This window comes from Ambystoma mexicanum, chromosome 11, assembly GCF_040938575.1.
Source record: "Ambystoma mexicanum isolate Mex_15411 chromosome 11, UKY_AmexF1_1, whole genome shotgun sequence".
NCBI classification, from domain to species: domain Eukaryota; kingdom Metazoa; phylum Chordata; class Amphibia; order Caudata; family Ambystomatidae; genus Ambystoma; species Ambystoma mexicanum.
Genome location: NC_090934.1, coordinates 100,895,599 through 101,039,579, shown reverse-complemented (window position 1 = coordinate 101,039,579; position 143,981 = coordinate 100,895,599). Strand labels below are relative to the sequence as shown.

General features: G+C 46.2%; 1 long non-coding RNA gene across 1 annotated transcript; it reads left to right on the top strand.

Annotated features, from left to right (window-relative positions):
* The first annotated feature begins 64,153 nt into the window (after positions 1-64,153).
* LOC138503116 (uncharacterized) lies at positions 64,154-141,946 on the top strand. The gene is made up of 5 exons (XR_011279572.1): positions 64,154-64,170; positions 97,436-97,578; positions 105,210-105,346; positions 112,754-112,852; positions 141,603-141,946. It is a non-coding gene; the product is annotated as an uncharacterized lncRNA (long non-coding RNA).
* Positions 141,947-143,981: the final 2,035 nt, after the last annotated feature.

Genomic DNA, 143,981 nt, shown 5'->3' with positions numbered 1-143,981 from the left:
GAATCGCAAATCCCTCAAAACCACGCTAAAGAGATACAGAGATGGTTCTGCTCTAAGCGCGTCGGGGAGGGCATTCCATAGCTTAGGTGCTATGTGAGGGAAGCCAATGCCGCCGGCTTTGGCTCTTTTTACAATGGGTACTTGGAGTTGGTTGGCGTGATGACTTCTTCTGGGGCGGATGGAGGAGTTCTTGGTTATAGTCTCAGGTAGGGGGGTGCTGTGTGGTTGATGCATTTGTGTGTGAGGGTGAGGATTTTAAAGTTGATCCTTTCCTTGACTGGGAGCCAATGGGCGCGTCTTCTGGCCTGTGAGATGTGGTCAGTTTTGGGAATGTGTAGTGCAGCACGTAGGGCATTGTTTTGCAGTATTTGGAGCTTGTTTAGGTTTTTTGATGAAGTGCCTGCCAGGAGGGCGTTACAGTAGTCCAGTCTGGCTCCTATGGTAGCTCTGGCTATGGAGAGGCAGTTGGGCGTGGTGAGGTAGGGTTTTATGGCGTAGATGAGTTTGGTAGTCAGAGCAGAGGCTGAGGCAATGGCGCTGGTTTGTCTTGTCATTGAGAGAGTCGCGTCAATGTAGACTCCTAAGGTCTTGACGGCAGAGGAGACAGGTATGCTAATGCTGTCGATGATCAAATGCGAATAATCAGGGCTGAGTTTGGTTAGAGTTTCGTTAGGGGCTAGGATGATGATTTCGGTTTTGTCTCCGTTTAGGCAGAGACCATTGATAGCCATCCATGTTTGGATAGTCGAGTAGATTTTGAGGAGGGCTTCTGAGTCAAGGTCGTAGTCTCCAGAGAGGGGGAGGAGGACCTGCGTGTCGTCAGCGTAGTTGGTGTACGCTATGTTGAGGGAGTCCAGTAAGTCAAAGAGGGGTTTGGTGAATAGGTTGTAGAGGGTCGGTGCGGTGCAGGACCCTTGTGGGACTCCACAATTAATAGTGGTGGGGGGGGGCGCTATCCTGGTCAGAGTACACTTTCATGGCCCTGCCTTCAAGGAATGATGTGATCCATGTGGTAGCCTTGTGAGAGAAGTGTGCAGCATTGGAGAGGTGCGTTGTGAGAATGCTGTGGTCGACCAGATCGAATGCTGCAGAAAGGTCGAGTAGGAGGAGGAGGGCAGGTTTGCCTGTGTCCATTATTTTAGTAATCTGATTTTTTAAATCTAGAAGAGCAGTTTCAGTCCCATGGCCTTTGCGGAAACCTGACTGTCTTTTGCCTAGGATGGTGTTTGTTTCCAGGTAGTGTTGGATTTGATTGTGTGCAGCTTTGTCCAGGATTTTAAGGAGAAAGGGGACGGTGGTGATAGGGCGGTAGTTGTTAGGGGAGGAAGGATCGAGAGAGGGTTTTTTTAGGAGCGGGCGGACCCAGGCTTCTTTTAGGCATTGTGGAACACTTCCAGATGCGAAAGAGGCATTGATAAAGGCCGTGATGATGGGGGTGAGGTATTCTGCGCTCTCTTTGATTATGGAGGGTGGGCAGATATCCCCTTTGCAAGTGGAGGGTTTGATTTTTTTTTTTAAGGCGGTCCTTGACTTCCGTCTCCGAGACTTCTCTGAAGGCAAAAAGGGGTGTTTCAGATGGAGAGTTGTTGGTGTGAGGTATGGGCGGGCAGGTGGGGGTGTTGAGAGCTTTGCGTTGGGAGGCTATTTTGTCTTGGAGTAATTTAACTTTGTTGAGGAGAGCAGCCTGGATGCCTGTACACCATGCTTCATCCTTGATGATTTTGTCTGGGCTGGAGTCTGGTGTGGTAAGTTCTTTGAATATGGAGAAAATTTCTCTTGATTTGGAACTGGCATTAGTGATTCTCTGGTTGTAGGATTCGGATTTAGCAAGGAATATGGCTTTCTTGTAGGTCAGAGAGATCTCTTTGAAGTCTTTAAGCGAGGATTGGTTAGGCGCTGCTTGCCACCTGGATAGGGCTTTGCGTTTCTTGGTGCGTAGGACGGATAGTTCTTCAGTGAACCAGGAGTTGCAGTGTATTGTTTTTTTTCCTTTTTTTTCTTCTAGCGGGGCAATGAGATCGATGGCTTGAGTGAGTATGCTGGAATAGATGTTGGCTAGAGATGTAGGGTCAAGGGGGAATGGATGCTTGAGTTGTGGGGTATCAAGGAGAGGGGCGAGGTTGGCAGCAGTGAGTTTTTTGGAGCTTCTTACTTTAGCGGGTGGGGCATGAGTTAAGGTTTTATGAGTGGGCGTGGTAGGAATGGTAAATTGGATGAGGTGATGGTCCGTCCATGGAAGGGCTGTGATGGAGGTAATTGCCGAAGAGCAGTTGTGATCAGCTAGCCAGTCAATGGATCTGCCTTTGCTGTGAGTGGGTGCAGTAACTTTGTGTTCGTACCCCATGTTAGATAATTCTTTGGCTAAATTTGCGGCTGCTTTGTCCTTCGGGTCAGCTAAGCCAAGATTAATGTCCCCTAGTAGGATGCTTTTGGTGGTGCTTTTGAGATTGTTGCCTATATTTAGGAGGAGTTGCTTTTGGTAGTCAAGGGGAGATCCTGGTGGTCTGTAGGTGATAAAGAAGTTTATGGTGCAATTAGGTGAAAGGGTTAGTTTGGCAGTGAGGAGATCGGCGTTATTGTCCCATTGTTGATTACACATTCTTATGGAGAGGGTGTCCTTAAATATGAGGGCTACGCCGCCACCACTTTTTAAGTTTTTACGGTCCTGTCTAAGGATGGTATAATTTTCAGGGAGAGCGAGGTGAATGGAAGGACTGGAGGCTTCATGGAGCCAGGTTTCGGAAATGGCAAGTATGTCGAGATTATGGGTCGAGATAAGGTCATTGATTTCAATGGCATGGGCCTGGACAGAGCGCGCGTTGATGAGAGCGCATCTTAAGTTTGGATGTAGAGTGTGTGTGTTGGTGGTGCTGGGGGTGGGCGGTGTGAATTTGGGTGTGTGAGGCTTAGGCGTGGCACATGCAGCGTGATGAGAGCTAAGGTAGTGAGCGTGGTCAGGGAAGGAAGTCTGGGCGGCTGATGTATGGGTGCGAGAGCTGAGTCTGTAGTTCCTAAGGAATGTGGAGTGTGGAGTACTGCAGAGAGTAAGGAGGTATTTGGTGCGAGTTCTCAGTCTGCAGAGCCTGAGGTGGAGTGGGTGGTGTCCGACCGGGTAGGTAAGGAGGTTGAGTGTGGGATGGAATGCATATGACGGTGTGTTGTGTATGAGGTCTGATGGTGGGGTGGGGCAAAGGTGGGCATGTTGGTCTGGGTGCGCATACTGCATGTTGCAGGTGGCCAGAAAGGAGAGGGATGTGAGAAAGATGGAAAAAGTGGAAGGGAGGTATGTAGGTGCTTTGGGGTGTGGGCTAGGGGGCTGCATTGGTAAACAAGAGATGTACATTTAAGTGGGCAAAAACGCAGTAGGTCAGATCACAAAGTAAATCAGGACAGTTTGGGGCAGTCAGTATCACAAAAGAGCATTTTGACCAAGGGGTACAACACAACTGAGATGTGGTCTGTGGGCGACCATAGGGCACAATACAATTCTAGACTGGTCTGTAGGCGACCAAGGGGCACAACACAACTGAGGTGTGGTCTGTGGGCGACCATAGGGCACAATACAATTCTAGACTGGTCTGCAGGCGACCAAGGGGCACAACACAACTGAGGTGTGGTCTGTGGGCGACCATAGGGCACAATACAATTCTAGACTGGTCTGTAGGCGACCAAGGGGCACAACACAACTGAGGTGTGGTCTGTGGGCGACCATAGGGCACAATACAATTCTAGACTGGTCTGTAGGCGACCAAGGGGCACAACACAACTGAGGTGTGGTCTGTGGGCGACCATAGGGCACAATACAATTCTAGACTGGTCTGTAGGCGACCAAGGGGCACAACACAACTGAGATGTGGTCTGTGGGCGACCATAGGGCACAATACAATTCTAGACTGGTCTGTAGGCGACCAAGGGGCACAACACAACTGAGATGTGGTCTGTGGGCGACCATAGGGCACAATACAATTCTAGACTGGTCTGTAGGCGACCAAGGGGCACAACACAACTGAGATGTGGTCTGTGGGCGACCATAGGGCACAATACAATTCTAGACTGGTCAGAAGGCGACAATGGGGCACAGTAAAATTTGTGGTTTACCGTGAGGCACAGCACCCGGCATAGCATGAACCCTGTAACGATCTAGGATCACAACATAGGACAATGGGTGTCTGAGCCAGGGCAAGGGGCATAGCACGTGGCAGGGGTAACAGGGGAGCACTACTGTAGCTAGTTATAGCATAGCAGATTGACAGTAACAGTACTCACGTGGAATAATGTCCAGTATATAATCGATCAACCGCGTTCAGTGCATTAAATAGTTTCCCTTAATGCGGGGTTTGCCTGTGAGTTTTGCGTGGGGAATCAGAGGTCTGTTAGTTGCGGTAGCTCCCCGGAGCGAACAGGGGCAAACAGGGCAGATGGCCTTATGTTGGCCTTGGGTGGCCGCCGGCTTCCGCCTGCCGGCGGATGTGTGGGCTTAAAGGCAGCCTACACACTGTTGCTAAGCAACGTGTGATGCCGAGCCTCGCTTTCGGGCCGCATCGCGCCCGACATTTTTTTTATGAAAAATATGTCGGCGCGCGTGTTTTTCGGTGCGCAGGAGGCGGTAGGGGCTTCTGTGCTGGGGTGCCCAGGGGGGGCAGATAGCCGGAAGCAGGGGGGTACCCAGGGGGGGCAGACGGCAGAACTCCTCTGTAGATCCTGTGAGGGGATCACGCCGCCTCCGTCGAGTGTCTCCGTAGGGATCCTGAACGTCCTGCGGTCCTGGACGGTGGTGGGGGGCTCCTGCCCTCTCCACGCCAATGGGGGTCTGTAGTTACCCTACATGTTCGAAGACACTCCTTTTTGTCTGCGTTTCCATACACCCACGAGGGTCTCCATGGTAATGTACTGCACTGAAATGTGAAGTAGAGCGGTCTGGTTTTTGGACTCAGGTGCTACGATATGAACGTGTAAATCCCCCAACTGTCACGTTGATGTCTCCATGGTAATGGGGGGCAGAATGCGGGATAGGAAATTACGTTGCGGGAAAGGGATATGACGGGGGTGGGAGTGGGAATCATTTTCAGTTTCATGTTGAATGCAATAAAGGAAGACGCCTGTTGGAACGCTCCGTGTCTGTCCTTCATTAAGCGCGCAGCAATACGCGCAGGCCTGAACCAGCCGAGACACTGGCGACGAGGACAGGTGGCCTCTGGTAAGGCGCACGACACAGAGCGAGCAGGGGCTGATGCCAGGCGCATCACAACCTCTTGCTCACACAGAGCGGAGGTAGTCAGCTGCGAGCGCCGGAGCGCTCACAGCACGTGAGGGACTTGCTGTGAGGAGAAGGCTCCTCGATGCGGAAACGGAACGCTCATCGAGCACAGGCTTGAAAGAGGCTGTAAGAACAGAGGCTGGGAGGACCCAGCCTGCTGGCATGTGCCCAGCAGACGGGAAAGTACCTTGCTGCAAGGTAGGACAGGCTACAAGGCCACAGAAAGAGGGCCCAGAAGAAAGCTCCTCCCCACATGCACTGTGGCAGACTGATGGTGCTCGTGCCCTGAGAGGTGGCTATTGGGGGGGGGGAGACTAAGAGGACAAGGGCAAATCCTCTAGCAGAGTGACACAGGGAGCAGGAAGGCAGCAAGGGAGTGGTGCTCCTGCCCAAGAAGCGGCCACACAGAGACTGATAAGGACACAATGTCTGGGGCAGGACAATGATCAGGGAGCGCAAGACCAGGGTCAAGGGCAGGGTCCCACAAGTGGCAGATCAAGTCCCCTATAGACTACCCAGCATGCTGGTGGCTCAGATGCCAGGGGCATTTGACGTCACTGACACCAGCAACATGGGTACCAGATGGAGCAAGTTTATCAGGGACTTTGACCTGTATATGGGCGCCACAGGTCTCATTGAAGACGATCGCCAAAAATGGCTACTAAAGTTAGCTGTGGGATCTGCGACCAGGGACATCATCGAGGAGATGACCCCCGACTCCATTGGCTCCCTCCAAGAGTTAAATGATGCGCTAGCTGCATATTTCACACCTCACACCAATGTGGACTACGAAAGGCACCTGTTCCACAGCACCAAACAACAGAAAGGGGAGACCATGGATGCCTATGTCATGCGGCTACACACGAAAAATGAAGCACTGACTTTGCGAACTATTCCAATACAGAAACACTCAGGTCACAAATCATAGCGGGGTGCGAATCTCAAACATTTAGATGGAAACTACTCCAACAACAACGCATCCTGGATGAAATACTCGCGCTGGCTTGCACAGAGCGAACTATAGACTCCCAGGTGGAGAGTTTCAACACACCTGCAACAGAGGAAAGCATCCACAAACTACAACCCGAAAGAAGGTCAGAAGAGCTATTCTGTTGAAGTCCGTGTGCAGACTCTTCAGAGAGCGAGGTAAAAATCGTGCAAGAGAAATGCCATCCAGATACAAGACAAGATCCTCCTCAGGGAACCACCCGAGCCATCTTCTCAAGGACCATCCACCCAGGTAAACCCTGACGCACGCGAACAAGACTCTGGATGATAAACAGAGGAGAGAACGGAGAGACAGAAGAAGATATGTTATGAGAGCACGATCAGAAAGACGGTTAAGGAGGCACGTGCGCTACCTCGTGGAGCAATCACCAGCAGACTCAACTCTAGCTCCTCAGGAAGCGATCAGAAGAAGGCCTATGTCTGTGCCCTGGGAAATCCCACAGGCACAGTGCACAGCCCCACCCTGATTATCAAACTAAATGAACACCCACGGAATTCCTGATTGACACAGGGCCACAGTGAACGTCATCAGTGAGGCGGTATTCAAAGAACTTCCTGCAAGACCAAAGCGAAGCCCTGCCGTGGTAGAGATCTATGCATATGGTGCCAAAGCTCCCCCTCAAGTGCCTAAGACAATTCGAGGGCACGTGTCGATACAATGGGCCTGAAAAAAGAGTGCCCGTCCACGTCCTGGCAACTGAAACGGACAGCGGATGCATGCTAAGTTTCAAAGCAGCGGTCGACATGGGACTCATCCACATCCTATACACTATCATGGTCCACAAATACATCAACCCCGTGGAAATGATCTCAAATCTCTTTCCCTGCATCTTTCAGGGCAACGGAAAACTAAAGAATAGACCGATCAAATTACATATAGACGAGTCCATATGCCCGGTGGCACACCACTACCGAGGAATTCCGATCAATATCCAGAGGAAAATGGAGGACGACCTACACAAGCTGCTTGAGCAAGACATCATTGAGCCAGCCACAGGCCCCACCACCTGGGTGTCCCCGATGGTGCCAGTCCCGAAGAAAGGTTCCAATGCAATCAGACTCTGCGTGGACCTGAGGTGCCCAAACCAAGCCAGCCAGCGAGAGAGACACCTGGCCCCCTGCATCACTGATATGATACACCTCCTAAATGGGTCCAGGGTATTCTCGAAACTGGACCTGCAGAAGGGTTATCATCAATTGGTGCTGAGCCCTAAAAGCCGCAACATAACCACGATCGTGGCGCATCTGGGTCTCTTCCGCTACAAAAGGCTTAGCTTTGGGGTGTCTTCGGCTGCTGAAATATTTCAGGCCGAAGTTCATAACGTCATCAAGCACATACCCAATTGCCTTAATTATAGCGATGACATTCTGGTCTTCGGCACTGATGTCAGCAAACACGACGAGGCCCTTATGAAGGTGTCTAAAGCTCTGGATGCAGCCAACCTCACACTTAATAGGGATAAATGTGAATTTCACAAGAGCACACTGAAATTCTTTGGACACATCATCTCAGACTCAGGAATGTCCCCAGACCCAGTGGCAGCACTAAATGACACGGCACCCGCGGCCAATGTTTCGGAATTATGTTCATTCCTAGGGCTTGCGAGCTATTGGACTCGGTACATCAAGGACTTTGCAACGGTAAGCAAGCCCCTCAGGTTATTGACACGACAAGATGCCACGTTCCAATGGATGGATGAATGTCAAAAGGCATTTGAGGACATCAGGAAAAGAGTCGCCAAGGCTGAGAACATTCCGTACTACGACCCTGATCGGCAGACCGAGCTGACGGTAGACGCTAGCCGGTAGGACTAGGGGCCATACTGGCACAAGTGGACCCAAGTGACCCCTCGCAAACACATATTGTCACATATGCCAGCCGCAGCCTATTGACCATGGAGCAAGCCTACTCTCAGGCAGGGAAGGAAGGCCTTGCCGTGGTCTGGGACTGCGAACATTTCCATCTCTTCTTGTACGGTAAACTATTCCGGGTGGTCACAGACCACCAATCACTATTGTTCCTGTACAGGAACCCCCAGGCCAAAATGCCACTGCGAATAGCACGTTGGGGACTACGACTCCAAGACTACGCATTTGAAACTGTGCACTGACCAGGAAAAGGGGACAACTCAGCGGACTTCTTATCCAGGAGACCCCGGGAGGGATGCAGACCAGAACCCTCAGTGGCAAACAGATATCTCTGGTGTCTGATGCACCAATCCACACCAGCGGGGATAGATATCAGGATGGTAGCCCAGGAAACCTAAAGCGATCCGGCATGCCAGATCATCTGTGAGGGTCTTCAGTCTGGCATGTGAAGGCGAGCCCAAGAAAAAGAAAGAGCAGCATGGGACACGATATACGCTGATGTAGAATGACTGGTTCAGGTGCGAGATGAACTAACACTATCCGATGACCACCTTCTGATCAAAGACTGCAAACTAGTAATTCCACTGGCCCTGCGAGCAAGGGTCATTGAAATGGCTCACGAGAATCAACGAGGGAGGGTGTCAACGAAACGCATCCTATGCCAGAAAGTCTGGTTTCCAAACCTAGACTGCATGGTAGACGAGGCCCTAAAGAACTGCCTCACCTGTAGCCTCATCGCACCAAACCGCCACCCGGAACCGCTGAAGATGTAGGAACTCCCTCAAGGGGTATAGGAAGCTGTGGCAGCTGACTTTTTTGGAACCATTGAGGGAGGAAAGTATATGCTGTCGGTCAGAGTACTCTCGATATCCCGAGACCCAACTCATTTCATCGACCTCTGCCCACCACGTCATCCCTGCCCTGGACCACTACTTCTGCGCCTATGGTGTCCCGAGGATACTCAAGACTGACAATGGGCTGCCATTCAACGGGCACCAGTTCACCCAGTTTGCGACCTACCTGGGTTTCCATCATCGCAAGATAACACCGTTGTGGCCTCAAGCCAATGGAATGATAGAGCAATTCATGGCCAACCTGAAGCGAGCGCTCCAGATAGCCAAACTGACAGGACAGCCCTACGAACAAGTGCTGAACCAGCTCATTAGGGACTACCGCAACACGCTGCATAGCACTACAGGACGAATGCCTTCCGAAGTCATGTTTGGAAGAAACATCCAGGGGCGGATCCCTCAATCCCCGCCACAAGAACCGGTAGCCGACCTAGATCAGGAACTAAGAGAATGAGATGAGGCCACCAAGGAACGGATGAAGGACTATGCTGACCGGAAGCAAAGGGCCCAGCCACCCCAGATAGAGGTAGGAGATGTAGTGGCGGTACAGCATGAGAAACAATGGGGGCGAGACCCTCTTTTTTTTGTGAGCGGGCCTGACTCTAGACAGTTAGGCAAGAGTATCAAAAAGGGGGGGTTGGAGTCAAAGGCTACCCTAGTCATGGGCGTGAAAAGGGAAAGTCACCTAACTGTGGGCCATGGAGATCACGGGTAAAAAGATCACCAAAAAGTTAGTGTGATTCAATTTTTCAACAGAGAAAAGTATTTTATTAAACATTACATGAGAGACGTGGATTCATAAATAGGCAAGTGCCTTTAGGTAGCACGTTTAATTATGCATATGGAAATATATTGTGGTATGCATAATGGTGGGTTAGTAGTGAAGTGAAAGTCATGACGCAGGTCATCTTGGAGGTATTTGGTGTCAGACAGGAGTCTCTGTTTGTATGTTTTTCTCTTTTTCGTGCTTGACGTACGATGTGGATGGGGTATCCTCGTTCTTTGTCGGGTGGCTAGTTCTTTGCTCTTGGAATCATAATCGCTGATGGTGGAACAATTGCGTTTTACTCTTAGGAATTGTCCATAGGGTAAGTTCATTTTCAGGCCTGCTGGATGAAAGCTGGAAAATTCGAGCAGAGTGTTTTTGGATGTTGGTTTCCGGTAGAGGGTTGTGCTCAATGAGTTATCCAAGTTTTTGCAAATCTCTAGGTCGAGGAAAGGTATACGATCATGGCTGTGGTCAATTGTGAATTTGATAGTTATTGCCCGAGTTCAGCCAACTTGGGAATTCGAGCTGTGTTTTCCGTCCCTTTCCAGATCATAAAGACATAGTCTATATAGCGAAGCCAGCAGCCGATGGAGTCTTTAAAAGTGTTTAATTCATGGTAGACTACGTTTTTTCCAAAGGAATCCATGAATAGATTTGCCATGTCTAGGACAAAAGTCGCCCCCATACTGGTTCCGTGGCATTGTTGGTAGAAGGTCTGTTTGAAGATTAAGTAGTTCTCCATTGGGGGGATTCTTGTGCATTCGAGTAGAAATGCTGTCGGTGGTTGTAGAAACTGTCTTTGATCGTGGTAGGACCTGAGAACATTTAGACATTCCATTTGCGGGATGATAGTGTATAGCGACTCAACATTGAGGGTGACTAATAGATCTCCTTGTTTGATTGACATGGTACTTCGTTTTTTAATCATAGTCGTGGTGTTCTGTATGAAGGATGGCATCTGGCAGATAAATGGTCGGAGAAAATGGTCGATGTATATTGACAGTGGTTCGAAAACAGATCTGATACCTGCCACTATTGGTCTTCCGGGCGGGTTTTCAATGTTTTTATGGATTTTGGGAAGTAGGTAGAATGCTGGGATGAGCCTACAGTTAGCTGGCTTTCTCTTTTCACGCCCATGACTAGGGTAGCCTTTGGCATTAACCCCCCCCTTTTTTGATACTCGTGGCAATGCAGCAGACACAAACTCACAAACACACCCCAATCTTTCAAGCCGAACCACTCTTGGTCACCCAGAAGAAGGGATCGATGATTACGGCAGAAGGCGGGGGAGGCTCCATTACCCGGAACTCATCCCACTTCAAGAACATTCCCTCTTTGGGAGCGAGTCGACTCAGTGGTCGCATAATCATTCCCATTGACTATGCCTCAGACGACCCTTATCAAGGGGATCATGAAGATACAGATGACTCAGACCTTGAGGGTCCCACAGCCAGTGAGGGCAGCGCGCAAACCCCAGAGCAGGAACCGACCAGGGCGTTGGATTCAAGAGATGGGCTAGGAGGCCCGCCAGAGACGTTCCTCTGTGGACAGCCTGGCCACTGTTTAAAAAGAGGGGAGATGTCATGTTGATGTCGGGCGGGATCGTAAATGACGTGGCGGGAAAGGGATATGACGGGGGTGGGAGGGGGAATCATTTTCAGTTTTCAGTTTCATGTTGAATGCAATAAAGGAAGACGCCTGTTGGAACGCTCCGTGTCTGTCGTTCATTACGCGCGCAGCGATACGCGTAGGCCTGAACCAGCCACGACACCAACCTTTCTTGACATTAAAATAGTTTAAGGATACCTGGTTTCAAGCTGATTTGTTACACAACCGTGCCGCCACCTACGGCCAGTAAATATCGTTGACTGTCAGTTCATCATTTACTGTTACAGTTTGATCATTAAACCAGAGATCCGATTGACCCAAGTCTTGGTATTTTCTCTGGACTATTTAAAGACAAAACGTTGTCGGGAGCAGCTCCCCACAAACTTCTGTTGGGGGTTGAACCGTAGTCTGATCTAATGGAGGAGCGCTGGTAGCATTATTCATCTGCAATAGCCCTCACTCCTACCCGCCAGCTGGATCAAAGGAGTGCATTTGGCTCAGCAAGCAGACTGCCAAGAGAGACTTCTCTGACAAGGATATCCCAGGTAAGGGGAATACACATCAGATATTTGCTCTGTGGTGGAATAAACAAAGGTGCAAATGGCAAAGTCCTCTTGCCTTTCATCTGTTAAAGCAGTAGCCCCCAGAGCAGCAACAGACTGTACTCGAAGTGGCACATTGGAGCAGATGTGTATGTGAGGTTGGAGAGACCCACTCCAATCATTTACATGGGGACATGCTACCTTTGTGCTGCTGTTTTGCTTGGTTACAGTGTCTGGTATACTGAGTGATGGTTTGTTCTGCTGTATGGCTGCATAATGTTATCTTGTCTATGCTCTGCCCTGCATCAACATACTACGTTCACTTAAGTTCGGTATCCTCCTACACTGTGTTATGCTACCCTGTACCTTGCTATGCTTTTCAGCTGTGGAGCATGCAACCTAATGTTTGTTAGGATCGATGAGCCTCATTACAGGCCCGGCGGTGCGGTAAAACGTTTGTGGTAATTCTGTTACTGTCACTCTTTTAGATGGTAATGATATTACTGCCACTTTTGCCACATTGCCACATTCCCAGATTGGAAGGAAAGCAGAAGATTCATCTCCAGTAAAATGCTGTCGGGGAATCTTTCACTTTACAGCCACACATTGGTGGAGTCACTGCACTGAATCCCCAACGGTTGCTGTAAATCCGCCCAAAATTCCCATGGAATCCAAGGGACTCCAAGAATGGGGACTCCCTTCACCGTCCCACCACTTGCAGATCCGTGGTAATGCCACAGGGCCCAGTGGCGGTAAAGGTAAATCGTCAGATTGCCTGCTCAACTCTGAATATGGCTGCGTGTTTTGTTGCCAAACCTAAATGCATGTTAACTTGAATCTGCCTGAGTTTTGCTGTCTTTTCCCTGACATTATGTATTTATCCAACCATTCTCTTTTTTTTAATGCATTATACGATGCATGGTTTCATTGGTTAGGTTGTGTTATGTCAGGTTATATTGTGTGATGTTCATTATGTTGCTCTGCATTAATATCTAATGTTCAAGTGCCTTGAAGCAGCCATATGATGGCAGGTAGCACATGTAATTGAATAAAAATCACGCGAGCTGGAACTATAATCTGGTAACTACATCTCACACCAATGTTTGGATTTAGGATGTGCCCGCTGCCCTCACTTAACAGGACAAAGAAACAGCCGCCAAAATCGCGATGGATAGGCAAAGGCTGGTTCATGCATACTAACTTCCACAGGTCCGTCTCAGCCAAGGGTATTCCTGCCTCACACTCCGCTATAGCCATCCCCATGAAAGTCCAAGCAGGTCTCAGGAACCTCCAGGAAGCCCGTTCCATGCGTTCTGCTCGCAGGGCAGCAATGGGTGAAAACTCACCCTTGTTTAATTGGACCCATTTTTCCTTCCAGCTTTCCCATCTTGAGAACATGGCTTGTGGCCTAGGAAAGCAGAAGGGCTTTGCTCTCTTTTTTTTTTAGTTGGACATGGTTATCACATGCCCAGCCAATGACTCTCTGGCACTGCGTAAGGCTTGGTGTTCATGTCCGTAAATGTTTTGCACAAGGTCAAGCCTAGGTTGCTCTGCGGCTACTGTGCTGGTGGCTTGAAGTATAATATATTCGTTGTTAACATAACATATAGGGGGAAACAAAATGAGTTCTAATTTTTTCAGTCCTGAACATGCCAAATTCTCTTTTCTTATACCCCTCCTGAATGTTGTTAATAAAGGGTTTCCCGTGCAAATGCTACCCACATCATCATTTCTCTTCCCTGTGTGGCCATTTCTCTTTCACAGCCATTCTCTCCACTTTGACTGGCTCATGGGCCCTCAGAGCAGATCTTTGGCCAGACTGGTGTTTGGTGGCTTATGGTTGGGAAGCTTCCCTCCCTGCTCATGTTATATTAAACCACTTATAAAGCGCAAACTCACCCCCAGGGGCATCATGGCGCTAAGGCAGAACAATACAAAGACATTAGTACTGTGTGTGTTAGCCTTACTGTGGCATAAAGAACTTTGCATACAGTGTCATAGCTTCATGGTAATAGTCGTAGCATAAGATGAGAGCAGAGTCTTGTCACTGCATACTGAAGAGCAGGCATCCTACCGTGTCTGGTCGCGCATCCCCCTCTATCTTTCGGATAGTTTAATTAAGAGATCTTCCATAGGGAGCACTGGCTATATATTCTCACTGTAGAAGGCGTCGCATTACTATATTTTGATACCCTTCTTCCAAGTAAGGCACCACCCTGTCTCGCTGTGAACTAAAATAGTGCTGCGGAACATGGTACAACCTCTTAACAGTAACCTTTTTGACACAAAGTGCTTAGGCTTTTGTAATTTTACTGTACCCGTTTGACAACGTCACTCCCTTACCTTCTGTTACCAACAACATTCACTTTCGTCTATTTTTGGCCATGCCACTCTTGGCTCAGGCTTGGCAGTCACAGAATTAACATTCTGGAGTTTAACCTGCAGTACAAAGTATCACGACGCCTTGGCAAATAATCCACCAAACCACCAGGTTTGCTCGCGCATGCACTCGGGCCCTTCATACATCTAACCTAACATTGCATACTGACCTGCAATTCTCGATGCCTGCTTTGCAAACGCAGCCCACTTACCGCAAAGCTTTCGGACACATCCACCGCCTTGCTTTTATAGGACTGTAGTCCACCTAACCGGACTGACATCACAATACATTCTTCCCCGGCTGCATCGCTCCCTCGCTAAGGTTCTCCTCTCCTCTTGTCTACCCCTCAGTCATGTTCTTCCAGCAGACTGAGGTCTGAATAACCCTGGCATGGTATGCCACTCCAAGGACAATCCTAGGTACTTTGTTGCGACTACAGTGGTGATTTGGGGTGGCATAAAAGCCGATTCACAGAACAAAGAGTGGCCCTGTGATCGCCTTGGCATTATATACCCGTGCCTTTGCTGATCACTGAGCAGTCAAGGGGTTTATCTAGGAGTGATGCTGCTTGCTGGAAAACCCAAGACCTAAGTAGTCAAAGATCTAGATGGCGTGAAGGGGACACCTGGTCACTTTCCCTAGTTTCAGGACATTGCACATACCCTGATTCATTGATGAGCTCTGCTCTGTGCAGAACACAAACTATAATGCTGGTAAAGTGTTCCTTATACACAGAGATCTTTGTTAAAGATATGTTTCGTTAATTACGAGGGAGCTGTACCTTTTAGGGCAAGGCAGACCTGTGATGTGTCTGCACAATATCTGCCGAAGGTGCTTTAATCATGTGGGCTTACAAAAGGAACCCGATTTTTCACAAGTTACCTTCCTCTCTCTCTGTGCTTAAAGGATTCCCAAGTTACCTTCCTCTCTCTGTGCTTAAAGGATTCCCAAGTTACCTTCCTCTCTCTCTGTGCTTAAAGGATTCCCAAGTTACCTTCCTCTCTCTGTGCTTAAAGGATTCCCAAGTTACCTTCCTCTCTCTGTGCTTAAAGGATTCCCAAGTTACCTTCCTCTCTCTGTGCTTAAAGGATTCCCAAGTTACCTTCCTCTTTCTGTGCTTAAAGGATTCCCAAGTTACCTTCCTCTCTCTCTGAGCTTAAAGGTTTCACAAGTTACCTTCCTCTCTCTGTGCTTAAAGGATTCCCAAGTTACCTTCCTTTTTCTGTGCTTAAAGGATTCACAAGTTACCTTCCTCTCTCTGTGCTTAAAGGATTCCCAAGTTACCTTCCTCTTTCTGTGCTTAAAGGATTCCCAAGTTACCTTCCTCTCTCTCTGTGCTTAAAGGTTTCACAAGTTACCTTCCTCTCTCTGTGCTTAAAGGATTCCCAAGTTACCTTCCTTTTTCTGTGCTTAAAGGATTCCCAAGTTACCTTCCTCTTTCTGTGCTTAAAGGATTCCCAAGTTACCTTCCTCTCTCTCTGTGCTTAAAGGTTTCACAAGTTACCTTCCTCTCTCTGTGCTTAAAGGATTCCCAAGTTACCTTCCTTTTTCTGTGCTTAAAGGATTCCCAAGTTACCTTCCTCTCTCTGTGCTTAAAGATCGGCCTTTCCAGCAAGGCATTGCTAGGGGGAGGAGGGGGGCTGAGGGGGCTATAGCCCCGGCTCTTTTGGTTGTAGCCCCGGATAGAAGCTCAGGTGCTACAACCAAAATGCTAGCTAGCCCCGAGTCCCGACAGTCCTGACATTAGCCTAGCCCTGGATCTTTTCCAGATCTAGCAACACCCCTGTGAAGTTCCAGTATTGGCTGTCTTCTCTAGATGGCATGGCGGGCGATTTCAAAAGCCTTAGGATCATTTGTCTTGCAACCATAGGGTTCCTTTGGGGGACCCACAATCTGGTCAAGAGATTCCTTCCTTTCCCTCACCCCCCATCTGTGTTAGTATACTTGCATAGTTCGTTGTGACGAATTTGCACTTGCTCCGTCACAGTGCCCAGAGGAGCCGGTCGCTAGGAAATTGGGCTTAACAGAGCGATAAACTTCCTGGAGGTGGTACAGCTTGGTGGCAACGCAGACCCCCTCCATCTCTAGGGCTGTGCTGTGACATACGTGACATTGCAGCATACACAGAAGAGAATATCCAACCAGTGATAGATGGCTAGTGTGGTAAGACTGATCAGTGATGCATGGGAGACCAGTGTCCAGGGCTAGCAAAAAGATCTTTATTCTCAGTGTAATGGTTGAAGGAACATCTATTGCGTCTACGGCGGTAGTCTTCGAACTGGTGGATGTCCAGAGAGATGGCAGGGGCCGGGGTCAGTGGGGTGCGGCAGACTAAAGAGGGATTAAGCGGACTTTTTATTATAACTAAGGATTAAGGTGACTATGTAAGCAGTAGAAAATATGTTTACATTTTAAAGAGCCTGCCCCCAGACTTTAGACATCCTTTGGGCTCCTTAGGAGGAGGGGAGGGTGCAACTCCTAGGTAGAGGGAGGCCAGAAACAATATGTTTACTCAAGGGAGGAGGGTGGATGTCCAATATGAAACAGTGCACAGGCTGTATTCACGTAAAGAGCGGTTTCCTTAGCGGTGTTTAATGCCTTCAATAGTTCTGGCTCCAACTGAAATTCTTAACCTATTCCAGTAGGCCCTTCTCTCGTCATGGGACACAATATCTCACGAAGCATTTTCTCGCCTCTCTAGCACCTTTTTTTACAGGTTCAGGGGAGTGTTTACCCTATTCCCAGATCTACTGGCATTGCAATGGTGGCTTTGGAGTGTAGGTACAGCTTGTCCCATGAAGAGACTACCCTAGCAGGAACCCTTCACACCATCAGCGAAGATCCACTGTTGGATTGACTGTTCAAATGTGAGGAAGAGAGTGCTCAGAACACTCTCGGAGGCAGACATACCTGAGTGCCACAGGTTGCTGCTGGTCGGTGTAAGAGGGACACGAGCAGGGAAGACCCACGAAAGGGGACCCCGCTTAGGGAGCGGAGGTCTGAAGATCTTGGAAATGAAGGTGGGCACATTAGAGAAGGATGGTATTTCTGCCTAGCCGTTATATAAGTCTACTGCTCTGTGAACATCCCGAAATGGTGAAATGAATACTGACATACAGCCTCCCCAATCATGGGAGGAAACTAGGTGGACACAACATGGGACAGTCAGCAACCAGGACTCAACTCAAGTCCTCGGAAGAGCCCCTGAATAAAGCCCACAGTTCAGAGCTGACAGTGTGGGTATAGCAGGAGGGTGGAGATCACTATGCTGGAGAGTGGAAGGAGGGCAGATTGCTGGAAGCCCATTGAGGCTGACAGTATGCCAAGGAGACTGCATAAGGACATCGGAGGTCTTGAGGTGGCTGAAGGTGAAGACCCAAGTTGTATGGAGACACCTTAAGGAAGCTCCCTGGTGTGGGATCCTGTCCTAGGCTACCAGTTCTGCTGGGGTGACGTGGTTATTACTCCTTTGCATATAGTGGGATGGGCTCTATGTATATTCTGTGGTGAAAAGGCACCACAGCCTTTATAGTACATGTGGGGAGAAGGGTACTATCTTTTAGAGCACAGGTATGGTGAGACGGGCACTGTAACCCTTAGAGCGCAGGTAGGGTGAGAAGCACATTCTATCCCTTAGAGTGGAGGTAGGATTAGAAGGGCAATGTATCCCTTAGAGTACATGTGAGAAGGGCACTGTAGCCCCTATATCACATGTAGATTGAGAAGGTCACTGTATCCCTTAGAGGGCAGGTAGGGTGAGAAGGGCACTGTATACATTCGAGCGCAAGTAGGGTGAGAAGGGCACTGTCTACCTTAGAGCGCAGGTAGGTTGAGACGGACATTGTATCATTTAGAGCACAGGTAAGGGGCGAAGGGCACTGTATCCCATATCCCATATATTGCATCTAGTGTGAGAAGGTCACAGTTTCCCATAGAGCGCAGGTAGGGTGAGACGGGCACTGTATCCCTTAGAGCCCAGGTAGGGTGAGAAGGGCACTGTATCCCTTAGAGCACAGTTAGGGTGAGAATGGCACTGTATCCCCTAGAGCGCAGGTAGGGTGAGACGGGCACTGTATCCCTTAGAGCGTAGGTAGGGTGAGACGGGCACTGTATCCCTTAGGGCACAGTTAGGGTGAGAATGGCACTGTATCCCCTAGAGCGCAGGTAGGGTGAGACGGGCACTGTATCCTTTAGGGCACAGGTAGGGTGAGAACATTGTATCTCTTCGGGTGCAGGTAGGGTGAGAAGGGCACATTATCCCTTAGAGCGCAAGTAGGGTGAGCAGGGCACCTTATCCCTTATATCTCAGGTAGGGTGCGGAGGGCACTGTATCCCTTAGGGCACAGGTAGGGTGAGAAGGACATTGTATCCCTTCGAGCAAAGGTAGGGTGAGACGGGCACTGTATCCCTTAAAGCACAAGAAGGTTGAGAAGGGCGCTGTATCTCTTAGAGCCCAGGTAGGGTGAGACGGGCAGAGCGCATATAGGGTGGGATGGGCACTGTATCCATTAGGGCACAGGTAGGTTGAGAACATTGTATCTCTTCGGGCGCAGGTAGGGTGAGAAGGCCACCTTATCCCTTAGAGCGCAAGTAGGGTGAGCAGGGCACCTTATCCCTTATAGCTCAGGTAGGGTGTCGAGGGCACTGTATCCCTTAGGGCACAGGTATGGCGAAGAGGACACAGTATCCCATAGAGCACAGGTAGGGTGAGACGGGCACTGTGTCCTTTAGAGCACAGGTAGAGTGAGAAGGGCATTGTATCCTTTTGAGCACAGGTAGAGTGAGAAGGACATTGTCTCCCTTAGAGCACAGGTAGGGTGAGACGGGCACTGTATCTCTTAGAGCACAAGTAGGGTGAGAAGTGCATTGTATCCTTTATAGCACAGGTAGAGTGAGAAAGGCACTGTCTACCTTAGAGCGCAGGTAGGGTGAGAAGGGCATTGTGTCCCTTAGAGCACTGGTAAGTTGAGAAGGGCACTGTATCCTTTAGCGTACAGGTAGGGTGAGAAGGGCACCTTATACCTCAGAGTGCAAGTAGGGTGAGCAGGGTACCTTATCCCTTATAGCTCAGGTAGGGTGTCGGGGGCACTGTATCCCTTAGGGCACAGGTATGGCGAAGAGGACACAGTATCCCATAGAGCACAGGTAGGGTGAGACGGGCACTGTGTCCTTTAGAGCACAGGTAGAGTGAGAAGGGCATTGTATCCTTTTGAGCACAGGTAGAGTGAGAAGGACATTGTCTCCCTTAGAGCACAAGTAGGGTGAGAAGTGCATTGTATCCTTTATAGCACAGGTAGAGTGAGAAAGGCACTGTCTACCTTAGAGCGCAGGTAGGGTGAGAAGGGCATTGTGTCCCTTAGAGCACTGGTAAGTTGAGAAGGGCACTGTATCCTTTAGCATACAGGTAGGGTGAAAAGGGCACCTTATACCTCAGAGTGCAAGTAGGGTGAGCAGGGTACCTTATCCCTTATAGCTCAGGTAGGGTGTAGAGGGCACTGTATCCCTTAGAGCACAGGTACAGTGAGAAGGGCATTGTATCCCTTAGAGCATGGGTAGGTTGAGAAGGGCACTGTATCCCTTAGAGTGCAGGTAGAGTGAGAAGGGCATTGTATCCCTTAGAGCACTGGTAAGTTGAGAAGGGCTGGGTATGCCTTGGAGAACTCCAAATAAATCGGGACCTACGCATCTACCACCACTTGTAATCTGGTGGTAAATCAGCTGGACCCAGTGGTGGTAACAGTATTTCCATTTGCCGATATTCTAGCAGATTTACTGCCAAAATACCACCAAACATTTTTTTAAACTTTATTTATTATGCTTGACATTACAAGAACACGAGCAGTACAGGTAGTCTGGAGGTACATTTTAAACACACCTAGTAAGATGGGAGATTGTACAGAGCAGTAATGAGCCAATAAGTGGCACAATAACCAAAGCCACACACATTAAAGTAGTAGATAAAATACCTAAATCAAGTGAATGTGGGAACCGGGGGGTGGGGGGTAGGTCGCCAGCGTCCACATCGGGTTCTGCAGATAAGGAAGCGATATAAGAGCGAAGGGGAGTCCAAATGTTTTTGGGTCTAGACATTATCTGCTGCTGGCCTGCCCAGCACTCCTCTGTATCCGAGGCCCAGGTAATGGCCCGGAGCCACTGTGTGTGTGTGGGGGTCCCAGGGCAAAGCCAGAGTAAAAGAATACATTGAGTCGCTAGCAACATATATAGCCCAGTCTGTTTCCTGGAGTCACACCCCAACCAAAGGAGTTTGTGAAAGAGACAAAGCAGCGGGAATGGGGTAATAGTGCACTCTAGAATCTTAGACCTAGTAGTGCATACTGCCTCCCAAAACAGGGAGAGGCGAGGACAGGACCACAGCATGTGCATATAGTCTGCATCGTCCGAACCAAATCTAGGGCACCTGGCGGGATGGTCCTTTGACATACGATGTAGTGTAATCAGGGTTTAGGGACATCTATGGAGTAACTTAAATTGGATCAATTTAAAGCGGGAATTAAATGAGGCGTGGTGAATACGGGCACACATGCGGTTCCAGCGTTGGTCTGTGATCTCAATACCAAAATCTTCCCCCCAGGCATGTCTAAGTTTAGTAAAGGGGGCGATAGCTTTAGTCTGTAGAAGCGTGTACAATCTGGAGATCTTCCCCCTGAGGGATGTGGAAGTCAACATTTCAGATAATATAGGGACGTCCGATGGGATTGTAGGGAAATCCTGGTATCTTCTCTTAAGGGAGAGTTGGAGACCTGCATGTTGTAGCCAATGGAAGGGTCTACCTCGTAGGGACTCCGGTAAGACCGGTCATCCAATGAAGATTCCCTGATCAAAGACATCTTGCATAACACCAGGACCTGCCCCAGCCCAGAGACTTTTTGCTGTGTGGTCCATAAGGGAAGATTCCGGGAGGAAGTTCCAGAGGGGGAAGTCTCCATGAAAGGGATGCGAGGTATTGGTCTGTTTCCACAGCTTATTCAAGGCGAGTGCTGTGGTGCCAATGGGGTTGAGGGATTCGAATTTGACGCAATGAGAGGGGAGGACTAAGGAGCAGATATCGTGGTCTTTCACAGCCAGGCGCTCGAATTTGGTATGTAGTGGAGGGTCTGCGGATATAAACCACTGTGAGGCGTAATGTGCTTGAGCACCTATCCAATACCTCTCAAAGTTGGGGGCTCTGAAGCCGCCTCCCGATATTGGGGTGGACAGTATGTCAAGTTTCAATCGAACCATACCTGAATGCCATAGAAAACCGTTGACGATTTGTTGTCAGCTCATGAAAGAACTTGCGGCCCAGCCATAGAGGGACATTAAAGTAACCTGTACAAAAGTTGGTGCAATACAACCATTTTGAGACTGCCTATCGTGCCCTCTAGAGAGATTGGTAAGTTAGACCAGCCTGTACATTTTCGGCAAAGGTTGGTCAGGTACATTCCAAAGTTGGCCTCGTGTAGAGAATTCTGATGGCGTGTGACTACTACTCCAAGATAGGTGAACTCCGATTGTGACCATGTGAAACCTAGGGGAGTTGAGGGGGGGGTGGTCATTTCAGTTGAGGGAAACAGTGTTGATTTGGAGCAGTTCACCTCGAGACCCAATATCTCCCCAAAGAAAATGACATCTTCTAAGACAGGGGCTAGGTTTTGTTCGGGGGAGCGAATGAAGAGGAGTGCATCATCGGCATATAGAGAGATGATCTCAGGGGACCCGGATAGTCTCAGGCCTCTATGTGCATGCATTTGGTGTATCCTGTCAGCCAGGGGCTCGATGGCAATAGCAAATATTAAGGGTGAAAAGGGGCATCCCTGCATTGTGCCCCTGACAATTTGAAATAGGGCTGAACAATAGTCCTCAGTGCGGACCCTAGCAACGGGAGAGGAGTACAGAAGTCTGCCCAAAGCCCGAAAGCCAGAGCCGAAGTTACTTCTTTCAAGAACCCGCTAGAGATAGGCCCAGGAGACAGATTCAAACGCGTTCTGCATATCAAGAGTAGGCGCGACCGCCTGTATATTCGGGTCTATCCGGGCAAGAATGTTAAACAGGCGGCGCAAATTGAAAGAGGTAGAAAACCCTGGAATAAACCCTGATTGGTCCGAGTGAATTATATATCACATAAATGGGGCCAATCTCAAGGCCAGCACATTGGCATAGATCTTAACATCGCAGTTGATAAGAGATAGGGGGCATTATGAGCCACATTGTGTGGGAGGTTTGCCTGGCTTAAGTAATACCGATATTATAGCCTCTCGAAGAGGGGGGGGGGGGAATACTGAGCTCACAGGGTTCCTCCCACAAGGCAGACAGTTGGAGAACCAAGCAAACTCTGTAGCGCTTGTAGAATTCGATAGGGATTCAGTCGGATCCAGGGGTTTTTCCAGAGGCCAGGGCGTTGATTGCTTTAGATATTTCCTCGGATGTAATTGGTTTGTCTAGGGAGTCCCTCGTTTCAGAGGAGAGTGCAGAGAGCGGAAGGCCTGCCAGATATGCCTCAATGGTGGCCAAGGGGAGGTTGTCCGCGTTGGAATAAAGTGTTTCATAAAAAATGAACGGAATTCCGCATTGACATTGCTGCATGTCAAGGCCAGGGTGCCAACAGCCCTCTCAATGGCCGAAATATGAGCTGTACCAGTCTCCTGACGAAGCAGTCTGGCCAAGACGGGACCCGGGCGCTCGCCTTCCCCATATCTCCGTGCAGCATGGGGTTGTCAAGAATCTTCTGCTCCCGTTCCGCATTTGTGCAGAAAGCATCTAGCTCTGCATCTACATCAGAAAGGACACTAGGGGATTGCGAGGATGCGTATTGGGCCTCGGCGATGTTCCTCCGATCACCTTAAGAATCCCTGCTTCTTTAGAAATTGCAATGCCCCTTTGAATGTTTCCCAGAGAGTAGCCTGTAAATTAACGGAGTCAGTGTTCAGTGTGAAAAAGTCATCGATAGCAGACCCCAGCTCCGTTTCGAAAGCAATATCTAGTAGAGAGTGTGGTTTCAAACTCCATGAGCGAGACTCTGGGTTGTCTGCGCTCCATCTCAAGGAGACTGTCACTGGAGAATGGTCAGAAAACGTCCTGGGAAGGATAGACATATGTGTAATGGTTCTGATTAGTATGTCCAAGAGAAGCCATCTGTCTATGCGTTAGTGTGAATCATGTACTGAGGAGTAGAAGGAGTAAGATCAGGAAGCGGGATGGATCAGTCTCCATGCGTCAGACACTACCAACTGGGCCTGCGCCTCTATGATGGACCTGGCTACTCTGGAAAGTTGGCAGGGCCTGGAACCCGACATGTCGAGGTCTACATCCAAAATGGTATTAGAATCTCCACCCCAGAGGATAGGGACGAGGGGGAACCCGGAGAGCAGGGAGGAGAGATGTGTGTAGAAGTCATTCATCAGCATTGGGCCATATATACGTTAAGTAGTATGACTTCTCTGCCCTGCAGGACGCCGAACCGTAGGACATAGCGACCCAGGGAATCGACATGAGTTACTTTAAGGTGAAATTTGAGACTCTTCTGTATCAGGATCATGGATGCGTGGTTTTGGGTGGAATATTCGGTGTAATAGCATTAGGGGCCCCATGTTTTAGCAAACATCTTGCATCCGCTGGCGCAGGCGTGTTTCTTGCAGAAATAGCAGTTTGACTTTGTGCCGTTCAATATATAACTGTAGTTTGCGCATCTTGGTGTGGTTGCCCAGCCCCCTGACATTCCAGCTCATACAAACAATATTGTTGTCAGCCATTTGGGCAGGAGACTATCAACAATAGGTTGTGGTCTAAACCAACAAGTAGAACAAGGGGGTCAGCCCAGAGGTGCAGTGATCGCAATCTAACAGTGCCAGGCCAAGTACATACCACTCTAGCTCCCCGTCGTGTGTCATGCAATTTTCCAACAAAACATCCCTCTGCTGGACAGACACTGAGAAATCCGCATAAAGGTGTATCCTGAAGGAGGCGGTCTCCCTTGGCTCTGGCCTCACGGAGAAGAGAATCTCTATCCCGGTACTTCAGCACTCTTGCTATTATGGGACGCGAAAGACGCCCGGCCTGGGTTTTGCTGTTCGGGCACGGTGGGCTCTCTCTATTGCGAACTGCAGGAAAGTTTCAGGGAGTCCAGAAGTGTAAGTAGGATGCGTTCGACATAGCCTTCCATGGGGCCATCAATCTTATCTTCAGGGACCCCGATGATACAGAGGTTGTTACATCTGGAGCGCGATTCGAGGTTTTCATTCTTCTTAGTGACATCTAGTACCTGCCTGGACAGGGCAGTTGCCTCTTCCCGAAGGGCAACAATGTCTTCAGCCACCCCTACCCTAGTCTCCAGCTGCGTGACCCGAGAGTCGGTCTTCTCCATGTGGGCTTTGATTGAGTTTATGGTTCAGTTCATATCGTCTAGTTTGGAATGTAGAGCAGTGAACCCTTCACACATGTATTCCATTATTCTGTGCAATTCCGTGGACTCGGGAGGTGCCGACATGGAGGCCTCCGGCTCTGGTAGAGATTCACCTGGCTTCAGCGCTGTTTCTGTGAAACTTGTTCATGGAGCTCTGTTTTTGTCCGCCCCTTTGGTCATGATCCCGCCATCCCTCAATGGAGGCAGAATGTGCAGTATGCAGGGATTGACGGAGACCGATCTGGTCCAGGAGCGTTGGTTCAACGGTATGCGGTGGGCTGCAAGTATGCTCAATTAGTGCTTTTGGGGGGAGGGTGATAGAGCAAAGTAGCACGCATCTCCTAGTGATACAAAACAATGGAGGCTGTCTCAGGGTGTGGCAGCAGCAGCAGATCACTGTAGTAGTGAGCTGGTAAGGATAGGTCGCAGCAGGTCAGAATGAGGTGAGTCAAGCCCTTGAGCAGGAGACCAAGAGGAGTGTGGATAATTTATCAGGGCCGGGCAGTATCCCTGAGTTAGGAGAACAAACAATTATCGGCTGGGTTGCTCCTATCAGATCGGAATAGAATGTGACTCCCCACGTACAGTTGAGCGGCAGGTGATTATGAAGCCGTCAAGGCAGCACTGGGCGATAAAAGATACGTTTGATTTTCAAGCCTGCTGCCAGAAGTGGTGCCGCCCCAATTGAGTGTTAGGCTTCAGAGCAGTAAGGGGTTCATGGGTGAACAGGAGGGATAACGTGGCCTGGGCTTTCAAGGTAGAGGAGGAATTCAGGGCACTTGCGGCACCTGTAATTGAAGTAGCTGGGACCCATCTGTAGAACGGCAATGCAATAGTATCTGAGGCGTCAGGTGCAGATCCGGGTCAAAAAAGAGCATTTGCGTGTTCAGTAAGTCAGTAGGTGTCGCAGTGGGCAGAAGGCGCTGCCCGTATCAGACCCTGGGTGCCAGGAAGTGCAGTGGAACGGAATCACTCTGGGGCCGCCTTATGGTGCAGGTGACAAAATCCAGCCTTTTCGCCCTCCTGTAAGATCAAAGAAATATCGAGGCTGAGTACCACAAAGGAAACACACCAATCACAGGCTAAAAAGATTCACAGATCTTTTATTACTGTACAGTTTACAAAGAAACAGATAGCTATCGGGCTCCCAACACGCCGCAATGTGTACCAGCCTGAAAGAGCGAGCTGAGAGAGTGCTGGACATTGAAACATTCGTACTTTTGTACAATTGCATGTAATATTGTCCAGCCTCTCTACATGTTAATCAGTTGTGGCCTTGAGTTCCTGCCTAGTTCACATACAGTTTATACAATATTATGCAAAGGATTACATAGGTTTGCATTTTCATGAAGGCACAATGGTGATGTATGTTCTCGGACCCCACGCTAAGCCTTATTCCAAGTTTCTTCACAATGTAGTTCAGCTAAAGCATACGCTCAAGGTTTGTTCTTCATTTTCCCAAAGTTTATACAAGGATGAGGCTTGTGTGCGCAGACCATACTTAGATGACAGTTCATATGGAGCGCAAGGTCTCTTTACTTAGTCTAAACAGTCGGCTCTCGGACAGCCTAAACATTAACATATCTCAAAGGTCAGGAGACTTGGTTGCAAGCTGAAAACATAGTCCACCATTTTAGAACGCAGAACACACAAGTAGAAATCAAAATGGCGGATGAATCTTAAAATGGTTCTAACTCAAGCGAACTCAAAAATCGGGACTTTGCGACGCGGTTTTCCGTGTAAAGCGATTGGTCATAGGCCAATATAAATACTAAGGAGGCACTATATAATTACCGTTTAACGGTCCTAGAATCTGCAACATGACAGGGCAGATGGCAGGTGCACTGGCTCCGCTGGCAAGAATGCAATCAAGGAGGTCTCGTACCTTGTGAGGTAGTGAGGGGTTGGTGCAGTAGTCCTCTGTGTCCTTCCGTCGGGGCGTAACCATGCCGCCCCAGTAACCTGGTGAGTGAAAGCGGGACCCAGCAGGGGAAGGTCCCATCCGAGCTTCGAGGGTTCCGATGGACAGGCAGAGGTCTCTTGGTGCCAGGTAGCACCCTGCGCCGCTCTGCACGTGAAGGCTTTTGAGCTGGGGGGGATGTGCAGTACCAGCTGGTGCCATGCGTTGGGAAAGGCCAGCAGGTGGTGGGTGTGCTTGGGTACTTATGGGTGGAAAGGTTTATCCAGAAGGTCTAGGGCGGCAATACAATAATGGTGGAGTCATTCACGTAGTCCCGGGCGGATCAGAGAAAAATCAAGAGTTGCAGGCAAGCCGAGTGGATATATGATTGTCAGTCGGCTCCAGGATTCGGTGCATAGCTGTGGAGTCTGGTAAATATTGACCGGAGAGTCACCAGCATCAGGGTGCCAAGGGCGCCCCCATGTCCCGGGGTTGCACGTGTAGGTGGGCTGCGTAGTCTGTCCCCGCTCCGGCAATATTGTGTATCACTGGTGCACCTCGGAAACGAGGCAGAAGCAGTGTGGAGGGTCCCGGGCTGCTGGGTATGTAACAGTAGACTCGGCTGGGATATTTGCGTGGCCAGAAAGCAATATCTGCACTTCTCTGGGCTCCGGTCCAGAGAGGGCGGGCTGCGGCGGGAACGTTTTGATGCAAATTGCGTCCGATAGGGATGCTGCTGGTTCTTCAGGAGTGATGACGCTGTGTGAGGCGAAGAGGCTGGTATTGCGGCCCCTGCGGTCCAGATGCTCTGGGGAGCCGCAGTCCAGAGCACGGTTCCACTGCCGGTGCTTGCCCCTCCCCCAATCGGCCCCTGATACCCTGCTGCTTGAGTCAGAAAGCAGCCACCCGCTGTGGAAGTGCGGGGCGGGGCGCTGACAGGAGTTCAAGCTGCAAGACTTAGTGGGGTATTTATTCGGTGACGGCTCGTCCCCGAGCTGTAGAAATTAGGCTGGACACACCGCAGCTTGGCAGGTTTCGGCACAAAGCTTTCCAGGCATAAAGGCTGTACCCATTCAGTGCAAATAAAGCATAGGATTCTCCCCTTAGCAGAGCTGCTTGTTCAAGCGGCCATTTTCATGCCAGCGCAACAGCGCCCCCCAATAGCACCAATCTTGAAATGAGGCACAGTGTCTTTTTGAGACTAGGTGATGGGAGAAAGGAAGGGGTTTTCAGGTGTGAGGGTGTGAGGGCCCAAGCAGGCATTACTGGGTTATTGATTGTGTTCTTGTTGATCCTGTTAGAAGGAAGTTACAGTTATGGACCACCTTACGCAAGAATTGTTTCCATTTTGCTGCTTCTCCAACACCGTGCCTATTTAAAGCGCTATTAGAACTTTCGAAGCAAGCAAGCTGATGGGTTGCTAGTAAATATCAAAAAGATGCAATCACCTTGCACTCCTATCTTAGAATATCTTTATGGCAGTTTAGGTCTCTTTTAACAATGTTACTTAAATATACTTCCGGTGCAGAAGAGATGTGAATAACTGGGAACTTTTGGGTTGCTAGTATATGGCAGGTTGGTGCATGATGGGTTTGCCAGATGTGTGTGTTGGCAGATGAGTGCATTGTCTGTGCCTAAATCCTACAGGGCTGCGTATACTCCAAAATGAGAAGACAGATTTTGAGAGAACCGGGAATATCCCTGCAGTCATTTCTGAAGCTTTGTAGTTCCCACTAACTAGCTTACAACCGGTCATTGCACATGAGCATAGCCTGGAAGAATAGTCTGGAAGAATTTCAAAATGCGGGAAATTCATGCTATTGTGAAGTTTGAGCTGAGAACGAGAGCGTGCACAGGTTGACGATATCCCTGTAACACCAAGCTTGAAGTTCAGAGGTTCTGCTACTCATGTGGAGGGGCACAGACACAAACGGGGCAATGCATAGCAAAAGGCCAAATTTATTGGAGATATAGCATTTAAAATTACTTTGATGGTCTGTAGATTCCAAGACCTTCCACAGCATCATCATGGAAAGCCATAAAGATCTCAACCATGAAGTTGAATAGCTCAGATGGAAATTGTATTAAGACCAGAGGAAAGGGATGTGCTAGAAAGAGACGAAGAGGTGTTCTGAATGTTTGTAGTCCTGGAACCAAGATACAGAAAGCCCACACCACCATGGTGCATGATAAGATATTAGACACACGTACGGCTGTAATGATTGATATCGGGTGATGATAAACATCATAGTTGATACCCACTTCAAAATTCTGCACCCACGACAACCCGACTAACCAACTAAAGCCTGAATCTTCACTTCTGGAGGGTGCGTACCCATGGAAGGGACAAACAAAAATGGCAAAAGCTTGTTTATTTGTTACAACAATTAGCAAGGACACACTGCTTCGCTGTGGCAAAGCCGAGGAGCTTGAAGTGGTCAACTTTGCATTTGGAGAGATGTCAAGATTGCTATCAGTCCGAGGAAGCCTAAATCAGTATGGATATATCTGGACATGCATTTGCTGAATAAAGCAATTAAACGAGAATGACATCTCATGCCCACAATAGATGAAATGTAGCTGACCTGCAAGGTGCAACATTTTTTTCAAAATTGGATCCGAATGCTAGATCTCATCGGGTAATGCTTCAAGCTGCACCAAGGTATAGAGCAAGGTTGTATAGATATCAAGGGCTGTATCAGTACAAAGGGCTGAGCTTCAGGATGTCCTTAGCCATGGAGGTGTTGCAACACGTTGTTCTTGAGGTTGAAGATTTAATGAAGGTTGATTCAGCTGTCTTTGTCCAAGGTCTACCTGGCTTTTAGTTGGTGCCACGTCATCCACCTCTTCCTCAGTGTGCACCGTCATGATGTCTTGTGGCCATTGACAGTCGTCTTTGTTCTTTCCATCATCCATCATCATCTAGCCAAGACTGCTATCAGACCTACCAGAAGTGATGCCTATAAGTGAGGATATCCGAATGTAGGCCTATTCAGAAGACAGGTCCATATGCTACAAAGACACCAATCACAAGGACTCCCACTGAGAAGTCCACATGTATATTTCTACAGACCAAAATAGACTTTGAATAATTTGTTTAAACTTCAGACCTATCTTCAGACCCTCGAAGGTAAATGTGCATCTGGCTGCAGTGCCCCCCAACCCATCGGAAGTGAGAAGCTTTTCTTGCATGGTCATCAAAAATGTGTTACTGCCACTTTGAAACCTCACAAAAAAGACAGTATGGAAATGGACAGCATTGGAATAGACATCATTTCTGGATTTTAAAAAAGGGGCTCATGCAGAGACAACTATTGTGTTTGACCTAACGCGATATAGAACTGGTAGTCGATGTTAGCATGGAGTCCGTCCTTAGACAGCCGGACGCGAAAGGAGTGGCACTACCCATCGCATATGCCAGTTGGGCCCTGTTGGCAACTGAGCCAAGATACTTGCAAATAGAATGAGAAGCAAAGGCCGTTCTCTATGGCTGCCATCATTATCATATGGACAACTGGTGGTAGTAATAGATGATTATAAAGTACTTATCCATATATCAAGTACTGCACCTCACCCCGTGGTGAAATCAGAGAAGTGGTTACTACCTGGGGCCAGTATCCCAGTGTATTGTCTGTCATGGCATCTTCAAGAACAGTGCGACAGTCAAGTCCATTAAGTACTCATGATCACATACTTCTTGTGTCGACAGTAGTTCCAGGGTCACTGACCTTCGAAGTGTTGGTCCGAATCGCCTTACAGGATGAATGTTTTCAGTTGGTCTCAAGAACAATCCGTCTACAGACAGGAAGGAGCTGCACCCCAGTGGCCAAGGTAACCATACAAAGCATGTGGAGGATACTTCATGTGCTGATGTGCTCCCCGAGGACCTTCTATTGAGAAACTCCTGAATAGCAATATCCTCACCTCTCATCAACAAAATTATCACTCTGGCACATAAGGGTCTCCAAGTTCTGGCAAAGATACAAGTCCACCTTAGAGAGCAAGTGTGGTCCCCATACCCTAGAGCAAAAGTGGAACACATCCTTAAAGGTTGCCTGTAGTATCTAGAAGACAATGAGATCCCCTGCAATAGAAACTCAACAACGAAGCTCAATGCCCTACACTCACGTCATTATGGATTTTGGCACAATTCTGTCGGATAGAAATTTCTTGATGGTGATCGACATGTGCTCAAGATACCCATAAATTGGCTTCAACCATCCGCTGCTGCTGTAGTGCTAATCCTAATACTAGGGAAGATATTTGCCACACATGGCATACAGTCTGGCAATGGGCCTCCGTTCCTAGGTCAAGAATTCAAGGATTTTGTAGAATCACTAAGCATCACATACAGAACAATTACTGAAGGTATGTCTCAAGGCAAATGGTGAAGCACAGCGGTTCATGAGGACGCGAAATAAAATATTTCAAATAGCCCATGGATAAAGCATGGGCAGGGTACTATACCAGTTCCAGGGGGAATACCAAACAACCCCTTTAGCATCCAGGTATGACCCTCACTGACTCATTAATGGGTTTCCTCGTTAGAGGGACAGTACCTTAATAGTGTGCAATAGAAAGCCCATGCACAAGTTGAGTCTGCCATTTGTGGTGAAGCCATGGCTATTCACAAAAATGGTCAATGGCGACAGCACGCCGAGGGGAGCAGTCCTTAACAAGGAAGTGCAGCGTCTTCCAAAAGACATGATGGAAAGAACAAAGACGACTGTCAATGGCCACAAGACATCATGACGGTGCACACTGAGGAAGAGGTGGATGACGTGGCACCAACTAAAAGCCAGGTAGACTTGGACAAAGACAGCTGAATCAACCTTCATTAAATCTTCAACCTCAAGAACCAGTCACAGTGGATATCACATCGAGGACCCATACCAGAAGATTCAGTGGTACCCAAGGCAGGTAGGAATTACTCAACTTTTCCAGGACTATCTCATGGACACATGAAACAATTTTATTTATTTATTTATTTATTTGTATTGCGCAATGTGCATCTATAGTCAATATGGTTAATGTATTTTGCCATCTTATTTACAAGGGGAAGGATGTTACGTTTAACGTGGCAACGTTGGAGCGTGATGATGCCACTTGCGACATCATACCCAGCTAATAAACGGGACTAAGGGCATGTGCATCATTCCAGGGGTCAAGTCCGAAAAATAAAGTGAGGGCCTCATTAACGTACCAATTAAATGTGGCGTCACCAAAAATTAGCATATCAAGGTGTGCTCTCTGTAAAAAGTGTTGGGACTCCGTCCATCCTCATGTTCCCTCAACTTGAGCCCTGCATCAGACCCATATCGCCATCCCACCCCACGCTTATTTCATTAATTCTGCTTCGACTAGTTTATCTCAGTGGTCAGGCAATGCCTCCATATTGGGACTCACCACAGAGGCCTCAAGAACGTTAACCTACTCCCGTCAAGTGTCTTCTGAGTGCTCCGCAACGGTATCAAAATAAAAGGCAAATGCGCACAACTGCAGTAAACATCCGCATCAGTGCAGCAAAAGGCCTACACTCTGACCTGATCCTCGAAGTTGATTGGTACCACCAAGGCCAAGAGGTTGGATAGCTGAGCGATACTGGGGTCACACTCTGGTAACAGTGGGCTTCCGTCTTCTGTGTGTGGGTTCACTAAGTATAATGCTCTGTGAAATGGGGATGTGGTCTCACCTAGTCTGGACAGCGATTATTTCAGAACATACAGTGCTGGGAATGAGATTGTGAGTGGCAAATGTGTCAGGTTTTAATGTAACCTTGTTGTTGGGTTTTTTAAACTGTGTTCGGTAGACCCTTCTTGTGGGGGTCTTGTCTTGGTGTTCATTGACATTTCATGTGCCCATTACCTGGTGTTTACCTTCTAATTGCTGTGCAGATTTATTCTCTTTGTTTTTGTATGTTTGTCTTAAACTCTTTCTCTACGATTGAATGGTGAGGTAAGGATCCTTAATGAATTTACTCATGCTACATAAAAGACCTACAGTATTTATTTATTCATGTTTAATACATTTCTATTCGGAAAACTGCAAGAACGGTGTAAATATAGCATGAAGATACATAACCTATATCGCTTATACAGATATAGAACAATTATTCTCCAGCATTGGATCTTTCATGGATTCACATGCTTGGAATATTCTCTGTCGTCAGGCTGGGAATCCCCGGTACATTATATAGACCCTTTCCCATAGGAAAACTTTTTCGACGCTTATGCGTCCTATCCACCTCGTTTTGTATCATGCGTGCCCGCGGCGTCAGGACGCCATGATATAAATACAGGCCCCGCCCCCGCGCTCCCTCAGATTTCAACCGTCTTTCAAAGTAGTGGGATCCTCGTGGTTACTACTAGTGGAAATTAGGTTGTTTTTTCTTTCGCATCGGCGAAGTTATACTCTGGAGAATCATGTCCGGAAAAGCGTTATTTCGCCCTTGTGCGACATGTGGACTCAAAAAAGTCTATGAAGGTGGTGCCCATATGGATTATATCTACTGTCTCCACACACACCACACGGCGGATACGTGCGAGATATGCCAGGGTTTCTCCCAAAAAACCCTTACGGACAGGAAAAGAAGGCTGGTCGACTGGCTTAACGATGGAGCGGGTGCCTATCCGGCATCAGAAGTTGGCTCAACGGCCTCCAGGGGCAAGTCGGAACCCCCCTCGAAGAAGGTACGGCCGGTTGACAACCTCCCTGTGGACAAGCATGCGGGGAAGCATGCAGGGTCTTCCGCATCACACAAAAAGTCCTCCTCCTCCTCATCATCTAAGACGGAGAGGCAAGCGAAGTCAAAATCCTCCTCAGGGGACCGTCATAGGTCTTCCGTGAGTCGAGAGTCTTCAGCCGGGAAATCGGCATCGAAATCGGTTTCGAAGTCTAAAGTCTCGACGCCGGCTACTTGCTCGTCGACACAAGTGTCGTTGACGATGCCCATTACCGTTCAGGCTGCAGCGGTGGGGATTCCCTCGTCGACGGCGACTCAGTCTATGGCATGGCAACCAGAGGTCTATGACCCGGTCCCCCCTGAAGTCTTACTGCAGCCGGACACGGCCTTGTCGGCGGAAGGGGAATGTGACATGGTTTTACAGCCGTCAGAATTGGGCTTACGGCGACGACGCCGAGCGGGGGGGTGGTCCCTCTATCATCGACGTTGCTGACCCCCCAGACGGTCTTGTCTCTGGATGTGCTTAATACTCTGCAGAAGCTCCTACAGCGTTTGGATACGCAGATCCCTCAACCTGGGACCTCATCGTCGCTATTTTCTGTACCTTCCGTCGACGAACAAGCTCGAACAGCCCGCTCGACGACCAAAAGCCCATCGGCCTCCCAGGTGGCGAAGGATCGTCCTCGAGCACAGGAGGAGGGGGAGCTATCGGATTCCGATTCTGTCCAGGGTGACTCAGGGTCAGACATTTCCCTGTCACCGTCGAGAGACCCAACATGGAACTCAGATGTGGAGGTAGAGTCTACGAGGAGCCAGACACAACCTTCTCCTCCGGATGATGTGGGAGCTTTCCACGCAATGATGGGAAAGGCGTGTTCCGAGTTCGGCTTGATTCCTGAGGAGCAAAAGAAAGACTGTTTTCTCTTTGATCATATGGGTCAAAGGAGGAAATCGGTATTTGCCATCCCAATTCTGGACCACGTGTGGCAAGAAGGCCTCAAGACGATGCGCCATCCGTTCTCGGAGCCGGCTATCAAGGGGCGTATAGAGAAAAAGTTTAAGGCTCCGGAGTCCACTCCAAAATGTCTAACATCACAACCTCTGTCAGACTCCGTGGTGTCGGCGGCAGCGGCTAGGAAGGCCAGAGTGCAGCAAAAATGTTCGACCCCACCAGAAAGCGAGGCCAGGAGGCAGGACGCCTTTGGAAAAAAGGTGCTCTCAGTAGGCGCGACGACGGTAAGGGCAGCCAATTCCTTAGCTATCGTATCACGATACGATGGAGAAATGTGGCACAAGCTAGCCCCTATCCTAGAACATCTGCCAGAAGAACACCGAAAAGCAGCCATGTTACTTGTACGAGATGGCGAAGAGGCTTCGAACCACGCAATCAATATTGCAGTTGATCTAGCAGAGTCTGGTTTCAAACAGATCAATCATGGCGTAGTACTTCGTCGACAAGCGTGGCTCAAATGTACTACTTTCCGTCCGGAAGTCCAATACAAAGTCTTTGACATGCCATGTGAAGGGGAACATCTGTTCGGAGAAAAGGTAGATGAAGCCTTGAAGGGGATGAAGGAGGACACGGATACTGCCAGGTCTCTCGGCGCCCTCCAGACAGGTAGAAGTTTTCGCTCTTTTCGCCCCTTCAGGGGTGCTTCTGGAAACTCCCACTTTGGAGCCTCTAGGGACCGTGGATTTAACAGGCCCTCGTACTCTTCACAAGGTTTCAGACGTGCATCCCAGTCGGCACGTAGAGGCAGAGACTATCAAGCCTCCAGAAGACACGGCGCGGGGTCCTCGTCGACGAAGGACAAGCAAACCAACAATCAATGACGGCCTTCGGAACGTCCTGGGGGGCCGAGTCTCTCATCACTTCGACCAATGGAAATGCATCACCACAGATCGATGGGTTCTGGACACGATTCGCAGAGGGCATGCGCTGCAATTCAAAAACAAGCCTCCACATCTTCCGCCAGTGTTGTCGGCCCAGCCCCACCTTGAGTCCTACGACAAGAGGTGGAGCTTATGCTGCAAAAAGGAGCGGTAGAAAGGGTTCCGGTGGCACAGGAAGGAAGAGGGGTTTATTCCCGGTTCTTTGTTGTCAAGAAGCCAAACGGAAAATGGAGGCCCATTCTCGACCTGAGGGTACTCAACAGATGGCTAAAGAGCTTAAAATTTAAAATGCTGAAGCTCCAGGAGGTTATCAGGTCAGTGCAACCCAGGGATTATCTGTCGTCTCTGGACCTTCAAGACGCCTATTTTCACATCCCGATACGTCCAGGGCACAGAAGATATTTAAGGTTCGTAGTCGGGCGAAAGCATTTCCAGTTCAAGGTCCTCCCGTTCGGTCTCAAGTCCTCCCCCAGGACGTTCACCAAGTGTCTGGCCCCTATAGCGGCCCATTTAAGAAAGGAAGGCCACCATGTCTATCCCTATCTAGACGACTGGCTGGTCAGAGGTTCGTCCATGGAACAAACACGAAACAGTCTGGGGGCCACGTTGTCCCTCCTACAAAAACTGGGCTTCTCGATAAACTTCAGCAAATCCTCCGTAGAGCCTTCGAGGACCTTGGTTTTTCTAGGAGCGGAGTTTCATACACACACAAACCTTGTACGACCATCCAGCGAGAGAATACAAAAATTACAAAGCAAGGCGTCGAAATGGCACTGCGGTACCAGGGTATCTGTGCGCAAATACATGTCCCTGCTAGGGACGATGTCATCCTGCATTCCGTTGATAAACAACTGCCGTCTGTTTATGAGGCCTTGTCAGGAATTTCTAGCGGACCGTTGGGCGCAGAGCCAAGGTCAATGGTCCGACAGACTGGTCGTCGACGAGCAACTAGTACAAGCACTAGGCTGGTGGAAAGTTTCGTCCCATCTTACGAAAGGAATGCCCCTGGTGGAACCGGAGTTCCAGAAGACGGTGGTGACGGATGCATCGTTCAGCGGATGGGGTGCTCATCTGGATACGTTACAGGTACAAGGCCGGTGGTCGTTACAGGAGTCCTCCCTGCATATCAACCTGCTGGAACTGAGAGCAGTGCGATGGGCTTTAAAATCCTTCCTTCCTCAGTTGAGGAACTCGGTGGTGCGCGTCATGACGGACAACACAACTACAATGTTTTACTTGAGGAAGCAAGGGGGGACACGGTCCAGGTCCCTGTCGACGGAGGCGCAAAAAATCTGGCATTGGGCACTGTAACACAACATGCAAATCTTGGCGTTCCACCTGCCGGGTGTGAGAAATGTGGAGGCCGATGCCCTCAGCAGAGAACTGAACGATGTTCACGAATGGGTGCTGAACGACCAGCAACTACATCATGTATTCGAAAAGTGGGGACATCCATCCATCGACCTATTCGCAACGAGGGACAACAGGAAATGCCTGCAGTATGCAAGCAGATGGCCTCAGCAGGGCTCTCTGGGGGATGCGTTCTCCTTCCCATGGTCGAACATATTCCTGTACGCATTCCCTCCATTTCCCCTTATCCGGAGGACGTTGCAATGGATCCTCAAGTACCCATGTCGGGTGATTCTGGTGGCCCCGTACTGGGCCAGACAGGTGTGGTTTTCGGACCTGCTGCACCTAGCGGCGGCGGAACCGATGAGGTTCCAGAAGACCCCCAACCTTCTGTCTCGACAGGAGGGTGTGGTTTGGCATCACGACCCGGACAGCCTCAAATTGATGGCCTGGCTCCTGACTTCGCCGAATTTGGTCAGCTAACGATTCCGGAGGAATGTCGGCGTATTCTACAAGCGGCAAGAGCACCTTCCACAAACACCTCATACTCGTACAAATGGAGGAGGTTCTGTCAGTGGTGTGCGGATCAACCAGGTTTGGTTCCGCAGTCCATTAAGCCGGAACAGCTCCTTCCATACTTGCTGTTCTTAGCTCGAAAGGGCCTATCGGTATCGTCGATAAAAGTACACCTGGCCGCCATTTCCAGGTTTACACGTCAACGACATTCTACACCATTATTCAGCGACCGCCTGATCAAGCACTTCCTTAAGGGCCTGTTTCGGAGTTTTCCTCCAGAGAAGAAATTTCCTCCGGCGTGGAGCCTAAATCTAGTGTTAGCGTCTCTTATGAAACCTCCTTTTGAGCCAATGTCATCATCCTCTCTAAAGTTTTTGTCGTGGAAGTTGGCCTTCCTGGTGGCCATCACCTCGGCACGACGTATTTCAGAAATCCAATCTCTAATGGTAGACCCTCCATACTTACGTTTTTTCAAAAACAAGGTGGTCCTAGCCACTAACCCACAGTTCATACCTAAAGCTCTGTCAGTGTTCCATAAACACTCCTCTATTGTCTTACCTATGTTTTTTCCAGAGCCATGCTCGGGAGCGGAGCGCACGTTACACACACTGGACGTAAAAAGGTCCCTCAAGTTCTATCTTCATCGCACGCAACCTTTCAGAGAAACTAGACAGTTGTTCGTGGCCTATGGGTTGGGTGCTAAAGGCAAAGCCATTTCAAAACAAGGACTGTCGAGATGGGTTTCGTCTACCATTTCGTACTGCCATCTCAAGGCAGGAAAACCTCTTCTACGACGACCAAGAGCTCATTCAACTAGAGCGGCGGCATCGTCGACCGCTCTGTGGTCTGGAGTCCCTCTGGGGGACATCTGCATGGCGGCTACCTGGGCGGCTACTCACACTTTTACCCGCCACTACTGCCTGTCGCAACAACATGCTGAAGATACACGGATGGGACAGGCGGTGCTTCGGCACCTATTCCAATAAGGTAAGCCCCGGTTGAGGGGTTGGATCTTGTTGCAATTATGATGGAATATTGTTCGTTTTCTATTTTAACAATTACTGATGTGTACATGACCATAGGGAACGGACATTGTGAGGAAAGTATGTGGGTTTGCATGCACACCTCCTCTTTTCGGGATGGTACTGCTATGTAATCTATTCTAAGCATGTGAATCCATGAAAGATCCAATGCTGGAGAAGGGAATAGTTTCTTACCTGTAACTCCATTTCTCCAGCATTGGTATCTTTCATGGATTCACATGCGCCCTCCTGCCTCCCCTGGACATGCAAATCGGTTCCCCCACTACTTTGGGGGCCGAAATCTGAGGGAGCGCGGGGGCAGGGCCTGTATTTATATCATGGCGTCCTGACGCCGCGGGCACGCATGATACAAAACGAGGTGGATAGGACGCATAAGCGTTGAAAAAGTTTTCCTATGGGAAAGGGTCTATATAATGTACCGGGGATTACCAGCCTGACGACGGGGAATATTCTAAGCATGTGAATCCATGAAAGATACCAATGCTGGAGAAATGGAGTTACAGGTAAGAAACTATTCCCTTCTTGAGTTAATAATTACTAATATAAAAGAAAAATAAGGACAATTAATAAGTAATGTATCAATATTTAAATTTGACGAAAACGGGTGATAAACTGGACAGACACAATAGGATAGATGAAGGAGGGGTACATGATAGCAAAAAAGTCATAGTAATATTATTCAACATTGTTGAGGTATGCAATAAAAGCATTCAATTTTTTTTTATCAAACTTGTGCAAGGTATTAGAGGAAAAGGCATGATATTTTTCAATGTGGTGAATAGAGCATATGAAAATCCACCAAGCAGAAAACAACAGTTTGGAAAAGTCCTTCCAATTCAACGAAATAATGTGAAATGCAATTAAAATTATAGTTTAAATAAGCATGGCGAGTCAATTATTTTAAGGTATGGGTTAACAATTGGTCCAATTATGATATTACAAAGTGATAGCAACTCTATAAAATGAAAAATCTTTTGCATGCATAGCCATATTTGTCCAGAACTATTGTACAAATTTTCAATTATAAATCAAATGAATGAAATCTGCATTGGAGTTATGACATGACCAGCAATTACTGGATGAATCAATATGGATTTTTATAATTCTTGAAGGAGTGAGAAATGTACAGTGTAAAATACAGAAATATGTTTGGGTTAGATTGGCAGCCATAGCAAATTGGAACATTTTCTATTCCACATCTATAGCTGCCAAAGACATACTTTTTGAATACTCATGAAATGTGTGAAGTATCTACATCCTTCATTCAGTGTGCATTCTGGACGGGTTCTGAGAGAGAGCTATAGAGGTGGGGGAGCAGGAGGAAGAACAGAGAGGGAGGGGGAGAGAGACAGCTCCTAGGGGTGGTGGTGTAGTAAAGCTCTCCCAAGAAGAGCGTGTTGAAATGGATCATTGATAGGGAGCAGCACCATGGGGGGGACTGCCTTACCCATATCAATATACTCCCCATGGTGCAGCTGGAAGTGGTTACCTTAGCTGCTCAACATCCGAAAAATTCATTTTTACATTCCGGTGCCAGATCAAGAACAGTAGCCCAAACGTCCCTCCACTACCAAGAGCTGCAGACCAAACCATAGAACCCTCGAAACAAGCCCTTGAACAATATAGTGGGTATGCAGTAATTTTAACGAATACAAAACAACGAAACCTAAACAAACCTAAAACATCTAAGAAAAAAAAGTAACGGAATGTTTAAAACTGTATATATGTAGTTGGGAATGGGAATAGTAGTTTTATGGGTGGGCAAAAAGTATGAATACAAAAAAAGGGGTTTTGGGGGAAGCCCCCCCATAAACAAATAAAGAAATGCATTATTTTATTTAATAGATATTTTTGGTTCGTTAAAAAAATCATTTGTTTTGTGATTCGTTAAAATCACATGTAGCCATATATTGCACAAGTGCCATCTTACTGCTGCTGGAACCCACATATTCCCAGCATAGGAAATCCATACATAAGAGGAGAAAATGGCTAAGGTCTTAAAAATAAAAGCCCTAAAGGAGCAATAGTCGATGAAACAGAAAGCAGAACTGGGACAGAGAAAGCTAGAATGCCTCAGATCACTGGGGTAACGTTTTAAAGTTGTAGAGTAATAAACAAATACAGAGTGAGCAGAAGCTGGAGATGGAGACTGGCCTGACACAGTTCAAACTGGATGCCCAGCAGGGGGGACGGAACTTATCAGCAATGTGACTTCGTAGAAGAAGAAAATGAGAGCAACTTCCTCCTGCACTGGCCTGCATCCAAAGTAATTAAGGACTCTTATTTCCTCACATTTTACAGGAATGCAGAAGTCGTTTTAAGTAAAACAGAACAAGAACAGCTCTGCATCATCCTGTGACAACCATTAGAATGAGCAGAATATGCCTATACATGGCACCATAGAAGACAAGGGGCCTCCTCACAAGGTGGGCGGTATCCCTCCGGTAAATCAGCTGGAATACCGCCCAATGCAATTACCGTTCCCACCACTGAGTCCGGTAGTATTACTGCTGGATTACAAGTGTCAGTGGCAGTGTAAGTCCCCATTTCTCTGAGTCGATGGGACTCAATGGGGCTTTTTCGGCGCAATTACTGCTGCAGTAATTGCGTTGCGGTAGTTGCCCCGAAAATTGATGGAAAGTCAGTGCATTCAGCTCCAGCTGAGTGCTGGAGGTGATTCCTCCAACTTTCCCCAAACTCGTGGTTAGGCGATGCGGTAATGTGGCGGTAAGGCTATTGCCACATAATTTTTACCACACCACCCAACTAGTGATGAGGCCCAAAGTTCAAACAGCAATATGAACTTTTAGAAATAAAAGCTGACAAACAAAAACAACGCTAATGAGGAGAATGCAACATTTTAAATATTCCATCACATGAAAGTTGTGCAACATTTCTCTTACTTTTTGTGCCAATAAAGTACCTTGTATTGTAACTGCTCTGCTCAGCTTTTGGGAGGTTGACATGTCCCAAAAATTATCATTTCTTTGTGAAACAAAATTTCGTCACCACTTTGGACAAAGTGTGAGAATTGCAAGCTAGAGACACTTCCCTGACAAAATGTGGACTTGGGAGCTTAAAGGGGGGGGGGGGGGGGGGGGAGGTAGACCGTGCACTGGCAAAGCCAACAGTTTGGCTTTTATGTTGGCATGAGATAGGCCTTTGCCAGGCACTGACCACGTGCCATTACCTGCCCATACACAGCAGGGTGATCATGCACTGGCAGTGGGGAAAGGGCTAGCTGGGGGGATATTGGTTTTTTTTCATTAACCATGTCATGTGGGACTGGCTCAAACTGGAACCACAAAAGTGATGGGTGGAAGGTTTAGAATTAATCTGACCACTGGCATTGCTCTGGGCAGCCTTCCACACCAGCGTTTTTTAGCCCGTCTGGGCCATTGCAAAAGCAGTCCAGCCATATACAAATCAGTCAGGTACTTCCACCAATAGGAGCAGCCCTGTTAGGCCATGTCCCGTCTGCACGGAAACACAAGCAACCCCAGAGCAGTGCCAGTGGTTCAGATTCACTCAAAACCTTCCACCCATCATTTTTTTGGTTTCAATAAACTGGAAGGCAGGATGTGGCGGCCGACGTTAAGACTGACTCCTTGCACAGTATTCGACTAGAACTGGGTCGAGATAAAGCACAGCTTAGGCATAATACTGTATACCTCTTACGATAATTCCATTTCGGGTCTTTTCGGCATGCATATCCGAAATAACACGAATACAATTATAAGTCAATATAAAAATGCATGTCACAATTTTCCAGTCACCGAGTTTTCATCGCAGCAGAGCCCGCTTACACTGCTGTGTTTTCATCCCGGTTGTTTTTGGCAATTTGTTTTAAAAAATGTATTGTAAATGTATGTGTTGTGTGTTTAGGGATTTTGGGTGTAAAAAGGGTGGGTAAGTTTGGGAGTCAGGGGGAACCCCATTAACAAAAAAAAAAAACAATCAGCAAAAACTGGCCGGGATGATGGCACCACACTGAAAACAGCCACAGCGAAAATTGAAAATTGCAGCGATGAAAACACATGAAACCCAATTTTTACAACAGAACAGGTTGGGTAGCCAACTGGAAGCTGGATATCTGCCAACTAGAAGAACATTTTAAAATCAAAGGGCTGCGATGTTATTGGATTAATAATATTACATATTTATCGGGAGAGAAATTGTTAGTGGAATATGCAACCCAAGCTTTTCTCATGCTGCAACCTCTTAAAGATATAATTATGTATCCCGGTTGCAAATTGCTTTAATTTTCAGAGCTGGGTGTGGCACACCTAGGAACAAGAGGACTTCCAGATGCTGTAGCACCTGTCATTTTAACACATTGCCCTAGTCGAATATTAATCTAAGGAACACCTTTGGGAAAATTACTCCTAGGTTAATTTCAATATCTTCTGACATGTTTTGGGCATTTTATATTTTGGGTAAATCCATATCCTAGGCTAATATGGTTGATATGTTCTATTTTTTCATCGTGTCTACATTTTTGGTGTGTTCTTGATATAATTTGAAGTCATGATGGAGGAGAGATTTGATTGAAGTTATTACTGTGTATATTATATCCGACCTAATAATGAATTGTTTGTGATTGGCAATTTACATCTGCGTTATTGAAATGTTTAAAATGTGTAATATTTAAATGGTACGTGTGTGGAAGGTTAACAATATTTAACTAAATCAAACTTTGAAATAAAAAAAAAGAACAAAGTCATGCACTGTGTTTAACATTTGACTGTAGTGACGTGGTCGCCAGGTACTGGTGCCAGTTGAGAGGTTTGCGTTGTGCTGGGGCAACCTGCAGAACCAGTGGGACCAGTTGTAGGGGTTTGCTTTTGTGTCCCTTAGCATTGCAGTTGTGAAATTCACTCTGGATGACTGCAATCACCGGGCACGTTCATGGTTTAAACAATATTGTGAAATCTCACAAGGTATTGAAATATCTAAAGCATCATTCTATTAATCCTCTACTGAAATAGTTGTGCTTGTCAACAGCCGGCCAGTCTGTTTGGTCAGGGATGGGGCGTGAATAAGTTATACTCTTCACTTTCCACTCTCACAAATGGATGGAATGATACTTGCGCACAAGGCACTAGGATTCTGTTGAGATGGATTTCCAAAATCAACCCTGGGTGTGGATTTTGGGAGACTAATCTATTACAGTGAACAGGAAAGACACTGAAGTCTAGCCAAACCCATTCGAGGTAGATAGCAGAGCGGTAAGGCTTCGACTTAGGAGGGGGTTGGGTGGTATTAGAGTGGTTTAGGGCTACGATGAGTCCACACAGAGCAACGCAAATAATTCCAATTAGACAGGTAGTACAACATATAAAATGATTTATTAGGCCTTTAAAATACACACTGAGCATATGAAACCATAGGCAAATATTGTAACCTACTTACTATAAAAAATATATATGTACATTCACTCTTATGAGAAGATAGAAAGCATATTATTCAAAACCAGTGCAATCGAGGGAATGAAATATAGGTAAGTAGTAAGATATACAAAACACAGCTGAAACACTAAAGCAACACTCGAATGAGTTCTTAGCACTTAGTAAGTCTAGCCTTTATATGGAATGGGTCTAGTGCCCTAAAGTCATCAATTCCAGAGATAAACCTCTCAGGCAGAGCTATATCTGTGGGGCGGAGTCATCGAGCACACCATGTAGACCTTCTTCTTTGGGGCTCCTGCTACTGCTCATTCAAATCCTGTAAAAATAGCGGGTTTACAACACCGTTTTTTGGCACTGTTCGTGGTGCAGGAGGGTGGATGACTCTGGGCCCCTATCGCTGTGGTTTGGAAGCGGACGTTGCTTCCCTGGGGGCCGATGTCCATCCCAAGGTGAGAGGAGCGAATACTTGCAGCCAAGATGGCCGCTGCTGAGCCATTGGAGTGATCAGCCCTTGTGCTAAGTGACAGCCAGCGACGGTGTTGGAGCAGTGTTGGGTCACCGGAGGACACCGGCTGAGGAGATTAGCCCCTATCGACAATGGTGGAGGTGAGGACACATCGAGGGAGACGGCGTGACTCATCGTCATCTGCAGCAGCGAGGGGACCAAGAGGCTCCCGATTAGCATGGGAAGGGGCTACAAGGGCCTGGATTCCCGTGGCGTGGGGGGTCAAGCAGCAGACGGGAAGGGCAGTGGGCCAGGCCTGTTAAAACCACGTCAGGGAAATGGCAGAGGGCGGATTCCCTCACAGACGGCAGGATTGAGCAGTGTGCAGCCCGCGGGTAGCTGGTGTCTGGACAGCCCTCTGTGGAGGATAAGGAGCCTGTGGTGGCCCTGGGTCAAACAAGAGAGATACACAGCAATGGGAGGATCTCCCCATGGAACGCTAATACAAAGTCTGTGGTCTAGGACTGCACACTGAGGGCCCTTTGTTTAAGCAAGCGGCTTTACAACAGGTAAAGGTTACCAGATAGCACTGCAGTGAGCTGGGATACATGACTTACTGAGTGAAGCGTTAACAGGATGAGGAACCGTATCACTCCCCTACGGTGGTTTTTGTAAGGGTGAAAAGATGGAGGGGGCTGACAGGGCGTGATATTGATGGCATATTACTTTCAATTTTGGAGGACCTTGGCTGACGTATTAATCCGGATGAGAGAGGAGTTGGACGGGGGGGCAGCTGAGCAAGGGCTGGTCACCTGTCTAGCAAGCTGCAGTAGAGCGGCCAGAGGCACACCGGTCTTTGGGGAAAAGACCAATGGTGAATCTAACTTAGGTGCTGTAGAGGGGACTGGAGCAACAAAGGAGGGGTCCGGCGGTGACACTTTGAATGCACTAATGAAGGCTATCCAGGTCTGTAGAGGGAAGTATCAAAGAGGTTGGAGTGGATGTGTCCTTGGTGTGGGTGGCCCTTTGTAAAGTGTGCGAATGGGTGACCGAGGTGGAGCAGAGAGTCGGCACGGCGGAGGACGATCTGCTATGCTTCAAAAATTAGATGGCTGGCCTGATAGGAGCACCGAGAACCCTGGAATCAAGAACAGAGGACACAGAGGGCCGCTCCCGGAGGTTCAAAATACGTCTGGTAGGGGAGGCCGGCAAGTTTCTTCTGTATCTAATAAACACTGTTCTTTATTATTTCGTGTAACTTTGTAAATCGCCTGGTGTACTCCCCTTCCAGGACTCTTTATGTATTTTGAATTGCCTTTTGTACTCGACTGCCAGGACTTGTCTTTCGTAGTTTCAACTGCCTGGTATACTCTCCTGCAAGGACTTGTTCTCGAAGTACTAGGACCCCGATCTTGCTCTTTAGCACCTCTTCAGCTGCAACAGGCTCTCCTGGACTCTCTGGGGCTCTCGGCATTTCAGAAAAAGTACTCGGACAGCATGCAGGAGATAGAGTCAGGTTCATCAGGTTTTATTTAAGCCAGACTGACACAAACAGCATCGTTGTCAAGTACACTAACTCTGGCCCCCTGCTGAAAACGGAGCTTCTTTTTATATCTTTCTGAGAAAGAGAGTCAAACCCCACCCTTTTCTAATACATGCCCAGTCATAGATCCCCATTGACTTTACTCTTGCACCTGGCAATTAGTCATTTCTGCATAAACCTACAAATTGAAATACAATTTGGCACCAGTTACTGGATGTTCCCGGCTTAGCAAGCCTTATTTGGTCATGCAGCTGCGTTCCTTGGCTAGAAACTCAGACATGTTAATGTTAAAGGACATTCGTACCGCGCACTATCACCACCGTAGTGGTCCCTTGGCGCTCTGGTGGTTCTGAAAGAGGAGGGAAGGTTGAGTTAGTGGGAGGAAGCAGGAAAAGTGCAAGAGAGCAGTGCTCTGCTGTTGGCGGCCTCAGCCCGGTGGGTCCGTTGGCTGGGCCTGGGTTGTTTGCGGCCGGTAGTCGTCGTGTACTGTTGTGCAAGGCTATGTGTGTTTTTTGTTTTGTTGATGCAATGTAGTGAAGTTTGTGCGGTTTGTTGTGCTGTAGGTTTTGGTTGTGTTTGGTTTGTAGTTTGAGAGGTGTATGCAGAAAGGGGAATTGTTAGTAGGGTTGGTTAGTTTGCGTCTCTATCCTGAATTGAAGCATAGTCTCCCTGTTGCGGCTCTGTCCTGATCTGGGTCTGACTGACATACAGGTTCCATACTCCTCTAGTCCCCGCCTCTAACATGCTCTCTGATAGCTCCCCTTATCCTCCATTTAGACTCTAGTGGCCAGTGCATCTGCCAATGACATGCTAACATTCACAATTTCATCCAGATGCGATGCAGGCCAGTATTGGCCTCATTATCTGTCTTGTTTCAGACTGCTTATCTACATTCCTCAGGGCTCTGTGGCCTTCAAACTTTCCAGCTCCAGGGCTGACTCATGCCACCACTGTCTGCAGAGAGCTTCTTCATTTAATGCATTCTATTCGTTTATTAAAGGCATTGTTTGCTTAAAGGTATTTGCCAGTTACACAAATGGTAGAGTTCGTTCCTGTCTTGGTATATTTAAACACTTAGTCATTTTCCAACTCAATTTTTTATAATATACATTCTATACTCTGCCTACTTACTAAACCATGATAAAAAAGTATTTTTGACTTTATAAACCTATCACCATTTAAAATGCTAATGTCTTTTAGCCCTATGAGTTCTATTGTCACACATTTAAAATACTAAATAACTCCACACAAATGTATCTGCCTAGCTTTAAGTGTGGGGGGGCTGCCCCCTGCTGCATTCAGTTGCTGGTACCTCATCTTCATATTGGTACCTCCGTTACACTCCCCCGTCTTCAAAGTTCTTGGTTGCTAAAACAATTACGTTCAACCATATCCATGTCCACCCTCCTTGACACTTATCTAAAAAATATTCTATCACAATCCTACAATTTGTCAAATATTAACATATTCTTAAAACAAAACATGTGCATGTGTCTCAAACTTCTTTCATCTTCTCTCATCTAAGCCCCACCTTCCTTTCCCAATTTACTTTAACTGTATGCCTCAGATAATTTCACAGCCATTGTGAGACTCGAGAGTTTGGTCAAGCTTTGAGATAACCCATTGGCCCATTGTCTTTTCATATGTCATATCTTGTCTGCAACTCCCACCCCAACGAAATCCAATCTCTCCTTGATCTTCTTCTTCTGACCATGCATATATACAATTTTTTCCCTCTTGTTCCACACATTTTCTTCTTCCGTATCTTCCACTTGACTCATCTTAGTTCGGCATCAGTGGACCGTCTGTGTCCTGTTGCCTTTGTCCTTTCTTTTAAGCTGTTTTCACAGTCAGTCTCCCAGGTCCTTTGATGCTTAGACCAGGAGTCCATTGTCTTTTTTTTCACAAAAGTTCAATTTTTCTCTAGTGTCTCTCTTTCAATAAATACATTGTTCAAATGAGTCCAAAAGAGGGGACGTTTCAGCATGGGGACACAAGGTTGGGAGAGTCTTTTGCAGACACATTTCCGACATTCATCCTTGGCCGGGCTTTCACTGGGTTTCTCTACGACCTCCCTCTTTCCTCACAAGGTTCGACGTTAATTTCTGAGGCATATAGGTCCCTCGATGTATACCTGTAATATAAAACTGAATTGAGTTTCTTTTGTAAAATAAACATGTCTCTTTTATTAAACACATTTCCTACCAACCCATCTCCTTAAAACCCTGTCGATGCATATTCCAGCTCTCATACCCTGTCTCCTAGAAAAACTACATGTCATTTCCTCTGATTGAACACCCCTGCCTCGTAGAGGAATTAGTTTTTCATTTTTCATTTAAACATTTCTTTTTTGTGGGCCTAAACAAACTACACCCCCATCTTTCACTCTGTGTAAGCCGGCTAGAACCTTTGTTTGTTTTCAATATCATGCAATACACAATTTGTCCTTCATGGGACACATTTCTCTCTTGAGGGTGGCACATGCAACCCTAAGGAAATAAAAATAACAATTAAAGAAAGACGTCTTCTTCTTTTCTGGTCTTCTAGGCACATCCGTAGCAGATGGCAGAGACATCCTTGGAGATCCCTGTTGTCTGTAGAAAGTCAGAATAGGAGCAAAAGTCATTCGGGTACTGCTAAGTCGTCCGGTTTGCTTTCTAACTTCAACCCTTTCCTCCTTTTCTGCTATTAAAAATACTTTCTGGATCATTATCCCCTACTCGTTGGTGCACATAAACAACTATTTTCCAACCACCCTGCAGGATACTTAGTTTAGGCTTGGTTCTTTCCTCAGCTTAACTGCACGTGCTTCCTGGTTAGCTGCACGTGCTTCCTGGTTAGCTATAGGTGCTTCCTGGTTAGCTGCAAGTGCTTCCCCTCTCAGCAGTGAATACTTGCTCCTTAGCAGCCATTCTTCTTGTCTTGGTTGGACCATGGCCTTTGCTTGTGCTTTGCGTTCATCCTATGGAGACCGAGGCGTTTCGCTGCACACTGTCCCTGCCCAATTTAATCTAGTCTACCCCTGTTTTTCGAGACTATGGCACCAATTCTTACTATGTGCCTCAATTTTTTATCGTACACAACAATGTTTGCCTCTTCTAATAATTGCATACCCCAATCACATCAACCTTTTTTGGCATTATGAACACAAAAATAATTACTCACCTTCAATTTGACTTCTGTTTTCTGTGGTTGTCTGAAATGGCCATGCTGTCATCTATTTCCTACTCTTTCCACACCTGATTGCACCTATCTTGGGAAAAATAGCTAAACACTTGAAGACATTGGGCCTCATTATGAGTTTGGAGGCAGCCATGGTGCTATTAGCACCATGGCTGCCTCCAAACCGGGCTCCATTACTGGGTTCCCTCAATGAAGAATTGTCACGATGCCTGCCCCCGGAAAGCCAAACCAGGCCCAGCAACCCCGGAAGCAGGCATCATGCCACTTGAAGCATGCCCAAAAACCCCAGTTAGGGGCTCTTTGGCTACAGTCCTGGCGCCTATGGCGCCAGGCTCATAAGAGTAAAGTCAGTCCTGGCGCCATGGGCGCGAGGCTCATTACAGAAATCTTACCTGTTGCAGACCATGCTGCATACCTACCTGATGCAGACCATGCTGCACGAAGCCACAAGCCAAATGAGGCTTAAAGGGACTACTTTACCTCAGGGACTCCTTTCCTCTCGGGTGGGGCTGTGGAAGAATACTTACCTGGGACTTCTTCCAAGGCTATTTAAGCCACACCCGGACAGCCACACGTGCTTCGCGTTATTCTGCTTGCTGCAGCGTAAGGCTCAGTGTCTTCAGCAGCTCCAGTCTTCAGCCACGCCCGCTTCAGCCCTGGAACACCTGGAACAAGAAAAGAAGAGGTCAGAACAAAACCCTTACCTGAATCCTTGATCCTGCACATCGTCGATCTGGAAGATAGAAGCCTTCTCAGGTGTATTGCCACGCACCTCGCAGAGCTGGACTCACCAACCGGGGCTGCATTCCTTAACTCCATCGCGAATCCAGCATCTCCAGGCCATTCTTCAACACCTGGGGGAGACAAGAACAGATAGGTGAGCAAGGGCAATACAAACCACCCCCAAAGACTTACCTGATTTACCACAGGGGGTACTCACCTCATCTCGGGTCAGCGCAGTCAATTCCGCATCACCGCTGCACCCCGGCCCCTAAGGGGAAAAAACAAGGACAATACAACCTACCCCCAAAGACTTACCTGATTACCACAGGGGGGAACTCACCTCATTTCGGGTCGGCGCAGTTAATTCTGCATCATCGCTGTACCCCGGCCCCAAAGGGGAGAACCACAATAGACTTACCAGGATCTTACCAATTGCCACTTGGAACTCTTCTGGTGGTTTAAATCCGCACCCTGCAAGGAATCTGGCAGAGTGAAGATCAGACTTTTGAACTCTTACGAACAATTGGACTTAGAGTCAATACTTGAACTCACCAATTCCTCCACGCCAGTGAAGTAACTGGTCGTCTACGCGCCCCTGCGGATGGAGAGCTCATCTTTCCAAATCTTCAGGTGAGATTTAGAGGGAACATCAGGAGTGTTCTGTGGGCAGACAATGGAGTGGGAAGGCGGGTTAACGCTCAGATTACGGGAGGTTAATTCCCCTTCTCCATTGCAGAAAGATATTCGTACAATCCTGTCATCTCGGCTCTACGTGTTACTCTGGTGGAAGCAACAGCGGGCCAGTCCAGATCGACGCCCCCGTGGGAATCAGGTGAGCGTAACAAGAATAACCGGGTCATTCCAACATTGGAGGACACGGTTATTCCTCCTTGAAGGAACCATTCCCCATTCCCATTTGAGCTCCCATAGGGCTCAATGGGAATGGGGAGGGAGGTAATAACGGGCACATTACAAATGGCCCGTTATTACCTCCCTCTTCCCCTCGTGGGACCCGGAAAGAATGTCTGGTTTTACCAGACGTCTGGTCCGGGTCCCGCAAAGGGAACCTCATAATCAGCGCTCCCGTAATGAAGGGTGCCGGTCCCGTACCGGCACCCTTCATTACAGGAGCGCCACCCTTGTAATGAGGCCCATTGTGTCTCTTACTACCTCTTTTCCTGTTACTCACCTGGATCCTCTTACATTTAGTGCTGATCAATTGTGTGTCCACACCCTTTTAGCGTGAATCAGTACTTACCTTTTTCTCCCTAATTAAGACCATGCAGACATTTCTCATGCTTCCACGCAAGTTCCACGACTTTTACCTGGAACGTAAATCAAAATCGTTACAGGCACTCAAAACATTGTTTTTTTACTTACCTCACTATATTTTCTTAAAATGGCTTTGTGTAAAATTTCCCTTGTTTGGTTGACCCAATATTTTGTCAGCCATACTCCTTGCCTTCATGGTCACTGATGTTTTTTATTGCCCTATGCTCCTTTTTACTGTTGGCCAAGAAACCTCATTAGTGCTATTTGTTTTCAATTTCTTTTGATTTTCTTTGTCCGTTTCATGCTTTTGGGTTTATTCCCTATCCTTTTATTCATTTGTCCAGTTGTTCCCTACCTCGGTTTTTCTTTTATTCATTTTTTATTTAAGATAATCAATCATTTTCATCTTTTTACAATTTATTTTTCTGATCCTGTGTAAAAAAGGCCCAAAGTCTCCCTAACGTTTTTTAATTCTTGTTCTAATCATCTTTTATTTATGTTGAGCACTTATTTCATTTTTTTCTTCATGTATACTGAAACAAACTACCTTTCTTTTTCTGTGTGATGCTGTAAGGAAAGTACCACTTTATACTCCATTAAGCCCTGCATGGCTGTACCGTCATCTATGATGTTGTTTAACCTAAATCTTTTGATCTGAACCATTACTGTCCTTCGTGATTCTTATTTCATTTTGTTTGCTTCTTAATCATTTGCCATGTTTCACTATGTTATGGCTGCCTCTAATTACCTGGAGGTCATCTGTCTCTTCCTCTTGTTCATAAATGTTCATGACCTGCTCTGGAATTTATTAAATATTTTTCATCATTTTTCCACCAGGTCACACAGCTGGCTATATTGCCATGCTTTGCCACAATAATAAAATCCTTTAGTTTTTATCCAAACAATCTCATTGGCCATCTGCCGTTTTCATGCCTTCAAAATGATGCTTGTGTCTAAATGGTGCATGTCACAAATAAACAAAACATGCTTTCCTTGTTAATCTAAACACCATCATTATGCTTCCAGCTTTGTCATTCAATCCTTTCCTCAACCATCTGAATCCTATATTAATAGAATCTCAGCTGTTAGTCCTGAATTAAAAAGGGTTTTTGCTATTTTTCAAAGAATTTTCTCCACGCCAGCTGCCAAGGCCTCTAAAAAAACAATAATCATAAAAGACTAACATTGCTGTAACACCATTCAGGCTGTCCCATCACACAAGGTGGAGCTCCTGTAAAAGGACTTTTAGGAGCATCCCGAAACCCCCATTCAGTACATTATGCTATCCTTAGAATTCCCCAAAAACAGGCCACAGAGGACCCAATAACCCCCTTCAACTTCAGAAGGCTTTCTAAGTGAAACATAATAGAGAACATGAATAGCATTAGACCATTCAGCTACAGAGGCGATGCCTGCCCCTGCCCGCACATTAGTTTGAAAAACCATGTAGAATCACTTACTCCGCATCTCATGATGTTCACCAATGCCTCCTTCAATCCCAACACTGTCTCTGCAGCTGTAAAACAACCCTTAGGAATGTTCCTTGACTCACCCTTGTCCGTGTCGGGCCAGGTTAAATGCTACAATCTGTTCTGTTGCCATTATCATTGAGTGCCATTGCCTCCGCTTCAATACCACGTTCATTAATGCCATCAGCCCTTTCCTTTCCCCACAAAACTGTTTTTTCATTGCTCGTGTTATTATCAGAGTTAAATTGGACTACTGCACTGCCATCCTTGCAGGCATCCTAGCAAACAAATCTTCACAGGCTCTAAATAGTGCAAAGTGATGCTGTGTTAAGCGCTCCGCATTCTCAAAAGAATATACATTATTCACGCCAGGCGAGCTGCTCACTGGCTACCCGTGAAGGAACAGTTAATTTCAAAATCCTAACCATCATGCACAAATGCCTGTGTCACACAGCACCAGGATATCTAACTGATACTGTCAATAGTCAGTTCAGCCTGACCCAAAAAGAAGTCACCATGTCACTCAACTGCAAGTCCCACTAATCAAAAGAGCTAATGCTGGAGGTCTAGGTTCCCCCCCACATTGCTCCCAAACCATGGAATGCTTTCCCTAGCGAACTTAGAGCAGGACCATCCCTCCTCATTTTTCCCCAAAACCCACAAAACTACCCTGCTTGACTACCCCTATTAGTTCCCCCAGCAGTCTCTGTACGTATCCATTCTGCTGCTTAATTAACCACTATGCTGTGTGTTTACTCAATTTCTACTGTATCCAATGTAAGCTAAACATGCAACTTATCCATTGTAACTACAGTGTGTATTTATTTGTCCTATAACTAAAGGCGAAGCTGTGGCATGCCACTACTATGTATGCCATTTTCCTTTGTAATCTGCAAGCCTCTTCTTTGTAACAGCACCACGATGCCTAAGGGCTGCTGTGTGCTCTATATATTCTAGTAAATAAATAAATAAATAAGGTTTTTCATGCATTTAAGCCTTTCCTCTATACTAAGAATTGCTTATTCCTTGCCAAAACTACAGTTGGCACCAACACTGGATCACTACAATGCCCCTTCTCTGGGCACTCCTGCACAACTCCTCAATAAAATATACATCACACAGAATAATGCCTCTAGGCAGTACTGAATATTCCCATAATTAAGCCTTTCATAAGCCAGGAAAGAAGCGCACTGGCTATCAGTAAACAAATGCATTCTTTTTTAAACTCATGGCCATCACACAAAGATGCCTTTTTGTCCACGCCCCTTCATACTTATCAGAGTGAATCGCTCTTATTATTCCAGCAGACCCTCCTGGTCAGTCCAATATTATATGCCTGTCTTTATAAATCCACAACTGGGGCCCTCCGCTCTAGCCATCTGGCGCCTAAAAAGCTGGAATGCCCTCCCACCAGCACTAGGAAATGAAATAATCTTACTTTGCTTTCCTCAAAATGCTGAAAACATTCATGTTCAACCAAGCCTCTTTGTGATCTCATCATGATGAATAGCTAAGCTGGCTACGACAATGCCATCCATGTGCTAATTCTTCTCTTGTTCAATGTATTCTTGTACCTGTACAATTGAACCTTCTGTACTCGCGCCACAATGCCCCTGGGCTGATGTGCGCCTTTATATTTAAATAACTACCACTGAAAAGTGCCTATTGAAATTACACCACAGCTAACACATTCTCCTCAAAGACTGCTAAACCAATGCCACATCTGTAATCTTAAAAGCCGTCTTTGCTCCATGGATACACAGTCCCAGTGTCTATCATTAGACCAAAAATTGTTTTTTCTTGCCATATTTCTCCTTGCATTCTAAAACCCTAGTGCCACTTAACTCTTCTAATCACATCCGGTCATCCTCTGAGGCTGTCCTACTGTGAAACACATTAATGTTTCTGTTTTGCAAAAGTATTCCTTATTTTTAGATTGACACCTTTTATTCCCAGGTGTCTCTGTGTATCCTGTGTTTACGTATTGCTGGGCCTACATGTAAGCTCACTTGCCTCTGCATCAAATTAATTTTGCATATATTTCACTTTATTTTCACAATAAATGCAACATCCTTGCTTTTATTAATGTATTTTTACCACACATTTTAAAATAATGTATCTAGTTTACCGCCCTGCTAAAAAATGACCACCACGAGTTATAGTGGAGCATAAATGCAGAATGCAATGACCCAACCAAATCTGAGCCCTGCGCACACCAGAAGTGGGCCACGCAAACACGGGCCGCATCAACTCCCTTCTCACTTCTACAGTTGCACTCGCCTGGTGCGCACACAAAATGTCCTTCATCCAAAGAATGCCCCCAAACCTTTCAAATGTTTTGACAAGTGTTTCAAAAATGCGCGACAATGACCGACAAAAAAACGCCTCATATCTACAATCTGCATTTGGCACATGCTTTTGATAATTAAAGCCTTTCTGTAAATGTGGCTCGTGATGCGCATTCTGCACTCCTTCAACATGGGCCAATTTCCTGAACAATGTTATCTTCAAGGCCGACACTGTGCATTCCTTCCCAAAATCCATTTCGCTTGTGCTCTCGTGCCTTGCTTTTAAGAAAAACGAAAATACAATTGCTATTCGTGTGCCAGTTTACCCACTTCATTCTGCACATAGCAACACTGTTTAAATCTCACATGTTTCTTAACTGTGCGCTTTTAAGCAGTTTTCTCTGATTTTATATTCAACAATGTTTTTTCACCTTATAAACAAAATGGCAACTGAGTTTTTTAACACTGCATTTCTCTTTAACAAAACCGCAGTCTAAACATAAAATGTATTTGCTAAAGATACACTTATTTTCAAACATACAAACAGACTGGAATTCCACAATACCGCACTTCTTATCTGAACCTCATTAAATCATTCCTTCACATCTCCACCGTTCTTTGTCCATTAATCAATGTAAATTCAATGCGATTCTCTGTTCGCACAAAGTTTCTAAAGGTCCCGACCTCTCAGTCAGTCTTCCAACTCTGCACATTTTCAGTGCTCACATACAACATCCCTCTTTAAATCATTGTAACTTAGTAATTTAAATGCGAAACTCTATCGTTCTTGGAGAGATTCATTAATTATCTTGTCTGGTACTAGTAAATCACACATTTAAATCCATAGCTGCAGGTTTAAAATGTTTGTAATGGTTATAAAGTGGGGCAGTCCTTTTCCACTTATCTCAGAACTGCTTGGCTCTTTTGAAGTGAAATCACCACGAATGTGTGTGCCTTAAGTCATAGCATCTGATCATCTAAATCTTTGTAATGTTTTGGCATTTTCAAAAACTTGGCAGAAAGCCAAGTTTTTAAATTAGCTTGAAAATATAATGTTATATTTGTTGTAATATTTGACAGTGCACACAGACAATATGACACATATAATGAAATCAAACAAGCAACATAACATATAAAATAAAACAAAACAAAACAACATAACATGACATGTGACAAAATCAGACAGACTCCGGGCGGCTACATGAATTTCAACCCCTAATGTTACCCAGACATGGAGTGTAAACTCATCCCTTTCACAAGCATCTTTAACTGCTGTGACGACCTATTTGTTCCTGTTGTATTCAGGAATATGGATGCAAGTTTCTTCTAGCTGATATTTTAAAATGTAGGAATTTGGGCATATCCTCTCTTCTCAGGGGTCCCCCCCGGTATCCTCTCTCTTCTCAGGTATCCTCCTGGTATCCTCCTCTTCTCGGGTGTCCTCCCCAGTATCCTATATATATGTATATATATATATATATATATATATGTATATATATCCTCAGGTATCCTCCTGGTATCTCTCTCTATTGCTCAGGTACCTCGAGTCAATATTTTTTCCTCTTATAAATATATACATTATACTCTTACTCTAACATTATTTTTGTTCATATCCCACCTCCTTCCGTTACCTTTTGCTGGGGTTACCCATGAATGTTTTACAATAGTGTTTTTTTTTAAATGCAGTTAATTTCTTGAATTTTTCTCAAATCTGGACTGACATTATTATTTTTCCCTGAAAAGTTGCCACAAATATATATTGTCCCTTTCTGCCATACTGTTCTCCCTCCCTGTCCTTGTCCCTTCTTGTCTATCGGCTAGGGCAGCTGCAGTCTGCCCCATCCCTATCTCATTTTCTATCCCCTTTACTCCACTCTTAGCTTGGGCAGAACAGTATGGCTCACCTTAGTCTCTTAGTCTTAAATGTCCCCGCTTTTTTGGGCTTGAAGAGATGTAGTATTTTCATCATCCTATCCCTCCTGGAATGGCTTGCCATTTGTTCTCAAAGTCCTAGGTTCCTGATCTTGCTCTTTAGCACCTCTTCAGCTGTGACGGGCTCTCCTAGACTCTCTGGGACTCTCAGCATTTCAGAAAAAGTACTCAGACAGCATGCAGGAGATGGAGTCCGGTTCATCAGGTTTTATTCAAGCCAGACTGACACAAACAGCATTGTTGTCAAGTACACGAACTCTGGCGCGTGCTGAAAACGGAGCTTCTTTTTATATATTTCTGAGAAAGAGAGTCGAACCCCCACCCTTTTCTAATATATGCCCAGGTGAAGCTCTCCATTGACTTTACTCTCGGACCTGGCAATTAGTAATTTCTGCTTAAACCTTCAAATTGAAATACAATTTGGCACCGGTACTGGATTTTCCCGGCTTAGCAAGCCTTATTTGGTCATGCAGCTGCGTTCCTTGGCTAGAAACTCAGACATTGCCTCGTTATCTGTCTGGTTTCAGATTGCTTATCTAAATTACGCAGGGCTCTGTGGCCTTGAAACTTTCAAGCTCCAGGGCTGACTCATGCCACCACTGTCTGCAGAGAGCTTCTTCATTTAATGCATTCTATTTGTTTATTAAAGGCATTGTTTGCTTAAATGTATTTGCCAGTTACACAAATGGTAGAGTTCTTTCCTGTCTTGGTATATTTAAACACTTAGTCATTTTCCTAGTCAATTATGTATAATATACATTCTGTACTCTGCCTACTTACTAAACCATGATAAAAAGCATTTTCGACTTTATAAACATAACACCATGTAATGTCTTTTAACCCTATAAGTTCTATTTTCACACATTTAAAATACTAAATAACTCCACACAAATGTATCTGCCTAGCTTTAAGTGGGAGTGTGGGGGGGCTGCCCTCTACTGCATTCAGTTGCTGGTGCCTCATCTTCATATTGGTACCTCAATTACAGATTTCCTGATACCCTTCTCTTGCCAGGGCTTCTTATGTGCTTTTACAGTTCCTCTGTATCACAAAAAACAGACTGTATCTACCGTTCTTAAACCAGTATGCCTGTCCTTATTACTGGTCATTCAACATTTTTCCCAGGCTTGCATCTCATGCACTTATATCATATTGGGCTTTGATTCTGCTTTTGTCTTTTACACTTTCAAATATTCTTCTTACAGTTCTGGAATTAGCAATCTCATAACATTCAAATTGTCATTGACGCAGTTGCCAGAATGCTGCGGGGTCCCCACTTGTTTTGGCCTGACTCACCGGTCCTCTGCAGAATTTACGGTCCTGTTTGAGCTTCTGTGATATGGTACTTCCGCTCGCCTTCCACTCTGGATTGTGCAGACGTCCTTCTGACTTCCTTCGTGTCTCTATCACACCCCTGCTCCCTTTAGGCCCCAGTAAGGAGAATGCTGCCTTTCCAAGCTGCTGAGTGCTCAAGAACTCTCTTGCAGCTCCCGGCTTCTCCACAGCCTTTCCTGCTCGCATTCTGCAGCTCTCCTTCTGCCTAAGCAAACTCCACTGTTCTGCCACTCCGGTTTGTGTCTCTAGAGCTCATGAGGAGCCGACATCTTCTCATGCACTGCTGCACTCTGTAGTGTGGTTTCCATCTTTAAAGTCCCGCGCTCCAGTGGTTTTGTGAAACAACTAGGCTGCACGTTGGGCTTCAGGCTTCTGTTACTTTGTATCAACTCCTTCATCCTCGTTGTCTCAGTACTTGGGTGATTATGGGAGTTGGAGGCCATAGTTGTTATTGTATACAAAGTTTTGGATAGTCTTTCTAAATGGTTTTACATGAGAGAACAGTTTAACAAAAAAGGTATATCAGAAGCAAAAAGGGTTTGTTCCAACTTTGATTCTTTGAGCTATAGGTGGGAGTTTGACCTAAAGATTATTGAAAAGGGGTCTCTTTCCTTCGTTTACAAGGGGGAACAAACACATATCAATCGGCCATCATGGACTTCGGTATTAGGAGGTTTTCCTCCTGGGTAAGGGGGAATATCGTGTCTCGTCCAGTGAAATCAATGCATCTCCCCGGTCGTCATTCCTTCTCATGTGATCTCCCTCATACAGCTGTCCCAAAGGTGAGGATCGGGTAGGGGCTGCAGTCCCCATACCACATTGGAGGAGGTCACCGCCGGGGAGTCCATGATGACTCCACTGGATTTATCACAGGGGGTTGGGGTGAATTTATGTTTCCCTGCATGCTTACCTTGGCCCGCCGGGTTGGAAAGATTTATTGTCTGTTATGTAAACCTATTATGTTAACAGAAATGCAAAGGGGCATTTGATCTAGGCACACAAGGTATTGAGACTTACCCCACCCATGTCAAGGTAGTATTTCTAATTAGCACACTTTAAAATTTCATCAGAGGCCGAAATCTGGTGCTCAGGCTGATAAGAATTAGAACTGTTCGCGTGATGATGCAACCTGTCAAATCTAGGCCCAGTTTCAAAGGCAAACTACTGCACTTGGTGTCACCTTTGACATCAGCTAAGGCAATAACATTTTCCAGATGTGCAGTAATCGAAAATGGACAATGGGGCCTCTCAAAGCTGTTTTCATGACTCACTATTCTAGCACGAGGGTTTCACAATATTAGGAAATAAAACAGAAGGCTGGAACTCTGTTTTAAAGAATATAATCAGCTATTTGAATCAACACTATTAATGCATTGAAAAAGAAAATTATGCTTATAAATCTACAACCATAAAACCTAGAAATAAATTTAAAAAATGTTATGATCATGACATATTCCTTTATCAAATTAATCCAAAGTTCAAATTACCTACTTTTACAAATCTTTTTAAAATTATGAATACCAATAACTTCATGAAAGATCATGAGACCTATTCATGCTGCATATTCAGATGTCTGATAAATTATTAACGGAATGGGAATACGATACTGTCGCTTGCTAGTGTGAGTGATATCCTGCTTTCACTGTACTAAAGCAAAGGGAATTCAATTTAAATAAACATAAATGCTTTTTTTGGGCCTTATTACAGGTTTGTTGGTAATTTGGCAGTAATCCAGCAGATATTACTGTTACTGCCACTTGGTCGTGCAGATTTAACGCAAGATTAAAAGTGGCAGTAGGGCTGTGTTAATCACCATTTTGGAGTCCATAGAACTCCCTGGGTATTTTGGCAGAATTACTACTGATGGTAATTCAGCCATTTTTGCTGTGTTTTTTACTGGAGGCAAATCCTCCACCTCACCACCAAACTTGCAGTATGGGGGTGCGGTAATGGGGCTGTAATGGAATTACCAAAAATTATTGCCATTTTTACCTGCACCACCATATTTGTATTGAGGCCTTTAGTGCTGTGTGTGCTAAGTAAAACAGGAAACACTTCCCATTGCCGAGAGTGCAGCATTTTGTAAATTATAGCAACATTCGGAATCCTGTGGTTTTCACGGGTTTAGTAAAACACTTTAGACTGTGAAGCGGTGGCCAAACTTCATAGCATAAATAGAGAATAGCTTGAAAATGTGTGACCTGTGAAAGCCATGAATATTTAAAAAGTGAATGGGGAGGTGAAAGAGAATTTACCCATTCTAACTTCATTCCCGTAGAAAATGATACCGATATAAATAAATCCTGTCCGTGCTCTCAACATTGCACAGTAGAGGAAGGACTCTGCACCTTTGGGACCCGAATCATGTAGTGAAGAGGAAGGTGTACAAGTCATTTTATTAGAAAATCATAAAACTATTTTTTCATATATTGGGTGGACCAATATCCTGTGGGTTCTAAATTGATAACACTGTTTTCCTAACCGAAACCTGCAGAATTATATGAAACCCATTATTGAGTGCATTAAAATTGCATGCAAATACTAGCAACCCTGAGCACCATATTCACGGGACGGGGGTTGATTCCTCTTGAATGAGAATGACATTGATAGGCATGCAACCTTTTTCGGGTACTGGTTGACCCCTATGCTTCACTTTTGTCCCTTTCGTTTTTTCAGGTCATTTGGGGGCTGAGGGACAGCAAATATTCACAGATGGTTACTGAGGCCAGAATGCACACATTGATGCAAATCTGTGCATGTATAAGCAAAGGCGGAAGTGGACATGTGGCCCCTTTCAGGGACTTTAAGTAGTGGGTGATCACTAGTGGCTCACTTACGATTCCGCCCCCTTTGCCTTAAAACAGCTTATGCAAATGTTTTAGGCTGGCTTTACCCCTGAGATAGATCAAGTTCTCCTTTTAAAAACCTTTTCCGGTGCTCTTTCAGGTGAACTGGTCCTCTTGAAAGATAAGGTACCATGAGGGTGGAGGGCGCTTTCCCGGTCTTTCATGTGTTATCGTTGGCACTGGAGTAACCATCTTGGCAGCAGCTAGATGTCAACTAATTTGAGGTCAGCGGAAGGAAGAGATCCCTGACCAGTGACCATATCATTTGTTTGGGCTCTCGCACCCCTCTCCAGAAACACTACTGGCTAGACCTGTCACTACAGGCACACTTCATTGTGTCCTATTGAGTGCAAGTAGTTTCACAGCAGCATTGTAAATAAGAGGTAACTGTTAGTCAAATAAATGGTACTCATTTTATCAACTGCATAAGAATGAAAGCGAGTGATGGCCCTGCCAGCATTCCAACATATACATGAAGATCGCACAAAGATATCTGGAGAGGCACATACATGTATGGTATGATGCCCCCTAATTCTCAGAAGTCAGTGATTCCCTTTTGCCACCATCAGTAATCTACATGCAAAGTAACTGCTGGAAATTAACATTTTGAATCTCACTGCCTCCTTTTTATCACCAAACATTACTACTTGATTCACGCTTTTGCTTCTTAAACATATGCTAAAACAGACCTTGCAAATCATGCTCTACACGTCTTGGCGTTTTCAGTGCATGTCATTCTGCATTCCTGGATGCATCATAAATCTAGGACTACAAGCACTAGAATGCAATACAATGTGAGCCTAGAAGCCAGGAGTGGGAGAGATTTCACACCTAACATGGGACACCTAGAGCTCTTTGTAAACTGCTGTATAGGTCTTGCTACCTGTAATCCTCATACACACCCTGCAAGAGCCTTTGGTATGTTAAGTGTTCATACTGTGTCCATCACCATCCTAGTGGTCTCTTGCATCACTGAGGCTTGTCCAGATAGCATTGTATTATGCCCCCAACCAACGTTAACCGGACCGCAGCCTGTAAGTGTAATAAAGCAAAGCTTGTACTCCATGTTTGATACATGGGATGTTATACGTCGGTGAACGGATAGCACATGGGCAACGCGCTGGTCTTGGAAGCAAGACTACGTAGAGCAACAGAGGTTTGGATCCAAGATCCGCGCTTAGAAACTGAACTCAGGTATGGTATTAAGCGTGTTATACAAAAATTTTAAAAATATAAATAAATACGAAGGGCTTACATGCAGCATGAATCCCATTAACCTGATTGGTTAAATGGCTTCTGCGAACCCAGCCCCTCCTGTTTCGGAATAAAGAGACATCATGAAGCAGGCAGTCCATTCATTGCATTCAAGGAGCCGTGTGGTTAAAGAGTTGCCTCGGCGGGTCAGTGACCCCCGCAGGCATTTCTTTAACCACAGCTCCTTGAATGCAAGAACTGGGGACCGGGGATGTGGCAGGGGTTCTTGCTAGGGGCTCTTCAGTGATTGATTTAAATGGAAAAAAGAAGAGCTGGTTCTCACCAAGCTACGGACCTGGACATTCTGATGCAGTGCTTTCATCTGCTGTTCGGGGTGGCACCTTGGGCAAAGGTTCCTTTTAGGCACACCTTATTGTTTGCAGACAATGCCAAGTGAGATTAAATAATGTGCCAAGGAGCACAGAGCTTGGTAAAGCAGTGTATCTGAGATCCTTCCACACAAACTTCCAGCTTGTTGTTATGCATTGTGTTAAGAAAGATTGCATATCTATATTAAATTAGACTTCCTTTTTTGCAACACATCAAAGTAGGAGATATCATAGCTGTAGCTAAGCTTTAGAAGAGGAGTTGTATTATTGCTGGCTTTCATTGGATAATCAGTTTTGTTTTGACTGCCTTTGCTCTTTCCAAAAAATTAATGTTAAAGTTATTTGTACTGAGCACCATCACCACTGCTGTGGTCCACAGGGACTCTGGTGGATCTGAAAAGGAGAGTGTGAAGAAGGGGGTAAGGGAGGGGTTAGTAGGGTGTAGTGGGAATAGGAAAGTGAGAGTTGTGATGTCCTGTTGTCCGGTTATCGGTTCACTGCCAAATTCGCATGTGCCGTTGTGCCGGGCTATTTGTTGTTAGTCTGTTGTTGCAATGTGGTAAAGTGCGTGCGGATTGCTGTGCCGAGAGGGGGTTGTGTGAGTTTCTGTATGACTAGCGTATACAGAAAGCTGAGGTTATAAGGTACGGTTAAAACATTTTTATTTTAATAATTTGTCAATTTCTTACCTCTTTGTCTTTGCGTTTCTGTGCCCAACCTCTATGGTTATCCTGTGTGTTTGGTACTGTAGTTTGTTTGCCTAGTTGGCAGGCATGTTGAGGAGTGGGAGCCCTCCTCTGTGTGACTCAATGTTGTACGCAATGGGGGCATTTGCATCTCAATTGATCACACAATAACACTTAACAGGTTTTCATTAAAAAGCACTGCTCCTAGGTTATTTGTGCTATTAGCATATTTGACCTAAAACATTTGATCGAATTTTTGTGACCTTTTTTCTGTCAAATTTAATTAAATATATATATATGGGGGTGGGTAAGGGTATAGAATAGGGTGAGGGGCGGTTTGCGGGGGACTCCCACTGCATTTTAGACTGAAAAAAATCAAATAAATTCGGTCAAATGTTTTAGGTCAAATCTGACTCACAAATGTCTCCAATCTGCCCCTAAATACCTTACAACGAGATGCACTAGACAAGTATCCTGCCGCCCTTCCAGAAAGGCTAACTCCAACCTTCTACTGGTGCCAAGATTCAAACGTACTATGACTGGGGGGGAGTAGCTTTCCTGTCAAAGCAGCACAACATTGGAACTCCCTACCGCCCTCCCTAAGGGAAGACCTTCCTTACTTACAATTGAGATCTAATCTTATCCTCTGGATTAAAGAACATGACAATTAATGTATTTTCACTGATCCTCTATGCTCAGCTATAATATAAAATGTGTAAATTGTGTATCTTGTTATGTAAATATGACCTATAGTGTTCTGTTTTTAATGTTGTTGATCTGTCCAATACTGTAACCATAGCTGGACCCCATCCACGGTGCTTTATGTAACCTAAGCTATACAATCCTCTTGCGCCCCGCTACCTCTAGTTTAGGTGCGCATTACAAATAATAAAACAAACAAACAAATCGACCCAAACCTTATTTGCCGGCAATTTGCTTCGTATGTAAATTAGGATGTATACCTTCTAAGGGCAGAGGCCATTGCTGACCTCAAACATCTTGTGAAAGCAAGGACCTAGGGCTCAGGAGGCCTGGTCGGGGGTGCAGGGACACCTTCTACCATCTGAGGGATCCAAGCTGCCCGCCCCGCATGTTAATGATCGTGTGACATGGGCTTGCCAAAATGTGCACTCGTTTGACACGCGACCGACTCTAGCCCAACCCTGCTGGCCTTTCTAAGGCCTGCTAGCGTCATCTTTCGATCTGCAACTCCAGCACTGGCCATGAAACATTACAATTCTATCAAGCGGGTGCTAAGAAACTTTACCCCTGGCAGGATGTGGTCTCTTATGCCGTTTCCTCTTGAGAAACCGCTGCAATTTCCTCTTTTTTCTCATTTAAATAGTTGCCCCTGTTGTACAATCCGTTGTAGAGCCAGAGACCGTCAAAAGTAAGTGCTTTTCTGTATTTTTATCCTGCATTCTTTATTACCGTATTATTGCACACGCACAAGTGCCGCAGAGATTTGCAGGGTGACATAACGAGGTAATGTGACATTACTAGGTAGTTCCGCAGGGGGGATGGGTCCATTGTGCCATATGTGGCTTCAGGAATGGTGCACTCTGCTGTTAGGTTCCCACTGACACACCCTGTGATCTCTGGCGACTCACGACGACGCACCTGCACCTGTACATTGGGAGCGCTTCAAAACCCAATACAATACTTATGTTAAGTTGATGTATACCACGCACTGCTGCCATTTCCACGGCCTCCAGGCGCTATATCACCTGTTGGTGCATGGAAAAAAAACGAATCGATCTGTAATAACAAATTTTTCGCCTGGAATTCAAATGTGCTTCTTGCAGAGACGTACATCACTTTTCCGTGAAAACCTTTATTTGCCCAGGATCACACATTTTAATCCCTTAGTTCCTCATTTAAAGGATTATTTTGAATACTGAGAATTAAATGTGGAAAACCTGAGAGGCTGACTGTTGGTAACCTTTTTAGTTCCTCGGTGACCCAGATTGGGAGCCGTGAAACTTTAAAAGAAAAAAAAATATTTTGATATAGCATCGACCTAGTTCCAGGGAACAGTAGCTCGTTTATATTAAGCCTTGATTGTAGCATCGAACGCTGAGAATCTTACGTATTTCATACAGCGTAAGTGGCTCGCGGGTGCATTTGGGCCATCCTGGAAGTCTGGTGGCTATTTTCCCGTCTCTCGACTTTATACCCCAGAATGTTCATTATGTGATTGCCAAGAGGAGGGTAAATACGAATAGTAGATAAAGGTGAATGTTGGTAACAGAAGCTTAAGACATTGCTTCCTTACACGTCAGGGCTGTCACAGCGTGTGGTGAGGCCCCCTCATAATGTTTTGCACTGGGCCAGCGTTGCCGCCGCAAACAGGAGATACAAGAAATCTCCCATTGAGTTTGTGTGGAGGAACCCAAATATGGTTCATTATTATGACAGCAAATCAACTACAGCAAAGTGATGTTTCTGTACTGAAGACAAGTTCCCTCCAGAAGAACAATTTTGCCATATGCATAAATATATATAGGATGGCAACGCGGCGGGTGGTGCGTGACGCCAGCTTTAGGGAGGAGCGACATGCCCTTTTGTGTGCATTAAAACACACATCATGCCGAGTGACAGGTAGATGATGTTCAGTGGCAGCTGATGAATCTTTGAACTGGAGAAGCTTAAATGTGTGCACCAATTGTGAGGGAGGAGCCCAAACAAGGGGTGCATGAGAAGGTTTCCTGCCCCCAAAATTGTTTTGAAGCAAATTAAAATTGTTTATAAATTAGGGTGAAAAGCCATAGAGTTTGCAATTGGTTTCATATGGTCGGCCACGGACAAACCCAGTAGATGGATTCACGAACCATGCACAGGAGCGTTTTCCATTGCATTTAATGCTGCCTTTGCCCACATCATGTGCCAGTATGAAAACATGTTTATGCTGGCTGTTCGCATACATGTCCATGCAGGCTGAATCAATACATTTAATTTATTTATTTCGCATTTGTAAAGCGCGCCGAACCCAAAGGCATCTGGGCCAGCATTACCATATAAGGACTCGCAGCCAGTAAAAAAGAAAACATGCCACAGAACGTATATACAGACCAGCTGTTCACCATGAGTGTTATTGCTGGCTAGACTGGCCAATATTCAATGTAGGCCAGTCTAGCTACCTGATAACACTTATTGTTTTCTTTACCTAGGCCTGGCTGAAGATGAGTTGGGGCCCATTTCAACATGACGGTTGGGGGGCCCCCATTGCTTAGAGCGGAAAACAGTCTCAGGCCACCGTTGGGTTCATACATTATAATGGAGACAAAGAAAAACAGCCAGGAGTTAATAGCCACTAATTATCACAAGACGGCCAGCCAGCAGGGAGCTAAAACACTAAATGCCCACTGAAAATCCTAAAATCCCCCTTTATCAGAAGTTGGCTGATGTGGGGGAGCCAGTGTTAAAAGGCAATGTGGAGATAACAATTCTGTGTACCTCAGGGAAGTGACAGCTGAAAGGGCTACAGCAAACGCAGCTGTAAGACAAGCATTTGAAAGCGCTAATTTTAAGCCCAGAACGAAAGGAATATAGAAAGGAATATATTGCCATGTTAGAAAACTGATGACTGGCAACATGGGGGCATTTGCTGGGGTCCCCAGGAACCACTTTCAACTGAAAGAGCTGTACATATTATGAGAAAAGTGAATCTAATGATCTTGAACTGAAAGAGGTGTTAAACGCAAGCAAAATCTAATAGATACCAACCCAATGTATTCGAAAAACAGAATGCCGCATTAGCGTTATCATAGCTCTCAACTCGCACGCTTTTGCAGAGTGTTACCCTCCTTACAGTCATCTGCCTCACTAGCCAAGCCCTCTATACGCCCATTCACTTCATTGGGCTCTCAGCCCGTCCAAAAAAAAGAAATCTGGTGTTTTCACCCACCTTGGTAAGGTTGAGTGCTATGTAACTATCAGCTGGAAGTTTGGGACAACGAATATGCATATCTATCTTTGTGTTGCATTCTGGACTTATAGTTTACACACTGATGGTGCTGACCACACACACGGGTTACCATTGATTCACCCAGGGCTCAAGTTGAGGGTACACGCGGGTGGACGGTGTCCACCCACTTTTTTAAGAGGGTGGACTCAGTCCCCCCCCATCTAAAATGAGAAACATTGAATGTCCTCTTTGAAAGTCCTCACCAGGTTTGCAGGACGGACACTTCACTACTGCATTATATAACCTGATGAAAAATAACTAACAACTAAAGGTGAAATGTCCCATTTCAGTCCTGCACACTCCAGGGAAAACATTTGTATTGGTTTTGGAGTTTAAAACGTGCACACCTTTTAACATTTTCAAAAACACTATTAGATGAAAATATCCTCTCTTTTTTTGTTGTTGTGTGTGTTGATTTTGTGAAAGGCAAATCCATTCATCCTGTGCAATTTGAGTGGTTATGCAAAGCCAATTTCATGAAATGTGCATATTTCACCTTCATACGTTAATTTATGGCGAGACATCCCATTGCGTTTGTTGATGAGTCCTCCCTCTTAAATTTTTAGCACTTGACCCTCATTCACCAAATTCGGATACCTTACCTGCTGTTGTAGCCTATAGGCCCCTGCAGGCGCTGCTGTGATCATCCAAGGACCCCTGGACCAGGCCACAACGAAATCCAACACAAGTGCTGCGCAAGCGCTGGAGTCCAGGTCCTGAAGCAATTTCACTTGACTACTTCATCTCTGACTCCAATGCCTGCGTCGTCTGCAAAATGCGAGGTTTGCAAACCACGTGGAATCATGCTGGGACCGGGCGCTGGCAAACTGTTACATTGTACAGTGCCGCCGGCGCCACCTGCCCAGTGCCCACTATATCCCCTGTGGGTCATGGCCCTCCCCGCCCCACCCCCATCATGCTGTGTGCTCGTGATACTTTTTTTTTTTTTTAATCCTTTTTTTAAAAATCCTAGTGACACCTCGTAGCTCCCAAGATGAAATGTCATCCAGGCGGCCGCGAGGCCCCCCTGAGCGTGAGGCCTGGGGCAGTTTGCCCCCCCCTGGCCTCCCTTGTGACGGCCCTGTTACAAGTATTGCGGTGAAGCAACAACGAAGCCAGTAGTGCTACCGGCGCCATTGTTACCTCGCAGCAACATTACGAGTTTGCTCGCGGGTGCCGCTCTGGACACCTGGTCAGACCAGACGTCCAGAGCGGCACCCGCGAGCAGACCGGGATGCTAACGGTCCCGTCATTAACGGGACTGATGTTAGCATCCTCCCCATTCCCATTGAGCCCTATGGGGGCACGAATGGGGACGTACCTGGTCCGGGTCCCGAAAATGTGAATTTACGGGCCTGCAATTGTTGGAATGGCCCGGTAATTCCCATTTTTTGGGACCCAGACTCAGATTTGGGGGTAGCCATGCCAGTAAAAACGGCATGGCTACCTCCAAACTCGTAATGAGGCCCATTGGGTGGTTAAACTAGTATGATCAAATTGAAAAAGCCTGGCACATTGAAGTCACAAAAGGTATATTTATGAGCTTGCTCTGTGTCATGTCATGCTGGACTTTAGAGAATACAGAGGGATTTTAAAAAGGAGACGGGTTGAAAAAAATCAATAAAGGCAAAAGAGAAAAAGAGAGAGACTTACCTGGGGGGTTGATGCATCGAGCGGTCCCCTGGGGCCTTAATCCTTGGATGAGTGCCAGGTGGCGCACAGGGGACCCCCACCGAGACGGTGAGCAGGGGGGTCAAGCTGCTATGTCAGAGGCAGCTCGACGCAGACCGGGGGCCAGACCGGACAAGCCCCAGAGACATTTGTGGCCCAGGAAGCTTGGCGGTGGATGCCCGGGCCTGTTAAGAACTTCCTGGCAAGGACCACGTGTGGGGGTGGCCCCAACCAGGCTGCCCAGCCGTGCCCACAACGGCCCACCTCATGGCCATTGAAGCGGCCTGTCAACAAAGATATTCTCCCAGGCTGCGTTTGGTAGCCCAGGAGGTAATACAGGGACACACAGCTGAAGCCCGCTCCACCCGGAGGGTGGAGCAGTGTTTATGGAAGCCCCAGTTTGGCCTCGGCAGCCAACCCAGGAGAAGAGGAGTCAGCAGCGAAGTCCTGGGTCGCTCCGTTCAGTGGCCCGGGTGAAGGAAGCCCTGAGCTGCCCAGCCGAGCGGCCCGGGAGAAGACGCGGCACGCTACCTGCATTGCTACAATGCATTGCTGAGGGGACAGGCCAGGAGGAGATCTTGGCGCATGTCAGTGACACCGCCTGATCTGAAAAAGGAACCCAGGCCCCGCAATGACATTGGGTGGGCCCCCCAGGCAAGGGGGCCCACCCATGGACTGTAAACCATGCCGTGGGGCGTGGCGGCAATGTGAGGTGGGCCCCCCAGCCAACGGGGCCCAGCCTAAAATGATATATATAGCGTGGACTGCAGCGGTGAGTGTGGGTAGTCCCCGGGTACAAAGGGGCTAGCCAGGACAGTGTGAAGAGCTCTGGTTGTGCAGTGCCTCACGTGGTGGATTGGGCCATCCGGGAAGGAAAGGAGGGACCCAGGCCTCATCCGTCATCTGTGGGGCAGGGCCCAGTTTATCAGCCAGTTCCAGCCGGATCAGCCCTGTACCTTGGACATACTTAAAAGTACTGTAAAGGGGTGGCTGTCTGCAGCAGTCATTCCATTGTGACATTGGGTTTTTGTGTTTGTGTAGTATGTCTAGATATGAGAAGGGTGGGTTGACAAAACCTAGTTGGTTGGTGGCACTGGCAAGGGGGTTGGTACCCCTTAGTTACTACACAAATTAGTCCGAAGATGTTTTTGTGTGTGCAGGCATATTTATTATTTCAAGTGCAGCATAACACCTGGGGTACAGTGTACCAGGTTGGTGAACCGTAACAGTGGAAAAAACAGCCGACACGCGTATTGCTATGGGGGCAACCTATGCGCCATCCATGGCCAATCTGTTCATGCATCATTTTGAGCAAGTACATGCTCTCGCCAACTTGGATTTCAACAAGTCGGTCCATAAATGGTTCTGATATATAGATGACATTCTGATGATCTGGTCGGGAACAGCAAGCCAACTTGTGCTATTTCAAGAATATCTCAACAACAATCAGTTTGGACTAGAACTATCTGGATTTTCAAGCTGCACTAAAATTGACTTTCTGGACATCAGCATCATGCCAGTAGGAGCCGAACTAACAACCATGACTTTCAAGAAACCTACGGAAGTCAACTCAGTCCTACACGCCTCAAGCTGTCACAAAAAATCGGTGAACAACAACATTCCCAAGGGTGAATTTCTGAGAGCAAAACGAAACTGCAACACACCTAAATACTATGGCCAAGAATGTTCCACACTCACGAAACGATTCACGGAGAGAGGATATCCCCAACATGCAATCAATACAGCCAAAGAAACCGCTACTAAAAGGGAAAGGAACACGTTACTCACACCCAAAGTCCCATCTACAGGAGAGAACATCACCCATACTGAACTTCGGTACATCACGCAATATTGCAGTGACAACCAAGAAATTCAGAAAATCCTGAGACGACACTGGCCTATTCTAAAAATTGATGAAGACATCAGGGAATGGATCCCAGACAAACCATGCCTGACCTATACCAAGGCTAAAACTTTGAAAACCATCCTCAGCCCATCTTTCATGACACCGACTCCAAAATTGAATGACCACAGGCTCAACAGAATTAAACCAATGGGTTTTTTTAAATGTGGGACTTGCTCTATGTGCAAGCATGCCAGACACACCAAAACCATGGCCTTCAGTGATACTGACACACATGACATTCACCAATTTATCAACTGCAAATCGAAATATGTCATATATGCTATAATATGTGTGTGTGATCGTAAATACATTGGAAGCACCAAGAGGGAACTCAGGATCAGAATTCGAGAACATCTGAGCACCCTACATTCCCAAGATGCCGAATACCCGATGGCCCTACACTGGCAAGAAGAACACCAGTGGGCACGCAAAGAGGAAATTGCCTTTGTGGGACTTGAACCAATTCCGGCTGACGCAAGGGGAGGAGACGGGGAACTCCACCTTCGTCAGAGAGAAGCCAAACTAATTTGCAAACACAGAGGCGTGACTGTTGGCCTCAACACTGACCATGATTTTCATGTTTTCCTATGATATTCCACGTTTCTTTTCTCTGTCCTCCTTGCCCAATTTGGATTAATTTTTAATCAATTCTACTCCATCTGGCATTGCCTCCGCACCCATACTCCTGGATGCACCAATCAACCCATACCTTTGATGGTCATTGACTAGTGCTGTCCTCCCTCTATGAGCCAAGCGGGGCTCCCCATGTGCCCAACCCTCTCACCTAGGGGACCGCCTGGGCCTCCAGTCACACTATTTCCACTACCCCCATCTATCCATAGTCATGCTACATCTACTTATGGCCAGCACTTATCTTCCCGTAACACGGGGTCCTGCAAACAATTGCAAACTGCTCCTTTAAACATTGAGCAGCAGGTCAAACATACTGACGGCCCATCTGACCAATCAGCTTGGCACACGTCATGACCCGCCCCGGGCCCATCATCCAATCGTGTCCCGCGGCCTCACTTCCATACCGGAAGTATCCACTACATTCACTACGAGCCTGATTCCTCCCACCACTGGAAACCACCCGGACGCTCACGGACCACCGGTCCAGTTAAGACATCCCTACTCCTCCTGGGACGCCATGCAAGTCTGTGCCTCCACCGCGGATTGCTCCTGCACTCAAACATGGGTTGCCAACTTCCAGCTTCCAACAGGAATCTGCCTTCCTATCGAGGTGCTTTATTCACTTTATCTCCCGATTCCACGTGCCATTGTGCATTTTTCGGCAGCAGCCCTACTACAGCTGTCCCCCCAGCTGCCGAGGAATCCTCTTGCTCCTGGGGACTCCCTCTACACGCTGCATTCATGGCACATACCAGCGACCTGTGCACTCACCCTCTGGGTGGGTTCACCTCTGGACCCCGTCACTTCCGCTACATGGGGCCCACCAATGACCCCCACTCAATTGGACCCACCGCCACTCTGGTCATCCCTTAAACCCACCTGACCTATTCATACCCGTGCTATCCCACCAGGGATGCCTCCTAGCCGGGGGACGTATCTCGGGCATACACGCGATACTTAACTGGGTTCTCCCAGCGCCCACCGGGCCCCCAGGGGTCTCCCACACCATACATCCCGTATTATTGACTTATATCTGCCGTAACTCGGCCCTTGGCATGCCAGCACAATCTGGCCACAACCAGCGCTCCTTTGCGCACCGCTGAACGGTATTCGGTCTGTCCCATGCCCACACTACGGGCCACATTTCTTCGGTGACATCTTTGTCTCTCCCTTTTAGAAATCTGCTATCCAGCATCTACTCAGCGCCCTAATCAGGGTTCTTCTACTTATGTTCCAATGGGAGCCCCCACCCCAACTTCAATGGTAAGCTTGGCTTGCTTAGCTTTGCACTGTGACATACTTCAGTGATTCTCAGTCTAACCAGCAACTTTCTAACTCTCGTTTTCAAAACTTTTTCTCCAATCCCTCTTTTTTCCACTTTCGCTTGTCAGTTCTCCTTGGTACTCATTGTCTAATTCGGACCTTCTATTATGTTTTGTTTCAACATCTACCTACTGTATCATTGATGATGTCACCTATTACATATTTACTGTACCAATCTGCACCAACCACCCCACTCACCACGTATCTCCATGCACTAATCATGCCGCTGTGTTCATGTCTTACCATGGCCCATATTGTATGAATATCTAATGTACTTTTCCATCATGAACATGTCACTACTATGTTATACCATGTCTGGATTGATATATGATTCCATTTATCATGATTTCACCTCATGCAACATGTCACTGAACCACTCACTCTCCCACCACTCACCAACCCCACCTCACACAGCCTTGAGAAACACTTCGGTTGAAACGCTCGTCGGCTGTTTTTTCTACTGTTACGGTTCACCATCCTGGTACACTGTACCCCAGGTGTTATGCTGCACTTGAAATAATAAATATGCCTGCACACACAAAAGCATCTTCGGACTAATTTGTGTAGTAACTAAGGGGTACCAACCCCCTTGCCAGCGCCACCAACCAACAAGGTTGTGTCAACCCACCCTTCTTTCCTCAAACTTCCTGGGAACTATGGAGCCTGGTTCCCTGACAAAACCATGTACCAGGCTGCACGCTTAACCTTGAACAAAGACGACGAGTTGCGCAGGGGACCTTGCTGTCCCGAAACCAAGCTCCTCACCACTTGCAAACATATGTCTAGATATGATTTGTAACTGTAACTAAATTCTGCACAAGTAACAGCGCTGCGATGCCCAAGGCCTGCCTGAGCGCTATACAAATGTAAAAATAACTAAATAAAATAAATATGCATGTTCTGTGTATAATTATGTACAGTTCAGTAGGATAAATGTTAAGTAGGGGAGGTAAGGGAGTTGGGGTAATAATTAGAGGGGATGTTTAAGTAGGGTAATTGTTAAGTAGGAATAGGTAAGATGTTATATAGATAGCCATTAGTTTAAGTAGTGGGTAGAGGGGGGAGGCACTGTGGTGTGAGGTGTTGGGATAGGATGGCGGCCTGCCCAAGGCCACCTTACAAGATGAGACCACCCACAGAAGCCATCCTCTGGCTTCACACTCCATGTGGGTGGTACCTGTGCTTGGGAAGGGGATTGGTTGCAGCAAGCTCATCCTTAGGGTCCCTGAGACCCCCTCCAAGGAAATTGATGTAGCCGGTCCCCGCTTAGATGGAGCTCATGCCAGGAGAATCCTAGGGTTAAAGTGTAATAGATAAGGGATAATGTATGTTGAATAAAGAGGGTTCCATGTGGGGATCCCTATAAAAGTTCACTCTGGTGTCCGTTAGTCATCAAAGAACTCGGGGTGTAGCCCATCTCCTGTTTTCAGAAATTTTATTTTAGCAGGTGCAGCGCCCCTCCCTACCCAGCGGGCTGGCGGATGGGAGTGGTGGTATCCATGGGAACTGTCTCTGCTGCGGGGAAGCGAAGAGTGCAGTACACCCTTGCACAGACCAGGGCCAGAAAAACACGGGCTAAGGGGCTACACCTAGGTAGTAACTTACAGACTTATTGTGAACCAGGCTTTCACCTTCAAATTAAGCGAGCCAGATTTATACAAAACATCTTGTATTTTGTGCAGAAGGAACGGAACCATACAACTCAATTAATACACACTAAACATGACCATTTTTCAATATGTCCATATCAATTTATTAAGTGTTAGGATCACTTTAGAAAAGTTAAAAAGGGAGAGAGATAGAAAAACAAATCAATGAAACACACATTAATCGTGGTACATCAATATATCTTCTTGCTCACTTCTAAAAAACACAATGTTTCATATGGGGTTTTGTTATCTTAATAGAAAAAAACACTCTGAACAATTCAGTAGTTTACAGATACCAGACTATATTCTTTAGCTAGTCTAGCCGGACCTGGACGTAAACAGTAAGGTTATCGGGGAAATGTATTGAGCTACTTTGACACGTACGTGTCCCGAGGGCTGTTCCCACCCTGTCGAGCTGTGTAGTATTTTGAAGCTTTTGAAGTACTCCCCGTGCACCGAATGGAATAAACTCTGTTACGGGCCAGCCATATTTAGCGGAAGGAAAGTCTCCCACACAGCCAGGAAATAAGATAAACCGGAATTGATTCGTGACATCTGGGAAGCAGGAATTAAGACCTGCTACGACTAGGGGTCTCCTAGTATAAAGCTCAAGTCCAACCAGGATAGTATCCTGTTATGGGGGATTTGAAATAGAGATGTCCAGCAACTAACAAGAAATTGACTGTCCTGAAGAAGGCCTAAAAAGTATTGGTTGCAGAGACACTAGGGATAGTGTTTTATCTCCAAAAACGGCCGAAACATGTCGACACTTGACAATAGACTAGCTAAAGAATATAGTCTGGTATCTGTAAACTACTGAATTGTTCAGAGTGGTTTTTTCTATTAAGATAACAAAACCCCATATGAAACATTGTGTTTTTTAGAAGTGAGCGAGAAGATATATTGATGTACCACGATTAATGTGTGTTTCATTGATTTGTTTTTCTATCTCTCTCCCTTTTTAACTTTTCTAAAGTGATCCTAACACTTAATAAATTGATATGGACATATTGAAAAATGGTCATGTTTAGTGTGTATTAATTGAGTTGTATGGTTCCGTTCCTTCTGCACAAAATACGAGATGTTTTGTATGAATCTGGCTCACTTAATTTGAAGGTGAAAGCCAGGTTCACAATAAATCTGTAGATCACTTTGCCAGTACTGGTTGGACATAGAGTGGGGTAGTCAGTTTTTCTCAATTGTGTATTTTTCTGTTATTGTGCCTCCCGTTCCGAGACACTGGCCCCCCGAAAACAAAAATTTGAGGGAGAGTACCTCAGTAGAGGTAACTTACAGATTCCATCTTTTAGGGATGGCGGGGGGGTTATGGGGTCTTACTTTGAATGGAAAACAGCACTCAGTGGGTCGACCACTTATTGCAGGAGTGTAATCTTGAAGTCGCATTTCTGCATCTGTGCAGAGCTAATTCAGCCTTTTATCTTTCTGATGTAGGAGCCTCATTTACGGGTATGTAAACAGGCGGATGCCACTGCTATATTGTTTTTTTGCATCCCATGTGGACTGCTTTGCAATCTAGCGGAGACAACGCTTCATGTCAGGTGTGGGGACAGTTTCCTTGGGGGCACCAGGATGCTAAATGGCCAGTCACGACTGGTCAATATTTTCAGCAGAGGGTCCTAAATATTTCCCCAAATTAGGACGCGCGAGCTAGAGTAGGAAGGAGCACAACATAAACATGGCTGGTTAGGGACAAAGGAGGTTTCACTCCTGAGAGATTTTTAAAAATAATGTGATGAAATTGCTATTTTAGCTCAACATTCTGGAGAAAAATGTAAAAGCAAAACAATGTATAAGTGGTTCTCTAGGGTACCACATGGACTTATTCAGTAAATGCAATGATACACGGTCAGTAATGGCTGGTGATTACTTTGAGTGGAGGGACATAAATATTTCCCCAAATTAGTGTGAGCGACGAGAAGTAGTGAGGGAGCCCAACATAATGTATATGGTGTTGGAGGAGGTGCAGAGTTCCCTACAAACACTTTTTGGGAAATAATGTGCTGAAATCGGGCATTTTACAGCAACATTTTTAAGAAAAGTTTGGGGGAAAAAGCCAAACTATTTACAATTCTTTTTCTAGAGTAACACATGAACAAAATACAGTAAATGCCATGTCACCAACAGTACACAGGAGCATTGTACAACAGTTCCATCAAGGGCATGAGACTGGGGCCACAATCTGTCTATGCCAGTAATGGTCTCTGCAAATCACGGGCATGAGAGTGTGGCCAGAATCTATCTATGCCAGTAATGTTCTCTGTAAATCATGGGCATGAGTCTCTGTAAATCATGGGCATGTCATGACCCTTGCCCCTGGCCCTCACGGGCAAGTAAGCCTTCCAGTTATGGCCAGGTCAAAGGCCTTAAAACCTCATCCAAGACTCTCTTGGAGTCAGTCCTGGAGCCTTTGGCGCCAGGATCATAACCATCATGAAGACCAACATTAGAATGGGACTATTTACTTGGGACTATTTAACTTGGGGGTTCAGCCAACATGGAGGCACACACATAGCTCAGTTACAAGGAACTGAGCTATGCGGTCTAGTCTTTTGGGTGTGGCAGGCCTGGGACTACTTTACCTTGACTACTTTGGGTGTGGCAGGCCTGGGACTATTTTACCTGGACTACTTTACCTGAGACTATTTAAACCGCACCCAAACAGCAGAACACGCTTTGTGTTATTCTGCTGTGGGCAGCGTAACGCTCACCGTGTCCAGTTCTTTGATGCCAGCTAACCTGAAACCAAGGACCTGCAGAGAGAGAAAGAACACTACGAAACTTACCTGGAACAGTATCCTGTCTTCAATCCATTGCTGACTTCAGTTCCACTCACCTGAAGGTACGAACTCCATCATCCGGCACCGCATGCATCCTAGAATACCATAACCTGGAAAGAGGAGAAAGAAAGACAGCATTAGTAAGCGTTTACTCACATTTCCTCCCGAACGAAGACAGCCAAACAATTCTTACCTGGGTAGTCCTCTCCTGGTCAGTATCATCACTGGAACATTACGGCGCTCGGCGAGGAACATTGCGAGCTGCAAGGAGAGAAAAGACAATATAAAAGGCGAAACAGCGCCGCACATCGTGCATTACTCACTGGACAGCATCGCGCACACCGCGCTTTCGCCTACCAGCACATGCTCATCTGTAAAGTGCATGACAACACCAAAATACCTTTCCATACCTAAAAGGAAAGAAGCAAGACATTATTATTCAAACTAAGAGGAACATAAGAACTGCATATAAAGAGTCGCAGCAGGCCTGGATTCCCACAGGGGGGCTTGCACCAGTGAAGTAACTTGGTCGCTGCTCGCCCCCCACATCTACGCGCCCCTGCCACGAGGAGCAGGATGGAGAATCCCCCTTTTACAATATTAAGGTGAGGGGAAGGCCCAAGTGTGAGGAAGGAGTTCAGGCCAAGGGAGGTGGGAAAACAAAGACAATCTTGTATTAAATCCAGCTCTCCTATATTGCAGACCCATCTTTAACCAGAGGCCTTACCAAGGGACCGGGAGAGGGTTTGAGAGTGCAAATAATCCAACCAGGGCTGGGCGGCGTCCCTGTGGATAGTAGGTGAGTGTAACAGAGCATGAGGGTGTGGCCACAACCTATCTATGCCAGTATTGGTCTCTGTAAATCATGGCCATGAGATTGGGGCCACAATCTATCTATGCGAGTAATGGTCTTTGTAAATCACGGGCATGAGACTGAAACCACAATCTATCCATCCCAGTAATGGTCTTTGTAAATCACGGGCATGAGACTGAGGCCAGAATCTATCTATGCCAGTAATGGTCTCTGTAAATCACGGGCATGAGGGTGTGACCACAACCTATCAATGCCAGTAATGGTCTCTGTAAATCACGGGCATGAGGGTGTGACCACAATCTATCTATGCCAGTAATGGTCTCTGTAAATCACGGGCATGAAGTTGTGGCACAATCTATCTATCCCAGTAATGGTCTCTGTAAATCACGGGCATGAGACTGAGGTCACAATCTATCTATGCCAGTAATGGTCTCTGTAAATCACGGGCATGTGACTGAGGCCACAATCAATCTATGCCAGTAATGGTCTTGTAAATCACGGGCATGTGACTGAGGCCACAATCAATCTATGCCAGTAATGGTCTCTGTAAATCACAGCCATGACGGTGTGGCCACAATCTATCTATGCCAGTAATGGTCTCTGTAAATCACAGCCATGACGGTGTGGCCACAATCTATCTATGCCAGTAATGGTCTCTGTAAATCACGTGCATGAGGGTGTGGCCACAATCTATCTATAACAGTAAGGGTCTCTGCAAATCATGGGCATGAAACTGAGGCCACAATCTCTGCCAGCAACTGGTTATTGTATATAATGGCCATGAGGCTGCAGCCAGAATATATCTATGCCAGTAATGGTTATTGTAAATCACTTGCCTAAATCTGAGGAAATAACCTATCTTTGCCTGTAATGGTCACTGTAATTCGCTTGCATGAGCCTGCAGCTACAACCTATCTATGCCAATAATGGCCTTTATGTAAATAATGTAAATCGTTTGCAGGAGCCTGCAGCCACAACCTATCAATGCCAGTAGCGGTCACTGCAAGTCACTTGCATGAGCCTGCAGCCACAACCTATCAAGGCCAGTAGAGGTCACTGCAAGTTACTTGCATGAGCCTGCAGGCACAACCTATCAATGCCACTAATGGGCAGTATAATTCACTTGAATGAGGATGTGACCACAATCTTTCTATGCCATTGATGGTCATTGTAAATCACTTGTATGAGACTGTGTACATAATCTATGGTCACATCCTACCTATGCTATTATGCCCATGCATTAGATATATTCAGTGTCGCTACTCACCACTCTACCCCCATCATGCAAACATACAAACACTCTGTATTCACACGGACACCCATACCAACACACTCAGTCAAACAGGCTTGCACATACTCTGACGCAAACATACACACAAGCACAGACTCACTCAAAACTCTTATGCACACACAATGAAAGCATGACATTCAAACATGCATGCACGCATATAGTGCTCAATTATCTTTTGGTCCTCAGTCAACAGCACTGCTAAATCTTTTCTTTTAACAGGAGGGCGTGCTGTGCAGGAATAAATTCAGGAAGCGCTGTCGTGCCATGGAAGGACTTGAACTGTGGGGCGCGCTGACTTGTCAACTTATTTGCTAAGCATTATGGCAGGCAGTGTGCACTGCTCACACTGTAAAGTTACATTAATATATGTAATATGTTGAGCGCCAGCCTTGTGGCCAAATCAGGCACTGAAGTGGAGTCTAGGAGCTTCACTAGAAACTTTTAAGTTATTGGAAGTTTTTGACACTGGTTGTTTTTTTCTGATATCAGTCATTGCAGTGAAATTTCGGTAAGAAGGTAATTCAGTTTGTGTTGCTTGCTAAATCTCACACATTCAACCTGTGGAACAACCTACCTAGGAATACATTCAATAAATTCAAGAGATGTCAGAAATCAGCACCATTTAAGGCGGTTTTCCTAGGAAGTTAAAACCTTACAGCGGGGAGGGATGCTGCTACCCAATTCCTTCCCTGAGCCTCATCACGAGTTGGGCGGTAGCCCTTAAAGGCTGCGGTAACAGTGTTACTGCTGCATTTTAGGATCCGCGCAATCTTGAATCTGGCATGTTTACCCCCAGCCATGCCAGAAAAATGGCAATTTTTGGTGCAATTACTGCCGGCGGTATTACCACACGGTAATTGTGCCAAGAATTCCCAATTGGGTCCAATGAACCGGACTAACAGTGCCCAACCCACGAACCAGCGGTAATGCGCTGGATGGGTGGGTGCTAACGCTAATAAAGTTGGGCGGTTTACCAGACGGGATACCAACCAACTTGTGATGAGGCCCACAGTGTGGCATTTTATTAGGAACAATGTTCCACCAAGCCACAAACTTTGACTTGAGCTGAAATCCGTGGAACGCGGTGGGGTGACCAAATGTCATTTAGCCAGTAATGTCCGGAGATTCTTAGCAGGCAACTATGCAAAATTTGGTGCAGATTGGCGAAATCATGTGGAATTCTATAAGGAACAACGCTTCGCCACAAATACTGCCACAAACAAGCACATGTTGACTTTTTTTTTATATATATATATATATATATATGTAATTACCCAACCGAAGTTGGCACTCATTGATCAGCCTTAGACGGATGAAAGGCTGCCAGATCTCATCAGCAAGGCCTCAACTAGTATAGCTGTCCTAACATCTCATGGAATGAATACATTATTTTAAAATTATAATAAAATGTTCAGCTGCAGGGTCTTCATAAAAAAACATTTCCACACCTGTGTTGTGCAGCATTATGTCAAGCCACAATTGTCTGTCTTTCTTTATCCCTTGGAAATTCGGCAAAAACAGCTGTGTCCCCAGTGTTAGAAGAAAGATATTACAAGGCAAAATAACGTTTTATAAGAAAATAAACATAGGCTCGATATTCCTAGACACACAACTAAACAACTTATTAAAGGATTCTTACAGAGATTACAACGAAGGGAAATAAACTGGTAAGATAGCTCAGTGGGAGAATGCACTACAACCACTGATTTGAATCACAGTTTGGCCGGATCAGCTTTCCCCTGGTATTCCATAAAATGAGCCCTTGGCTGTTATTAAGCAGAAAGATATGCCAGTTAATGCTTAACGGAACACAAGCTGTCTTCAAACGTGTTGCTTTAGTACCCACACCCCAGCACATGACAATTAGGAAATGAAATCGTATTGCGCAGTCTTTGCAGAAAATTCTCCCCCACCCACAGTCTCCCATGATCAGACCTACTTCCTGGCCCCTCCCAAAGCAGAATGAGTGCTGTGGCAAACAGGCGGCCCGTGCAAACACGTTTGCACATATGCATGTGTTCTCAGCAGGCCATTTACTTTACATGCATGTTTAGTTGAATGGAACTGTGATGAGGAATTTGAAACTGAAAGCCCCCCACATAGCTCCAGTTACCCACCAAAATATGCCTTCTTTGAAAACAATGAAAGTGCACACGCAATACAGCTCCCTTTTAAAGGTTAGTGTGTATCCATGGTGTGTGTTAGTTTGACATGCAAAAATGAAAGGGAGCGCTTTTGTGCGGATAGTCACATAACACAACAGTAAGCTGGCCGTGTGTGCCAAACACTTTTGACAGGAGACCTCATCACACAGTTACGTTCAGTGTGCGTCTGTGAGTGCTTAAAGTATGGGGGTGCAAAACAGTAGATGTTCAGGGCTTGCATGCTGTTGCATTCTGGGACTTGTAGGCTTCCCCTGAGGATGTGAAAGAAAAGCTTCAATGGTACTCATTTTGCTTAACATGTTTCTGGAAGGGTTTATAGTTTTTTCAGATTGCTCTTACACGTGATTTGTGTATTGTGCAAGTCAACTCTAGGAAGTTGTACTTCTTGAGAGCCAAAACCTGTGTGATCCTGGACGAATAATGTAATCTCTATTTGCAAAAATTGGGAGGCACCGCCCTAAAAAGGGGGCAGATTTAGGGGGCTATTTCCAATCTCCCAGAGTGATAATTGAAGTGTAAATACCGGTTCTATGTCATCGCATCGAAAGGTTTTAGTCGAAAAAGATTTCATAACATTTCTTTTGTTACTAGTCAATTTTGCCCCAAATATATGTGGGGGAGACCCTGCACACCCCCCCCCCCTTAAAAGCCCCACATTAGTTATTCTCCTAATCCCACCTCCCATATATATATGGGACAAAATACGTTGTCAAAAATTTGAATAATTCTTCTTCGACGAAATCGTCTGCGGCCAAAAGTTCCTATCCCGTAAAAAGCAACTGTAAATGTTTTGTGCATGAATTTTGACCCAATTTTACACTCTGGATGATTTTCAAGTTTTTGGTGGGCTCGGGTGGTGGTCACAAAATGGCATTTACCCATATGCCCTGGACAGCCCCCTCCCCCCACCTGCCCCCCCACCCAACACCAATGGATATCTGCCAGCATCTGATTTTGTTTCATTGAAGCACCAGTGTGACCCTCGACAGGCTCCAGAGGGGACTGCAGGAGTGTATGGGTTGGCTTTTCTCTTTGAGGGCCGTCGCTCGCCCATAGGTCATACATATTCATTTAGTATTAGTTGTCTTTTTGAAAAAGACCTTCCTTTCTCTCAAAGGCAGACAACCTTTGTACATCACAATACTGGTGCCACAAAAGGGCAACATGGGTTTGTGATTGATGAACATCTTTGAGATACGGTTGCATTAGGCCGACAGAAACACATTTCAAGTGAATGATTTGAAGAGTACACTGTTATCCTGAGCTTTTGGTTAGAATCAGTGACTGTGCTAGATAGATAGATAGCCAGATAGATAGATAGATAGATAGATTCTAGATAGATAGATAGATAGATAGACATATTCTAGATAGATAGATAGATAGATAGATAGGCAGATAAGCAGTCAGATAGATAATAGGTGGGTAGGCAGACTCATAGATAGAAAGATAGACAGACAGAGGTGTAGGTAGATAGATAGATAGATAGATAGATAGGTGGATACCGAGATAGATAGAGAGAGAGAGATAGGGAGATAGAGCAGTGGATACAGAGATAGATAGATAGATAGATAGGGAGGTACATAGGGAGGTAGATATAGGCAGATAGATAATAGGTGGGTAGGCAGACTCATAGATAGACAGATATACAGACAGAGGGGTAGGTAGATAGACAGATAAGTAGATAGATAGATAGATAAAATAAGTTTATTCGGATCATGAAGTTCCATCAAACTGTACAAAAGAGCAAATAAATGTACATATGCATAACCATTAATAAAATGAAGGACAAAAAGGGTAAAATTAGAAGACTTGCACAGAGGACGGTTCTAGCCATGTTCAAAAGATATTAAAATAATCTAAGAGATTACTAGTTCCAGTAGGTCATTACGTAATGAAAAAGCATTTTCAATACAGAAGGAAAGACACTGCGCAACATATACGTGCGCGACAGAAAGAAGATACATGGGGGCTGCAGGAGCGTGCCCTCAGCAAGGGGAGAATACATCTTTTTCTCAAGCTTGAGAACACCGGGCAGAAGAAGTTTTTTTTTATTCTGTAATGAATGTGCAGGTGTGTATGCAAAGAGTAGATTTGTCCTAATGCAGAGATTAATTCCCCCTTTTCTTGGGCTTCTAAGCCAGTAGGTGTAATCCATTATTGGGGTGATAGGGATAATATTTTTGTGATAGAATTGTACACTTGTCTTTAGCAGCTCAGCTTCCCGCCTAGCGTTTGCACAATCAAAAATAAAACATCGAACGAATTCCCCTTCCGCGGACTTGTCCATCGTTTTTTCATTTCGATAATTTAGGTAGCCAAATCTGGGAAGGGTGAGCTTCCTACAATACAGACATGGACAAAACTCTTGACGTTTGAAGACATTACGTCTCTCACTAAAGCCTGGGTTAGAGATCAGACTAGGCTTAGCCCAGAGAAACAACCAATATAAAAGCGGCTGCAATAAAATTAGGTCCTGGGCATATGCTAGGTTCAACTCTTCATGCAGCAAGTACCCTGGAAAACCCTGCAATACGCCCATGACTTTTCTAAAGAACGTATCTTTCTCAAAACTTTGTCTGCTGATAACCCCAAACAGCCGCATTAAAGATCAACAGCGGGATGCTTTTGACGGGTGAGATCTTTCATTCTCTTCCTTGAGCCTCCCAGCACTCCTGCTGGACTCTCTGTGATTTATTTCACTGGCTTTGAAGCTCACTCACCTCCTGCATTCACTTTGTTTCAGAGACACTGTGCAACCTCATTGGGTTAAACATGGTGGGGCGCCTCTCTCCTTTGTTCTGGCATCTGTGTTTTCATATGGCAACAACCATCAGCCCCTGCTTCCCAGCCCTGGTCCATGCAAGGGATGTGTACTCTTCCCTTCTCCGGAGCAGGGGCAGTTCCCATGAAAACCACCTCTCCCAATCCCCGCAGCCTGTAGGGTAGGGAGGGGGCTGCACATGCTAAATAAAATGGCTAATAACAGGAGATGGGCTACACAATGAGTTGTTGGATCACTAAGAGACACAGGCACAGTGAATTTTATAGGAATCCCAACGGGGGCCCATCTTTTTTAAACACTCTTAACCATTAAAACGTTGCCAATTCCCTAGGATTCCGCTGGTGTGAACTCCATCTAAATAGGGGCCCTTCTACGTCAGCTCGCCGTTCCCTGGATGGGTCTCAGGGACTCTTAGGGTGAGTCAAGTGCAACAGACCTCTTATCTACACTCAGGTACCACCCACATGGAGTGTGAGGCCAGAGGATTGCCTCTGTGGGTGATCCCATATTGCTTAGCAGCCTCAGGTAGGTGGCCACACTGTGCCGCTACCTCACACCAGGGTATGTTCCCTCTACCCTCTTCTTCCTTTAACTGCCAGATATATAGATTTAACTTGCTACCCCCTACTTGACTTTTAAATCTACTTAACATACCCCCTAATACTTGCCCCCAAATGCTACACTTCCCCCTACTTAACAATGACCCTACATAACAGTAATTATATATACATATAATTGCACATACATGAATATATTTACATACCACATAAAACACACATAAAACATGAACATGGGGTCCGGCCCGTCACCGCACGGCCTTTGCCGCCATCTTGAATTCAGGCGGGAACCCCGGTATCATGATGACACCACCGTGATCTATGCTGCACCCGTGGCCATATTCAGGTGAGGCGGCGTCCCCATGGCCAGGTCAGGGGACGCTGCCTTGGGTGACCTCTGTATGCCATGCCGTGACTTTCTCTTCTGTTGGCCCGCCACCTCAGCAATGCGTCTTTGGATGCAGGGGGCAGATTGCGGTCTTCACTCTGGCAGCTCCACTGGGCTATTCAAGATGGCCTGGACTTTGTTAGTCATCCTTCTACCTTGCCTGGTGGGGAAGGTCCTCTCTCTTTTCATGCAAATTGGAGGGCTTCCAGTGTGTGTGAGCTAGCAGGAAGAGGTGAAGGGGGATCGCTGCATCCAATCCACATTCCTCCATGGGCATGGCTGTTGCTGGTTAGATTCTGGGAGGCTGCCAGTCCACTATTTGACAGACACCTCCAAGTTTGAATGTTGCAAGTTCCCTTATTGGAGTGCCGGGTCAACAACCAGCCTGAATTCTGGATAAAATAAAGGGAGCTGGACTCAGGAACCAAGAGGACCACTGTGCTGAAGGGATCTGAAGAAGACTAAGACCAAGGGACGTCATAGGACGGCTTCAGGAAATAGCATTGGCTACGCCAACACTCCCGCATCGAAAACCTCAACCTTATGTTTAACATGTGGAACCTCTGTGTGATGCCTCCCTCCCTTTGACTGGTAGGACCAACCAGTCAGCTGTTCTGTTCAAGATTCCTTGCCTTTCCCAGGCCATTGGAGAATACATCTTTGCATTTTCTCTGCAGCCCCCAGACCAAGCTTTGCTCCCCTGCAACGATTTCCTTCGAGCTAGAACTCTACATGAGAATAGTGAGGGTTCTGCTCTGATGCTGGCAAACCTGCTATGCTCTCTCCACTAGAATAGGAGCCTGTTGGTAGCTCGAAGTCCAACTGATGAGCTTGCAATGCCTCCTGACACTCCACGGGGTTGATCCAAGACATGCATCAATCAAGTCATCCGTGGGGGTATCTTCTTCAGCAGGGGACTGATCCAGAGTGTTCCCCCAAAACATCAAAAGTCTCCAGTGGAATCGAAAGATGGTCAGGCAAAGGACTTTCACCTGCAGCCAACAGATCGGCTACAAGTGCATAACAGGAGGTACAGGTGAGAGGAGAGGAGAAACCCACCTGGGAACGAGGATGCAGCAACCCGACATGGGGCAGCCTAGAGAGGGGCAGGTGAAAAGGACGCTGAGCACTCCAGAAGAGCAAGAAGGACGACGAGGCCAGAATGGGCCATGAGAGGGTCGAGAACCCTACAGATCCCTGTGCTGTGTGTCCACAGCCCGAGCTGTGGGACACGGAAGACTCCAAGTCGTCACTGTCCGGAGCAGCAGGTTTCGGAAGAGGGGAGCGCTGCTCATCTGAGCTCCAGACAAGTGAAGGAGGAGCGAGAGAAAGCCAGAAAAGAAACCAATGAAACCCGGGTGAGCGGCCGCAGACTGGTGACAGAGAGGGAACACTCATGCCGGGACATTCCAGGGGCCAGATTTGGGCAGAGGAAGATGCTGCTTGAATGAAAACGTATAATGAATGGGTCTGGAGACCAAATAGAAGATGATTGAATACCGAACAAGATGCAAAGTACTTTTTAAGTTTAAGGAAAAGATATGCAACATATATGAAAATTACTGCACGAGTGAAAATATAATTATGTGCACCGGTAATGAGCATTGACGGACGATGCGAAAGTAGGAGCCAACTGAAAGACAGTAATGAGAGCTTATCAAGCAAGTGAAAAACAAATGATAAGCACTATTGGATAGTGTGAAAGCAAGGTGGTGACAAGGAATAAATACCGCAAAATGAACTGTTTGAAAGTCACGTTGTGGCAGAGTCAAGCAACTGCCAAGGAGAAATATAGAATTGAAAGTGGACTAATGGGACAGGTTCAGAGAGGAAGTCTGCATTGGCAAGGAAGTCCAATGAGAAGGAGTGAACTTAACAAAGTGCCAAGGGTTATCGGCTGCGTGACCTTTAATGGGTGGACCATGCTGTCCGACAACTGGGACATGACCCAATATGTATTAAAGATCTTCTGTGTTCCCAGTGCTCTCTGAGAGACCATTTTTTTTTTGCCTTTTGCTGAATTGCATTCTGGTATTTGTAGTCTCCCAGTCAAGATGGGGGAGGGGAATAATGCCACATTTGTACACTCTTTGCCTATCACAGTTCTATAAGGATTATGTGTTTTTTGTTGATTATGGGTTTTTTGTTGATTTTAGAATGGTAAGTGAAATTAATGATCAATTGTAAAATATTTATGTTTCTTTTTGGGTCGATTTGGAAAGGTTTTTGAAACCATATACATAAAAACAAAAAAATAAGGATTATATATTTGAGGGATCCTACTATATGTGTTCTTTTCAAGTTATCTTTATAAAGCAGAGTATTGTTGAAAGCCAAACATGGGGGCGAGCAGGGGAACGTTTTTTATCCAGTCGAGACCCTCAAGCTGCAACCGACTGTACCGCTGACTTGTCACGCTGCAGTCGATAACGTTGTCCGAGACGCCTTGACCAGTGCTTCAGACCCACCAACTAGCACTGAGACAACGATTCCTGACCTGAGCCGCTGTGTAGGCCAGCCTACAGCCGTCCATCCAGCCTTGCTCGCGAAACTGCCTGCCACCCGCAGCTGTCTCCCATCTTGAACTCTGTCGCAGATGCGCAAAGCGCCCTGAAACCAACTCTACATTGTCTAGCAACAAGAACTTTTACAAGCGGAAGGTAAATTGTGGTTCTGTCCCCCGGGTCCTTCTCCGAAGGCGCTTAGTGACATTTTACGACCTATTGCTCCCTTTGTGCTGAAACCAAGTATCCATGAACTATTGAAATTAATTACTTTACCGACTACCCTCCTGTCAGTATCCAGAGTGCAACACTTTTCCAGACCAACTGTCTGTCCTCTGCATTCCTTTACAGAGTGGGTTGTATTTTGTAGTGTGCTAGAAGTGTCTGTTGAATAATAATAAAGTAGATATTTATATACAACCTTTACTAGACAGTCCCTTTTATCATTGGGTAATAATTGTATTTTCGCTGTGTTGCAACTAACCAATGATCCACAATCTTGTGGCGATAAGCCTGCCGTTCTGTCCACGTTACCAAAATTGGACAAGGAGGTTTATAATTTGCTTGTGTTTCCAATCTGTTAGTATCCCTTCTGGTGTACTACGGGTTTGGGGCTGATTGATGGTTTAGAAACTGAAATTCATCCCTCGACCACTGGTGCCCCGGAAGTTGATTTGTCACAGATGGCAAGCTTGCTCAAGTATTTGGCAACCAGGATTTTACTCAGGTTGTCATGTTCCCAGTGCAGACGCTTACCCACAAGACCACAAGCACTTGTCTCGTTTTGGGATTCTGTTTTCCAGGCAATATTTCACTACAGATTGCTGGGTTTAAAAGGTGAGCACCGTTTATACTTTGCAAGCATGTTTATTGGAACATTTCCTCTCTCAGGTTATTTTTCTGGCTGGTGCTTTGTGAGGGCTTTACCATGATTCCAATCAATTTGTTGGCCTGGCTTTGGGTGCCTTTTAAGGGGATTTGTGAGTATTTTTCAATTTAGTTTGGACTAGTTGTTGGTTTTCTGAGGGTTTTATTTGTGTCTTCCTTTGATTCTTAACCCGTTTTTTGAGTTGTTCTGCATCGAGCCGGATCTCCTCAAATTCTATGGGCTCTCCCCCTTCTCCTTCATCTGAAGCCAGAAACCTTGGAGTCATCTTCGACTCCCCTCTCTCCTTCATCCCTCACATTCAGGACCGTGCCAAGAAGTCACACTTTCAACTCCACCTCCTCAAAGGAATTCTATCTGTCCTCACTTTCCCCCAGAAGCTCAACATCTCCAGAGCTCTGGTCCTCTCTAGGCTGGACTATTACAATAGCATCTACCCTCTTCCTCGCTACGACCCCTGCAGCTAATCTAGAATAGGGCAGCAAGACTTATCCTTGGCCTCAAGCCCAAGGACCGTAGCTGAGGCCAAACCCTAAGGAAAGTACTTTAAGAACATATGACAAGGTTAAGGTTTTGATATACAGCACCTTTTTAATTTTGCTACTCTGATTGTCAGTGAATAAAACCACCTGGCCTTGATTTTTCAGGGAACCAAAATAAGTGAGCCAGATATGTGATGTCATCAGTGATGTCATCAATGACATTTGTGATGTCATCTTTTATGTCCTGAGTGTTAGGCTTAGCAGTGCACGGTGGTGGCGCGAGTTATGGTTGCTTAGTTTACCATAACTGGCGAATTTCTGAGGTTTTTCGGTTTTACCTGTAACCATAACGTCCCTTTAACAATGTTTTTCCATTGAATTTCATAGGTTTTTATAAGTGCAACTTAACCATAACGTCCCCTTAACTACGTTTTTTAATTGAAAAAAAAAAAAAAAAAAATATATATATATATATATATATATATATATATATATATATATATATATATATATATATATATATAAGCACAGCAGGCTGACTGACAGTCCAAAAATAGCAGCAGCACTCAGGCAATGAAAGATGACACCAAGGCAAATCCCAGATGGGAAAATCCGCTGCAAAACAGTCCTTTATTTTTCATATATCCATGGACAGGAGGGCAGCAGAAAATGCAAAGCAAATGACAACGCATTTCACCCTTGCGGGCTTCGTCGGGTCTACCCAATATACATATATGTAAAACAAAAGGTAATTCTAGTTTGCCTTGCACATGCAAGTTGGATTTGCAATTCTCCATGTATTAGCAGCTCCTTACCTAGAGAAAGCTGCTCTTGTCATGTCGACCTCATGGCCACTTGACCTTTAGAGTGCAATACTTTCAAGGACTGACAGGCACATGGATTAGAAAATAATTGTGCGGGTGCCATGTGTTTTCCTAGTGTGTTATGAGATATTTAAAACTAATAAAACACACAGCATCCAGGACGGTCTCCCATCCATGCAGTAACTGGGACCACCCCTACTTAGCTTCAAAGAGAGGAAGTGGCTGGCCCTCTCAAGACATGTTGCTTGCAACTTGTGCTCAACTCATTTGTTAGGCCGCATGTCCTCAGGGGAGCCGGCTCCTTCCTCACTTTGAAGCTAACAGGGTCCTGATTACTGCATGGATGGGAGTCCTGGATGCCTATTTCCCGTGTGATAATAAACCACGTATACCCACGGGTATCAGTAGTATGGACTACAGATAGCCGCGGGTATATGTAGTTTTATAGCTGCATATATCAGAAAAACTGCTGTAAAAGAACATACTTTTTTACCTGCCCAGGCCCTTACCAAGTGCCTCCCTCATATGTGCCAGCTACCCGGATTCCCCTAATGGCCTCCTCACCTCCCCTGCCCTCTCCTATTCCTCCCACAACACACAGTGTTTCTGTGATGCAGTTTGCTTTCAATATCGGCTATTCATGAGTATACAGCAGATTATACCTGAGGAGATGGGTAAAATGTTTGAGCCCCGTGTCGCAAACTTGGTGCCTAGCCCCCCTCCAACTCACAACTTTCATTTGGTGTCCTCTTGCCTCCCCCAACCACTTACCTGATAGTATTTCATGTTTTTATTCCTGCAAATGGCTTTTTGCTGTGTTTTATTTTCTGATACCCTAGGTAATCACGCATCGAGAAAAAAGAAAGATGCCGGCTGTTTCAGTTATAAACACCCACATTGTCAATTTACCCTAGATATAGCTATTTATTTTGAAGAAGGGAACTCCCCCGTCTCCATCAAATATTTTAAAAAGTACTGCACAGAATACACCAATCCACAAAGGGATTGCGAGTCAACACTTCATGCCAAAGTTGTTTCAAAACTGGTTCAAATCCTTCCAGAGGTTTTCACTGTGTGCTTTTTAAAAATTGACCTATTTTTGTCTATGGAAAAATGAATGGGGAGTAGGCTGAAAATGCTTTTATTTGTTTTCTTAATAACATTTATATTTATTAACTAATCTTCACCAAACTTCCCAATCTGGGGGAACCCGCACGTACAATTCTGTTTTCAACATTTCAGCCAGATGCATAATACGAGTCAAAGGTTATTAAACATTAATTGTTTCAATTTCCTATGACTCTCCAACTCACCTTAACTGTATGTCGGTGACCGCCACCCTATAATATATATTTATTGCCTAGATCCATAGGAAAATTCTATTGTACATAACATCTGACTTGCATGATGCATTTGACTGATATTTTGCAAAAAGGGTTGTAATGGGCCACCCCAGATTGGACATTTTGGTAACAATTTGTTAAAAAATGAAAAAGTTAAGAAAGCAAATAAAAGCTGTTTTTGGCCTACTCCCATTTATTTTCCCATAGAGAAAAGGTCAGTGCAAGAAATGCTGGCTAGAATTGGACCAAGAAAGAAACAATTTGGGCATGAAGCGTTGACTTAATTTCCAGGACATGTTTGGGGTTATTCCATCCAGTAGGTTTTAAAACATTTGTTGATGAAGGGGTAGCCCCCTCTCCCAAAAATATAGCTATATCTCGCATGGTGCTTTGCAGCAAAGAGGATTTTCAGAAATGTAAAACTATCTTCTTTTTTTTTGCTTGATGCAAGCGATTACTATGGTAACATCAGGTGGTGAATGCGAAAGGGAAAAATGCAAAGAAAAAGTTATTTGGAGAAGCAAAAGGTTTAAATTGCATCAGGCTAGAGGTGGGCGGGGGCAAATAGGACATCATGTGAAGTTGGGGAGTTGCGGGTGGTCTGGGGAGCCAGTTGCAGTTCTTGCGAGATTACCGTGGTAATAATGCAGGATGCACTTGGCCATGTAAATGTGTTGCACAAAGCAAAGAGAAAGAGAGTAATGGGAGATGGCCAGGGAGGTGAAAATCAACTGAGGTGGGTCGCGGGACGAAAGAGGTACTTCAGGAGCGCTGTGAGGACTTTTTAATTTTCAACCATAATCACAAAACTACTCTGGGATTACCACTCTAATTATTGGGAGATTGTTGGGGGAAATGGAAACTGGGGGGAAACAGATAAATGGGGGGTGCCTCTCCTGTGATCTGTAAGGAACTTATGGTGGCAACAGTAAAGAAAGACACATTTGATCACAGTTCAAGGGTGTTTATTAAACTGTATAAATGGGTGATAAAAATGTCTAATCTAAACCTATATCTAAAATGCGAGCGAGCTACAACCATCAAACAATAATAGGGTAGTCCTTGTGGCGGCTTACCAAATAAAAAGGGCCTATACAAATTAAAAAAATATTGCCAATCCTTACTGCTAAGTTACACAATAGTGTGGGATAATGTTCATCTGAAAACAAAGAAGTGTTCACAAAATGATAAGTCAGGAAGGTATAACTGGGGTCTCTCTTCCCCAAGTTATTAGCACGGGACAAGGCAGGACTCTCGAGCAGAGCACCCTCCTGGGTTTCTGCAGCATGAAGTTAGAGTTTGTTTCCAAATTATCAGGGCCTTCTGTGGTCAAGTCTCTTTTACGCAAAGTCTCTTGCTTCAGATGACCTGATGTACTATTAACAACAAACAAAAGGTTCCTTTCAGTAATCTTCCCCTCGGGTGATTTCCTTTCACCCGTGGATCCCCCTCAACTGGGCTCCGATCCTTTTTGTAACCTTGACTTCTCTCGGTTGAGTCTTTGGAATGGATGCCCAAGTGGCGCTGGGCCATTCTGCAGCTCGTCTTTCCCTAGGTTTTAAAAGTTCAGTAGTACACAAGTTCTTTGTTCATAACAATTTGCTGTGTGCAACCTTTGCTCAACACCGTCCGGTTCACTATCGGTTCTCCCCCAGACTCACCAGCTGTGCTGATCTCCCTGTTGTTTCTTGTCTCTGGAGTCAAGGATGGTACCATGGTAGCAAGCGTGCCTCCCCACCTCGATTATCAGTGCGGGAGGGTCCTGTGCACAGTTGGCATCTGTTACACCACACGTCAGCTGTAGTTCCTAGTCTTATAATTCCTTTCAGAGAGACTTTGCGCTTTGGGTCGAAAAGGGCAATGGCCCTTCCCTCCTTGTTGTCCTTTCCGGTCTTGCCGCCTTTCTTCTCCGTTTGAACTGCCATCCTGGAATAGCTGCTTACTTGTGTTTGTCCTTGCTCAAAGTGTGCTCTCGTGCTCCGCCTTTTATCCCTGTGGGGAAGGGAAACGGCCGTCAGGTGTGTGTAGTTATTGTCAATTGCCTGACTCGGTCTGACCCTTGTGTTGGGACATGTCAGGTAAACAGCACTGGTGTTAGTCTGTTGTCCTTCACAGTGTAAGAAAGTGTTTGAGTCGGAAAGGGGGCAGAGGGTAGAGCTTCTAAGTTTCCTATGGGGTAGGATTGGGAAAAGGTGGTTAAAGGAAGGGTGTACCACATCTCACCTGTCTGTGTCTGACTTCCACTCCCTAAAGACCCATCATCCATGTGATCGTCCCCCACTGGTCCACCCCCAGGAACTGGATCCAATAGCAATGGCTGTGTCTTGGCCACCTGGATGACAGATGTTCGGTTACTAGCGGGTGAGACACTTTCAGGTGTCTCACAGATCACATTTACTAGGCAGGGGGAAATGAGTCTTTGTGCCAGTGGCCCTGGCCAGTGGGCCCCAAAGAAACCTATTGGTGCGACATGTTTGTTTGTTTGTTTATTTGATAATGCGCAGCCAAGCCCTTGGGCAGCTGGGCACAGCAGTACAAGAAATCTCGAAACATGGTCGAAGGCCAATACGAGTGGGCTTAAAAGAAACTTAGTGTATACACAGTGGGCACGGCCAACGACCGTGCTCACCGGTCACGGCCGAAGGCCATGGCTAGTGGCCCTTGAATTAACTATGCTATAAAAAACCTTGAAATTCATAGAAAAAACTTTTGTTAAAGGACAATTAAGGTGATCAGATTTAATGCAAGAAAACCCTTGAAATTCAGTGGATGTCAGAAGCGATGATCATATTAACTCAGCGTCCCCACAGTGGCATAGCAGAGGCCCCCACACCCCTCTCAGCCTCATTCCATATGTCCTGCCGATGGGGCCCGCTCAAACTTAAAAAAAATACATATATATTTTTTTTTAAGTTACTCTGACTTCATAAAGACATTATTTCCGTTAATGTAACATTGCCTCATACCCAAGTACTGGGACGAGGTAGAGCAGTGTGGATGTAATGATTGGCTTAGTTACCTGTAATCTTCATTACTCCTAATCCCACTCCTCCTGCTTCCAGTACTTACCTATGAGGCAAGGTACTGGGACGAGGAAAAGGGGCGTAAAGGTAATTCTGGGCCGAGGAGCTGCCGTTGGTGGTTGGGGTGGTCGTCTAGTCCAGCCCAGAGTGTGGTGCGACCCATGATTTGTTACCAGGGACATGGGGGAGGGCCCTCAGCAAGGCTTGCAGGGAGGCCCCCAAATGTTGTGCTATGCCACTGCGTCACCCGTTGCAAAGCCCATGAGCACATAGATAACAGATGGAATTCACAATGACAAACAAAATTAGAGACCAGAAAGATAGCTCAGTGGGTTGAGCCCTTGCTGCTGTGATCTGTGTGTTGTCTGCAGTTTGCAGATTCGAATTCCGGCAAGGCCTACACACCCTTTGATTCTTCTGAGGTCGATAAATGAGTACAACTCCATTTGGGTAATGTTGTATGAATATGTGTTCTATGTAAAGTGCTTAGGCATAATCGCTATATAAATAATACATCATTAGATCCTAGCATAGATGTATTTACAACAAGGCCAACTATGCGCATTTTATTGCAGTTTATTATCAATTTACTGGGTGTCATTGTAAAAAAATATAAAGGCAATTTTGTTTCTCCGAGTCTAGCGGATCCCCAACACTGCAAGTCATTTTAAACTGTTTGACCTCACTCCACCGTAATAGCTAAAGATTGTGATGGCTAAACTTGCACCTATGCTTGACATTTGCAAAAGCTTTATTGTTAGGGTGACTTTTGTTTAAAAAAAAAGACAAAAGGATCGCGTACCAAACCCTGCATGCTTTAGGTATTTAGTGATTCAATCATACAACTCTCAGAGATATATATATGAGGTATATAAAGCTCTTTGGTCACTCTCATATTCCCAAAATGCTCTTTAATATGTAAAACAGCCAAAACCTAATTGATTGTATTGGTGCCTCTTCACATTATCTTTGGAGTTATTTCTAAGCAATGCATACAAACACTATGTTAAGCAATCACTTTTATATTCTAATACACAACATGCATTTTTGTAATCGTTGCAAAAATGAGGGATTTCCCTTCAGAAAAGTAAAGGTTAAAAAGGACGCCTCTTTTTACAATATTAAACGGGTGCCTATGCTTAAGTCAAGTACAGAGTTCTCACAGGTGGCACTTAAATGATGTTCAGAAGCAAAAATGAATTTCCCTCCCAGGCACCCCATTTCAGAGGTCTGTGGCCGCCCAAAAGGTGCAAGCATGAAATAAATCATAGAGACGTTAAAATGGCAAAGAGAAAATCTAAATGCGCAAGCGCATCAAGAAGCCTTTAAAATTATACCCCAAGCCATAGAAGGGTGAGAACAAAAACTGTGTGCCAAAGGTAAAGACTGTTTCACAGTTGTAAAGATGTCCCGTAAAGATATCCATTCAGCCATCTTGACAGAAGCTAAGCAGGTAAACTGCATCCCTGCTGAGTTTATCATGTGTCTTTGATGTCATTCTGCTGCATGCTCAGTACTATCAGGAGGACCAACTACAAAGTATATCACACAATGAGGAGGACAATGAGGAGGACGGATAGCTCTGGGACAATGCCTTTGTCTTGGAAGCAAGACAACGCAGTGCAACACAGGTTTGAATCCGAACCCAGCGCTTAGAAACGACTTGTTGGTATTAAGCACACTATAAAAGAATAATAATAATTATAGTGCCTAACTGTGATGCTTATTAGTAATCTTTACATTCATTATATTTTAAATACAAGGTATGAATTATACTGTGAAACATTACTGCAAACGGCAGCAATACCCACACATCTCAAAATATTCCTATGTATTGTACAGTCCAATCAACTCTACGGAGTTAACAATCATTTGAAATTACCTGAAATGCAGGCAGTGAAGACCCATAGCCTAACTTACACCCACAAAGGTAATATTGTGCTGGATTCATTGCTCAATTTTACTCTTGGAGTGTTGGGTATTTTGAACAATTGAACAAACTGCACTGATGTAAACAGTATGTACCACTTCATTTCTTATAAAAGGTGCCTGCATTGTGCAGCTACGAGGAATGCCGTTGCTTCCCACACCTGAATGTTCAGCGTCACCCTTATCCATTACTCCACCCCGAGAATGCACAGCCAAAGATCCCAAGAACCTTCTCCACCTGTCTTTACTCTCCTGAGGTGCTTATGCCCAGGCAAAGTCTACAAACTTCTCTTGTGATGTTGCCATATTTTAATGGTGTTACAGCCCAAGAGATTGGAGGTAGATCGGCTGCAGCAGGTAATTTGCCTTAGTTCCATTTTGCCCCCTGCTAACACTCGAGCTGTAACCATTAGAAAGGGTTTGAGTTATTTTTATCCAACATTTGTATAAGATTCGCCTGTACCACTTGCATATATTTCATATATAAACATTACCATTTGACAAGACCGAATGTAGACATTTAGTCAAGTTGCATTAAGATCTCATCCCAGTCTAGGTGCTTACCATAGAGGGACAGCAGGCAATTTGTGAGAGAAATCAGATATTAGCATTGAACCAAAATTCCTCATTCCAACCTTCTCACACTTGTGTCCAGTTGCCTGAATGCTTAAGTTCGTATCGCTTCCTGCAAAAGATTGTTTTCAGACCTAACCGAAAGTAGACAAATAGCTGTAACTGTTACCTCTAGTGCACACAACTGTAGAACGCACTGCCTTCTCCAAATCTAGAGCCGCAGAGCTCTGAAAACGCTCTTTCAACTCACATAACATAGAAGGTGGCAGGGTAGAATTAACAGAGGAAGCGATACGTATCTAAACCCTGCAACCATCAAGATATCCTTATAATGGTGTGGCGTTAGAATGTGGGACAAAATGGGGCAAAGGGGTGTAGTTTGGACCACGTGGACAGTGTTTGTCAAAGGGGCTGATTCTGGTGAAGGAGCAGAGTCCGGCAGAGGTGGAGTAAAGTTGGGAGGGCGCATGCACTTATTTGGGCCCAGGGAAGCAGAAAAGCTTAAAGATGCTACAGCCTAGGGTTCATCAATGGAGGGACGCCGAGTTAGGATGACCATCACTCCCCACAACCGCTACATTTTTAAGAGTTTTGTTGCATTAAATATGATCACCTTAACTGTCCCTTAACTACATTTTTTTCAATTAATATCTGCGGCATTATACATATATACTACTATTTTACTTACCTTTAAATATCTAAAGTCTGCCCCACTGTAGTACTGTAATAAACTTGAAGTATTTTTGTACTTACCTTAGTGGGTATTATCATTTACTATTTCTGTGAAGTGTTAGCTGCACCACATAACAGTGCCAGCTTCCTCCCTAGTTCAGCCTTACTGTTTGGTCTGTGCTACTTTAAGCGAGCGGTTAGGCTCAACTGGGGTTGTGAAAGCCTTGCTAACTCTTGGTTGGCTTTTCCAGGACCTACCCCTGGGAGTCACATTGAAAAACCATCCTAACAAGGGAAAGACCCAGAGTTAGATTCTTAGAAGTGTGGCGAGGAGACCTGTCGGGCCACAGTGCAAGAGCAATTCTTTAACCTAATCAGGGGTGCCCTCCTCGCTCACTTATAGCGTAGATTGGTAAGTACCTTCAATTCTTTTTTTCATTTGTATCACTGTTCTAACTGTGTCTTTCTGTTTTAGGATTTTGTGAACTCGTCGGATTTGTGCAGAAGCAATGTCTATGCCCGTTACGCAGCAGCCCGGTTCGGCTGTTGGGGTCACTATATCTCCAACCGGCGAATGGAGTTCCCAACTCTGCGACTGCTGCGATAACTGCGGCATATGTATGTTTATTTATTTATTCATTTGTAAAGCGCCTTAAGCCCTAAGGTAAACAGGCGCTATTAACAAATACAGCCAACAGGACAAAAACATACACAGGGAAAGCTCACCAGTTAAAACCCAATAGGCGAGTAAAATTCGATAACACAAGGGAGAAAGGGCATTGGAATAAAATCGCATAAAATATAAACAGAATTAAAAACAATAAAAGCGCAGAGGCGCAGGCAAGATGGAAAAAGTAGCACCGATCAATGAGACTATGTGAAAAAACAAAAAAGGTTAAACTAACAGATATATGTCAGAATGAAAAACAGAGTATGCAGAAAAATGTTCAGAATGATGCATTCTATACCATGATGAAATGCTACTCAGTATCGGAGTACAAGTTTCAAATTCGAAGAGCAAATAATCAAAAAGAGTTACTGGCACGAGCAGCTTGGGGACGCAGTATAAATGAAATAAGCAAGATAATCAGATCCGACTCTTGGTAAGAGTTGTGGCTTCAAGGCGCTATATATCCTAGAAAGGGGGTTGAGCTCCTGGTTTAAACGAAATCGACATCCAGCAGCTTAATTTTGAGTTTGGCAAGGCAGGCCGGCACTGCACCACACAGGCGGCTCGATGCCCGTGCGATCGCCTAGGTTTACCGCAGTGCTCCATTTTGTGCATGGCAATGGGTGCACAACTAGACACACTGGTGGACTGGGAACCAAAAGAGGCCCTGGAAATAATGTTCAAAGTGACCCCATAGTACACATTTTGAGCAAGCCCAGCCCCTCTTCCATTTAAAATCTGGAAACAAAGCACCATGATCCAGGGGGCTACTGGGAAAGTCCCCAATAGGCCTGTCCACCCATGCCTAGACCAACAATTAGCAAAGGGTAACTACCATCACAAAGGTTTTAGTTCCTTACAGGCAATGCTCTGATGAAGTGTTGCAAGATGGAGGCTCATGTGGCCGGGGGAGGGGGGTGTTGGGGGAGTAGGGGCCAGAAAATGAAGCAGCTAGTGCGCAACGAGGCAGCCGTCCTATTGTAGATTCTATTGGCATTTACTAATCAATAACATACTCTAGGATACGTCAGAGATGACAGAGGCGTTCCTTGGGGCAGGAACTTTTACAATATAGGAGGGTTGGTATTAGTACTATTTATTTTTAAAGCGCAAACCTAGCGCAGGAGCAGCAGAGCGTGGGACCCGTCATAGAGCAAAACATTGGCAATGAGAATTTAACAAGCCATCAAGTAAACATTTGTGATCATTATCCCAGTAGAATACATGGATGGGGGTGTGCACGAGATAGCGGACATCTACGTTACACCGAGGTGTTGTTGAAAGAGCCAGGTCCTCAGTTCTCTCCTAAACTGAACGAGACTTGGTGCCACCGGGATGCGGTTCCAGAGGACCGGAGCATAGCACGAGAAGGACTGTTTCCTAGTTTCCTCCTTGTGAGCCAGTCTCGTTTCCAGTGTGCGTATAATCTTACTTACCATGTGCCGCCCGATGTTTTTAGTCTGGCCATCAGGGAGGCCAGCGTAGCGGCAGCAGGAGCTGCCTTGTAGCTGAGGCACAGAGTTTCAAACCATATCCTAGTTGGGATGGGGAGCCAGTGTAATTCACGCAGTGTGGGGTTGATGAGGTGACATTTCCTAGAGCCGGCGAAAAGGCGAGCTCCGGGAACGGCGTTACCCCGACGATATGTGAGAACACAATGGTCTCGTCCAAGGACTAGTGAACAGACATAAATAAGATATGCAGTTAGGGCCTGGGGCCTGTATCTACACCATTGACATGTAAACATTTGTAGATGCCTTTACCAAGCGAGGCAGGCTGGGGGTAACTTACTTGGGGGGGAGGGGGGAGTAAGGAGTAGGAGATTCTCCTTCAGCGGCCAGCAAGGAGAGCTTGTGCCTCGTCTTGAACAGGTCCTCTGATGGGTGGGGGCGGGGGTACAGTATACGAGGCAGTCACCTAGTTCTGTGTCAATTAAATTATGAGACCACGGGCTAAATGCTTAAGTGCCCTTGACTGGAGTACTTTATTGCAGATGTCAGGAGGGAGGAGGAACAGAGCATGCAACACACATCTCAAAAGGGTTCTAATTGGTTTAGTCTCAGTTGAACCAATGGTTAACTTAAGATAACGAAGGCGTGCGCATTACATCAAAGATAGTCCACACGGCAGTCAATTGCAATGGATTGTCCAGAGGTTAATGATCAAGGCCTTCAAGTTATCTATTTACTTATTTATTGCATTTGTTGACCCGTAAGTATCACAGCGCTTAAGAAACAGAACACATGTAGAAATATGATACATAAGCATGGATACCCCTAAATTCAGGTTAGTTGTATTTGTCGAACGGTCAGGTTTTCAGCAGTTTTCTGAAGATGGGGTTAGGATGCTTGCTCTTGGATGTGGAGAGGTAGGGCATTCCACAGGGCGGGAGCAATGACCATGAAGCAGGTGCCCCCAACTCTTTTTCTCAAGAATCTAGGGATGGCTAGTGACAAGGTGGATGAGGACCGTAGGCAGGGGAGTTTGGTTCTTTTGGAGATGCGTTGGGTGAGGAAGGAGGGTGCAGTATTCAGGATGCATCTGTGTGTTAGGGAGAGAATCTTGAAATCAATGCATGCTTTAATAGGCAACCAGTGAGCATCACGTCTGGCATGGGAGACGTGGTCCGAGCGCTTGAGGCCCCATACAGCCCAGAGGGCATTGTTTTGGACCAGCTGAAGTTTAACCAGATTTTTAGTGGTGGTGCCTGCAAGGATGGCGTTGCAATAGTGCAGTTTACTGCCTATAATGGCTCTGGCGAGGGTGAGGGTCAGTGGATAGGAATTTACTGCTGAGATTAAGGAGTCTGGTGGTGTAGTCCGCTGAGGAGGCGAGCGCCTTGACGTGTTTGAGCATGGATAATTCCGCATCTAAGTGAACACCCAGTGTTTTCACATGACTTGAGACGCTGATAGGGTTTCCGTCAATGCAGAAGGATGCAAAGGCGGGGTCTAGCCATTTAAGACGGTACGGGGAGCTTAGGCTGAGGAGCTCGGTTTAGTCATCATTTAGGCAGAGATGGTGTTCCGCCATTCAGGCTTGAATGATGCTGTAACGTAGTCCCCTACATGTCCCCTGCTACCGTTCTCTAGTCCAGGTTTGGCTTTCTCTGGTCAGAGGCCTGCTCTTTTTAGCACGGGATATATTCCCCTTCCTCCTGGAAACCAAGAGTCCGGATCTGGGTGAAAAAAGCTCCCAACAGGCCCAGGTTATCTTATACTATGCTTGCATAAAACCGGGAACATCACCTGAACACAGACGCAGTTTATTCTGTCGGGCTGCGCGATATACATACTTCAACAATTAAAAAGTAGCTTCAACACTGCCATGATGGTGGGCTACTACATCTGGGTCCAGGGTCTGGTCTAAAGGAACTGGTGTCCTGAGTCTGATGTTGAACTCTCTGAACAAGGTCAGAGAGTTGCCAGGCAACGGCAGCATCCGTCAGTTCACTTACAGTCTATAGAGGTATTAAAGCACCTGAGCCACTCAGCACGGTTCTTTCTTGGCTGTGAAATGATGAGTCTCTTTCCTGGAATCTTTGCTTGAGGATCCAAAGTTCTCCTTCTAGGGCAAGGCCACTTGTTTTCCTCTCATTGTCCTGGAAGCATCTGGATAATACTTGTGACCTTGGGAATCCCCCTTTTGCCCTAGTAGGCTCGCTCTTTGGGTGGGATCCCTCTGCTTGCGTCTTTTTCAGGTTGCAGCAAATATAACCCCCTGCCCCAGGCAAGGGTGCCTGAGCCCACTACAGGACCCAGCTCCTCAGAGTCTACAGAACTTGCTGAGCAGTCCTGCCAGAAAGACAAGGCTTCACTCTTGCCTTTTCTCCAACACTGGTGGTCTTGGAGCGGCCAGCAGGATCTGGGCTATATCCCTCGGCTGGCCAATCAAGTTCCTCCTTCTCTGTAATTACTGGCTCCTTAAAGCTTGGATGTTATACTCTCCTGTAGGCCCTGTGCACTTCTCGCCGTAAACATTCCCGGGGCTTGGTCTGTTTGGCATAGCCTCCTTCTGCCTTCTTTTGCACTGTTGAATGGGCCCTTTTGTTCCTAATTCTGGGGTCGTAGTATTGGCTGCCATTTTGTAGGCCCACCTCCAGGGGCGTTGCTAGGGGGGGGCTAAGGGGGCTATAGTCCCTGATCTTTTGGTTGTAGCCCCGGTTAGAATCTCAGGAGCTACAGCCAAAAGACTAGCTAGCCCCCGGTCCCAACAGTTCTGACATCAGCTTAGCCCCGGGTCTTTTCCAGACCTAGCAACTCCCCTGCCCACCTCCCTCTCATGTGTCCTCGATATCACGAGTTCCATGTCTGCCGTTAGTTCTGTGCGAATTGAGGGCATATGAACACTCGCCGCCATGTTTCATCTTGGCCGGTTGAACGTATCAGACTTGCGATATAGCCCCTTCACTGCAGGTATTCTTTTCTCAGTACTGTTATTGTTCTGCAAGAATACCCTCTTTTACTTTCTACTTCCATGCTAACACGTGCTTCCCCCAGGGCTCTGATCTGCACTCCTCAATTACATACTTGCCAACCCTACAGATTTAGGCAGTAGGCTACTACTTTTTAAGCAGTCCTACCACCTACAGATTTGGGTGACAGCTCCTACTGCTTTTTACAGTGGTAGGTAATTAATGTGACTCTAAGGCAGGCTGCAGGACAAAGCAAGCAACACATTAATTAGTCTGTCTGTACAGTGGGCTGGTAGGTGATTACTTTGATTGGGCTCAGACCAATCAATTGACCTGACAGCTACTTGACTCTGTCCTGCACTCTTGCCGGGACAACCAATAGGTGAATCGCCAGTGAAAGCAAGTGGCGTACCACCATCACACTCTATGTGCCGACAATTTGGTGTTAGGTTACCATTCAGAATTATACATTTTTAACATTTCAACATCTTTCCATGTTGTGCTGTTTGTAGGTTTTGTATTTTCCTGTGATGTCATTTTCATGGGAATTATTATTTTTGAAACTTGAAAAATCCTACATCTTTTTGGTCACAGAATGTTGGCAAGTATGCAATTATATGGCTCAAGGGGAGGAAGTCTGCAGGTTGAGCCCAACATAAATGTAATTGGTTATTTATAAAAGCGCTTAATATCCAGAGGTTTCTAAGCGTGGACCGGGGATGGAACCGGTGTTGCTCCATCCTTCTAAGGCAAGCACGTTGCCCCTGAGCTATCCTCCCCCTCTTCTTTTGTATGCTGGGGTGCTATGTATCCCTGTCCCTCGAGATCACTCCCCCCCTGCTGTTCTATTGCAGGGGTTCTTCCCGTATGCTGCCATAACTGATCGGGAAATCAGAACCGGGACGTCTCGAGCAACTGTGCTTTGTTTTTGGAAAGTTCTGCGAGCGAACGCACTAAGAGGCTTCTCCCCCAATCAGTCCTCTGTAGGCTAGCGGAAAACAAAAAGGTGATGGCTGTATGGTTTTGAATTTGTCATAACAACGGGCACAGCTCTGGGCAACCCTGCAGAGCATCGCTTTTCAGCCTGCTAAGCCATCACGGAATGACAATATGCAAATCAGGCTTGATTCCCACCCCAAAAGGGGCAGTCCAGCCCGAACTGCTAGGTAACATCCCCTTTGCATAGTGTGTGGATAGTAAAGAGGAGGGTTGGGAGTGGGATCAGGGACGTCATTTCACCAAAATGCCAGGTGTAGCGCAAGTGACATCACACTACCCTTGACCTGTAATGACATCACAGGAAGAGATGTCATTTGACCCCACCCCGAGTGATATCGCAGGAAGCGATGGAACACAACCTTTCACCCGTTGACAAAACAGGAAGTGGCATCACATAGCATTGTACACTACGAAAAATATGGTTACGATATCACTATAATGTGATGTACATTTCATACAAGAATGGATCGCCATAGGTATCATTAAGATCAGTGTGTATAGGCCCATATTACCAAATTACTGTGAATGGAAGCAGACGTCCATGACCAAATGATAATGATGTGTTATTATATAGCACTTAAGCTTAAGCACTTTATATAGAAAAAATGTACACCCAATATCACCCAACCTGTGTTGGTACTGATTTATCAACCTCAGGCTGAGTTGAGGCGTTTAAGAACAGACTAAATCAGTGACTCGCCCCCCGAAGTGTGCCTGAAATAAACTTTTGATGAGTCGAGCAATTATTGAATAGAATTCCAGAACGACACATTATTTGGTAGTCCTATTCTTTCTTATTTAGGGTCAGTGCTGAAAGTGTTAGACTTGTGGCACTCCTGTTCTTATTTTTCTTCGTTGTTTTAAAGTGGCCTGAACAAGAAAGCCAGCCACTCCAGAAGTAAAGAGCCACATTGTGCTGGCCACAGCCCAGGAGCTTGCATTACCAAAAAAAAAAGTCTTTTTTTTCAAGACAGGTCACAAGGGAGACCACAGAGGTCGTAGTTGCGACCTCTGGCGACCCCTAAATGACGTCCCTGAGTGGGATGGGGATAAAAAGGGTGGATTAACCTGCAGACGAACAGTTACAGAAGGGCAATGATATATGCCATGAGGGGGTAACATAGTGTAGTGGTAGGGATGATTGTTTCTTTACTGTAATCAGTTATCGGTAAGCATGGCGGAACATTTCGGGAATTTAAAACTCGGTTAAAAGCAAAGGCTTTACTGTGATGCCAACACCAGCCGATGAATGGTACTAGATGTAGTTGGTGTGTGCTTGCTTGATGGACCTGAGATGTGCTCAAGCGGGCCCCTGTAGTGTGGAGGCTAACACAAGAATGCTTTGTAAGAAGCACTCCTACATCCGGGGGGAGAGCTGGTTTTGCTGATAGATGTGGTGGCACCAAGAGTTGGGCGTGTATAGATGACTATGTGACGACAACATGAGGTAAGCGTAAAGGGAGGGGAAGAGGAGAAACAGTCACCCCCGGGGTCCAATAGTATTATGCTCCTAAACTGTGAGCTAGGTACAATTCATCAGAACGTTTAAGGGGTCTGGTGTCTGGCTATAGATACGGACTGTAAAGTCCCTCTGTGCATTAGTCTTCGGTGTGAACCACAGGGTAATCTAGTCAATGCTATATGACCTTCCCACCTTACGCCAGCAGATGGATTGCTGGGGGGCCTGGACAAGCTACTCTCTGATTTTGCTTCCCTCTTACATGTGAATTGATTGTCTATTTATGTGGAACTTAAAGGTTTGGTGCAAGAATTGGATATGATCCCGTTATTCTAGTGTTGATGGGCTGGAGAGTGACCAAGAAAGCTTGGAAGCATGACTGAGGGTAGTATGTATAGGCAAAGAAATATATAAAAAACAAATATCACAAAATGACCTCTTTCTGTGGCAGTGGAGAGCTAGTATATTAGATGCCTAAATGACCAGATGATCGTTTAACCGAGCTGTGCAGCATTTAAGCAATCTACCTGTTAGTTGACGTCACAACCTGACGATGTGTAGCCAGCTGTTATGTCACAAGTGCAGAACTGTGCTATATTTCACCAGTTGTGATGTTGCTACCAACGCATTATACGGGTAGGAGGTGCTATTAGTAATGCAAGCATGTTGTCACACTTGGCATTACATGTGTCATTCTCCCTTTCCAGGCTGTCTAGGGCTGCTCTGCCCCAGCATTCTTGGCTGCTATGTGGCCCACAAGTATGGAGAGCCCTTCCTGCTGGCCATGGCCCCCGGGGGCCTGACTGCTCTGCGCACCCACATGCGTCTCTCCTACGGAATCAGGGTGAGTAAGGCCACTGTTTTTGTGAACCATGGGTCTGCAACGTGTGACTCTCCAAATGTGGTGTACTACAATTCCCATCATCCCTCACCCTTGGCTGCGCTGGCTAGAGCTGATGGGAGCTGTGGTCCAAAACATCTTGAGAGCCAAATGGCGGCCATGGTATAAACTGTGTGTGACCTGCGCCCACTTTTCACTTCCACTCCTTGTGAAGCCAAACAGTTTGATGAAGTTCCCGAATGAAGAGTAGGCTCGAAAAATGGGCCGATTTGAGTTGTGAAGGCAACATTGTTGTGTAAATTGTGATTCTCATGTTGCCATTTGGTCAGCAAAAAAGGCATTTGAATGTTCTGCTTTTTCTGTGTAGAAAAGATAATTCCTCTGGTTATGTATGCAATAAACACTTTGTATATTTTCATACACTCACAAATTGTGCATTTTAGAGAGTATTTATTTATCAGCACTCGCTGCCAAGGACACATTTCTGTTGCGCAATGGAGACAAGTTGTCACTTATGTAACTCAACCATGAAGATGAGATTTTGAATAAATCCTAACCTCTTGCATTGCTGTTGGAAACCCTCCAGACTACCCCTTGCCAGCCTGCCAAGCCATTACAGAAGGGGGAAGACCATATGCAGCATACGCTTGCTTAGTCCCACCCCAAAACGGGCAGTCCAGACCATACTGGTGGTCACATCCCTTCTGCACAAGAGATCAAGCACCCACAGCCAGGTTTCAGCCTCATTGGATGTCATTAGTGAGGCATAGCTTTGGTCTGAAGGCACAGAAGGCCCTGAACGCCTGTCTCGGTATGTCTGTTCCACTCTGTGTGACTATCACAACACTAAAGATAATGGCTGGAAGGTTTTAAATTAATCAAAAATCACGTGCATTGCTCTGGGCAGACTTCCAGACCATCATATGTCCTTTTATCCACATGATTGAAAGAACAGTTTTCTTGACTTAGAAGACGCAAAACATGTCGACATGTTTCGGCCAACGGATGCTAAATTTTACAGGTCTTCTTCAGGATGCATAGGTGCAATCTAAGGCAGACTAATTGACCTGAGTATTGCTCCACAAAGAGATGAACACTCTCAAAGGAAGTGACTCACAGTTTAAAAGATTATTTTGTCAACATTACTTTAGCCTGTGAAGAACTAAGAATTTCTAAAGTCTTTCGTCCAATTGCTAAATAGTGATTAACCTTGTTCCAGCACAGCTAATTATGGGAATTGGGTGATTTCAAACAGCATCTAAATTCTCGGAATAATGGAACTGAGGCAGCGTGCAAGCACTGCAAGAAAATGTCATAGTTTTACGATGGCTCTTTGGAGTGACCAAATGCAGTCATTTGAGTAACTAAACGCTACTTTATATCACAAATCTAGTCATTGGCACAGGTGATGGGATGTCCATCCACGTAGTGGCTTTTGAAGGTAGGAGTGTGGTGGGATACACATGTAAGGTATGTGCCTGTCCCTAAAGTTAATAATGCAGATGACAGTATAGAAAATATATATATTGTAAACCACAAAATAATGACTCGGAACTTAAATATTGGTGTTATAACCCATCTCAGTGGCAATCATAAGGACCTCCCAGAATTGAGACCTGTGACCTGTACATAATCCACATACTATTGAATCAGGTGCTTTAGCCCACCGGGCTACCTCAACCTTTTCCTTAACTATGTGGTCTTGGTCTGTGAAACTTATTTAACGAACTCTTCTCAACCGCATGACCCCTGGCATCAAGATTGCCCAATTCCCCCAGTTTCGCAGCGTGCAACCGAAACCCGGGAAGGTGGAAGGTTTCAACACTGGGTTTCAGTGAGCGGAAACCCATGCAACGCTTTATTTAGGGTGGGAGGAGTGGGTCAGGAACTGTGGTGTGGTAAGTGGCTGATCACGTGCCTTTCAGGAAGTGCAACTCCTAGTGCAGACGCCTTCTAAAGGGGTCGGCCCTTGAACGCAGATGGTGCCAGGACTTCCAAAGCAGCCTGCTTCATTGTGCCAAGGAGCTCGCAAAGGGAGCTGACCAGACTGGTGGGTAACAGGGCCAGACGGCTGTTTAGTCATAATAATAATAATACAGTAGAAGCTTTGTTATCTGGCACTCCATTAACCGGGGCGCTTTAATAACCGGTTCCTGCCATTCTGGTTAATAAAATGCCAGATTACAAAGCTTTAAGGCTGGATAGCACAGATGCCAGAGTGCTGGTGTACAGAGCAGAAAGCCTGGAAACACTGTTATCTGACCACGGTAGTATAGCTCAGTGGCAACGCGCTCCTCTTGACTACACAGGGCAACACAGGTTCGAATCCCGGTTCTGGCTTAGAAACCTCTTCGGTATTAAGCTCCTTATAAATAAGCAATTATAATTATTGCTCAGTTTCTTATGCCGACCACCTGGTCCCACACATTTGGCACTATTATGTCCCCTAATAGAACATTTCGTGTACTTCCTCCTTTCCACAGACGTAGGTCACCCTGGCAGGGTCACAATATGCCACCTTTCGGACAAGGCTACGTGCTGTAAGACTACTATGGTGGTGATGGGTGCAGTATAAATATTGGATAACATAACATATATATATATGTATATATATAGGTTATAACACAGTGGCATACACACAGTTTGATGTTATTGTCCACATCAGGGTCTGATTGCTGGTTTCATGGTGGAGCTTCCTGCCTGCTGACATAAATGGTATGACCCAGGTGGGACTGGGAACTGGAAAGCCATTATCAGTACTAAGGGCCCAATGGGAAGACTAGATTACAGAAGCTTGTGGCTAACCTGAGCAGGCCTGACTGAGCAGCATAAAATAGAACCTCAGTAAAGGGGCCAATAGTGCAAGGCAAGGTGGATAGTCACCCCCTACCCTCTTGCCCCCACTCAGTACTGGCCCTGGCAGGATAATAAAAACAAGCATTGACATATTCAACAGTTTTGGTTCTTGCATAGGCATTAGATCGGCATTTTCCGGGCACTGCCATAATATGCCCACTTACTTAAACCATTTGTCATCTTATGGGCAGGTAGTGCCATTGTGATAGTGCCACCATAAAAGCCCGAACTATTGCCTTTGCAAAGGCTTGGTTTTAACAGGAAATCGGTGCAAGGAACAGATGTGAGGATACACGTATTGTTCCTAAATCATGTGGCTGAAGGCACGCTTATTTAAAACAATTGTATCACACCAGGGGCCAGATTATAAAAACGTTGCCCTTGAGCACAACAAGGGAGCAAATTAATTTAGGATCAATGGTGCAGTTTAGATAATACAGGTTGGTGCAAATAGGTATAACCCCAATTTGTTTTATCTAAAAATGTTCTCACATGGGCAAAATTTACCATATTTGCAGAGCAACATGAAAAGGAAAGGTAGCAAAAAGATTTAATTTCTATGTTACGCAGGAAACATAGTATAAACACTGTCTGATTATTTTTTGCCCGAGTGCAAACATTTTTAGATAATACGGACTGTCACACCTGTTTGGGCCTTTCCGTATTATTAAAGCACGTGTTCACTTTTTAGCACTGGTGCAAATGTTAGGAAATATGGCCAAAGGTGCCCAGTTAGAAATACCCTTATGCAACACTAGACAGTACAACGTTTGATGTTAGTGCATGATGGAGCTAGCTCAAGGGCACCCTCGGAGGGTGTGTTTTGGCTAGGAAGGCCCAGGTAGTGGGTGGGAATGGCCATAGGGATGAACATGGCCATGGAGGGAGCGGGGGGGAGGGGGGGGTCAGTGGGGGAGGTAAATATTCAAACAATGCCCACAGGCTGTGTGTCCCCCTTCCCACCTCCCTCCTATCTGTACTCCAATGCAATAGTTTTGGTTTACAGGTAAACGACACCTAGTAGAGTACATTATTAAGTTAGTGTAAGCAGAGGTAGCTTTTCTCGGGATGGGGGGCACAGCTGGGGGATGAGTGGGAAAGTGTTCCTACTGTTTCCTGCACCCACTATTGAACTGTTAAAGCAGGGAGTATGTAAAAAGTGGATAGTGCTTGTAAGGTATGCTGGAACATGTCAATTCCTTCAACTGCCTTGGCTTTGGGTTTGGTGGATGGGTAAATAAGCCTGCTAGATAGCTCAGTGGATTGTGTGCCTAGTGCGTTTAACCTGCAGGTCACAGTTTCAATGCCCAGCAGGGCACACTCAGCTGCACTTCCTTCTGAGGTCCAAATGTGTATTATTGAGTTGGAACATAATGATACATTTTATTTAAGTATCGAGATAAAATTGTGATTGTGATGAGCACTGTATAAAAAGATTATGCTTATTAACTATGGTAATACGTTTCTAGGAAAGAGACCGAGGTCTGGATAGATTCGGTGTGCGTCGGGAAGGACTGCTTCAAAGTGAAGGGAATGTTTCTTAGAAATTGAAAGGCAGGAGTGAGGAGTCCATCGTTCTTGGTATACCCCAGAAGCTGTGATGGTCTGCTTTGGGCTCTGCAGAGCAAATCTCATATGCAGCAGGCAGCTCTTTCATTCAAGGAGACGCGTGGTTAAAGGGTTGCCTGGAGACCCCGCAGACAACCCTTTAATCACGCAACTCCTTGACTGAAAGCTCTGCCTGCTGCATGATGTCTTTGTACTCAGAGACAGGTGGAGGGCTGGAAGGCCGGCATCTCCCTTTGTTTCTGAGTAATCATCAAGCAGCAGGAAGCCCTTTAACAGCACGGTTAAAAGCCTTCCAGCTGCATGATGACTCTTCACTCTGAAACAAAGGGAGAGACCGAGCACTCCAGTCTTCCTCCTGTTTCTGAGTACCGAGGTACCAGGCAGCCCATCTAGCCGAAAACTATGCATTTAAATGGCTGACTGCAGGCTTCAGGACTTCGGTTTAGAAAAAAATAAAAGGTGATACCTTTTCTTTTATCTAATCCGAAGTGCTGATACCTGCAGGCAGCCCTTTAACTCTGCAGTGCTTCAGCTACATGGGCTGTCTAAGGCTGGCTGCTGGCTGGGCCTAGTTGTGGGGGAAATTGTGGCAGGGCTCCGGCTCTGGAGCCCTTTTTGGAGACTGGCGCGGCTAGCCCCAACCCACTTAAAGCCCTGAGTCTGACTATGCTATTAACTAGAGTTGCCTTTCTTGAAATATGTATGGGTCTGAGTTGAAAAATACAGGACAATATGATCGGCGTATAAGGCTCACTGTAGTGGCGTATTTCCCATAAGGGTACAGTTATGGACTGCGGTTGAAGAAAGAGACGTGGGTTCTAATCTTGGCTTCCCAATTTGAGCGTGTATGGCCCTGAAGAAAACAAGTTATTTGCCTGTACCCCAAGTCAATTAGTTAACAAAATTGGGACGGGTGGTCTAGAAAGCACATGGACCTTGGCCCGGGAGGATAGCTCAAGGGCAACACTTTCCCCTTGGCAACAAGACGACACAGAGCAACACAGGTTTGAACCCCGGGTCCGAGCTTAAAAACCTCTGGATATTAAGCGCGTTCTAAGTAACCAATCTCAATTACCTTAATTAAATGGGTTCCATGTAATAATGTCACCACAAAAATCTCGCCATGCGAAAAATGGCAGTTTTTTTGTGGTGACATTATTGCATAGAACATGCGGGGGACACCCCCGCAACCCCCAAACTTTCTTTTTTTCTTTTTTTTTTGCCCCTGTCCCCATATATATGGTCACCCAAATAATATCGCCACGACATTTTCCCGGCGATATTATTTACGGCGACCATATATATGGCGATATTATTACCTGATACCATTAAATGCCATATAAAACAAGCACTGACCAAACGGTTTTGACTTTTCTATAGGCACTTGCCAGGCATTCTTCATTTGCCGTTTATTGCCATCTCGTTCTCACATCCTTGGCCAAGTATTGTGAAGTTGTGATTGCTAGTGAAACAAGCATTGGCAATGCCAACAGTTTTGGCTTTTGGGAAAGGAATTTGTCAGCCATTGGTATTAACTGGCCATCAATGGCAGCAGCTGTAAAATGGTGCGAATACATGGACATATAATAGCAGTACTTGCCAATTGCCTAATACTCGTACACAAGCCAAAAGTATTGGCTTTGCCAATGCTTGTTTCTAACCGGACTTCAGTGAAGGACATGCAGGGTGCTTGTAAATCGGAGTGGCTGAAGGCAGACCTGGTTAAGACATGTGTATTACACCAGTGGTGTGTTTACAGCTCCAATTAAGTCATTAACTCTCAGAAGACTGCTTTGAAAAAACAATGGCAGGCACTTTGAGCACACATTTTTGCGGTTCGATAAAGCGAGCTCAAAGAGAACCCAGGAGGTTGTGCTTTGGGTAGGGTGGGGCAGGAAGTGAGTGGGAATAGCCACAGGGATTAGCATGGCTGTGGGCTTTTATGGATGGGTAAATAACCAAACACCATCTACAAGCAGCCAGAACAAATAAAGAAAGTTGTTTAGTTTTCCCCCACGGAATGGCTCTTCAAAGTGTTCTTTGTTTGCCATTGTTTCACTGTTACAAGTAGGCATCACTATTTCTCAACATGTTACTCAGAATGATATGTGCTAACCCGCCTTTACCCCAAGCACCCTAATAAAATACTCACAATGCTCTCTCAGATGTTGGACTGCACCTTCCATGATCTCCCACTATCGACTATGCTGGCTAGGGATGATGGGAGCTGTAGTCCAAAACATCTAAGATCCAAAGGTTGCAGATTCAGCCAAGTGTGATGGGAGAACAATGTGGAGCCACAATGGAATATCTGGTTACCATGTTGAGCCACATTCTGTTGCGCAGCAAAGTTTCTGGCGTGGCGTGTAGTCTCCCCAGCACCTCACCACAGACAATAAAAGGGTGGCTCTATGGAAAATTAAAATAGGTCATCTGGGACACATCTGCTCGGCACCGGGCACCTGGTTACCCTCAGATTTTCGGGCCCAGGTCCCTGCCCCCCCAGCCACACACACACACACGCACTACTTCCTGGCAATCCTTGCACTTGGATCTGTATCTGTAACCCTACAGTCCCCTCACCTCCACTTATCAGAGACCCCTTGTCTGCACTTTAACCTGCACTTGCCACCTTGCTGGCTGCAAAACCAGTTGCTGTTTTATCCCTTGCTCAGCACTTTTCACTCCTCCCCTCCCCTTGCACTTTTCTCCTTCCCTTTCCCCTGCACTTGCACGTTCTCAATGTCACTGGGACTAGTAAAATCGCTGTTTTATCCTCCCTTATTCCCCTTCCTTGCCTCGTCGCGCTCTGAAACGCTTGTGTATGAGCGCGATACAAATAAAATATCATATAAAAGGAACTGTCATGTGTTTCCCACTTACTGTCTGTGATGTCAGAAGCAGCGATTTTCAATGTGCTAGGGTCCTAAAGAGGGCATTTCATTCGCATGTGTACATGAACTTCCAATATCTTTGCACCCTCAGGGCACCATCTGCAATGACGCCTTGTCGATGTGTTTCTGTGGCTGGTGCGAGCTATGCAGGATGGCGCGAGAGATGAGCAAGCGCACCGGAACCTACTAGGTAAGCATGGAGTCAAGTTCTCAAGTTCCTTTCTTGACCTTTGCGAGAACCAGCAAAGCATCCACGTGTGACCATGTGTAGGCCCCTAGGAATGTCATACATTTTGATCTCGATTCAGGATTGGTCACTTCCACAGTTCTAGTCGATCAGTCGAAATTTCTGAATGCCTTAAGCTTGCACTGCAGTTAGGGGCTGGGTTCATGGACCCACCTAGTAGGAAAATCCTGACAGCTTTTAAGGATATAAACAGTGAGTATTATATAAATACTAGTGTCAAAAGTACATGGGCCAAAGTGGATGTTTTCATTGACACAGTGGGACCACTATATAATCTAAGGCAACAACTCCCTCTAGCGGTAACAACAGGGAAAGCTATGTAAACTGGCATTGTCTCTGTATAGCCTAAGGCAACAGCTCCCTCTAGCATGACAACAGGTGATGGCTGCATTAGACATACAGGACAAACATACATCTGGACTTTTTTTATATTGTTAGATTTGGGCTAATTTGCATACCCACAATTCCTTGTTCAGTGGCTCTAAGATAGAGGTGAACTTCCAGTGATGGTTACTGGCTTGTATCATACTTGGCTCTAAGATAGAAATGAAATTCCAGTGATGGTTACTGGGTGGCGCTGTAGCATGTGACTTGGCTCAAAAGGCGTGTTCCACTGTATGTATATAGAGCAAGCCAATGGGCTCCGACTTCCAGTAGACACAGAGGACTCTTTACCACTTTCAGAAGCACTTTACCTTCACTCTTATCTTTGCAGTAAATGATACAACTTGCATTGGGGTTATCTACGCTTAACACGTGTATGTGGTAAGAGCATGAAAGCAACATTTATTAAATCATTTACCCTGATACCCTGGGGAACCGTCAGAATTCACAGCCGTGCACCAGGCAAGAGAAACCTGAACTTCCGTCCAGCCAGACAACGCCACAAGGGTAGAGAGAAGCCTGGAGCCTGCATGTTGTTGCACAGAGGAGAAATGCAGTCCAAGATGGCAGCCGTGGATTTTAATCCCTTCCTGCATCTGCTGTTGCTCAGAAACATAGAACTAAGGTGGGATAAAGGTCCCAGGGACCAGTCCACAGACACCTGGAAAGGGAAGATAAAACCTGTTGAGCTCAGGAAGAGGCTAATGAGGGCCTGGAGACTGCTGCATCTCACACACACCTTGAGGCTGTGATGAGTGCAAAGAAAGTCTGGAAACTAAGAAGTCCCACACTTAGCCTCAAGCTGTAAAGAGGCTGATGAAATACTTGAAACTTCTGAGTCTTGGTACGACCCTGAACCGGTTTAGCCTCTAAAGAGAGGCAATTAGCATCTAGAAAGCTGAGTTTCACCCTGAACGCTTTATCTGGAAAGAGGCAGATGAGACTGCTGAGTCTCACGCCTACCCTGAAGCAGTGACGGGGCCTGTCAGTGTCAACACCTGAAAACAGCTGAGTCTCACGCCTACACTGAAGCAGTGACGGGGCCTGTCAGTGTCAACACCTGTAAACTGCTGAGTCTCACGCCTACCCTGAAGCAGTGACGGGGCCTGTCAGTGTCAACACCTGTAAACTGCTGAGTCTCACGCCTACCCTGAAGCAGTGACGGGGCCTGTCAGTGTCAACACCTGTAAACTGCTGAGTCTCACACCTACCCTGAAGCAGTGGAGGGGCCTGTCAGCACATGTAAACTGCTGAGGCTCACACCTACACTGAAGCAGTGAAGGGGCCTGTCAACGCCTGTAAACTGCTGAGTCTCACGCCTACCCTGAAGCAGTGGAGGGGCCTATCAGCACCTGTAAACTGCTGAGGCTCACACCTACACTGAAGCAGTGACGGGGCCTGTCAACGCCTGTAAACTGCTGAGTCTCATGCCTACCCTGAAGCAGTGATAGGGCCTGTCAGTGTCAACACCTGTAAACTGCTGAGTCTCACGCCTACCCTGAAGCAGTGACGGGGCCTGTCAGTGTCAACACCTGTAAACTGCTGAGTCTCATGCCTACCCTGAAGCAGTGGAGGGGCCTATCAACACCTGTAAACTGCTGAGTTTCACGCCTACCCTGCAGCAGTGGAGGGGCCTGTCAACACCTGTAAACTGCTGAGTCTCACACCTACACTGAAGCAGTGAAGGGGCCTGTCAACACCTGTAAACTGCTGAGTCTCACGCCTACCCTGAAGCAGTGGAGGGGCCTGTAAACACCTGTAAACTGCTGAGGCTCACACCTACACTGAAGCAGTGACAGGGCCTGTCAACTGCTGAGTCTCACGCCTACCCTCAAGCAGTGACGGGGCCTGTCAGTGTCAACACCTGTAAACTGCTGAGTCTCACGCCTACCCTGAAGCAGTGACAGGGCCTGTCAGTGTCAACACCTGTAAACTGCTGAGTCTCACGCCTACCCTGAAGCAGTGGAGGAGCCTGTCAACACCTGTAAACTGCTGAGATTCACGCCTACCCTGAAGCAGTGACGGGGCCTGTCCGTATCAACACCTGTAAACTGTCTCACGCCTACCCTGAAGCAGTGGAGGGGCTTGTCAACACCCGTAAACTGCTGAGTCCCACACCTACCCTGAAGCAGTGGAGGGGCCTGTCAACACCCGTAAACTGCTGAGGCTCACACCTACCCTGAAGCAGTGAAGGGGCCTGTCAACACCCGTAAACTGCTGAGTCTCACACCTACCCTGAAGCAGTGAAGGGACCTGTCAACACCCGTAAACTGCTGAATCTCACGCCTACCCTGAAGCAGTGGAGGGGCCTGTCAACACCTGTAAACTGCTCAGGCTCACACCTACACTGAAGCAGTGACAGGGCCTGTCAGTGTCAACACCTGTAAACTGCTGAGTCTCACGTCTACCCTGAAGCAGTGACAGGGCCTGTCAGTGTCAACACCTGTAAACTGCTGAGTCTCACACCTACACTGAAGCAGTGACGGGGCCTGTCAACACCTGTAAACTGCTGAGTCTCACGCCTACCCTGAAGCAGTGGAGGGGCCTGTCAACACCTGTAAACTGCTGAGTCTCACGCCTACCCTGAAGCAGTGACGGGGTCTGTCAGTATCAACACCTGTAAACTGCTGAGTCTCACGCCTACCCTGAAGCAGTGGAGGGGCCTGCCAACACCTGTAAACTGCTGAGTCTCACGCCTACCCTGAAGCAGTGGAGGGGCCTGTCAACACCTGTAAACTGCTGAGGCTCACACCTACACTGAAGCAGTGACGGGGCCTGTCAATGCCTGTAAACTGCTGAGTCTCACGCCTACTCTGAAGCAGTGACGGGGCCTGTCAGTGTCAACACCTGTAAACTGCTGAGTCTCACACCTACACCGAAGCAGTGATGGGGCCTGTCAACACCTGTAAACTGCTGAGTCTCACGCCTACCCTGAAGCAGTGGAGGGGCCTGTCAACACCTGTAAACTGCTGAGTCTCACACCTACACTGAAGCAGTGACGGGGCCTGTCAACGCCTGTAAACTGCTGAGTCTCACACCCACCCTGATGCAGTGAAGGGCCTTGTCAACGCCTGTAAACTGCTGAGTCTCACACCTACACTGAAGCAGTGACCGGGCCTGTCAACGCCTGTAAACTGCTGAGTCTCACACCTACCCTGAGGCAGTGAAGGACCTTGTCAACGCCTGTAAACTGCTGAGTCTCACACCTACCCTGAAGCAGTGGAGGGCCTGTCAACACATGTAAACTGCTGAGTCTCACGCTTACCCTGAAGCAGTGGAGGGGCCTGTCAATACCTGTAGGCAGCTCAGTCTCACACCTACCCTGAAGCAGTGAAGGGCCTTGTCAACGCCTGTAAACTGCTGAGTCTCACGCCTACCTTGAGGCAGTGAAGGGCCTTGTCAACGCCTGTAAACTGCTGAGTCTCACGCTTACCCTGAAGCAGTGAAGGGGCCTGACAACATCTGTAGGCTGCTCAGTCTCACACCCACCCTGAAGCAGTGAAGGGCCTTGTCAACGCCTGTAAACTGCTGAGTCTCACACCTACACTGAAGCAGTGACAGGGCCTGTCAACGCCTGTAAACTGCTGAGTCTCACGCTTACCCTGAAGCTGTGGAGGGGCCTGTCAACACCTGTAGACTGCTGAGTCTCACGCCTATCCTGAAGCAGTGACGGGGCCTGTCAACACCTGTAAACTGCTGAGTCTCACGCTTACCCTGAAGCAGTGAAGGGGCCTGACAACATCTGTAGGCTGCTCAGTCTCACACCCACCCTGAAGCAGTGAAGGGCCTTGTCTACGCCTGTAAACTGCTGAGTCTCACACCTACCCTGAGGCAGTGAAGGGCCTTGTCAACGCCTGTAAACTGCTGAGTCTCACACCTACCCTGAAGCAGTGAAGGGGCCTGTCAACGCCTGTAGACTGCTGAGTCTCACGCCTACCCTGAAGCAGTGAAGGGGCCTGACAACACCTGTAAACTGCTGAGTCTCACACCTACCCTGAAGCTGTGAAGGGGCCTGTCAACGCCTGTAGACTGCTGAGTCTCACGCCTACCCTGAAGCAGTGAAGGGGCCTGTCAACACCTGTAGACTGCTGAGTCTCACACCTACCCTGAAGCAGGGAAGGGGCCTGTCAACACCTGTAGGCTGCTGAGTGTCACACCTACCCTGAAGCAGTGAAGGGGCCTGTCAACACCTGTAAACTGCTGAGTCTCACGCTTACCCTGAAGCAGTGAAGGGGCCTGACAACACCTGTAGGCTGCTCAGTCTCACACCCACCCTGAAGCAGTGAAGGGCCTTGTCAACGCCTGTAAACTGCTGAGTCTCACACCTACCCTGAAGCAGTGGAGGGCCTGTCAACACCTGTAAACTGCTGAGTCTCACGCTTACCCTGAAGCAGTGGAGGGGCCTGTCAATACCTGTAGGCTGCTCAGTCTCACACCTACCCTGAAGCAGTGAAGGGCCTTGTCAACGCCTGTAAACTGCTGAGTCTCACACCTACACTGAAGCAGTGAAGGGGCCTGACAACGCCTGTAGGCTGCTGAGTGTCACACCTACCCTGAAGCAGTGATGGGGCCTGTCAACGCCTGTAGGCTGCTGAGTCTCACACCTACCCTGAAGCAGTGAAGGGGCCTGTGAACGCCTGTAGACTGCTGAGTCTCACACCTACCCTGAAGCAGTGAAGGGGCCTGTCAACACCTGTAAACTGCTGAGTCTCACGCCTACCCTGAAGCATTGAAGGGGCCTGTCAACGCCTGTAGACTGCTGAGTCTCACACCTACCCTGAAGCAGTGAAGGGGCCTGACAACACCTGTAGGCTGCTGAGTGTCACACCTACCCTGAAGCAGTGATGGGGCCTGTCAACGCCTGTAGGCTGCTGAGTCTCACACCTACCCTGAAGCAGTGAAGGGGCCTGTCAACACCTGTAGGCTGCTGAGTCTCACACCTACCCTGAAGCAGTGAAGGGGCCTGTCAACGCCTGTAGACTGCTGAGTCTCACGCCTACCCTGAAGCAGTGAAGGGGCCTGACAACACCTGTAAACTGCTGAGTCTCACGCCTACCCTGAAGCAGTGAAGGGGCCTGTCAACGCCTGTAGACTGCTGAGTCTCACGCCTACCCTGAAGCAGTGAAGGGGCCTGACAACACCTGTAAACTGCTGAGTCTCACACCTACCCTGAAGCAGTGAAGGGGCCTGTCAACGCCTGTAGACTGCTGAGTCTCACGCCTACCCTGAAGCAGTGAAGGGGCCTGACAACACCTGTAAACAGCTGAGTCTCACACCTACCCTGAAGCAGTGAAGGGGCCTGACAACACCTGTAGGCTGCTGAGTGTCACACCTACCCTGAAGCAGTGATGGGGCCTGTCAACGCCTGTAGGCTGCTGAGTCTCACACCTACCCTGAAGCAGTGAAGGGGCCTGTCAACGCCTGTAGGCTGCTGAGTGTCACACCTACCCTGAAGCAGTGAAGGGGCCTGTCAACGCCTGTAGACTGCTGAGTCTCACACCTACCCTGAAGCAGTGAAGGGGCCTGTCAACGCCTGTAGACTGCTGAGTCTCACGCTTACCCTGAAGCAGTGAAGGGGCCTGTCAACGCCTGTAGACTGCTGAGTCTCACACCTACCCTGAAGCAGTGAAGGGGCCTGTCAACGCCTGTAGACTGCTGAGTCTCACACCTACCCTGAAGCAGTGATGGGGCCTGTCAACGCCTGTAGGCTGCTGAGTCTCACACCTACCCTGAAGCAGTGAAGGGGCCTGTCAACACCTGTAGGCTGCTGAGTGTCACACCTACCCTGAAGCAGTGAAGGGGCCTGACAACACCTGTAAACTGCTGAGTCTCACGCTTACCCTGAAGCAGTGAAGGGGCCTGACAACACCTGTAGGCTGCTCAGTCTCACACCCACCCTGAAGCAGTGAAGGGCCTTGTCAACGCCTGTAAACTGCTGAGTCTCACACCTACCCTGAAGCAGTGAGGGGGCCTGTCAACACCTGTAGGCTGCTGAGTCTCACACCTACCCTGAAGCAGTGAGGGGGCCTGTCAACACCTGTAGATTGCTGAGTGTCACACCTACCCTGAAGCAGTGAAGAGCCTTGTCAACGCCTGTAGACTGCTCAGTCTCACACCTACCCTAAAGAAGTGAGGGGGCCTGACAACACCTGTAAACTGCTGAGTCTCAAACGTACCCTGAAGCAGTGAAGGGGCCTGACAACACCTGTAAACTGCTGAGTCTCACACCTACCCTGAAGCAGTGAAGGGGCCTGACAACACCTGTAGGCTGCTGAGTGTCACACCTACCCTAAAGCAGTGAAGGGCCTTGTCAACGCCTGTAAACTGCTGAGTCTCACACCTACCCTGAAGCAGTGATGGGGCCTGTCAACACCTGTAAACTGCTGAGTCTCACACCTACCCTGAAGCAGTGAAGGGGCCTGACAACACCTGTAGGCTGCTGAGTCTCACACCTACCCTGAAGCAGTGAGGGGGCCTGTCAACACCTGTAGGCTGCTGAGTCTCACACCTACCCTGAAGCAGTGAGGGGGCCTGTCAACACCTGTAGATTGCTGAGTGTCACACCTACCCTGAAGCAGTGAAGAGCCTTGTCAACACCTGTAAACTGCTGAGTCTCACACCTACCCTGAAGCAGTGAAGGGGCCTGACAACACCTGTAGGCTGCTGAGTGTCACACCTACCCTAAAGCAGTGAAGGGCCTTGTCAACGCCTGTAAACTGCTGAGTCTCACACCTACCCTGAAGCAGTGATGGGGCCTGTCAACACCTGTAAACTGCTGAGTCTCACACCTACCCTGAAGCAGTGAAGGGGCCTGACAACACCTGTAGGCTGCTGAGTGTCACACCTACCCTAAAGCAGTGAAGGGCCTTGTCAACGCCTGTAAACTGCTGAGTCTCACACCTACCCTGAAGCAGTGATGGGGCCTGTCAACACCTGTAAACTGCTGAGTCTCACACCTACCCTGAAGCAGTGAGGGGGCCTGTCAACACCTGTAGGCTGCTGAGTCTCACACCTACCCTGAAGCAGTGAAGGGGCCTGTCAACACCTGTAGATTGCTGAGTGTCACACCTACCCTGAAGCAGTGAAGAGCCTTGTCAACACCTGTAAACTGCTGAGTCTCACACCTACCCTGAAGCAGTGAAGGGGCCTGACAACACCTGTAGGCTGCTGAGTGTCACACCTACCCTAAAGCAGTGAAGGGCCTTGTCAACGCCTGTAAACTGCTGAGTCTCACACCTACCCTGAAGCAGTGATGGGGCCTGTCAACACCTGTAGACTGCTGAGTCTCACGCCTACCCTGAAACACCGAACAGGCCGATCAAAGCCTGTAGTCGTACCTCTATCCATGAGCAGTGACAAGTTTCATGACAGCCGCGGCACTGTTGAGTATCATCCTTTGACATTGTAAAGAGGTTAAGGAAAACAGAGCCAGTGAACAAGTTACAAGAACCTTGAGACAGCTCAGTCTCACTATCAACCCTGAACTTAGACGAGGCTGGAGAGAGCCTTGAGAGTGGCCACTCTCACTACCAACCCTGAACTTGTCGGAAGCCTAGAGAGAGCGTTCAGACTCCCCAGTGTCACTACAAACCCTCAATCCGTGAACAAGCTAGAGAGAGCCTTGAGACTGCCCAGTCTCCCTGCCAACACTGAACATGTAAAAACTCTAGAGAGAGCATTGAGACAGACGGGCTCACTACCAATCATGAACCTCTAAGGAGGCTAGGGAGGAGCAGTAGTAGTGTGGAGGGAGGAGCACTAGTAGTGTGGAGAGAGGAGCCTGTAAGGACAATAGTGAGCAGCAGTAGTAATGTGGCGGGAGGAGCCTTAAAGGAGGCTAGGGAGGAGCAGTAGTAGTGTGGAAGGAGGAGCACTAGAAGTGTGGAGGAAGGAGCCTGTAAGGAGGATAGGGAGGAGCAGTAGTAGTGTGGAGGGAGGAGCACTAGTAATATGGAGGGAGAAGCCTGTAAGGAGGCTAGGGAGGAGCAGTAGTAGTGTGGAGGGAGGAGTCTGTAAGGATTCTAAGGAGGAGCAGTAGTAGTGTGGAGGGAGGTGCCTGTAAGGAGGCTACGGAGGAGCAATAGTAGTGTGGAGGGAGGAGCCTGTAACGACAATAGGGAGGAGCAGTAATGTGGCGGGAGGAGCCTTAAAGGAGGCTAGGGAGGAGCAGTAGTAGTGTGGAAGGAGGAGCACTAGTAGTGTGGAGGGAGGAGCCTGTAAGGAGGATAGGGAGGAGCAGTAGTAGTGTGGAGGTAGGAGCCTGTAAGGAGGCTAGGGAGGAGCAGTAGTAGTGTGGAGGGAGGAGTCTGTAAGGATGCTAGGGAGGAGCAGTAGTAGTGTGGAGGGAGGTGCCTGTAAGGAGGTTAGGGAGGAGCAGTAGTAGTGTGGAGGGAGGAGCCTGTAAGGGGGCTAGGGAGGAGGAGAAGTAGTAGTAGTAGTCTGGAGGGAGGAGCACTAGTAGTGTGGAGGAAGCAGCCTGTAAGGAGGCTAGGGAGGAGCAGTAGTAGTGTGGAGGGAGGAGTCTGTAAGGATGCTAGGGAGGAGCAGTAGTAGTGTGGAGGGAGGAGTCTGTAAGGATGCTAGGGAGGAGCAGTAGTAGTGTGGAGGTAGGAGTCTGTAAGGATGCTAGGGAGGAGCAGTAGTAGTGTGGAGGGAGGAGCAGTAGTAGTGTGGAGGGAGGTGCCTGTAAGGAGGCTACGGAGGAGCAGTAGTAGTGTGGAGGGAGGAGCCCTAGTAATGTGGAGGGAGGAGCCTTTAAGGAGGTTAGGGAGGAGCAGTAGTAGTGTGGAGGGAGGAGCAGTAGTAATGTGGTGGGAGGAGCCTGTAAGGAGGTTAGGGAGGAACAGTAGTAGTGTGGAGGGAGGAGCCTGTAAGGGGGCTATGGAGGAGCAGTAGTAGTGTGGAGGGAGGAGCCTGTAAGGAGGTTAGGGAGGAGCAGTAATAGTGTAGAGGGAGGAGCAGTAGTAATGTGGAGGGAGGAGCCTGTAAGGAGGTTAGGGAGGAGCAGTAGTAGTGTGGAGGGAGGAGCCTGTAAGGGGGCTAGGGAGGAGCAGTAGTAGTGTGGAGGGAGGAGCAGTAGTAATGTGGAGGGAGGAGCCTGTAAGGAGGTTAGGGAGGAGCAGTAGTAGTGTGGAGGGAGGAGCCTGTAAGGGGGCTAGGGAGGAGCAGTAGTAGTGTGGAGGGAGGAGCAGTAGTAATGTGGCGGGAGGAGCCTGTAAGGAGGTTAGGGAGGAACAGTAGTAGTGTGGAGGGAGGAGCCTGTAAGGGGGCTATGGAGGAGCAGTAGTAGTGTCGAGGGAGGAGCAGTAGTAATGTGGAGGGAGGAGCCTGTAAGGAGGTTAGGGAGGAGCAGTAGTAGTGTGGAGGGAGGAGCCTGTAAGGGGGCTATGGAGGAGCAGTAGTAGTGTGGAGGGAGGAGCAGTAGTAATGTGGAGGGAGGAGCCTGTAAGGAGGTTAGGGAGGAGCAGTAATAGTGTAGAGGGAGGAGCAGTAGTAGTGTGGAGGGAGGAGCAGTAGTAATGTGGAGGGAGGAGCCTGTAAGGAGGTTAGGGAGGAGCAGTAGTAGTGTGGAGGGAGGAGCCTGTAAGGGGGCTAGGGAGGAGCAGTAGTAGTGTGGAGGGAGGAGCAGTAGTAATGTGGAGGGAGGAGCCTGTAAGGAGGTTAGGGAGGAGCAGTAGTAGTTTGGAGGGAGGAGCCTGTAAGGGGGCTAGGGAGGAGCAGTAGTAGTGTGGAGGGAGCAGCCTGTAAGGAGGCTAGGGAGGAGCAGTAGTAGTGTGGAGGGAGGAACCTGTACGAAGTTAGAATTACAACATATTGTGTATTCAAGGGTGGCTTGGAATCATATAACACTAAATTCCTAACATAACACAACAGTACTTGACAGTGAACCAGTGCTTTCACACTAAATTATGGTGACTTGTGTTTTCATAATTTTATTCTTGCACAAAATGTATGAAATCTTTGGTTTATAAACAAATGTACAGCAAGCCTTGAGGAAGCAACCATGGCGCAAAACACGCATCGGCTTACAATGCTACTGATTCAAGTTGCAAGCTTTTTAAATGTAAACAAAAGGATGCCTGGTTTAAAGTCAGTTGTTAGGAGGTCTTTCTTATTTAGGCCACCAGAAAGTTAGCTTAGTCATTTAAAGGATAAATATCCACATTAGCACACGGGAAATGCTACAAAGGCTACTCTCCTAATTAACCAGTCATTGTTGTTTGTTTCAGGCCAATCTTTCCATGTAGATATTCTCATCTACCCACTTCCCAATGATCTCCAGCTCTTGCACAAATATCACTGGGATCTTCCATTCTAGTTCTTTCTCAATGGTCTCTCCCTCATAGGCTGGTGTCTTTTGTTTATGGCCCACCCTTTTATCTGTCTCAGAAGTACTCATTGAGTAGGCGATAGAGGTATCTATTTTCTTTCACCGCAGGCAACACAGTATGGTCCTTATTTCACGCAATCAGCACATGTTGGACTTTGGCCTTCCAATATCCAATGGTCTTGCTTTCTTCTTTCAGTGCCTCCCTTAATGTATTCAGCGGTTCATCCTATTCAATACTTTGTAGATGATTCCAGCCCAGTCAATCCTAAATTGTGATTTCTAGCTGGGGGGTGGAAGTCTGGGTCTTTCATAGCTCTACTTATTTGAGTGCATCATTATTTTCTTATCCAGGAATCTAATGACTCTATGTATTGTGATGCTGGCATCATGCAAGGAGACACAGACAACAAATTCAAAGTTAAACAATCTTTTATTAAAGAAAATGTCAGGATGGAGTAAGGCCTAACTTGCCCTATTCTAAGGTGGGATTTCCCTACCTAAAGAAAGTAAGGAACGTCAGTGTCAGCAAGTTCAACGTAAAAGTCTGTCTGTGTCCAAATCCTATACTTGCCCTCACAACTAATAGAAAACAATGTGTAGGCACATTACACATAACATTTAGCCACATACTGTACTGATAAGTACATTTTAACAAACCTTTTAACCTACCTCCCCCTTCACTTTCTGTAAGGGAGACCACACCTTGGCTCCAGAAGAAGCCTATCAATCTCTCAAAGCCGTAATGTCTGTGGACTTCAGGACCATCTGGTGCCCCCGTTGCTCCACTTTTTTGAACTTTGGACCAAGATACATTTTCTAGACGTTGACCTACCATAAGGTCACCCTTTAGCCTGGCTTCGGTAGACCTACCCAAAGTCTCTCACCCAGATAAGCTACAATACTCCTGCCTTTCTGGGATGTGGAAATTGAACAAGACTGTATTGTATATATAGGATGCCAACATGTTTCAAGATATATGCCATGTTTTATGTATCCTCCTCTGCACTTGCTAAATGTTGCATTGGCGTGCACTAATTGACTGTTGTACATAAAGTTTTGAAATAACTTTATTTATCAAAAGCAACAGCAATATAAAAAGCTGTATTATACTACCAATATTGAGTGTTTGTTTGTATAATGTATGGTATCTCATGTTATTACACAAAGTAGTGTTTTGCCATGCATGATTTCTCGACACAGCTGAATGAATTTGCATTTGACTAATTGCAATTACTAACTACCACAGGCAGGACTACCTTCCCTAGTGTGAATCCTTTCATAGCCCAGAGTCCTGTGCCTGTAATGGGCCTTGCCTCCAGTTACCTTCACCTAAAGGTACCTCACTCACTATCCTCAAGGGTCATCAACCCAGGTGGCCCTCCCTTGCTTGTCCACCCCCAGGGTCAGGATCCAATAGTGATGGCCTTTCCCTGGCCACCTGCATAGAGGATCCAAGGGGAGTAGGAGTGAGAATTTCTCACATAATTTATGTATGTATGTAAATGTATGAATGGGATTTATAAAACGCAATCCTAGCTGGGAAGCAGCGAGAGCTGTACATAGGGGTTGCACCCATGGGATTACCAATAACGGTGTAGGAGAAGCAGAGGAGCAGGGGTGGATCAGTGGAACTGTGGAAAGGGTGGAGCTCCAGAAAGGGAGAATCAGGGTTGAGTGGAGTGATGAGCGATTGGCGAGATGTTCTTCCAAGAGTTGTGTCTTCAGGTCCCTCTTGAAGTGTGTGATGGAGGGGGGCTGTCTTTAGTTTCAACAGCAGATCGTCTTCAAGTTGTTTCGGAAAACGTATATGCTGTGCATCTTTCTCCACTGAAAATATTCTGTTTTCCCACTTGCGGGTCAGATCTCTCAGTAGCTCATAAGGTCACGCATTTAGGATTCCTGCTGCTTCAGATGCAGAAAATCCTATATATTTATTTGGATTTAAAAATCATCTTCTTGACTAGTGAGGTGAAAAGGGGAAAGCTTCTCCAATCGAAACTTCCAGTGCACCACCTCTGAATATTATGTCATGTTCATATTTTCAACTTGAATTTCCAGTTTGACAACCTTTTTTCATTTGAACAAATATTCGTTTTTCCAGTTGTCACACTGAGGCAACCTCTGAGTGTGTTTCCGGGCATCTGTGCCATTTAGCCACTTTGGACTGTAAGGAAGGCATGGTATCAACAGTAAGACAGACACAAGTGACCACAGTTCAGGGCGTTTATTGAACTTCAACAAGGGTATGATAAACCCCTATCTAATCCTAAATCTACAGATGGGAGAAAGCTATGACCATCAAATAATAATAATGCAGTCCTAGTAGTGTCTTATAAAAAAAAGGGCCTATACTAAAAAAATAAACTATTCCCAGTCCTTACCTATAAATACAAATAGTGTGGGGGTAGTGTTTATGAAAAAGAAAGAAGTGTTAAAAAAAATGATGAGGCGGGGTATTCAGGCCATTGGCCTCCGACGCCCTCATTTTCAGCACAGGATAAGGCGGTTCACTCGAGCGTAGAACACACTTTGGCTTCTTTAGCACGAGGATACTGTTCAATCATTAATATCAGGGTCTTCTGTGCCCAGGTCTCTTTGTCTATCAAAGTCTCTTAATGCTTGATACTACAAACAAATGAAAAGTTATTTTCCTCTCACAAGTACTCAATTCAGGTGATTTACTATTCACCCCGGAACCCCCTCAGCCGGGCTCAGATCCCTTTAATACCTAGATCATCACTTTGGATCCCCCTCTTCCAGGCGCAGATCCTCTTTCACAATGTTCATACGATATTCCTTCTCCGGTGACCCATGGTTCACCACTGATCTCCCTCAGCCGGGCTCAGATCCCCTTCTTAATACAATTAGTCCCCTTCAGCCGGGTTCGGACCAATTTCAGTTAGCATCAATTATCGAAGACCTTTGAATGTGCACAGGATTTGGGTTGACCCGTTGCAGGACCACTTCGATTTCACAAATCCTTTTTGCATTTGCCACCTTACAGTTGGATACCTAACAGAGACCTTCAAATGAGCATCCATGTGGCGCCGGATCACTCTGTTGATGGTATCTGTCTTGGCTTCAAAAGTTCAGTCACTCATCTGCTGTTTAATTATATTAACGTCTCTTGTAACCTTGGCTTTAACACAGACCGGTCTGGTAAAAGTCTCCCCAACTCACTGGCTATGCTGACTTTACTGGTGCTGCTTTGTTGTAGGATCCTAGGACAGTACCACCTCCCCGCCTTGGCTATCAACGCAGTTGATCCCCAGGTACCTCCGAGACACAATGCAGGTTTCTTCAGCTTTGATTCTGGATCTTACGTTTCTTATTCTCGATGGCTCATGAAAGTAACAGTCCTTCTCTGAAAAGGTCAAGGGCACTTCTCTCCTTGTAACCCTCTTCGGTTGTGACTTTTTTCTTCTTGTATTAAACTGTCATCTTGAAACTGCTGCTTCCTCGTGTGCTTTACCTTGCTCTGAGTGCGCTTTCGTGCTCCGCCTTTTATCCATGTGGGGAAGTGTGATGGAAGTCAGGTTTGTGTAATAGTCAGTAATTGCCTGACCCTGCCTGACCATTGTATTGGGACATGTCAGGTATACGGCTCGGGTGTCTGTCCGTTTTCTCTTACAGTGAGCTGTCCGGGAGAAGGTGTTCATGACGGAAAAGGAGGGGGGGGTGTTGAGTTCCTAAGTGTCCTGCCTGGTAGGATGGGGAAAGGTTATTAAAGGGCAGGGGAAACCGCATCTCGCCATCTGGTGTCCCACTTCCACTCCCCGAAGACCCCTCATCCAGGCGATCCTCCCGCACTGGTCCTCATCCAGGAACTGGATCCAAAAGCGATGGCTGTGTCCTGGCCACCTGGATGACAGATCCCCGAGGACTAGCGGGCGAGACACTGATGCCCCACATGCGGTGTGACCCTGTCTGAAAACCTTCTCTTGTGTGTTTTCCCACTCCAGGGAGGGAATCCACCCAGGTTTCCACCTGCATCACAATTTTGATGTAGAGGTAGTGTTCAATGCATACCCTGCCCACTCAGACTCTGCCCACTCTTCTGCATGTGCCAAGAGCAATCTGAGCCCATAGAGATCTTCTTTAATGGCAGCCATCATGTTTTTTTATGGTGGCTGCCATTAACATTTAATGTCGCACCCATGCTGAACCAGTTGGATTACACTAGAAAAAGAATCAGGGAACAACCCTGGTCCGGCCTGTTGCTCACTGTATGTACGTTAATAAACTGTCAATGATTTGCTTCATTACTTAGTTTATCAATATATTCCTTTACACAATTAGGATAGGTAAAAAGCTCAGTACAAATTAATTTCATCTTTTTTCAAAACAAATGCAGTATACAGTGCAGAAGCCAGTGCATTTCGGAGTGGATTCTGTCTTCAGGGCTAACAACTAATAGAATAACCAGTGTAAAAAAAATACATCAAACCAATATAGTGTCCCACATATATGTGTTAGTTTCATCAGATATAGCCCCCAGCAAAAATAAATATTCAAAAATTGAAGCATTTATGTATATGAAATACACAGAATAAAAGCATAAACAATAGGGCAAAGCAGAAAAAGGGAGAGAAGAAAAGCAGAAGGAACAGTTGTCATTACAATCTCTTAATGTTAAGCTTGTTGCATCCAAATATATAGAAGGTATTTCAATGTTTACCTGCAGTCAATGAATACCATCATGTGATACTACAAGGATGGAAGAGTACTGAAAAGTACATGAGAACATGTACTAGGCTGGAGGCCAAGTAACCGTAAGGTGAGGAGCATTATTGTTGCAGCCATTTTATATGAAATGCATTTACCTAAGTCTTGTAGTCTCACCATATATTGGGTCTTGTAAGGTGCTGTAGAAGGTGCCTAAAAAGGAAAAAAGGGGTAGGGTGAAGAAAATAAAATAAACAATAGGTGTTGAAGCAAAGAGAATGTATCTCTGAGATCCATCAAATGTGGTCTGCGCATTATATTTACCTTACACCTTAGTAGGTTACTGCCTCAATGTGGGGTCAGTCAGATGGAATGTAGGGACAAGCAGGAGCATCAGCCATATCTTCTTCACTAAATGTTTGCTGTGAGACGCGTGGCGTCACCACGTCAGCACCTGACGTCATCACGTAGTGTTGTTAGGCTTCCCCAGGATGTTGCCTGAAAGCACGGAGGAGGAATCCATCTGGAACTAGTCGCTGATTAATTCTTCCTACAAATGTACCTTTCTACTTGGTATCAATGTGCAAGCAGAAGGATCTATTAGTGGAAAGGTGGAAAACAGGAACCCCCGAGACACTGGCTGTAAGGAAAAAGAAACACTTAGAGCAATGAACAACCATACACCAGACCATCCACAGTAAAGCAAACTGAACCAACCTCCCGTAGCTTGAAGAAGAGCCAGAACAGTCAGTGCGGGGAAAGGTGGCAAACGTGTTCCTGAGAACTCAGTAACAATCTGAAACTGCAATGCGAAGATAGGAAGGTATTGAATACAAGGTAGGCAAAGCCTATGCTTGATCAGTATAGAACATAACAGGTATAGGCTTACCAATTGGTTGAATGAGTCTCGTAGTCCAAGAGGGCAGTCCAATGTAGGAGCGCTGTCCCGATGACACAAGGACGCCTAATAGTGTCCTTCCAGAGTCCACAAAGTATATCCCGACGGCACGAGGACGCCTAATCAGATACAATGTATATGTCCCTATTCCAGATGGCAGCATTCGTTGAAGGTACATAGCATGTCGTTGTAGCTGATATTGATCCTGGCGTTGGTTTAGATGAGAGACACTCCATGGATGTGATGTCGGTAAGAAGGCAGGTGGGAGTTGAAAGTAGTGAAAAGAGCAACACTTGTGGAGAGTGTAAATGAGAGCGTGGGCAAACCCCAGGGACAAGAGCGCTAGCACAAACAAGTCGTTCGAGACGCTGAGTAAGGAGGGTGCGGGCGGTACCAGAGACAAAATCACAAAGCAAAAGAAGTCCTTTGGGCAGGCCGGGTCGTTTTAGGGTGGGTGTTGTACCAGGGACATAATCACGTAGCGGAAGCAATCTGTAAGGCAGACCAGGTTGTTCAGTGTGCAGGCAAATCAGGAGCAAAAACGTGTTCCAAAGCAGTCCGTTTAAGCAGTCGGGGTCAAGAGGTAAGAACACATGGAAGATAGCATGAGCAAGAAGGTCGGGTAACAAGGACACAAAACACTGGTGATCGTGGTAACTTCAATTAGAAGCACCAAACATGAATGAAGCATTCTTTTACGTGTAAAGCATCCCAGGAAACGCGTCACATGAGACTTTGTAACGCCTCCTTCCTACATTGTAGCGTGTGAGGTCGGGCTTCCACCGTCTCCATGGTAACTGCCAGTGGGAGTGAAACAGTGCATGGTGTGTTCACCAGAACATCTGTTTTCTGTTATTCTTCCGTGAACCTAAAGCAAGTGGCAAACGTGGAGACCGCTCATGTGCGCCTCGAGGGACGCGGGCGTGGTGATTCCTGACAAGTGTCACGCAATCGCGTGAAGTCACAATAACGGCCAACAATGGCTGGCGGCCACGTGAGGAAAGGTCTCTGGGCAATGGAGTTCCCAGAAATTGTAAGATGCTTGGCCAGGAAATAGTTATCTAATAAGCACAGAAAACCTCAGGGGTAGTTAGTATATGTAGAATAATAATAAGAGGTTTTGCCAAAGTTTGCTAATGCATAAATAAAGGACCATAGTGAGGCCATAATACATTTTTTCTTAACTAATGGTGCTAAGTATCCATCTAGCAGGAAGCACCCATCCACATGGTGGAATGTGTTGAATGAAAAGTTAACGTTCCTCAATGTGCCTCTGGGACTGGGACTGGGACTCTGTGCCCCCACCCTCACTCCTATAATCACTAACTTTGTGAATGCCTCCTTCTCCACAAATCAGGTCCCAGTCAGCATTAAAGCGGCTCGGGTCACCCCTCTACTAAAAAAGCCCACTCTGGATCCATTAGTGCCCACAAACTACCGGCCCATAACGACTGTCCCATTCTTACTTAAAATCATTGATAAAATAGCTTACAACCAAATACAAACCCACCTCGAACAAAATAACCTGCTAGGAGCCAGACAATCAGGCTTTAGGCCCAACCACAGCACTGAGACAGCCCTCCTGGATCTTAAAATCCAACTAGACTCTATTAGAGATTCAGGCAAACTAGCCACACTATTGCTACTGGACCTATCAGCAGCATTCGACTTGGTAGATCATGACAAACTATGCGACACTCTAAAAAAAGATTTTAACTTCTACAGCAACGCCACAAATTGGATCAAATCCTTTCTTACTGACCGTACATCCAGAGTTGCCATTGGAAATTTTGCAGCCAACCCCATAATAGTACCCATTGGAGTTCCCCAGGGATCCTGCCTCTCCCCCACCCTCTATAATGCATATACTAAACTCCTATTCTCAGCCTTAGACGATATGGGTGTCATCTACACCAACTTCGCAGACGACACACAGACCCTTATCCCTATTACAGGCGACTACACCCAAGACACCCTCACTATCAATAAAGTTTACTCCATAATCCAAAACTGGATGGCCCTAAACAGTCTCTGCCTTAACGATGAGAAAACAGAGATCCTCATTGTGGGCTCCCAAAAAAGAATAAGCACCCTCCACCCAGACTACTCTCACATTAACATTGACGGTACATTGATCCCAGTACTCAAACAAGTCAAAACGCTAGGTGTCTACATTGATGCCAACCTCTCTATGCATAAACAAATAGCAGCCCTCTCCTCGTCCACAGCCTACAAAGCAAAACTTATTGCACTCAGCCGCCAATTTCTCACCCCCATAAATTGCATCACCCTGTCTAGAGCTCTGATTTTAACAAAACTAGATTATTGCAACATCCTCTTCCTAGGAACCTCCAAAACCAATTTAAACAAAATCCAATTCTTACAGAACAAAGCCCTTAGAGCGGCTTTAGGGATAAAGAAATCTGAACACATATCTAGCACTAGAAGAGAAAACCACTGGCTGCCAATTGAAGCAAGGATCATCTTCAAAACCCTTACTATCGTCTACAAATGTACCACCAACAAAGCGCCTAGCTACCTCAACAACTCCATTAAGAAAACAAATTCATGTAGGACTCTGAGATCCAATAAACTGGCCCTTCCTCAATACAAATACAGCAGAGCAGGAGGAAGTAGTTTCAAAGTTCTAGCCCCATCACACTGGAACGCACTACCCCTGAGCATCAAAAACGAGGACTCCTTGCTAAAATTCAAAAAAGCACTGAAAACCTGATTATTCAATAAATATTAACCGCTTAAATCCCACCCACCCATCACTAACTACACTACTAGGGGTCACCCGCAGAACTGCAAATAGTGTTGAAACAAAATGTGAATGGCTACCTGACCAATTGGAATATGGTATAAGTAATCTGACTATATGATCTTTTGTAACCTAAGTAGAAAAATGTGTATTTGTTTGTAACTGCAACATTGTATAATAATGAGATAACTCACCTGTATCTTCGCCGTGATACCCCAAGGTCTGGGCGAGTAACAAATGTAATAAATAAATAAATAAAAATAAAATAAATGTTGGAAAACCATTGTGTCCTCTTAGTGTACCAATTAAGAAGAGGATGTAACTGAGCATATTAGAACATATTTGAACACATATGAACAATGAATTAAGGCGAAAAAGGTTTATGTCAGTGGTAATGTGCTGTAAATCCTGAAGCCTTGAGTGGACTGGGTTTATGATGATATGGGAAATAGGTTCCAATGCAAACTTTAATGAAACCTGTTTGAAACACGTACGCAGCGTACCATGAAGAAGATGTTACTGTTGACACCTCAAAACGTATAAAACAAGTGGCACAGCGAGTAGAGCGCTTGCATTCAATCCCGGCGGGGCCAAACTCAGCCTTTCATCCTTCCGAGGTCGATAAATGAGCACCACACACCGTGGGTAATAATAAGCAGCGCTCAGATACCTAGGGTTCGTAGCGCTATATAAGTGCCAAATTATTATTAATTATTATTGTTAATTGTAATACCTAATATTTAGGGAAATACATTGAAAGTTACATGCAATTACTCTAGGTAGATTCCACAAGAACCAACGTATCCTCAGGGGATTAACAATACAACTCAGACCTACATTATGCAAGGAAAGTAAGGAATTTGTGAAAAAGAGGGGAGCAATTAGATCTCATTTTACTAACCAAGAACTATCGAAGAATCTTAGCACAATCAAGACAGACACCGAAGAGATAGAGAAGGAACTGAAAGAATTGCTAGGACAAGAAGAACTAGACACTATCCTTAATGACATTAATAAAAAATTAGAAAGGTATAGAACTAAATTAGAAACAAAGAAAGTTAGAAAATTCAGAAGGGACACCTACAACTACCTCAACAAGGAAGTGTACACATGGATGCATAGGATTAGACCCCCCCAAAAGACATCACCATGAGGGGACTCTAGTAATGCATCCAGTAGCGACACTGAACCAACAGGGGACCCAAGGTCCCTGATGAGAGAAACTGACGATGCTGTAGAAACAGATAAATACAATGAACCACAGGTGTCACGATCCTCAACAAATATTTTTTTAGTCAACACAAAAGAAGGTAGAGGACCAAGCGAGGAAAGAGGAAATGCAAGAGGGACAGGAAGGGTGACAAGACAACAAAAGACTTAGTAGTAGTCAATCTTTCGGATATAACACTCATGCCCACAGAAACAAACACATTCCAAAAAGGTCTGAGTTTCGTACCCACTTGTGGTACCAGCCTATTTATTTATTTATTTTTACATTTATTAAGCACACAAAACCCTTAGGCATATAGGCGCTGTTACAACCAGGTACTTTTTCATGAGTGACAGTGGACATGTCCACATAGAGAGGTGGTATGTAAGTCTTTTAGCTGAAAAGCCATGTTTTCAAGGACCTTTCTGAAGCTCCAGAAGGATGGTTCCGTTCTGAAATATAAAGGAAGGGCATTCAACTGGAGAGAAGCCACTGACAGGAAGATAGAGCCTCTGCTATTAGCTCTCTTGGTTCTTGGGATGACAAGTCTGTGGGCATAGGCTTTTCTTACAGGTCTGGTGAACTGCACTTTGGCCAGACTTTGCGTCAGGTATGGCAGCGCTGTCTTGGAGAGACATTTGTGAGTGATAGCCATTGTTTTAAAGATGATCCTTTCTTTGATTGAAGCCAGTGAGCATTTCTTCTTGCTTCCGAGATATGCTCCCTTTTAGGGATGTTGAGGGCTGCTCTGATGGCATTGTTTTGGATTACTTGAAGTTTGTGTAGGTTGCGAGTGGATGTGTCTGAAAATAGGGCATTACAATAGTCAAGTCTAGCCCCGATGATGGCTCTGGCAATGATGAGGGGCTAGAAAAGGTCTTGCAGCATTGATGAGCTTAGTGGTGTACGCTGCTGAAGTGGCGATGGCGTTCCCCTGTCATGTCATGGACAGAGATGAGTCCAAGTAGACCCTAGCGTCTTTACTGAGGTTGAGACACTGATGTTGATATTGTCGATGTTGAAGTTGGCATAAAGTGGATTGAGGTTTTTTAAGGTTGAAGGGTAGACAACCAATAAGATCTCAGTTTTTTCGTCATTGAGACATGAGCCATTAGCAGCCATCCAAGTTTGGATAGTGGAGTAGATTGTGTTCAAGGAGAGTGAATCTTCTGTGTGATTGCCTGAGAGGGGAAGCAGGATCTGGGTGTCATCGGCGTAGTTAGTATATGTGACTCCTATTGAGTCCAGTAGGTCGAAGAGGGGCTTAGTGAATATATTATACAGCATGGGGGAGACGCACGAGTGATGGGCGAGGGGGGGTAGAGGCAACTTCAGAGAAGACCGGCATGGACCACTTATCGAGGAAGGAGGTGATCCATGCCGTGGCTTGCTCAGAGAAGTGTGCCGAGGAGGTAAGGTGATTGCAGAGGATTTTATGGACCACCAAATGAAAGGCTGCTGAGAGGTCGAGAAGGAGAAGGAGGGAGGGCTTGCATACATTTGTTTTTTTAAGTCTAACAAGGCTGACTCTGTTCCATTGCCTGGTATGAAGTCAGATTGGCGTAGACCTAGGATTTGGTGAGCTTCTGGGTAGTGCTGAATATAGGCTGCTCTATCAAGTATTTTTAATAGGAATGGCACTGTTGTAATGGTTCGGTAGTTGCTTGGCGAGGCCGGGTCTAGGGAAGGTTTTTTTTTGTAATGGAAGGACCCAAGCTTCTTTCAGCGAGGTGGGGATCCTGCTGGAGGCAAAGGAGGCATTGATAAAGGTAGTGATGAAGGGTATGAGGCTGTCAGCACAGTCTTTAATAACTGCCGCAGTACAGATGTCCCCTTTGCATCTGGAACGTTTAAGGTTATTTAGTATTTGATGTGTGTCCAGTTCAGTGACAGGGCTGAAATGGAAGGGTTCTTGGATCTTTGTGGTAGGTAGTGGTAGGCGAGGGGCAGCAGTTTCAATAGAAAATTGTTTATCTTGGATTTTGGGTTGGAGGGTAGAGATTTTGTTTATCAGCGCTTGCTAAATGTTTGCACACCAGATAATATCTTTCATAGTTGCCCACGGGGCAGGTATTCGGGTTTCAAGCTCTTTAAGGATCGTGAAGAGTTCCTTAGTGTTTGATTTGGCATTCGATATTCTGTCGTTGTAACAGGTGGCTTTGTCTTGGGTAATGGCACATTTGTAAGTTTTAGCAGCAGATTTGAAAGTCTCTTTGTGGGCTTCTGTTGGGTGTTTTATGCAGATTGCTTCAGCATGACGCTTAACTGCTCTTAGTTTTAAAAGGTGTTCCGAAAATCCAGAATTGGTTTTAGGGCAAGATTTCACTTTGCAAAGTACTAGCGGGGCAACCCTATTTTGTGCAGTTTCTAAGGTTCTAGTGTAGAGATCTGCCAGTGCGTCTTGGTTGGGGGTCCCCATGTCTTAAATGTTCCTGGTTTAGGTCGGTGACGAGGGGTGATATGCTGAGTTTTGAGATTGTGTGTGAGCTTCGTTACCAGGTTGGTGACAAAGGGGCACCAGTAAATGAGTCAGTCTGCGCTGATGGTATATCGAAGTTGATAACGAAGTGGGCCGACCAGGGGCAAGGTGATATGTTTGTGATGGAAGTTTCACAGTTTATATCTCCAAGCCAGTCCAGGGTGCAGCCTTTGTTGTGGGTTGGGCAATGTATCCTGAGTGTAAAGCCTAGCGCCTTGAGAGCATTGGCTAGCGAGACGGCATTGCTGTCTGAAGGGTCATTCAAAGCCAGATTCAGATCTCCTAGCAGAATGGATGTGGTTGGCGCTTTGAGGTTCGTATTAATGAGGTGCAGTAGGTCATCCTCAAATGTAGCGATGTGGCCTGGTGGTCGGTAAAGCAGGTTTAGTAAGATGGAGCTCGTATGGGATGGGAGGATTTTGAGGTACAGCAGGTCACAGGTTCCTTCAAGATTGTGGGGATAGTCTCTGATGTTGCGGTTGTCTCTGTAAATCAGAGCAAACGCCCTCCCCTAGCATTGTGCCTGTCTGCCCTAAGGATGTTGTACCCCGTAGGGATAGCAAGTACAAGCGTGGGGCCTGTCGCAGGGTGGAGCCATGTTTCTGTCATGGCAAGGAGGTCAAGGTTGTTTGCTACTATCAGATTGTGTAAGTCCAGGGCATGGGCCTGAATCGATCTCACATTGATGAGGGCAGCTTTGAGCGGCACTTGCTGTGTTGGTAGAGGATTAATGGAGATGGGGGAGGGGTGGCTGATGGAGGTGGTGTTTTGAGAGCAGGGTTAGGTGGTCGGGGTGTCTGCGCCAACTGCAGGCAAGAGCATTTCCCATAGTCGGTAGGCAGGTGCCTTATGATACTATTGGTGCAGGCAGCCGAGGTGCGGTTAGCTAATCTTGCATTCCTAGGATAGAGGATAGGTGCTGCTGTAGTTGGAGGCAAGCAGATCCTGGATTGGAGCCTTTTGTTTGTTATGCTCGTCGGTTGGGGGCAGGAGGAGTGGGGGAGGCAAAGTGTGTGCTCCGAGGGTTTGAAGGTTGCTGTGCGGTAGGCATTGGGCTGTGAGGTGCAAGCGGATACTGTCGCTGTATAGTGGGTACGTTTGTCTGCAAGTGTGTAGCATTCGGTAAGTCACTTGGGGTTGAGGGTGGAGTGTGCGCTCTTGGTTCTGGAGGCAGAATGCTTTGGGGAATACAGCTATGCATGGTAGCAGCGGGATTCAAGCGCATGACACGCTTACCTTGTGGTATGTTGAAGCTGGAATTAGTGGGTGCGGCAGCGTCCTTCATTGCCAGGCAGGTATTGGTGCTGGCTGGAGGCATGTTACTGGGTGGGTCACCTTTGTAGGATGGTACAGTGTACGTTGTTGGACAGGACTGTCCCGGGATTTCGTGCTTTGAGAACCGGAGAGCTGCAGAGAGACTTCTTGACCTTTGGTCACAGCCTTTGGGAGTCGGCTTCGTCTCGCGTCTTCGGTTGGAGGTTGTTAAAGGTGCTTCTGCTATGCAATCAGCTCCAGGCATGCTGAGGGGCATGGATGGTGTGGATGGAAGGACAGTTGAAGAAATGGCGGCGGCCATCTTATCGTGGCTTGTCCCGCTTGCAATGGAGTGGGGGAGGGCACTCTCCAGAGTGTCTGCTTCTTCGCTGATGCATCTCGAATGCAGCAGAGCTGCAGAGAGACTTCTTGGCCTTTGGTCACAGCCTTCAGGAGTCAGCTTCATTTTATACGAAAGTTGAATTGTTTACATTTGTGAAGAAATTGAAGCTGAAGGTGTTCTTTGGCAGGATAGAAGATACACAAACTGTAAAGACAGAACAAGGGGAGGAAGATTTCCTAGAATTTAGAGGGAAAAACAACTTCATGCCTCCCATCAACATACCCACTGTGGATATATTCCATAAACAAGTATTGAAAGATCTGTGTAAGATTTCTTATAAACAACATAAAGTTTCAAATTTGAGACCTCATGAGTTGGGTCTCATAAAAAATCTTTACAGCTACAAAAACTTAACTATCCAACCTGCCGACTAAGGAGGTGCTTTGGTAATAATGAACACGACGCACTATGGACAAGAGTGTGAGAGACAGCTTAGTGACACAGATGTGTATGCCCGTCTTGACAGTGATCCTACTCTCACCATTAAAGCTAAACCCATTGAAATTCTTGATAAGGCAGAAGGACTAGGATGGATAAATCATAATACTAAAAGATTTTTGCTCACTGACCACTCAAAGATACATAAACATCCCACAGTGCCACCAGGCATGGAAAGTATATTACAACCACTTGGCAAATACATTGATTTTTTACTTACAGCCCATGATACAGAAAACGAATACATATGTTAAGGACACCGTTCATTTTTACAGTTTTTCTAACAAGTAAAGTATACTTCATGACTCATCATGTTCACTATCGATGTAAAAAGTGTATACACTTCCATTCCCCATGATGTGGGCTTAGAAGCAAATGAATGGTTCCTTCGTAACGAAGGTGAGATTAGAGCATCCAAAGAGTTTATACTGATCCTACTGGAATTTAAAGACAAGATTTTTCTAGAAGTGTCCGGAACATCGATGGGAGCAACCATGGCTCCCACATACGCCAATTGTTTCATGCACAAATGAGAGAGGGAACATGTGCTAGACCACACGGTGTGGCGTAATTACCTGAAGCTATGGCTACGCTATATCGACAACATTTTTGGAGTCTGGAATGGGACATCAGAATGTTTAGCAGATTTCTTATTCTATCTTAACACAATAGATCTACGCATACAATTCAGTAATGACACTTCAGCAGATTGCATTCACTATTTGGATGTGGAAATTAAGTTGTCAATGGGAAAATACACCACCAACGTTTTCAAGAAAGAAACAGATAGGAATAACCTATTACACCGGCTAAACTTTCACCAGCCTAGCCTGATCAAAAACCTGCCTTTCAGTCAAATGCTCAAGGTAAAAAGAATTGTGAGTGATCCTATTGCAAGTATTGATCAAATAACCAAAATGGGTGAAACCTTTTTATTACGAGGTTACAAACCTGAGGAGGTCAGCGCGGCTAGGGAAAGATTGGATAACTCCACACAGGAATCATTATTGAATACTACTCGCAAGGATAAGAACCCCCCATCACTTGTATATGTATCTAAATACTCCACACAAAGCGGTCAGATCAAATCTGCCATCAAAAGAAATTGGAATACTCTCACTTGCAGCTTTAAAATTGAGCATCTTTTTCGTGAACCACCTGTGTTTGCCTATAAGAGAGGCTTAGACATCAGAGACTGCCTGGTCAAAACCAGACCTGAGTCAAAAAGGATACCAGTCACTAAAAGAACGGGAACTTTCCTGTGCCTACATTGTACCAGCTGTGGGTATGTAAAAAAAGGGAATATTGTCAATCACCCAAGATCTGGAGAGAAGATACAAATGTTATGCCACATGTGATACTAAAAATGTAATTTATATCATCTATTATGTGGGACAATCCAAACGACCATGCAAGCATCGCTCCTGCATAAGGACTCACAATATGAATTCCGCAGTGTCCAGACACTGGATTTAGAAACGTCATGATCTATCTCAAATCAGATTTCAAGTGGTAGATGTCATCACCAGAAACTAAGCCCATGAGGATTTGATAAAACGGCTAGACCGTCTGGAAACATTTTGGATCGAGAAATTGGACTCATTATCCCCTAATGGGATCAACGAAGAAGTGTACTTTCTGTGCTTTCTGTAGTTACCTACGTTGTATTCACTTATCGTTCAAATGACTGGTTTTTCAAATACTCTCATTCTTTCGCATACTCTCATTCTTGCATGAAGTAAATTAAATCAAGATTTATAAATACTAGAACCTTCAAACTTCTCTGACCTGGTTGGTCGTGAGGTATTACAGGGGTAGTTACATGGTCGTATTTCAACTGAATGCCAGAATCCAAACCCTTTAGGCACAAACCAGCTTTGTCTCCTTGAGACTACCACACCACAGTTATTGCCCCCAACTGGTAATTTGTGTTTTATTATTCCATGATACTTACCGTATAGACACATTATTTCAACATATATTTTTCACGGTACGCCGCGTACGTGTTTCAAACAGGTTTCAGAAAGAGTTTGCATTGGAACCTATTCCCCATATCATCATAAACCCAGTCCACTCAAGGCTTCAGGATTTCCAGCACATTAACATTGACCTAAGCATTTTTCGCCTTAATTCATTGTTCATATGTGTTCAAATGTGTTCTAATATGCTCAATTTTATCCTCTTCTTAATTGGTACACTAAGAGGACACAATGGTTTTCCAACATTGGAGAAAGTTAATATTTCATTCAACACATTCCACCATGTGGATGGGAACGTCCTGATAGATGGAGACTTAGCACTATTATTTAACAACAAAAGTATTGTGGCCTCACTATGGTCCTTTATTTATGCATTAGCAAACATTGGCAAAACCTCTTATTATTATTCTACATATACTAACTACCCCCAAGGTTTTCTGTGCTTATTAGATAACTATTTCCTGGCCAAACATTTTACAATTACTGGGAACTCCATTGCCAAGCGGCCTATGATGAAGCAGTAATGAAGCAAATCAGTGACAGTTTTTTAACGTACATACTGTGAGCAACAGGTGGGACCAGGGTTGTTCCCTGATTCTTTCTAGTATAGTTTTGTCCAGGTGCTATGGATGTTTTTCCTGTTTCGCTCCAGAAATGTACCTGCAATTACTACTAATGTTTTTTCATAACTGTATATAACTAGTGATGCCCACCTTCACCCCTTTTTAGATCCAGTTGGATTAATCAGATGGAGCAGATTTAGGCACATAAACCCTGGGTCCTCCTGGATTCCTGTGTCTACATCCGTCCAAGTGGATAAACAGGAGAATAATCCTATATAGAAGACCCGGCCACAAAAGTGGATATGCTTGGGTTATTTCTACCGGATTTCCTGGCCTAATGAAAATGAGTCCCGAAGTGTATGCTCAAGCCTCAATGAATGTGGGCACGAGGGTAGGCCTTTTCTCCAATATCATGTTATGTTATTGGGATTTACACTGCACAATGCTGGCGTTTGCATGGCCTCCGAGTGCTTCGGCAGATCTGAGAGAGAAGGGAGTGGGTTAGGTTACTGGGCAGAGACGGAAATGGCACCATAGCTTTTCTGTCACGTTGCGGTATGCAGACTGTGCTCATATCTGTTTCTTAGTGACATGTGATGAAAGCACAGAGGCATCTGTGACCAGAGGGGAGCCTTGCATGCCTGTGGTGCTAGGATTCATTGGATGGGACTGTAATATGTAAGCTGATTGTAGAGGTGTAACATTCTGTTGTTTGATGACTGGTGGGAAGGTTTCCTAGCACCTCAAAGTGAATGTGATTTCAACGTGGCACCTTATACATCTATAACAAACAAATTATTATTCAGTTTACGTGTTTGAGTGACTTTGTTGGTATGCTTATAGTGTGTTTGAGTGCAGAGTGTGAGAATGTTGCAGCAGGGAGGTTTGTGGAGGGCCCCGTGGGCAACTGGGAGCATCCATCCCATGGCTACATCCCGTTAGGGGTGTCCCGTGGGCCACCTCTCAGTAAAGGTGGCCCCTGGGTGACTTATTGGTAGGAGTGCCCCCTGAGTGGCTCCTCAGTAGAGCAACTCCCTGGACGGCATCTCAGTAGAGGTGCCCTCTGCGTGACGTATAGGTAGGGATGCCCCCTTAGCGATATGTCTCAGTAGTGGAACCCTTTGGGTAAGGTATTTGTGAGGAAGTGGATTGGAGTGTGATGGTGTCTCTGGCAATACAAATAGGTTCAGCTATGTAAGTCCAAGGTAATAACATGAACCCACTCTTTTGGGAAGCACATAACCAGAAAAGAGTATATGACAAAGTAAAGTGGCTTTGACTAGATCTGCACCTTTGTCCTAATGTTGTTGTTTTTCTTTGTTGCAGGTTGCTGTGACACACACAATTGTACAACTCGCAGATCAGCAGATCACTCTAACATTCCAGTAAACACATCGTCCTTATTCTGCTTCATGAAAGGGATGCTGTCCATTGCCCATGCCTTTGTCATTTGTGGAATTCAGGAGTCTACATGTGGCTTGCCAGATGTTTGCACTACAACTCCCATGAACCCTCACCATTGACTATGCTGTCTAGAGTTGATGGGAGTTGGATGGCAAACCATCTGGACAGCCAAAGGTTGCTGCTGTAAATGTATAGCCAGCCTATAAGAATTAATGAATGTAAATTGTGCTGCATAATTATTCAATAAAACAAATTTAAAAAAGAAACTTTAAATTGTACAGTTTTCCTGATTCTCCTTGATCTGTCTGCAGCTTTCGACACTGTCAACCACGCCATCCTCATAAAGAGATTAGAAGGACTAGGGATAACAGACACTGCCCTACTATGGATCATATCCTTCCTAACAAACAGAACAGAAACAGTATGGATGAAACCTTTTGAATCCAAACCCAGAGACTCCACGTGCGGAGTACCGCAAGGATCATCCTTCTCCCCGCTTCTATTCAACATCTACATGTACCTATTAATCAAACTCATCAAAAAACACGGCCTCACATGCTACAACTACGCTGACGATACTCAAATAATCTTCAACATACAAGACACCCGAGAAGAAAACACCACACTAGAGAATTGCCTTTGTGAAAAATTCAACTGGATGAACCTCAACCATCTCAAAATCAACCCATGCAAAACAGAGATAATGCTTGTTTCAAAAAAGGGAGGAGACATCAACTACATCCCCTGGCCAAGAGAGTTCGGCACCACACCAGAACCATCATCAACTGTAAAAAACCTAGGTGTCCTGATGGATAACAACCTCACTCTAGAGCCACAAGTAAACTCGGTAATCAAGAAATGTTTCTTCCTCCTGCGAGCACCAAAAAGGATCCTACCGTTCGCCAACAAAACACTTACCATCATCGCTCTGATCATGTCCAGAGTAGACTATGCCAATAGCCTATACCTGGGCATGCCCGAACGACTTCTATAAAAACTGCAACGCATACAAAATACAGCAGCCAGACTCCTCCTCAAGCTACCCAGGAGAGAACACATCACACCTGCGCTAAAAATACTACTCTGGCTACCACTAAAACAGCGTATTAAGTTCAAGTCCATGTGCATCACGCACAGAGCAATACACAAACAAGGTGCAGAATTCCTAAGCGACAAACTACGCCTACATCAACCGACAAGAACACTAAGATCAAGCACTGACATACGCCTGGAACCAAAACCCTACAACAGAAAAAAACTCAGAGGATCCTCTTTCTCTCACCATGCACCCAAAACCTGGAATGGCCTACCTAAGAATATACGGAACACAACAAACCACCTAGCATTCAGGAAACTCCTCAAATCATGGCTCTTCACAGCGTAACCACAACGGAGATGCACTCGAATGCCCAGACATTAAAACAACGATGAAAATAACTCCAACCTCGGCCACTCTCAAATTGGACAAACACTCAAACCAAAGAACCAACCACTCGACAGAGCATAAGATATCATGGAAAATAGCCAAAAAAGGAAGGCTCCAGAGACTGATCACATACTTAGACCCAGACGAAAGCCCTCAAGTGACTCACCCACTCGTACGTACAGGACGGACCATATCCAGACCGGCAGACGCATTTAGATAGAATTGTGAATATTAGCATGGCCACACTTAGATGGAATTGTGGATATTGGCCTGCATCGCATCTAGATGGGACTTTGAATGTTAGCATGCCCGCACTTAGGTGAAACCTGAATGTCAACATGCCCACACTTAGATAGATTTATGAATATTAGCCTGCGTCGCATCTAGATAGGACTTTGAATGTTAGCATGCCCGCACCTATGCGAAACCTGAAGACTAGCATAGGCCACACTTAGAATTGTGGATACTGGCCTGCGTCACATCTAGATAGGATTGATTGAAGGATAGCATGCCCGCGCCTAGATGAAACTTGAATGTTAGCATGTGCCATACATAGAATTGTGAACACCTGCCTGTGTAGCATCCAGATAAAGTTGTGAATGTTAGCATGCCCTAACCTAGACAGATTTCTAAACACTAGCCTGCGCCGCATCTAGATAAGACTGTGAATGTTGGCATGCCCACACCTAGATAAAATTCTAAACATTGGCCTGCGCCGCATATAGATGGGATTATGAAAGCCAACAAGTGCCACACTTAGACAAAACTGTGAATGTTAGCATGCTAAAGGTCAGGAAACCCACTAACCAATATAAGCTCAAACTCTGCATACTTATCTCACTAAAAAAACTCACACAACTATCTCTCGCACAACA